Here is a 144,179-nt window from a genome sequence, read left to right as displayed (position 1 = left end):
CACAAACCCACATCTGTCCACTCCTTGATCTGGACTTCCTGGCTCTAGAAAAAAGGACAATAAATCTGTTGCTTCTAAGTCATCCACTTTGTGATACTTCGTTGCAGCCACCAAATGGACTGAGACACATCACATTTTGAGTTATGTGTTTATTCTAGTTAAGGTTACCTAGTCACCAAATGCTTCCCTCCTTCTCTACTGTTCCTCCTTAGTCACAGATGACCATAGTTCTACTCACAACTACTATGGGATCTGCTTCTAAAAACCCACCTATAAGTCAGATCATGTGTTATCTGTCCTTTCGTGCCTAGCTTATTTCACTTAACAGTGATCTCCGGCTCTATTTGTGTTGTCATAAATGATAATGTTTCATTACTGAATCAATTTCTCTCTCTTCTCTCTCTCTCTCTCTCTCTCTCTCTCTCTCTCTCTCTCTCTCTCTCTCTCTGTCTCTCTGTGTGCGTGTGTGTGTGTGTGTGTGTGTATGTGTGTGTATTTTCAAAAGCATATATATGTTTATATGTATGTATTTTGTGTGTGTGTGTGTTCTTTTTCCATTCATCAGTTAATAGATACTTACTTACATTGTTTCAATTTCTCCCTCTTGTGAACAGTGAGGCAATGACCACTGTACAAATGACATATTTGTTTCCTCTCTTTGAATGTATACTCAGAAGTGTCATCACTACAGATCATTTGGCAGCTGTTTTTTTTTTTTTTTTAAATTTCTCAGGACCTCTATCCTGTTTACTTCTTTCCATTGCCATCAACCATGGGAAGAGGTCCTTTCCACCACATCCTTGCCAGCACTTGTCACCATTAGTCTTTTTGACAATCCTCATTCTTTCTACAGAGAGATGACACCCTCACTGGTCTCACTATGCTGTGAGGCATGCCTTACTTTTCCCTGGTGGTTAGTGGTGCTGAGCATTTAAAAATAATATTTGCCCATTTGGGTTTTCTTTTGAAAGTGTAATCTTTTGTATTGACCATCTTTTAATCCCGATTTTTATTGTTGCTATTGAGTGTTCAGATTTCCTCATGTTCCTGAACAATTTTCCTGGATACAACTCTTTAAGTTGCATTTTCATGATCTTAAATGTCCCTTCACTTTCCAGTGTGATATCATCAGATACATTTTTACTTCTGTTCCTGTGCTTCAGGTCTTGTTAAAAACATCTTGCCCCCTCAGGTGTCCCAAAGCATTCACTGTAGGTTCTCTTCTAGGGTTTTCAGATTTTGGGGTACTGGATGTAAATTTTCATTCCTTTGAAGTTGACTTTTGTGACTGATGAAGAGTGAGGGTATGGCTTTATTCTTTTACATGTGGATCACCAGTTTTCCCAGCACCACTTACATACGAGACTTTCCTTTCTATACTACTAGTTCCTGCATTTTTATAAAATAATCAGCTGGCTTGGGGCTTGAGAGATGGTGCAGACCTAACAGAGAGTTTCCAGGGGACCTGAGTTTAGTTCTCAGCATGCAGATGTAACTCCAGCTCCATGAGATGTGATACCTTTGGCTTGTAAATGCACTTGTACTCATACACATATACACACAGACACACAGACACACACACACACACACACACACACACACACACACACACACTAGACATAGTCAAGTAAAGTCTTTAAGAATTAGTTGGCTGCAGAGTCATGAGTTTACTTCTAGAATCGGATTATTCTTCCACTTAACTGGTCCATGTGTCTGTAGTCATGCCAGAACCATACTGTTTTGCATATCTGACTTTTAATATATTTTGAAGCCAGCTAATATAATGCCTCATGCTTTGTTCATTTGTTCAAAATGAATTTGGCTACTCAGGGGTTTTTTTTAATACTTATATATTGATTTTGTGTATCACAACCGCTGAATTTGTTTCCTAGTGTCAGAAGGGTTTGGTAGAGTCTCTGGAGTTTTCTGTATACAGATCACATCTTCTGTAGACACTGACTTTATTTTTTTTTCTTTTCCAGTTCAGATGCACTTTCTTTCTCTTCCCTAATTTCTCTGGCTAGGTTTTCCATTACAGCACTGAGAAAAAGTGCTAAAAGCAGTCATGCCTGGATGATTCCAGACCTTAAAGGTGACACTTCCAGCTTTTCCCACTCAAAGCTGTCTTGCTCGGTGTGGCTCACTACTTATAGCCTTTATTGTATTTAGGTGTATCCAGTCTTCATGCTGTGTGGTTGTGCCAGCTAATTTTATATCAGCATGAAACAATCTGTTGTCATCTGAGGGAAAGGAGCATGGATTGAGAAAATACCTCCATAATATCTGGCTATTAGGTGAGCCTATAAGAGCATTTTCTTAATCAGTGATTGATGTGAGAGGACCAAACCCATTGAGGGAGGGCCACCCTTGGGGGGTGGTGGTCGTAGGTTCTATAAGAAAGCATGCTGAGCAAGCCATGGTGAGCAAGCCAATAAGCAGCACCCCTCTACAGAATTTGATGTTTTGAGCTGCTGGACTTTGGTCTTTCTTTGGCTCAGTTCTTCCTTGCTAACTTGCTAAAGCCTCCTTTGTACTACTGTGTATAGGAAGTATGTAACTTTGGTTTAAATTCTTTATTTTACGGGGATTGAGAGTTAAACAATTACCCTGAGTCTTAGGAAAGAGCCTTTGTACTTTGGACTGCTGAACAGTGAAGGGACTATGATGATCATGGGCACTCTTCACATTAGGTGAGTATATTTTACACTCTGTGAAAGGGATGATAGGGCCTGGGTAGAACATTATGGTGTAGATGTGAAATGTCCTTACAGGCAGCCTTGTGTGTTTGAGTAGTTGGTCTCAAGCATATGGCACTGTCTTAGAAAGTTGTGTCACCTTCAGGGGTTGGGGCCTAGCTGGATGAAGATGATCATTAAGTTGCAGGCCTTGATGCACTTCATACCCAAGTTCTCTTCTCCATGGTTGGTGGTATGGAAAGCTACAGGCATGCCATAGCTGATAACATGCCTGTAGCTTTCCATTCCCTCCCCCATGTCATGGTTAATCTTACTTGTCAACATGATATGTCTGGCAAGAGAGAACTTCAGTTGAAGACTTTCTTCCATCTGATTGGTCTGTGGGCATTTCTTTGATTGGCAGTTGATGTAGGAGGGCCAAATACACCATGGCAGTGCCATGTCTAGGCAGGTAAGAGCTGTTCTGGAACCAGCATTCCTCCATGGTTTCTATGTCAAGCTTCTGCCTTGAGTTCCTGCTCTGGCTTCTCTCAATGGTGGATGGTAACCTGTAAGCTGAAATAAACTCTTCCCTCTCAAAGTTCCTTTTGGTGTTGTGTTTATCACAGCAACGGAAAGCTCACTAGAACAGCCCCTCATAGGACCCTGTATTAAGCTCTTGTCTACAGCAGTGAGAACAGGGATGAATGCACCCACACATTTCTCACCTGTAATCTGTCATTCTCACATCGTGTTTGTCAGAACCCAAATCTGTGACCTCACCACCACCACACATGCACTGGGAGGACCCAAACTCAAAGAGAAGGTCCAGGAAGTGCATGTTACACGGCTATATGCATTTTCCTTCTTCAGAAACTGCAAATATATAGACCAGGTGATGAATACATCCACAGGGACAACAATCAGAATGCATAGGTAGACGTTCAAGAAAGTATGAGTGTTTCTACCAACTGTACCAATATCCCAGGTTTTTCCCTTAATGTTTCAGCTATAGAAAACAGGCATTGCTTTATTTTTTTTACATGTTCTTTCATAGATTTTATACTTCTATAAGGAACCTTAAAGTTCACCCATATACAAACACAAATATTCACACACAAATACAATATATGTATTCACACATACACACACACTCAAGCATACATTAGACACACGTACACCCATATATACACACATATGTAAATATATCCATACACATATGTACCTGCAGATACATGTAGCATCACATGCATGCACACATATATGGGCGCACACACACACATACCACACATATACACAAACACTAATACATATGTATGCATGTACGTATGTACAAACACACATGTTTTTATGTGTACAGGTGTACACAATATATTCATACACACATTATATCAGGCAAAAATACACACACATTCACTGGTTCATATAAACACACACATACATGCATATATATACACATACACATACATAGCACACACACACGAAGATTAATACACATAATAAATGATCACATTATATTGTCCTTCTGGTTCCTGCTTTTTTCCTCTCAATTATGTCTATGGAACCTACATTTTAAACAAATTTCTCAAATGGTTCTTTTGCAAAGAAAATCTTAATAACTGTTTTCTTGGAGCTTCTGTATCAGAATCAGAAAGTATATTCTTGGCTCTTTGGTCTTAGTAGTTCTTAGTAGTTCTAAGTCAACTTTGATGCCTTCCTCTTCAGAGACCTCGAACCTTCTGAATGAATGAGATTTGACCTGATGAGAAGTATCCATAATAATCTTGGACTTCCATTTGGGGCATGCCACGTGTCTCCCTTGAATGCAATAAACCACTGCCCATACCCAATATTTAGTGGTACGTGGTTGGTGCTTGGGAACCAGCCAGCAGATGAATGAAGGTGCAGATAAGGAATCTAGTGTGTGGCTGGATACCGCAAAGACTGACAACATGTATGAGCCTCTTAGCCTATCATAATTACTGAGTGTTTGGGGGACATTGGTAGTGACAAGCAATTTTTTCAGCCTCTCTTCCTTGTCTCTCATTCCACTTGCCTGTGCCCCACAGTGTGGTAGGCCATGGAGACCAGTGCATTCATGCACACTGAAGGGGCTTCTTGCTACAAAGATGGACTCCTGATTATAAAGCAGACACAGTAGGTTAAAATAAATAAATAAATAAAATGCATGAAAAGACCGACTAAGCCAGTGTGCTACTACTAGACCCGAGCAGATGCCACCCTGGTTTATTCAGCGCTCCCAGATTCCCAGCCTCCCCTCTCTGGTTGAAGAATAAAAATATGAGGAATATCAGGGACAGGTCATCTTTTCCTGAGTTCCACAAAGCAAAGCAAATGAAGGCTATGGAAGTATACTCTGTGGCAATTTACCCTCCTAAAATGCAGATACTGAGCTTGAAGGACCCATAGCGAAGTTTGAGATTATCAGCAAAGGCAGGTCTTTTAAGGACACAGGTCCTTAAGCTAGAGTGCAAAGACAAAAGTGTGGTAAGAATGGAACTATATGGTTAGGGGACTGTTAGAGGGGCAGGGAGTATAAATAGTTCCCCAAAGGGGCCAGCTCCAAGTTTGCAAGTTAGCTGGGATGGATCCATGCTTGAGGCAGCCTCATGATGTCCTGAGGGAGGAGCCAAGAGTGGATTAGGCAGGTGCACATTCTTCCCTCATAATTTTCTGACTCATAGGCGTCACTTCATCCTCTCCATGGCCTCAGCCTTCCAGAAGCCACCAGACATAGAGTGCAGGCTGAGCCATCCTAATGAGATGAACAGGAAGTTAATATAATGTGAGCATGAGAGGGCTTCTACACCTGGGGAAGCATTTCAGAAATGAAATTCTTCAGACTAAGTGTTGAAATACTATCGTGTTTAAAAAATGGTCTTTTGACCAAAAGCAATCTCTAAAATGCACTGCAAAGTGTCCACTTTGAGGAGAAAGGTTTATGCTCTGCACAGTCCTGAGTTGCTAGAGTTTAATCCCTGGGCCCAGAATTGTGCTCTGACATTCAAGTCCATAGATTCATCAGTGAGGAGTAGACCTCTGAGATCAGATCACTCATTAACTGGTTGTTTTTATTTAAGTTGTTCTATTACCAATAAAGACTCAGAGTCAGATATTGGAGTGATAACCTGATATATCAAAAAAGTGAAGGAGGAGTGACCAGCTGAGCTTCCCTTTTTCTAAAGGAGACCCAGCAAGCACATCTCTCTCCACACATCCCAGACCAAAAAAATTGCGAATCTCTAAGTCCCTCCCTACTCCTTCCTGTTTGTCTTCTCTATCTGTCTCCCTGGGTCCTCCGTACTCTCAATGGTTAATTCTAATTAGTCACTGGCTTCGCTCCCTGATCCAAAGTTAATTTTTTTCAGCACAGTTTTGGAGTTTCACAGTGTGATCAAATATCCCACAACAATAACTCATTCCGGTAGGCAGAAGTCCCTGTTGTAAGCCAAGTCAGGGCCCCGGGCTTCTGTGAAAACACCAGGGCAAGAGCTATGGCATTTGTGGCTGGGTTTGATGAAGTCACCACAAAACTAAAGAATATCTAATATTCAAGGTTTAGTACAGCAAGTCAAAATATACCTCATTTAGTTTTTACAGTTCTTAGGGCAGGCATGGTGGTGAACTTAGGAGGCAGAGGCACCAGGAGCAGGAGTTTGGGGCTAGCCTCTGCTGCATATGAAGTCTGAAATAATCCTGGGATACATAGGACCATGTATAAATGATAGATTACGTAAGTATTCCCATTCCAGAACTCTGAGAACAGAGGTCATAAGAAGGCTCTCTGGCTGTTGGACAAATTGGCCGTCCCAGCTGAACTCTTCAACAGGTCAGTGCTGTGGGATGGTCTGTATGTCAAATCTTTTGCTCTGATTGGTCAATAAATAAAACACTGATTGGCCAGTGGCTAGGCAGGAAGTATAGGCGGGACTAACAGAGAGGAGAAAAGAAAGAACAGGAAGGCAGAAGGAGTCACTGCCAGCCACTGCCATGACAAGCAGCATCTGAAGATGCCGTTAAGCCACAAGCCACGTGGCAAGGTATAGATTTATGGGAATGGATTAACTTAAGCTATAAGAACAGTTAGCAAAGAAGCCTGCCACGGCCATACAGTTTGTAAGCAATATAAGTCTCTGTGTTTACTTGGTTGGGTCTGAGCGTCTGTGGGACTGGCAGGTGACAGAGATTTGTCCTGACTGTGGGCAAGGCAGGAAAACTCTAGTTACAGGTCAGAGCTGGACTCCAACATTATATTGGGGAGTGAGGGTGTCAAGATCATGATGGGGAAATCTTCAGACAACTGAACCAAGCTCAAAGGAACTCACAAACTTTAGACTGACAGCTGTGGAACCTGTGTGGGACCAGACTAGACCCTCTGCATACTGGATACAGTTGTGTAGCTGGGTCTGTTTGTGGGGGCCCTGGCAGTGATCAGGATCTATCCCTGGTTCATGAGCTCCCTTTCTGGACCCCATTACCTATGGTTGGACACATTTCTCACCCTTGATGCAGCGGGGAGGGCCTTGGTGTTGTCTCCCCATTGGAGAACTTACCCTGTTGGAGGAGGGGATGAGGAGTGGGCGGGGTGGGGGGGAGGAGAGGCGGGAGGGTTAGCAGGAGGAGGGATGAGAGGGGGATCTGTGGTTGGTATGTAAAATGAATAAACTAGTTTATAAAAGAAAAGAAAGGAAGAGAGACACAGGGTAGTTCTGGAGGGCCCTGGATCAATACTCAGTCACCTCAAGGTTTATTCAAAAGGGCTTTTTATACGATGCCAAGGGGAGAGACAAAAGACTTCCCTCTCTCAAGATCAAATCACAACGTAGAGCCAAGTGCAGTCCCTTCAAAACATCTGGTAACTACACCGTGGCCAAATCATCCTATTATGCAATACTGCTGGGCAAAGCAAGCTCAGATTCTCTGACCTTGAGTAATTTGGGCCCCCACACAAATGTCAGCAAAAGAAGCTGTAACCTTTGTATTGTGAAAATGCACACTCAGGTGACATGATACAAACCAATGCATCAATATATGAATGACAGGTAATGAATGTATCACAGATCACACACACAAACACACAGTGCTCCACTTACCTCCGTTTTCAAAATATTCTGTATAGCCTTAAGTAAGAGAGCAGTTTATTGGTTCAAAAGAACAAAGTTAACCTAGCCACAGTGTAACAGCCTTGAAGAAGCCGCCTTTGCTTGACTATTGTTCTCTGTTCCACCTCTTGGGCAGACAAGGAAACTGACATGAGGGAAAGCTGTGTACTTCCTGCCTGTGTGTCCGTCTGCTTGACTTGACGCATCTACTCCTCCATGAGGCTGAAGACACAAAGAGAAGTCATTCCCAAAACATGTATTCCCCTTAGATTCCATGAACAGCAAATCTTCAGACAGATCAACCAAAAGATGAGGACAGAGTCTGCACTGGAGAGGCTGCCCGCTGAAGCAGACTGTCTTCTGGGAGCCTGACTGGTCTCCTCCCCTCCATGGTGAGGGCAGTGGTGAGCTGATTGATACTGATCAGGCTGCCTTGTAGGACCGCAGCTGAGATAAACATGGGCAGGCCACACCTTGCAGAGGCTGCTTGGTTGTATATATTTACTGCCTCTGCCCAGTTCATCTCATGTTTAAGCCTAAATCCGTATCTGTAGCCTGGAGATGATCCTGGGGTGATTGGATGCCTTGCGTTGTTTCTCTTTCTGACACTCTGATTAAATGTTCTTTCTTAGTTTTTCACTCTTAAGTGCTGTGTTGGGAAAAGTGACTGCTCCTAGCTTGTTGGAGCCCTGGAGCTAGGCTTCCATCTTAAAACTCCAGTGACAACAGAGGAATGGAAGGACTCTGTCCAGCCAAGAATCCTCCAAAGCACTCAGACAGTCAGAAAATGAGTGTGCAGATCTTAAAGGACCTTTTCATCTTTATTTGTTGTCTTCTGAGATGCGAACTGACTCTTCGGGGATAATTTAAATCACTAAATAGAGTTTCTAATTCTAATCTCTGTGGACGTGTTTAATACAGACATTCTTATTACTAAGACTCAATTTTTCAGCTCAGGTGAAAATCACATAACATAATTATTCATTCTACAGCAAGCAATCCAGGGGTATTTGGTGAATTTACAATACAGTATGATTGTTGCTTCTTACTACGGACAAATAACTTTCATCACCCAAAGGAGACTCAATATTCTGTAAGCAGTCATCCTCATGTCCTATATTATTCAAGAACATTTTATATAGTTACAGTTGTATGATGCTTAAGATTTTGTGTCTCATTTCTTTCACTTAATCCTCGTAAGGGCCATTTAACATTGTAGTACATATTCTTTTTGCGGCTTTTCGAGCCAGTATAATATGCCCTTGTAAGGACACATTGCATTTTGTTATGCAGTCCCCCATCTCTTACTGGTCCTCTGGGTCATTGCCACCTTTTGACTCTTGTGAGCAATGTTGCTATCATTCATGTGCAGCATCCATATGAATATCTGTTTTTGATTCTTTGGAGGGTAAATTGAAAGGTGGAGGTGGCAAATCATATCATGATCTGATAATCATTTTAGGAATTCCCCAGCTTTCACACAACAGAAACATTTACATTCCCAGCAGCCATGTAAGTAAGTTTTATATCTCCCTACTTTTTAAGCCAATGTGTAGAATAGTCATGTTTTCTTGATTTCTTAAAAGGCATGCAGCTGCTCTAGTGGGCATGAAGAGCCACTGTGCCGCTTTTCATTTTTGGAATAACTAATGACATGGAACACCTTTTAATTCATGTATTGGTAGTTCATATACTGTCATTGGAGAAATATCTTTGCATATCATTGGCCATTATGCATTTTGGTTTTGTGTGGCTTCCAGGAACTCTGTGTTCTCTACCTATTAGACTCTTAGCTGAGGTGTAATGTGGAACATTTTAGTAGTGTCCTCTGATTCACAAAGCCTCTAATTTTAATGAACCCTCCCCCCCTCATTGATTATTGTTTGGTTGCTGTTCAATTGGTGGCTACTATAAGAATCGTTGCTAAATCCAAGGTCGTGACATTTTACACTGGGGTTTTCTTCTAACAGTTTTGTGGTTTCAGCTCCTAAGTCTGGGGCTGTGAGCCACTGTCAAGTACCTCTATCTGTTGTGTGTCATTGGGCTCCTCCAGCTTCACTCCTTGTGTGGCTATCCATGTGTTGACTATACTGCTCTTCCCTGCTGCGAGACTCCACTCTGCTTTTGACAACCAGCTGCAGAGACTTCCTCCCTGCACTCCAACCATAGCCCTTTTTTCCAGTGTAATCTTTAGGCCCATACCATGCTGTTTTAATGACTGTGGCTTTGAGTAAGTTTCTTGAAAAAGGAACTACAAGTCTTCCCATTTTATTTTCTCCAGGACTGTTTTGGATTTTCAGAATCCCTTGGTGACTTTAGTGTGATTCTGTTTTTCATTTCTGAAAAAAACAAAAGCCAATGGAATTTTTATGGGGATTGCATGGGGTCTGTAGATTCCTTTGAGCTGTTTTGGCATCTGCACAACCATGAGGCTCACAACCTAGATGAAGGGAAGCTGTGTCTAGTAGTTTACACCGTCTTCTGTTTTAATCTTTAGCCTTTACCCGAATTGTAATATAGTCCCATTCTGTTGTTCTGATATCACAACCAGAATGCTCTTCATGTTCTTCTGGGCTGTTCACTGTCCATGTGTGGTGTAGCACAAATCTTAAAAGGTCTTATTAACGAATACACCTGGAGCAAGGTATTGGGGTGAATGCTGGAAGATCAGAGAAGCAGAACAAGCCACAGCTTCCTCACCTTGCCTGTTCCTCAGCTGATCCTCTTTCCTCAGACTGGAAGCCTCTGAGTTCTCATCTAGAATGAATCTCAGCTGAACTGCTGCTCAAAAGCCTAAAAGCTTAACCAGCCTAGTTCCTGGTTTTCATGCCTTATACATCTTTCTGCTTTCTGCTATCACTTCCTGGGATTAAAGGCCCTTGTTACCATGCCTGGCTGTTTCCAATGTGGCCTTGAACTCACAGAGATCCAGAGGGATTTCTGCCTCTGGAATGCTAGGATTAAAGGCAGGTGTGCCACCATTTTCTGGCCTCTGTATCTAGTGGCTGTTCTGTTCTCTGACCCCAGATAAGTTTATTAGGGTGCACAATATTTGGGGGAACACAATATCACCATGGTGTGGAAACACAGCTGGCTTTTGTGCTCACATTGTATCTTTACACTTTTGGATGCTCTCAATACTTCTGCTTTTCAAGCAGATCACCTCAGAGTTTTCTGATTATAAGAATATGCCATCCTGAGAACAGAGATGGTTTTACTTTTGCCTTCCAAAGTGCATGCCTTTATTTTCACTTTCATGCCTAATTTCCCTCAGCAAATCTTCAGAATCATGGGTAGTAATGTTGAGATTAAGTGTCCCTCTCTTGTTCCCGACTCAAAGCTTCTAGCCCGTCATGGTTGCATGTGTGGTGGGATTTTCCTCAACATCCTTTATTAGATAGGAATGTTCTTCCATTCCCTTAAGTGTATTTTGTTTTCAACCTGAGCAGAGGATAGGTTTCATCAACTGCTTTTTTAAAGATGCCTTAGTCAGGACAATCGTTGAGTTCTTTTCTACCCTCTACCAATGTGGTATTTGAAGTCAGTTGGCTTTCTTATATTGAAACACATTGCATTCCTGGGGTAGATCTTACTTGGCCATGACATACAATTGTTTGACTATCCTGTCTAATTTAAATAATTGAATCAACCCAGTATATACTATACCTACTAGTTAAACTCTTAAAGACAGGGCAACAATCTGTAAAGCAGAGTTGCAGACTCTGTGTCTCCCATGGAGTAGGAAGGACCGAAGTCAGGAAGGCAAATGGAGAGGTTATATTTATTGGATTGAAGACATTAAAAAAAATACTATCTATAGTCTAAAATTGCTGAAAAAGACAGGGTTTTGCTGAAATTCCAGTAGGTGCTGGCCCTTCAAGACTTCTGCTGAGAACCTAGTTCATGGCTGTTGTGATTAGTTTGTGTTCCTGATATCTGCTCCGGACTGGCAAGCTACACAAAATCTTTGGGTGGACGGCAATCGGATTATGATCTCTGAAAGCTCCATAGGTCAGCAAAATAGAAAGGAGTCAGCCGAAGTTTGTGTAGTTGAGGGCTAAGCATCTCGTTTTCTCCTCTCCTCCTCTCTCTCCCTCTTTCTTCTATGCAATAACACAGAAAATATCACGAGGGGAAGGAGTGAGATTCTTTATAAGGGATTAAGTCACCAGCTCCAACAAGCCCCAAATGACCCAGGTAACAAACAATATTATAAACATCACTGTTTACCAAACAACAACCAAATGTGTTCAACATTATCCATAAATATGTTCAACATTTATGGCGGATACTAATTTTAGAAGATTACTTTCAACCTCTGTATTTGATGTTTTCTGCAAATGATATACATTCATTTTTCTGGGTCCAGGGCATGGAAGAATATACAACTTAAAATTACAGCTATGTATTACCTTAACTTGTAAAGGTTGATTACATGGGAAATCCACAGCAAGAAAGATTAGTCGTTACATTGTTCTCTTAAAGGCAGGTTGAACAAACAGGCTGACTGCACAGTAGGAGAGCAGCCTGTTTGTTCAACCTGCCTTTAAGAGAACAAAGTGACCTCAAGGCGTGTTATTACCTCCCGCTGTGAGGTCCAGCAGAAGTCCCAGTCTCCTGGCACGGTAGAGGAAGAAATATTTTTATCATGATATTGTACTGCCGCAAAATGTCACCACTTTCAATATAAATCTATAAAGCCCGTCTTCTGGAACACAATGGTCTATTTTTGTTTATGTGAGTTTTGGGGGGAACTATCAGAAACTATCATACAATCGAAGCCTTCACTGTACCTGTGACTGACACCTCTTTGCACTTTGCTGTTGTAGGGACCTTCTCCCCTGTCTGCAGAGTACCAAGTAAGCAGCTGCTTAGCCCTTAAATGAACACAAAGATATAAGAATGGTGTTCCGGCTGTGTTAAGGGACATCTCGCTGGATAAATAAAAGGTTGCTCATTTATTTATGATGCAAAAAATCCATTGCTTGTTCTGCTGAGAGAATCATCCATTATTGATTCAGAACTCTGTGCTCCCAGCAAAGCTTTTTGTGTGCATGAGGGCATGTCTGTTCTTATTACTTTAAAACATGTAATTTTCTTTTTGACTGTGGCAGATGCTCGGTCCTGAAATGTGCAGGGTTATAGTAACCTGCACATTTGATAAAATATTTGACTGTATTTATAGCATTTTCTTCTGAACCCTCTTTTGCCCTGTGGAGAAATGCCTGGGCACCATGACTGATGGATATCAGGACTTCTTTCATTCCCCTCCCCCAAATAGAATTATTACATTACTAGATCATTAATTACATTTTAGGAGCAAATATCTCTGGCATCTCTGATTCATCCTGCGTCTAATGAGGATGCGGCTGGATTGATGCCATTTCTCAAATGGACGTTACAACCTGTAAACTCTGACTTTTATTCTCACTAGCTCTGGCTTCATTATATTCTCACTGTGAGATCAGATATCGGTGTCCTGGTTTCTGTGGTCCATGTGGAAAACAGAGCAGTTGCGATGGCAATGTCGGTTGTGTGTGGCTTTCTAGTGCTTCTCCTGTGTCCAGCACAGGCAGAGCGAGCCCTTGTCACAGTGCTCAGACTGCTAATAAATGAAAGTGTGCATAGGAACCAGGAACTGCTTCCCACACAGCTGAGTGTTAAAGACTTCCTTGCTAGAGAGAACGCAGAGTTCTCTCTCATTTGAGGCTGACATCAGCAGTGAAGACTCACCCAGCACAGTTAGAGGGATTTGAACAGCCACTAGCAAAGAACAAGTGCTCTAATTCCCTACCGGGCATCTATGCTCAGGCTCCTCCATTGACTTTGGCAAGGCCAGCATGTATATGACTCAGTTTACCTCTGGGTGAACCTAGTGAAAGCAACTGTGAAGGCAGTGACCCCAAGACTATGCTCTTTCAGGCAGCTCCCTGCTGATGACTGAGCCAGTGGGAGCGATGAAATCCAGGCTGTTTCTGCCCCAGGTGAGGCTCTGGGAACAGCCACCCTCCCTCTGGAGAGACAGATTTTTCCAAGTTGCCCTGCACGCTAAGGTCCTTTCCAACACATCTTCCTTCACCCTGTTCTAAGGAGTCTTGCCTTCGTTCCATCTGTCCTTTATTAAAAGGTAAACAGCCACCGGGCAATGGTGGTGCACACCTTTAATGCCAGCACTTGGGAGGCAGAGGCAGGGATCTCTGTGAGTCTGAGGCCAGCCTGGTCTACAGAGCGAGCTCCAGGATAGGCACCAAAACTACACAGAGAAACCCTGTCTCAAAACAAAAACAAAAACAAAACAAAAAAGCTGAAAAAGGTAAACAGCCGTCCCCCTCAGCTGACTTCGCCCACTTCCCATCTAATGTTCCCTTGCAGGAGACCGTGGACTGTACATTCGACTTTTCTCCCATTCTTGCCACTACCCTCTAGATCCCTCCCATGTACCCTAGGTCTGCCCCCTGCCTCGCATCCACCAGAGCTATTTTCTCAAATATTTGCTATTTGCTATTTGCACAAACGGGAGTTCACCATACAAACTTGTTCTTATTCCTTATGTAAAAATTCCTGTCAAAGCATTTGTGTTGGGCCAGCAAGATGGCTTTGGTAGGTAAAGGCACTTGCTGTGCATGCCTGGAGACCTGAGTTTAACCCTCTGAACCCAATCAAAGGTGGACAGAGAGAACTGGGAACTGACTCCACAAAGTTGACCTCTGGCATCCAGAGAAGCACTGTGGCAAGCACACACACATGTGGGAACATACACACACACACACACATACACACAATTAAAGATGAAGACATTTGCTGAGCCAGGAACATCCCCTTACATTGGGCCTGGTAGCCCTGTGGCTGGGAGAGTTGGTTAAATTTATAATGGAAAAGCAATTTCCATGGAAGTCAGATGGTGCCTTAACTAATTGTAGATCTCACATAAGTAGTTCTGTGGCTCCAGGATTATCTCTCATGTTGACTAGTTTATAATAATTGAAGGTATTTTCCTGAAATCATTCCATACAATAACATCAATGAGTTTATGGTCTCTAGGTTTTTCTGAACTATATTTTAATTTGTTAATCAAATGTGGTGGTATTGTGTTCCCCAAAATATTGTGGACTCTAAAAAACTTATCTGGGGTCAGAGAACAGAACAGCCACTAGATACAGAGGCTAAAAAATGGTGGCACTCATGCTTTTAATTCTAGCATTCCAGAGGCAGAAATCCGTGTGGATCTCTGTGAGTTCAAGGCCATACTAGAAATAGCCAGGCATGGTGACTCATGCCTTTAATCCCAAGAAGTGATGGCAGAAAGCAGAAAGGTATATAAGGCATGAAAACCAGGAACTAGGTTGGTTAAGCTTTTAGGCTTTTAGGCTTTTGAGCAGCACAGTTCAGCTGAGATTCATTCGGGATGAGAACTCAGAGGCTTCCAGTCTGAGGAAACAGGATCAGCTGAGGAACTGGCAAGGTGAGGAAGCTGTGGCTTGTTCTGTCTCTCTGATCTTCCAGCATTCACCCCAATACCTGGTCCAGGTTTGATTTTATTAATAAGACCTTTTAAGATTGATGTTACAATCAAATATTTCATTTTAACCCAGACAAACACCAAGTAGATTTGGAGACACTCTAGGAGGGTCAGAAAAGGTGATATTCCTGGCATTAATCTGCTGTGTACACCCCCTACACATATCTCATCCTTACCTGTTCTAGAACAAAATTCACATATGGAGGACACACCCTGCACACAGCCAGGTGCTGGATTAGACTCTGAATCCTTCAGCTGGCCGTCATACACTTGGTGGAAGTCCTTACAAGGAAAAGCAGTCACACTAAGATAGGGTATGTATGGGTTTGAAGTAAAGGGCAAATGCTATGCTTTTCTGCTTATTCACTCCCGAGTTCTGAGAAAAAGGCGGTCTGGTACCAGCACCCTCATTTCTAATCCCTCCCCCAGGTGTGATGTCTTGAAATTCCTACCATCTGGGACAGTGGAAGTTGTCACTGCAGTGCAGGCTGGCTCCCAGTCAGCTTCAAGCAGCCGCGTATAGAGGAGACCCTTTGTGGACGGAGCTGCAGAATGTGTGTTTTGTGGATGTTCTCCTACATGAGAGAGCAGGGAAATAAAGAGCCTGTCTGTTTCCTATTGAAAGCCTTTGGCAGGATCCTGGTCTTTCAGGCCCTCTTTACTATCTCACAACAACTAATACAAGTCAGGATGCCTCCCCAGATGTTCCCAAGGCGTTATTGGAGTCATAGTCTCAGGACAGCTAGCAGATGTGGGGAAATCTTTTGCCGCCATCTGACCGAAAGCACCAGGTGAGCAGAATAACCCTCTGAAGGACTTTGAAACACAAGCTACAGATTTCCCCCTCTGTGAAAAAAAAAAACAAAAAAACAAAAAACTTTTCTTTTGCCTTTTTTATGCTTCCCTTGACCCACGCAGGAAGAACAGCTACTCATATCTCAGGACAGGAAAACATTTCAACAAGCCATGCTGAGAGGAAGAAAAATTGGGTCAGCTTTGCATCAAAATTGAATTTTCCTTTTTTTTCTTTCTTTTTTTAAATAATTCATCTGTATTTTATTTTCTATGCAATATTCCAAATAGAAAGCTTTGGGTTTTTTTTTGTTTTTTTTTTAATTTTTTTTATTTTATAATTAATTTAATTTTACATATCAGCCACAGATTCCCCTGTCCTCCCTCCTCCCACCAAAGGGACCTATATGACAAGAACTTTAAGTCCCTGAAGAAAGAAATTGAAGAAGATGTCAGAAAATGGAAAGATTTCCCATGCTCATGGATAGGTAGGATTAACATAGTAAAAATGGCAATCTTACCAAAAGCAATCTATAGATTCAGTGCAATCCCCATCAAAATTCCAACACAATTCTTCACAGACCTGGAAAGGACAATACTTAACTTCACATGGAAAAACAAAAAACCCAGGAGAACCAAAAGAATCCTGTATAATAAAATAACCTCTGGAGGCATCACAATCCCTGACTTCAAGCTCTACGATAGAGCTACAGTAATAAAAAACAGCTTGATACTGGCATAAAAACCGACATGTGGACCAATGGAACCAAATTGAAGATGTTGACATTAATCCTCATAACTATGAACATATAATTTTTGACAAAGAAGCCAAAATTGTATAATGGAAAAAAGAAAGCATCTTCAACAAATGGTGCTGGCATAACTGGATGTCAACATGTAGAAGGCTGCAAATAGATTCATGTCTGTCATCGTGCACAAAACGTAAGTCCAAGTGGATCAAAGATCTCAACATAAATCCAGTTACTCTGAACCTGACAGAAGAGAAGTAGGAAGTAGTCTTGAACGCCTTGGCACCTAATTTTTTCTTAGCAAGGATTTTCTATGCAGTCCTGCCTGGCCTGGCACTCACTGTGTAGCCCAGACTGACCTCAAACTTATGGCAACCCTCCTGCCTTGGCTTCCTGAGTGCTAGGATTACAAGATGTTCACAGCTCTGCCAACCTTACCTTTGAAAGTGGGTTTTGAAGTCCTGGTTAGAGCAAAGGTTTGAGGGAATAGAAACCTTGTATACTTTAGCCTTACAGCTTTCACAGCATAGGCTTAGTAAATATTTTCATAAACATGGGAATAAGAACAAGATGAACAGCTGGGTTATCCTACAACACACTAGGCTCCATAGTCTGGGAAGAAAAAAGGAATTGCAGAAAAAGAGAGAGAAGCCACTGATTCATATTGCCCATTCCCTATCCCCTGGTTCTCAGATGGGATGACATACTAGGCCCTGGTGAGTCACAGCAGTTGGATAGTGATGACCAGAAGATAAAAACCTGTTCATTGATAACCAGCACAGTGAGCAAGGTGGAGAATCAAGAATGACTGTCATTCAAGACCCAAGGGCACAGAATCCATGGGTTTAAGAGTTACACAGGAAAATGGCTGAGTCATTACTCCATACCCTCACCCACCCCCAATACAGGAGGACAGGGGTCATACTTGAAGAGGCCTTTTGGCTGGGACCAGAAAATTGACACTATGAGCAAAATGGTCAAGGAATTGAAGAAATAATAGAAACCAGAATAGTTCAATTAGTGCCCATACTTACCAACACACTCTAGGACCAGCCCCCTGCCCACAACGCATACGCTCAATCACACAAGCTCCCAAGTGTGCCTACAGACATGTATCAAGAAATCAAGGCACAAGGTCTAATGAGTTCAGAGAAATGTAAGATCCACACAATCAAGCACGTACTGAATTCTTTATGTCATAGGAGTGTATATGGACCTTATTTTCTATCATCCAGTAGCATGGGATCACAGCATGAGGAATTAAAATGAGTCACAGGAAATAGATTCCTATTCCTGCAGAAGTATGTAGATAGCTGAGTTTAGTATTGGTTCCTGGGGAATCTAAGAGGGGTGTGTGTGTGTGTGTGTGTGTGTGTGTGTGTGTGTGTGTGTGTGTGTGTGTCAGAGATGGGCGGGGCAATCCAGAAGTTCAGTTGGGAGCTTGACACTTAGTTCTTTTGTTCCTGACTCAGTGGCCATTTCGTCTAGCCTGGTATGGACTAGGTTTTGTCTCTTTTCCCGAGTGTCTAAAGGCACATTTCCAGTAGATCAGCTTCTGGGTCAGAAGGAAACCATATCATCAATGGTTCTCACTCAATCTGTGGGTCATGACCCCCTTGAGGTTCACATATCAGATATCCTGTATCTCAAATATTTACACCAGGGTTCATAGCAGTAGCAAAATTGCAGTTACGAAGGAACAGCAGGATAATTTTTTGGTTGGGGGTCACCACGCCATGAGGAACTATATTAAAGGGTTGAGGCATTAGGAGGGTTGAGAACCACTGTTTAGAGTCTAAATAAAGGCAGGAGCCGTAAGAAGAAAGGAGATTTTCCTTAGCCTCGGATTCTTCTCTTGGCCTTCTGCCCAGTGCCACCCTCATGCAGTTTGTGTTGGCTTTTTGGGAGGTGGTTGTGCCAAGAGAGCTACTGGCTACCCAAGTGACTAAGCTCATAACTCCAAGGCTGATGACAAGCCACCAGCTCTGTTCTGATGGAAGCCATGTGTCTGTGACCTGATGTCAGTGTCAGATGAGAAGGAGGAGAAAAGCGTTGGCCTCCAGCTCACGACAATCAGCTGCACAGGCTGCCAGCACTGCCCGTTTCTTAACGTCGTACAAATGTCCCCTTTGCGTAAACTCCCAATCACTCTTCTTCTAGATGAGGACTGAGAGTGACCATCTCAAACCTGAAGCCGTCCGTGTGTCATGCCACCCACCCAACATTATGCCTACAGGGGAATGGTTCCCTGCAAGGCATGAGCATAAATTTAGCCTTTGTCTATTATAGTGGAAAAGGGTAGTCATGAAACCTCCAAGTCACCCCCAGTGCCTGTGGCTGATTATAAACAAAGAGGAGGGCCTTAGCTGGACAGAGTCTGGGGCCAGGACCACCATCTCAGGCCCAAGCAGAGGAGGGGTATAAAGACCCCCATTGTTTACATTGAGTCTCTTTGATGCCTCTGCAGGAAGCCCCCTTCACAAACAAAGTCGCCTCTGCCAGCCCTTGGGGAGCTGGGGAATTGCTTTGCCCAGCCTCTGGTCTGTGTGTTTAGACTCATGCCACACCGAATTTCATCTGGGAGAAAAAGCTGTTTCAGATGACCATGAATAGCAGCTTTCATCAACTGTCACTTCTCATTACAGCCAGCACGACGTGGAAATGAACTAGAAGCTGCCGAGCCCTGGGACGGGACTAGGCCTATTTTCAATGTTTATTGACTTCCTTTGTCCTTTTAAGAAAGTGAATCGGGCCATTGACTTCTCCACCCCAACTCTTGTCCAGGCTCATCTGCTTCTTAGGTCAGAAGACAACATGGTGGTGGAGGCCAGCAATGAGTCCGAAGCAGGTGCTCATCCAGGTCACTTCTGGGGCTCTCCCTGAATGGTCTCTCCCTGAGAGCAAGCAGGAAGGAACCTCAGCTTTTTCATATGGAGTCAAAGAAACAGCTACATTTTCTCTATTAGAAGAAACAGAACAATGGTGGTCTGGGTAGATGTTCTGTAAGACGACATCAGGAGGCTGAATCAGGAAGATCATGGGATCAAGGATGTATCCAGTCCGTCTTAGATCAGCCTGGGTTGCACAGTGAAACCTTATCTAGAAAAAAGAAATGCAGAAAAGAAAAGAAGAAAAGAAAAAGTAGTGACTGATTCATTTCAGTGACATTTGGTGAAAAGAGCTGTTTTTAAAGCATAGAGAAATACCCCTCCCCCAACAAACGAAGCTGTGTGTATAGTGCTGGCCAATTTCCAAGGTGTCATTGATCTCACTCAGGCAGCTCAACTGTGCTCATCATATTTATCAATGAATATGACATGTGCAAAGCTGAAGAGGTATAAACCACTGGACTCCTCTCATTGGCAGAGAAACCCCACCACACCATGGACACGCAGGCTGCTGTTGCTGATAGACATCTGGGTGGTAGGTAGTCCCAGGAATGTCTCCCCCATGGTATTCTTGGAGCTAACAGGAAAGTAAAAGAGATAATTATACAAATGATGGGGGAGGGAGCAGGTGAAAGGGCAGGGCATGAAGGGCTGGGGCCTTAGCACAATTTGAATGCCAGCCTAAAGCCAAAACAAGTAAGAAGAGCCTTTTATTGGCCATAGTTGAGTCATGAAACTGAGAAAAATAGAGTTAGGGAGGGGCCGTCTGCCTGGCCCTGTTAGAAGTTACCAGATCCGAGGTACTTGCCAGGCAAGAGGAGATATTTCAATCTCTTTAAAGAAAACCAGCCCTAGTCAGTTATTTTCCATTTGGGTTGCTCTCCTAGTTTGGGTGCAGTTCTTGTGATAAAATGTTTTAACCAAAAGCAACTTTGGGGGGGGGGGAGTTCATTTGCCCTGTACGTTAGAGCGTCGTTGAGGGAAGCTAGCGCAGGAACACAAGCTAGAAACGTGGACGCAGGCATGGAAACAGAGGTCATGGAAGGACACTGCTTACTGCTGACTCAGCTACTCCTCTTGTATGTCTCGGGCCTGCCTGGCTTGAAATAGCACTGCCCACAATGGACTACATCAATGAGCAGTTGATAAAATGCCCTACAGACAAGTCCACAAGCCAGTCTGATGGAGACAAGCCTTCAGTTTGAGGTCCCCTCTTCCCAGGTGTGTCGATGGACAAGCTGAGGCTAACCATGAGGTTGCTGTGGCTAACCTAAGTTCCTGGAAAGAAAAGCTCGCCCTCTGGCTTGTTACCAGGCGGGGTTTGTGTGAGAACTGTTTACTGATTGGTGCTTGGTCGATGGCATTTGCATAAGGGATCAGAGGATGGAGCCAATGGCTTTTGAGATAACCTGGGACCAACACCTCCCATTAGGATAGTCATATAATACAGTAACAACAACGAGACCCAGGTGGGTCATTTTTAGGAAAATATCAATGCAAGATAAACACCAAAGAGTTGGGTCCTTCTGTCTGCTCTTTCTGTGGTGTGAGAGTGTGAGTGTGAGGAACATTTGAGACTGCAACAAGCGGGTCCCCGTGTTCCTACTCTGAAGTCCTTCAGCACAGAACTAACTCATCTTGCCTCTATTTCTACATCCTGTGCTCAAACAAATTGCCTTAGAGGAATATAAAACATGTTTATAAGTAAGGACAGAGTTTGAAGTGTTGAGAGGACTTGGATCAGTAACTCAGAGGTATGGGGGAACAGGGTGAAGCCTAATGACAGCACAGGAAGTGGGCCATGATCACCATGAGGAGGTGGGGAGCACTGGGGAACATTCCAGGTAGCACACAGAACATGACTGGAGGCATGGATGAGGAGCCGGAGTGGGCAGAGGAAATTACTAAAACAAGAATTCAAAGACAGAGAGACTTGAAGAGATAGATGGAGCAGCTGGGCCTCACTCTAAAGAGGGATAATGAATGTTTTGGACAAAGGGGAGATTGCCCAAGGCCTTCTGGAAGATTCCTGAAGTGATGGCATGTAGCCAGAAACACAAAAGCAGCAAGATCCTACTTCCTTTCGTAGTCATTCCAATAAACACTGCAATGTCATCAGCTCAGGGTGCCATTTGTATTAAATTATGACAACTGATATGGCATTGATGAAATGGACTCATGAGATCACCAGAGCCAGCCATGGAGACAGGTTACTTCTGGCTCAACATCCTGCTAGTGCGTGGAGGTGAGCCCTACTAAGTAACTGCATCCAATAGTATAAAAGAGGGAGCAGAGGTAACAGGGTTTGGTTGTCAAACTGCCCTGTTTTCCCCTGTAAGAGGCCAGCCTCTACAGGGTTGTTACTGTTTACATCATACACCTCCTTTCCTAATAATTAGGCTGCAGAGAAGTGGAATGGATTTAGTGTGGCCATTGCAAAAGAGAAATGCAAAGTCAGCCCGCACTGCCTAGCATGTGGTAGCTACTCAGAAGGGCTTTGCAAACAGGATTCACTCGACTTTGAAGCCCTCAATGTTGAAGTGCCCCATGACTATGTACCTGCCACATATCAGAAATGGTAGGGTAGCCACAGACGGCTCTGGAGCCAGCCTGGACAGGTTAAGGTCAGACCCCATCCCATCCACCTTGATAACCCTGTGCCAACATGTGGCTATGGTGCATCTTGGTTTCTTCTTTCATAAGCTGATGTTTCTAAAGAACTGGCCGCAAAAGATAGTTAGGGATCTGGGGAAATCAACAGGTAAACTTAGAATAGCATCTAACCTAGGGGAAAAAAAAAGCAGCCAGTGACTATTGGCTAAAAATGCCTATCAGTGTCTCCTTACTGAGCATTTACCTGTCTTTATCAAATGAAAGGTCAAAGGCCCTTAACATCCCAAATTAATCAGGACTTTTTAAGTCCCTGAGACCAACCTGCAGAAGTGTGTCCCCTGCTGCTTGCCATAGATACAGTCTTCATTCAATTTTCAGTTTGTCATCTGTCTATCAAAGTCATTCTGCAGAGGCTTGCCAGAACTTGTAAGCTCTTTTGAATTCCTCCAGGTCTCTCCATCTTGCCCTTTTCTTCCTCATCTCTGCCCAGGTCAACCCATCTCCTCCAGGATGTGTGAAGACGGGATGGGATGCATTTAAGGATGCACTGGTTAACGGGAGCATACGGGCATCTTCCCTCCTGGGTCAGAGTGCTTCCACTCTCTCAGCCCACTTGCTGCTGTGGAAATGGAACACCAGGTTAGTTATGTCACCTCTACATTCTGATCAGGTGACACCCCAGAGCATCCATGAGCCCAGACGACAGCATGAGCTGTGCAAGCCTGCAGCTGCAGCCATGCAGCAGAACACTCCTGGTTCCGCAGGGAGAGCCTATCCAGGCTTGCTCTGTATTTTCAGTGATGACAGAATAGGAGGGGTCCAAGGCAACGGGGATGTGAGCAATGGACTGGGGAATGCTTGGGGAGTCTGAGTCTCAAGGAAGCTGGGACAGCCAAGGCCAAAAATTGCTTTGAATTCCCAGATTACATTCAATTGAAATGTAGAAAATTAGCGAGGACTCGGTGCATTGCATTTGGCATTTCATTGACAGTCCTGATCCTTTGTTTATGCCCCTGGCTACTCACATTGAATTCTCAGATTTGAGCTCAGGGAATGAGAAAGGATCAAATTGCTTTTGCCGGCTTTAAAATTCTAAGTTGTTAGAAAACTTAAAACAAACGAATGCATCTCTTAGTTTTTGTGAAAAAAAAAATGTTATGGATATAATTAGTATTAAATCAGCATTTAAACAAGACAATATTCATGACAGTAACTGGGACAGCTGATTTATCTGGTTATTCCTCCCCATAATTTTCAAATATCTTCTACTTGGAGCATAGGGAGAAAGGGGAAGGAACCAGTGATTTGCCAAATTCTTTAACTCCATTCCATTTCCCCCCTTCCAGGCCTGTGGAGAGCTACAATGCATGCCTGGAGGCATGAAGGAGGGAGACCGTCTGCTGAGACCAGTGTAGAAGGCGAAATGTCAGCACACTTCATAAATCCAGGAGCCTACCTGAAACTGCTTGTTGGCAAATCCGTTCTCTGATCCCGAAGTCAAGGTTGAATACCACCCTTCTACTGGGACTTTCCAACAGAAAGCACAGCCCACTCTGTGACAGGAAGGTCCCTGAGTGAGTCACCTGCCCAGTTCCTCTTCTCTATTGGAGACAGATGTGTGCTCATCTAATCCTTCCTTGCTAGAATATAAGCCAGAGATGCACACAGACCAAAGGATTGTGTCAGTGACCACCATCAGCTCCAAATCAGATATGTGTTAGAGAGCCATGACCCATCCATGCACTGCGGCTATAGCTCAGCCCATAGAAACAGCATTTATTGCCAAATTACCAAATTCTTGAGGAAAAAAAAATCTAGTCTTCTCAATTGCTCTTGGGCATAATGGGGCAGAAAGAGGGGGTTTCTAAGCCTCCTCAGGAATGGCTGGATCAAATATTCCATCCCTGGTCAGCAATGGTGTTAACTGGTAAGAGGTACCTGATTTATCAGTACAGATGGCTGTGATAAAGGGAACTGGGGGATGCAGACTTCCCTGGCGGTGGGGAGCTGTGTACCCACTGGGGCAGCCCAGGGATATGGAGCAGATGTATTTCCTGTCCTGCTTATTTCACTCAAGTTCTGTAACCAAAGAGGTCCCCGGTGACACATTCCTCCAACACTTTCTAAACCACATTTCCCAAGAAGGTCTTTCTGAGGTGAAGTAAATGTTAACATGAAACACAGGGAGGGGCCGGGTCAGGCTGTGCTGGTAAGGATTGTAACAATTCACACAGTGCAGCAGACCCTGCAGACAGGCCCGCTGCCTCCACAGGGGAAGTGTGGGGCTAAATGAGTCTGCCAGTTCCTGCTTGCAGCGTGTCCGGAGCAGAGGCAGAGGGAAGCCCAGCCTCCACGAGAAAGGCCACGGCAGTGGTCCGAGATAGCTCTCAAGCCTCTCCAGCAGGCTGCTTCAGCATCCTAAGTGGTTAATTATTAACTATCACTAAGATGCGCCATAACTGTTGCACACCAGGCCTGATTGTAAGAGCCTTGCATAGGCCTTTCCCTGATCTTTTCAGTTATCTGAACATGATGCTCCTACTCTTTCCTCTTTCCAGATGAGAATGAAATCAGTCAGATGTGATGTCATCTCCGTTGGAGCCTTTGGAGAATCCGGGTGGCATCTGAGTATCCATCTGTACATGACAGGTCCCAGAAACTGAAATGCAGTAAAGTTAAACTCCCCTGGGGAGAGGCACAGCTCTTGCTTGGGATCTAGAAATCGAGTCCCTCTTCCTTTTCCCTTCCCTCAGCCTGTTTTATCATTTTCAGTTCCTGACCTCTGGGTGGGAGTCATGGGGAGATGACACAGGTCCCAGGGCTAGACCAGCTTCAGGAGCCTCTAGACCACAAGGTTGAGGGGATCCTTGGGGCAGTGTGTGTGTGTGTGTGTGTGTGTGTGTGTGTGTGTGTGTGTGTGTGTGTGTGTGTGTTGAGGGGGCAGAGGGGATGGACAGAGACCTGATGTGTCAGCTCACTGAGAATGCTTCAGTGTCTTCTGTGGGATGAAACATAAAAGCAGTTGAGCTTGGCTCCCTGCACCCTGCAGGGGCACAATTGCTTTGTGCTGGCACTAGCCAAGTTTACACAGTTCACCCCCACCTAGAATTTGTGCTGAAGCTCAGCCCGACTAAATCAGGTACCTATTGCCAGCTAACAACAACGCTGACCAGGGACCGAATGCTTTATCCTGCCACTCCCAAGGAGACTAGGAACCTCCTTCCCTTTCTGCCCCACTACGCCCAAGAACAATTGAGAAGACTAGATTTTTTTTTTCAACAAGCACTTGGCAATTTGGCAATAAATGCTATTTTGACTGGCTGAGCTATAGCCACAATGCATGGAGGGGTCATGTCTTCAGCACTCAGTCCACTATGGGTGGTTCGTGGATTGCTTCCTTGTAAGGTCATTTGGTCGCTGAGATGTGTTGATGCTTTTCTCCATGGGGCTGGTTTGGTTACAAGAACAGGCACCTGCTTTCGGCTTCCTCTCTTGTCAGGAAATCCTTTCTATGCAGCCCACTCACAGCTCCTGCTGTGGAATTTATGGCCATGCTGTGATATGGCCAGAGGTCCTTACTACAGGTCAGATAGATGAGGCTGCTCTTGAACTTTTGCCTCTAAAAAGGTAAGCTAAGAAAACACAACAACAATTAAAAGTACCCAGTCTTGGACATTTTGTGATAAAAACAGAAATCAAATTCAGTGTTTTAATAGTGACCTGAGTCATACACTAATTTTGCTGGTTTATGAAATGTAAGAAACCTATCTAGAGTTATATGATGTCATATCCTATTCTCACAGCACCAGCAATAATTCTGTTCATTTGTCCTATGAAGCTGTGATCTGATATGACTGCACAGAAGTCATGGATGCAGACCCAAGGAAGTGTTTCAACAGACTTGGAACACTGCGTGGGTTGTTTCTTTTGAAGGTCGGAGCAACACTGACCTAGCTCTGTGATGTTCTGCTCCAATTTTGAGAATGCTTTTCCCTCATCAGTGAGCCAAGAGGTGGGTGAGAGTGAGAAGTGGGTGTGGATCGCGCTAAAAGAAAGACAATGCCAGACTTTAGGAACTTCTCATCAGCTTATCCCAGGCTTTAGGGAAATGGTGCCATGGGGAGGAGATCTGGAAATAAGAAGGTAGTAGAATATTTTAGGGTGTGTTACTTTTGTTTATGATGCATTTGTTTAACTCTGTGAAGCTATGTTATTGTGCCCGTCTAAAATACCTGATGTTCTAATTGTTAGACCCCAAAATCTAGGGTCTCAAGTGGGCACCCCAAGAACCCAGACTCTGGTCCAGTTGATGCAATAGCAAGAGGTGTTTATAAATGCGGCTGTACAGTCAGGCAAACTCTGCTCCAGAGAGCAAGAGTTGCATCGAACTGTAGTCACATGGGTACTTTTAAAGGAAAAACCCACAAAAGCCATAAGATTACAATTCCCATACAATTTCATTTCACAAGATCATGGTCTGATCACAGAGTGGGTACAGTCACATCCACATGTACATTCTTCCCAAAACCTCAAGGGGGGTATCAGGGCGGGAGTGGAGTTTACATAAAGGTCACAGTGGTCCTTCCTGGAACATTTGCAACTATCCTAGTCACAGTTGAGCACATCTCTTAACAGAAATCTTTTTACATTGTTATATTGTTACAGGGGTGGTTGAATAATGATTGAGTCAGCTTGCCCTTGGAACTAGATTTTTAGTTTCTCATTTCCTGGGGCTTGGGGCTATAAGCCTGAAGGGTTAGGGTCTTTCACTAATAAAGAGCTGAATGGTCTACAGCAAGGGAGGAGAAAGGATAGGCAGGGCTGGCAGACAAAGAGGATAAACAGAGGGAGAAATCTGGAAAGGGAGGAGATGAAGTAGCCAGAAAAGGAGGAGGACTCCAGGAGCCAGCTTCCCAGCTACACAGTAGCCACAGAGTAAGAGTAAGGTTTACAGAAGTAAGAGAAAACGAAAATCCCAGAGGCAAAAGGTAGATGGGACAATATAAGATAAGGAAAGTTGGCTAGAAACTAAGCCAAGCTAAAGCCAGGCATTCATAATTAAGAATAAGCCTCCATGTGTGATTTATTTGGGAGCTGGGTGGCAAACCCCCCAAAAAGGAGTGAAAAAAAAAAAACAAAAACCAACAACAAGGAAGACCATAGACGCACATGAACTGGAATCAGAGTGTGAGCTCACCAATGAGCCAGGCAGTGATGGACAAGTTCTGAGCGCTTCAGTGACCAACTTTGAACCAGAAAGGATATAGTGTAGAGAGAAGGGTAGATCAATAGCAGATCTCAGTACTGAGATAAGATCTAGATGGCACACCAAGGGAGCATGAGAAAAGGCAAAGTGAGGTATCTTATCTGTCAGGGTGTGTGTGTGTGTATGTGTGTGTGTGTGTGTGTGTGTGTGTGTGTGTGTGTGCATTTGTGTATGTGTGTGTGCGTGTGTGTGAGAGGGTTTGTGTGTGTGTGCATTTGTGTATGTGTGTGTGTGTGTGTGAGAGAGAGAGAGTTATTGTGTGTGTGCATTTGTGTATGTGTGTATATGTGTGTGTGTGAGAGAGAGAGAGAGTTTGTGTGTGTGTGTGTGTGTGTGTGTGTGTGTGTGTGTGTGTGTGTGTGTGTTGAATTGAATCCTGGCTGCTATCATTTGCAAGACACCATTGCATTAGGGCTGGGGTTGGTTGTAACCTGAGCAGGGTGGAGCAGAATGAAGACAAAGGATGAAAAATAGGGTAAGAACAGCCTCTTCTATGAAGGAGCCTCCAGGAGAAGGTACAGCCTGGCCAACTGCAACTTGGTAAGAACACTATCAGAAGACCTAGGGAAGTTGTCCCTGGACTACTGGCCTATAGAGACTGTGAGGTAATAAATCTATGGAAATACTGTCTGCAGTAGTGCATGAGACAAAGACAAACTTCAAATGACAGTAATAACTATCTCTGGCCAGTGAGTGTGTCTCAGTAAATACACCATGTCCTCCAGTACTGCTGTGGATTAAACTGTATTCCCTGCAAGAGAGGTCATAATCCCAATTCTACACATTGAAATGTAAGTTTATTGGGAAATGGGGGTGTTTGCAGATGAAATCAAGTTAAGATGATGTGCTGGCTAGTTTTATGTCAACTTTACAGAAGCTAGAATCATCTGAGAGGGGGGATCCACAGTTGAGAAAATACCTCCATAAGGTGGGGGCTGTAAGGACTTTTCTTTATTAGTGATTGATTCCTGGGTTGATAGTCTGAGTTCTTTAAGAAAGGAGGTTAAGCAAGCCAGAAAGAGCAAGCCAGTAAGCAGAACTCCTCCATGGCCTCTGCATCAGCTCCTGCCTCCAGGTTCCTACTCTGTTTGAGTTCCTTCAATGATGAACAGTGATATGGAAGTGTAAGCTGAATAACACACATTGCTTTCATCATGGTATTTCATCATAGCAGCAGTTACCCTGACTAAGACAGCTGAGGTTATTTTGGGTTAGGATGTGTCCTAAATTCAGTACTGGAATTGCTAAAGATGGTGAGACTTGGAGGCTGGAGGGTAAGAGACCCTCTGAAGGAAGATAGCCATGTGAAGACAGAGACAGGAAAAAGAGTTCCACAGCCATAAGCTAAGGATTCATGTGGTCCTTCCTGACTGAAGTTTCCAAACTTACTCACACTATCTCTTCAGCTCCCAAGCTATGAAAGAATAAATTTGTTGGCTAAACTAAACCTATCTGTAGTGTTTTGTTAGAACAACCCTAAGAAATATAAAGCTTATTGGCCCAAATAATCAAAACTCCAAAATCTATGTTCATTAATGTGATGATATTTCAGGACAGGTTTGGATATGTATTGTGTGGCACAAATAAGAGCAGTGGGGAAAAGAATTAAGCGTGTCTCTGTATATGCTTGCTAATCTACATCACATCACATAGGCAGAGTATACTGCTAGATCTTAAATAGAAGAAAGAGTACTGTTTTTGTCACAACACAGGAGCATGAGGCTGTCCCCTTTTTTCAGAACATTCCCTGCTACCACATAATAATAAATTAAATCATAAAATATAGCCAATTAATCCAAAGTAAAGAAAAATGGGAGTAGACAAAGAACAGATGAGTCAGCTAGAAACAAGGGTCAAAATGAAAAACTTAGCCTCAACTCTATCAATGATTGTAATAAATATAAATGGCCAAAATACCTCAAATCAGATGCAGAGATTGCCAAACCAATCCATATCTAGTTATATGATGCCCCCCAAAATTATTTTAACTGTAGGAGATAGGAAGACAAAAGAAAAGATTCCTCAAGTTAACATTAACCAAAATAAGGCTTGGATGCTTATAATTAATAGCAGGTGATAAATCTTGAATAAAGATTATTTTGTGATGATAAAGAGCTCAATTTGCCAAAGAAACACAGAAATCCTGGATGAACCCACTAGAATTTCAAAACACATAAAAATTGATTACTATGATATTATAAGATTAATATAATAATATTCTTATATTATTGTATTATAATAATGTATTATTTATTCCATATAATAGTAAATATGAAACTTCCTGAACTATGGGACATGCTCATATCTTGATTACAGTAATAATTTGGTGGATATTTGCATATCTAACAATGTATCAGACTATGCACTTAAAAATGGTTTGGTTGGTTCAGTTATAGGTTAATAGAGATATTAAAAGTGTATTATAACTCTGGGCTAGAGGATGATTCAGTTGGTAAAGCCCTGCTTTGCAAACATAAGAAGCTGAGTTCAGATTTCCAGCACCCACATACAAAGTCTCTAGTCCTGGGCTAGGAAAATGGAGATGGGGAATACCTGGACCTTGATGGCCAAATCAGTAAGCTCAGGTTCAATGAGAGACTGTATCTCAAAAAGGAAGATAGAAAGCAGCTAAAAAAGACACCTGGCATTGACCGGTAGCCTCTACAGGCATGAGGATGTTCTCTCTCTCTCTCTCTCTCTCTCTCTCTCTCTCTCTCTCTCTCTCTCTCTCTCTCTCTCTCTCTCTCTCTCTCTCACACACACACACACACACACACACACACACACACGACGCATTTTAGAAATCTAAAGGATTAAAATAAAACTGTTTAATTAATAAATTCCAGTTAACTTTTACTTGATCAAAAAATATTTCCTCTGTGATTCTTGAAGACTAGAAGACTGTTAGATGTAACTGTTGCTTAAAAGAAAGGGCCATATTAAGTGCAGAGTTTTGATGAGGCTTATTGTAAAGAGCACAAGGCTCATATCAGCATTGAAATCCTGCTCACATCATCAGTACTGTTGGGATCTTCAGGCACGGTGTTCTATAAGTAAGTATCAGACAGTTTATAGTCATTGTCCTTGTGTGGTGTGGAAGGCCTTTACTAGATAAAATAGAAAACACAAGCAAATTTTATTTTTAAACTAAAACAACTGCAGAATGGAAATGACCAACATAAAATTTATTTGAAGACATGTTTCATATCCTTAATTTTTTATCATAAGAATATACTTCATATAACAGAGAAAGAGAAAACAAGGTGTAGTGATACAACTTAATGAATTCATTTGAAATGGGAGTCTCTCACTTAAATGAGAACTGTTAATTTGGTGTCATCATCCATAATTTCCTTGGTTGTTTTCTTATGGTGAAGTCATATTTCAATGCTATTAAGTAGTTTCTAGCTTGAATCTTTAGAGTGAGAAAAGCTACAGAATTGAGACAGTTCTTAAGAAATACATCTTGAGTGAACTTCCCACCCATCAACTTGCATAAGTATTTGAGAACCAACATGGAACAGAAGAAATTCTGTCTCCACCGAGGAAGCAGTCAAGGAGTTCTTTCATGCAGGGGACATTTGGGAGACTCAACACATTCCTATACTCGCAGTGCATAAAAGCTACTTTTTTGATGACTCAGACATGGAAAGGCTTTTTTAGGTGCCTTGAAAGGATTTTATAAAATATTAATGATCATCAGACAGGACCAGAGACTTGGGGCTTCAGCTAGAGAACTTCCTTTCTGTAGCACACACCAAAATATTCCTACTTCAGCAAACAGAAAACAAATGGCGCCGAACGAACAGCCATCACCCCGTGTGGTCTTTCAGCTCCTTGGACTCTATCTCAGAGGAAAGTAAACTGAACCACACACTTGGATTGACTGAGCCAAACATTAGGGGAAGCTGTTAATTTACTTACTTTTATGAATCTTGATGTTTACCCAAAGCCTCGGGAATTTCAGATTTACATTTGGGAAGTCACAACTTATAACAATAAAAAGATTAGGAGACCAAAGCTGCAACCAATTAGACGGATGTGTAAAATGTCAGTAGTCCAGTCTATAAAGCTAGAGCCCATGTAAACTTTCCTTCCACAGCATATGTCTTATTTCATAGCGAATATCTTCACCTTGTGGCGATGCCGCTGAAGGCATTCATGTGAAGACACGGCCACTGTAAGTATGAAATATTCCATGGCTTCAGGCCATTCTGCTCAACAGCACCCCCAGCTTGATAGACTTAGTTGTTAGCGCTGTTCAGATGAAACCAGCATCCCCACTAGTGCATGAGTCACCCCTTCTCAGGCTTTCATTTACTTAATTGTTTATTTTCTCTTTCCTTGCAAACGTGTGTGGTGTTCATGAGCGTTTGCATGTGTGTTCATGTACGCACACGCCCTTGTGCACTGCGCTCTGGGTGTGCATGGAAACCCAAGATTGACTTTGAAAATCTTCCTCAATGACTTTCCACCCTGTTGTGGGGGTAGGGTCTTCCCGTTGATCCCAAAGCTCACAGAAAGGACTGGCCTAGCTAGCCAGTTTGCCCAGGAGTATTCCCTGCTTCCACTTCTCCAGCACTGGAATTACAGACAGGCCACCATCCCCTCCTAGCAGCATGTATGTGGGTTCTGGGTATCTCAACTGAGGTCCTCACATACTTGATAATTGTGTGACAAGTACTTTAACCACCAAGCCCTAGCCTCAGCCTTCATCAAGCTTTGCAGAAGCGTGTTGTGGCATAGACTATAAGCCTACCAGGACACCATACCTATGCCAGCAATCTAAGTCTAAAATTGACATCTATCATCACCAGGATACAAAGAGGACATGATTGATGAACTTGGCATTCATACCTGGCTGCAGTCAGTATGGAAATTATTTCGTGACTTATGCGCAATCACAAGGCGGTGTCAATCATGAATGCCCCTTAACTGGAGGCTGCAATGGGAGCTCCTCATGAGTTGGAAGTGGGGTATCTGTACATACAGGTCACTCCACCAGAAAACCTTGGCTTGTGTTGTTTGTTGGACCACTTACAATGGGGAAGCTTAGGTGAGTTTATGATTTGATTCTGGAAAAGAAAGAGACATAAAACCAGATTCCACCAACATGGGTGTGTTATATGTGTGATATTTATGCTCTACCTTCCCCTACAATCTGTATGTTGAAATCCTGCCACCGATGTGATATAGTCAGAGGTGGGCCTTTTTGATGTGTTTAGATAATGGCTAAGAGATTAATACCATCATAAATCAGACCTCTCAGTGTCCACTTTCACCACCACCACCACCGCCCACCTTCAATGTGGAAAAAACAAGACAATACCTGGCTTTGAACACAAACTTGTCCTCACTATGTAACCAATCTGTCAGTGTCCTGATCTGTCACTTTCAGTCTCAGAGCTATGAGGAATAATGTTTTCTTCTTTATAAGCCACATGGCCTCTATCAGTTTGTTATAGTATCACATAGATGAGGGCAATTTGTGAGCAAGCTTTAGCATTTGGGAACTGCCAGCATGTGCTTGAGCAGTCTGCTAAGTTCAAGGTGAGATAATCTCGAGGCAATGCTGTTATCTCAGATTGCATCTTCTCTGCAAAGAGGTCTGGCAGCACCTGAGAAAAATGAGATGGACATGTACAGAGCTGAAGCATGGACATGAGCACTTTGAGTATATTAATCCTTGTAGAAGTCCTGTGTTGCCGGGCGGTGGTGGCGCACGCCTTTAATCCCAGCACTCGGGAGGCAGAGCCAGGCGGATCTCTGTGAGTTCAAGGCCAGCCTGGGCTACCAAGTGAGCTCCAGGAAAGGCGCAAAGCTACACAGAGAAACCCTGTCTCGAAAAACCAAAAAAAAAAAAAAAAAAAAAAAAAAAAAAAAAAAAAAAGAAGTCCTGTGTTGTGAGCACAGTCATCTAGAAACCTATTTTAAATATGGAGTTGGAAGGGTCTGAAAAGGATGCCAAGTGATTTGTGGGCTCCATTGATGGATCTAACTCCCTTAATCAGCAGGGGTTCAGCACTCTGTGGATCAGTTTCATCTGGCATTGCCAGTTAATGAAATGTATCATCACCATTCCTAGAGAAGCTATAGAAATCTATCCACGGTATAGATGGAGGCTGTTGGTGTCTGTGCTGGATAGTTTTACATCAACTTGACACAAGCTAAAGTTATCTGAGAGGAGGGGACCTCAATTAAGATAATGCTTCCATAAAATCAAGCTGTAGGCAAGCCTGTAGCGCATTTTCTTAATTCGTGATTGATCGGGGAGGGCCCAGTTCATCCCTGGGCTGATGGTCCTGGGTTCTATAAGAAAGCATGCTGAACAAGCCATGGAGAGCAAGCCACTAAGCAGCACCCACTCCATAGCTTCTTCACCAGCTCCTGACTCCAGGTTCCGGCCCTGTTTGAGTTCCTGTCCTGACTTCCTTTGATAATGACCTGTGATGTGGAAATACTAGCCCCTTTCCAATTTGCTTTGGTCGTGGTGTTTCATCTTAGCAATAGTAATCCTAACTAAGTCAGTGACCCACCACAGTGGCCCATCTTTTATTTGCCCTGAAGACCCCCATAGACCTATCTTAATCACGGTCCAGTGACCAGCAAGGTGCAAATGATAAGAATGAGGGAGAGGAGCTGGGGAGTTCGTCTGATGATCAGGGAGGGTGGGATGATGAAGGAAGTCAAGGGGGAGGGAGAGTGTCTTGCTGGAGTGGAGAATGTGTCTTCTTTGAGGGGGACAAATGGGAGTGGGTGAACATCTCATGGAGCCTGAAGCTTGGACAGTCATCTGCATATTTTTGAGGGTGTGAGAGGGTGCAGAAGGTGAAATAGAGAGCCAGATCCTCAAGTTGTCCTTCAACTCCTGCATGGGCTCTGTGTCATGCATGAATAAGGGTGCATGGACATGCGCACACAAAGGTAAATGCTCTAGCGGGACTGTGCTGCCTCGGTAATGAATCCTGAGTCCTCCTAGACACAGCCAAGGTAGATGACCTGAGACTAGACCAAGGCAGGAGACCTGGGGATGGACCATTAATGACAGCAGAAGATTTCATTTTGCTTTGAGGATGGTATATAATTTAGGACTTGTGCGTGCCTATTTCTGGAATTTTCTACTTAACATGTTCAGAATATGGTCAGTGGGTACTTGAAACATCAGAGAGCAATTCTGAGAACAAAGGGGTGGGGGGGAATGTCCTGTGAAGAGTTCTCTTAAACTCCTATGTGCTGTATCTTCAAATCAAAAGAAAAATGTATTTGTCCTAAAATGAGTCACAGGCATTGAAGCAATTTGTTTATAACTAAGCTCTCTTTGTCTGTAGCTGAACTAGAGTGGAGATCCCTAAATCTTGAAGCCCTAAAGAGAGGGCTTCAGGAATAATCTAAGTGTTTGGGAAGGTTTAGCTACCAGGCTACCATCCAGTCTCATTTCCTGCCTTCGTAGACAGCAGGAGGGAAGTCTGGTGGTAGATCCAGAGAATGCCCTAAAAGAGACAGGTCTGAACATCCATTCTGATCCTATAGTAAAGGGGGAGATACAAAGACTGAGGCCCAGAAACACAGGTGGCATCGGGAACAAAGTAGGAGCTTGCTCAGAGAAACGCAAACTGAGCCAACTAGGCAGCAACAGTGTGATCTGAGGTTTGGGTTACCTGTTAAGCACAACCTGGAAATATTGACTAGAAAATCCCACCAGTAAGCAATTCATAAAATTTGAAGGGCAGGGTGCTTTGAGAGGAACCATGAATTCTCCATCCTGTCCAGTGCTAGGCTCTATCAGCTACCTGCCCACTCAGGTGACAGTGGCCCTGGTCTAGCACATCACTGCCGTCGGGGCAGAATGTATGTCCCTTGTGCTACTCGAGGATAGCCCCAAAGCAGTAGAGATGCTAGCAGCTTGGATGTACCAAAGAGAAGCTTCAAAGTGCTTCCTTTCATTGAAAAACTACAGTGAGATATTTTGAGACACAAAGAGGAGAGGGAAAGGGGAGGGAGAGGGAAATATTGAGATTACATTCATGTAACTTAACTGTAATACATTGATTACTATAACTCCTCCATTATATTAAAGAACATATTACTGTGTCTAATTCATGAATTGAACTTAATCACGGGTCTGATTGTATGTATAGGAAAATGCAGCGTGTAAGGCATGATGCTACCCAGTTGCAGGTATTCACTTGGGCTCTGGGAACACATCTCTCCTGCACAAAGGACCGCTGCATCAGAGTTTGTACAACCTATGGAAGGTGGTGGAGTTTCTCTGGATAGAGCTGCCCATTTAAGGCTTCCTGGGAAGGTTGGTCTCTGACCACTAGGTGCTCCTCAATTAGTTCCTGTAGCGTCTTGCTTACCTCACAGCAGTGAGCACCTAGGGAGGCTTTTGCCACAGTGATAATTGAATTTTATGAAGTGAAGCAATGAAACCCAGCTGCATATGCTTTTATTTACATGACCATCCCAAGTAAGCTTGGGCTCACTGTTGTGTGTCCTCGGTTAAGGAGAGAATTGTGACTGAATAGCAAACAAGGACTTATTTGCATGGGTGACTTCAGACATACAAATGGGATAGGTCATAGAGGAATTGGGCTTCAGAACTCATAGGGTTAGGGTTGAAACACAAAAGTCTAGATTGTGCATTACAGCTTTGGAGCATGTAGGAGGGTTCCTTGAAGAAAATAAGGACCTTACATCAAGAGGAGACAAATATGTTCTCATGGGAGGCTTGGGTACAAGGGTAGGACTATAGTGTGATGTTTATATGAGAAAGAACAAGCAGGTCAGTTTCCAGACCACAAAAGATGACAAATCAGAACCCACCCAGGTGAAGCCACCCAAGCTTTACCAAAAGAGAGTCAGGAGCATTTCAAGGAATTGAACATTCAGGAGAAGGCAAGGGCAACAGTGGAGGAGAGGAGAGTAGCCGGTTCCTGCTGTGGAAGCAAAGAGCGACAGAGACACTAAGGACCAAGAGTAAAGAAGGCATGGAAGGCCCAGGGAAGGAGAAGTAGGCTCAGGTGCCACTAGAAAGGACCCAAGAGAGTTAAAAAAAAAAAAAAAGGCAAGGAGAAGGCTGGGGAACAAAGTAGCTCTTTCTCTTTATAATCTAGTAGAACATCAGTTTGCCAAAAGCAAACCCAGAAAATAAACATCAGTGACAATGCACCAGTGAACTTTTCCCATGTTGCTGACAGGAACCCCCAAACAGTATCATATCATGGGCAGCTACTTGGAAGTTCTTTAAAAAGTTAGAGTCACCACATGATCCAGCAAATTCCACTCATAGTGTGTGCCCAGAAAAACTGAAGCCAGACTGTCCAGTAGGAAACTGTGTACCATGTTCACAGAAGCCTTACTCATAATAGTCAAAGAGTAGAAGCAGGACTACTGTGTGCTGGTCGATGAATGAACAAATAAGATGTAGTATATATGTTTCTCTTTGTGTGTTTGTGTTATGAAATATCATTTTTCCGTAAAGAGCAAAGGAATCCTGAGACGAGTCACAATGTGAATAAAGCTTAAAATGGTTGTACTAGGGAAATAAACCAGTTATAAAACATTACCTATCACAACACTCTACTTGCACAAGTGTTTGTTTCGAGTTGCCATTCATAGAGACTCAGAGTAGGATATGGTCACCAGGGAAAGACAGTGGGAAGTTAATGTATAATGAGTAAGGTTCTAAGACCACCTAGTCAATACAGATAGCACACTGAATTATATACTTAGGGGTTAAGACAGTGAGTCGTGTGTGTGTGTGTGTGTGTGTGTGTGTGTGTGTGTGTGTGTGTGTGTGTTCATTAAATTTTTTTGATGGAGATGAAAGGGAATTGGGAAAATGCCCCCAGAATCAGAATGAATCCCCACAATCCCAGGCTGATCTGGTTTCCTGCTCTCCCCACCGCCTATCAGCAAGCCCTAGATTCAGAAGGCACAGGAGTGGCTGCTCACAGGCAGGAAGCACCGTTCCCCGCTCCTGAATGGCTGCAGGTTCTTTATAGAAAGGCCTGCGAAGGTGGCTGCTTCTGTCCTCCTTCTTCTACAAAAGTAGGAAGGGCACAAGAGGCAGGAGATTGGGAGCTTGAGAAGTTACAGAAAACAGCACATCAAAGCAGCCTGTCTGGACCAGTTCAAAGACAGGAGAGCGTCGAGAGTTAACACGGGAAGGAGGGAGTTTCCTTATTGCTATATTTTACTATCCAAGGTGGGAGGCAGCCTGTAAATTAAAGGGACTGAATGAATGGATCAGGAGAACCTCCGTTGAAAGCTAGTATTAAGATCTTCCTTGCTGAGTCTTTCTTGCAAAACTATTCCAGAAGCAGGGAAAGAAAAATACAAGATAAGGCCCCAGAGCTCAGGGCTGGGGGACTGTCAGGACATCCGGGAACAAGGGAAGAGACACACAGTGGCACAATTCAAAGGCAGGAGCATTTCCTCCTACACTGACAAATGTGACTGCTTTGGAGAAGAAAGAAGGATTTGGTGACCATATGGCATAGATAATTTGGTGACTTTGGGGGGTGAAGGAGTAGATTTGTTGCTTCTCCTAAGATGGGTTCTTATTTTGTAGCCGAGGCTGGCTTTGAATTTGTGGTTGTTTCTGCTCTGGTCTCACAAGTTTGGTGATTACAGCTGTACATGGCAATGCCTGGCACTGGTATCCATGAATAACTGCAATCTCTGGCCATAGTCTCCAGTGTCTATGAGGAACAAAGTGAGAGACTGAATGGTGATGATTTTTTTAAAATTGACTCCAAGTAGCACTGATGACAGCCCCATTCAGAAATGGCCCCAGAAGCTAGAGCGATGGCTCAGCCACCAAGAGCACTGACGGCTCTTATACAGGACCCTGGCTTGATTCTCAGCACCCACATGCCCTCTTCTGGCATCCTTGGTACACACATGATGCACATTTTTGCATATAGGCAAAACACCCACACATATAAGATTAAAAATTATTGAAAAACAAAGGAACATGCAATGTCTCCAGGCATGTCTTAGGGATGGAAAAGACCCTGACAGTAGTGTTGGTCATCATTGATGCTTAGATTCATAAATAAGAAATGGAGACTCCACATACTGAGTTGACTTCACCATCGATGGCTAACTAAATATACTAAAAAGATTGTTCACAAGGCACAGGGTTTCATCATTAGGGTAGAAGGGCTGGATGATTCTAAAGCACATCATTAAAAAGAAGTAGGAACAGGCACGGCATGCATACTCAAAATCCTAGGTCTTGCAAGGCTGAGCCAGGTGGATTGCTGCAAGTTTAAGGGCATTCTAGGCTACAGCATGAAACTCTACTTGAGTGACATTTCTTTACCCAAAGAGGTGGAATCAAAAACATGATTCTCAGATAAGCAATGCCACATAAGTTAAGGGATATAGTAACATTGTTCACAATCATTCTCATCCCTAGACTCGAACAGCATATGGGAAGCAATATCTCTGGTGGAGATGATGGACTGACGGGGACACACAGACCCAGAGCAGCTTCAGCTTCCTAGAAAACATCACAAGAGCAGCAACACAGACAAAGGACTGAGCAGTAAAACTGACAAAGCAGGTTAGGTGGGAGAAAATGGGCCCAGAGCAGAGCGGTTAAGAGGGATGTCATAGACACAGTGGGAAGGACCAGGGGGAGAGCTGTTTGGTAAGACACTGAGAGGTAAACACTGAAGACATGGTGAGGGAAACCAACAGTGGGTACCGTGACTGCATGGTGGAGATTTGCAACCTCGGTGGGAAAAACCCAGATAAGGCCGGACATCCACAACACCCAGATGAGGCTGATGGAAGAGACACACTTCCAATTCTCTGTGCACTCACTGCATGTAGCTAGGGCTAATCAACCATCATCCTCTTGATATTGAGCTTTTAATTAACCACCTCATCAAGTGACAGGGGACAAGGACTCTGAAAGGGATCAGGATGTATGTGTAGATGCAGAGGGGCCAGCTCTGCTCTTGACAGACCCTATACAGTTAAGGCCAAGGCTGCTTGGTATTCTTGGATTTCACATTAACAGAAGGAAGTTTCAAACCAACCCAGTTGAAGGTTGGCAGGAAGGGGATTTCTTCCTTGAGAGAACTTACCTGTGAAAGAAGATTCACATTCTTAGAGAGGTAAGGAAGCCCCGAATGTACAAGATAAAGGCTGAGCAGTTTGAATGAAAAGTGAGGTATGATATTGGAGCAAAACCATTTCCTGAAGGGGGAAATGATAACGAGAGTCTTGTTGAAAAGAGACATACAAATACATACACAAACTTTGACAGAACAGTTTCAGCACAGGAGTTATTAAAAGACTGAAGTGTATAAGAGAAGTGGAATGAAATCAAGATAGTTTCTGTAAAAGATTTTGTACAGATTTTGTGGGCAGGAGTGTACTGTGGGATGTCATTCTGTATGCTGTGAACATGTGTTGCTCTGATTAGTTGATAAATAAAATGCTGATTGGCCAGTAGCCAGACAGGAAGTATAAGTGGGCAAGCAGAGAGGAGAATTTTGGGAAGAGGAGGGCTGAGTCATGAGTTGCCTGCCAGACACAGAGGATGCATGATGACAAGGCAGAACTGAGAAAAGGTACCAAGCCACGTGGCTAAACATAGATTAAGAATTATGGGTTAATTTAAGTGTAAGAGCTAGTCAGTAATAAGCCTGAGCAAATGGCCAAGCAGTTATGCAGTTATAATTAATACAAGTTTCTGAGTGATTATTTTATAAGTGGGCCACAGGATTGCAGGGGCTTGGCGGGACCCAGAGAAAATTTCAGGCTACATTTGGCGTACTAATGCAGGGCTCTTGAATTTCCATAAAGCCTAAAATAGTTTTAAAAGGGCTTCTAAACACAATAATGGAGCCAAAAACAGCTATCTACTTCATGTCTCATGCAGGTCAAGATATAGAGATGCCAAGGTACAGAGACACCGTGGCACGCAGACGTGAGCTACAGTATGTGGGCTTGATTGCAGCATGGCAGACTCCTGCCACTGTACACAGAGGCATCAGCAAGCTGTGCAGCACAGTGCATGACAGATACAGCTTTTACTAGTACAACTACACTCCACCATGTTATCACTTCACTCTGAATGTTGCAAGGTCTCCTAATTTCCCCGGATGCATATTTTGACAGGTCTTAAATAGTAGGCCTGCCATCCCAGGCCTCCATTATCTAAGGAACAGGTCCATAATTTCCCTATTCATGTTCTCCTCCCACAGGACTGAGACTTTACACACATGTGTCTGCATGTTGATGACAATGTTTCAAGGGCCAGGGATAATGCAGTAAAGCTGATGTTTCCAAAGGGGGCTGGAGGTTCAGAATGGCGAAGTCCTTGTTTTCTTTGATGCTGCAGAATTTGAGTGAATTTTTATAGAGTGGTTTGCATGGAACTGAGTATCAGTGACACTTGCTCTAGGTTTAGAGCCATGGCTGCTTTCCCCTCATTCTATAAGAAGAAAACACAAGGGTTTCTGTGCTTTGGAGCAACAGGAATTTCCTCATCTTTGCTACTCTTTAGCAGCCTGAGGACATTGGTAACTGTATCACATCCATCTGATTTGAGTCATTCAGGAGAAATGGAGGTATTTACTTCTCTCTAGTCACACTGTTTTGTCATATGACAAGAAATACTATCATGGCATTTTGGTTACAAATTGAAACTACAATATTTGACCTTGAGAGTGCCTATTTTGTTGGGTCATTATTTTCCCACCTGAAGTTTACTGATCCTGCTTCATGGAAATATCTTTATCCATCCATTAGGAGCTGCTCCCGAAACTGTAACTAGAAAAGCCTGATATTTTTCTCTTTAGTACTTCTCTTGGCAAAGGACATCAAACATGGATGTCCTCACTACAAGTTCCAATGGAATAGTGGCTGAGAGGATATTAGCCAAGTGTCAATACAAGTGTGCCTTTTATTCGTAGATACACACTGGCCTTAGGACTGATTGATTTCATTTTAAGCCAGGAACTTCAGCATGATTGACATCTTGATCGACACTATTGTTTTGTCTTGGAGGTTCATCTGGGTAGCACAGAATATTTGGTAGCAGTCAAGGCATTGGCTTTTAAGAGATCAGGAGCTCTTATCTCTGGGGACACCAAAAAGGCGTCTCGACATTTCCGTAGGATGGAAAGTTATCTTTTATTAAGGACCACACTCTTAAATCTTAACTTCCTCCACCTGTAAGGCAATGTGAATGAGATTGGAAAGCTGCTGTTTATATGAGATGGTAGGTTACCGTATTTTGCAAAAAATTTTTCAAGTATGCATGCGTGTGTGTGTGTGTGTGTGTGTGTGTGTGTGTGTGTGTGTTGTACGTGCACACGTGTGAGCGTGTGCATGCATGTGCACTTGTAGTGCTTCTAGAGGCTAGAAGAAGTCATTGGATCACCAGGACTGGATTCATGGGCAGTTGTAATTTTCCAATGTGAGTGCTAAGAACTGAGCTCTGTTCCTCTGGAAGAGCAGTAATGGCTTTCAGCTGCTGACGGGGTAGTCTGCTCTGTGACTATAAAGCATGACTATTTTACAGACCCAGACCCATTTGTGGGTGACAAGTTTGGTATGGCTCAGCTGGCAGAACAGAGGAGGATGCTAGGAGAAAGCCCTCCCATTTGCAGCTGTAAAATGGGGGGAGGGGGTTGGGCCTTTACCGGCATGTCTGTGTTTTTAAGCCCTCCAGTGGAATGCAAGCTGGAGATTCGAGCCACACAGTCACTGAAGTTTATTTTATGGTTGAAGATGCTACAAACATAAGAAAATTAGAGTGTGATTAATCCTTGTAGAATAATAAACATCTATTTTCTAGAAGCCTATTGATGCCCAGATACTAAAATAAAATCAATGGATCTCAGGTGCTGAGTGATACTCTCAGATGCTGTACCCATGGTCCAGAAGCTAAGGGGTCATCCTGAAGCTGCTGTCCCTGATAATGTCCCAGCCCAAAGAAAAGCACGGGGTGGTGAGCATGGCTTCACAGAAGACAGCTTAAGGAAGGAGGGCCCTCCTGTTCCACCTGAGATCAAAGCCTATTGTTTGGTGTAGCTAAATGGACAGCATAAATGAGAGCCAATTCCATTCACAGCAGGAGTGCGCTCTCCACTGAAGGCAGAAGCATTCTGCCCCATGTCTTCAGTGAAACCGAGAGAACCCCAGTCTTGTTCATCATCCATTAGCCCAAGATTCAAAACTTCAGACACCTTTAGGGACACTCACAAGTTTGAAAGTTTGCCCGGAAGACTCTTTTTCATTGATTCCTAACTTAAATTATCCGAACAAAAACAGCTACAAGCCAGAGATCCTTTGCACTCGGATTTTGTTCTTTTATTATCCCTTCCCTGGGAAAAGAGGAAGGTTACTGAGTGCAGCTGTTAGATACAATTCTGGTTTTGTGCAAGCCGCTTTTGCATAATGGCAGGCAGGGAGAGGAATACAAAAGATTCAGAAGCACAAACGTAACAAATTCAAAGATGAGCAGAGCTTAACATGAGTCTCTCGTGGCTGCTGGTGAGGACGCACGTCCACTGAAAACAGACTGTGCCGCTGAAGGCTGAGGGCACGGAAGTGAAGGAGACCAAGCGGAAAAAGTGACCTGAGTTTGGGGCTTACATCCCATAAACGGGACGTTAACAAATGAACCTGAAGATGACAAAACATGTAGAAAGTTAAAAGAACGTTCTCACTTCCTTTCAACCCCATATTCGTTTTCTGAAGAGACATGGACACCCCTGATGGGGCACCTATGACAAACTTAACAGTCACCCAGCATATTGAAAAACAACTTAGCTTCTCTTGATTGACAGCAGAGAAAAGCAGACTTTTACTTTAGTAGACTAGAGTATCCGGCCCTTTAAATTTTAGTAGATAAAATATTGATGGAACAGCAAGCATTTTCTTCTTGGTCTTAAACCTGTGGTAGAATGTTGCTGACGGAGTAATTATGAATGCTTTATATGTTCAGTGCATATGTGCTCCTCGCTAAAGCAATTTAATTCCCATTAATGCTAATCTCGTTAATACCCACTCAGAGAGCAAGGAGTCCTCTCAATACACTATTGATTCATTTGAGCCATTTAGACAGGGGATGGGCAAGAAGGGGTGGGGTTGCGTCCGCAACTGTGTTTCTTAGAATGTTTTCCAATCATGAATGAGCATTAGGTTATAACTCATGTGAGCAGGAAATGCGGAGGCGGGTAAAGTGACTGAGTGGCAGGTCTGTGAAAACTGGGGGGAGCCAGAAAGACTTCTTAACCATGGTCGGAGATGAGGTACTACAAAGGAAGGGAGATTTTCTTTCAAAAACAAGGAGAGTGGCACTCTGCTACACTCCTCGTTGTTTCTGCCCATCTTCCCTCAATAGGAGAATTCGGTGATTTCTCTGGAACTCAGATGACCACCCATGGGTCAGATTTCCTTGGCTCAGCATGCTTTGATCAGCCAAGAGGCAAGAGGGGCTCCCCAGAGAGCTTGTGTCCCCATCTCAGTGACTTCCATGAATACGGCTATGTAATGAGGCTGTGTGTTCCATAGGGCAGCCTGGAACTCAGATGGCAGTAACAAACACGCTCTGCCCTTTTGGGGTCACCCCAGAGCTTCTAAAGCCCCAGGTGTCTAAGCCCCACCCCCTACCCCAGTCATAAAATAGAGAAAAAGTGGCAGACAGGATCCACCATCCCGCTGGCTTTAAGATACGTCTTTCAACCTCCCTGAGACTGTTTCCCTTACCTCTAAAATAGAAAATGATGGTCTCTATAAATGCACCACAAACTTGCAGCAGTAGTGTAAGGATCAAAGCGACAATTGAAAACTGCCCTGTGCATACACAGAGTATCATTAACTGAGAAATGACTTATGAGAAAAAGTGGTACAAGAGAAAGAGAGCGAAATGGAAAGCCAGGTCTCAATTCCGTCAGGTTTCTGTACCTAACAGAAGGGAGGTTTGCCCTGGGGATTTTCTTAAAAGGTTTAGCGGGGACCGGTGCTTATCCTTTGCGAATGAGTGTTCAGAACATAAACAAACTGAAGATGGGAGGGGCTTAGATACATGAAATCTCCTTTTCTGCCATGCGCAAGTTTGATGCTGGTTATCCATGGGGACAGGAGAAAAAAAAAACTACTGCAACACATACTTAATACACAAATATTAAAATGTCTTTCCTCTACCGACTGGTAAAAAAATATATTATATTTTGATATTTTTTTTCTTTTTAAATTATATCTGCTATCCATCCCAGCCGAAGTCGCGGCCGGTCATCTGGTAGAACTTGCGGTTGAAGGGCCGGTAAAAGTCACGCAGCTGCCGCAGCACCTCGCGGGCGATGGCGGGGTGCGCGCGACCCTTGGTCTTTCCCAGGCAGTGGGGCTTGCCGCTGCCCTCCGCCTTCTTGAGGCACGGGAAGCCCTTGGTCTGGTTGAAGTAGAAGTGCTTGTCGGTGATGATGCGCTTGAGGCCCAGGAAATCCTGCACGCGGCGCAGCTCCCCCGCGGGGTCGCTCACCAGCCGCTCCCCGCTCACGAAGAGCATCTGGCCCAGCGGGAAGTGGCGCAGCCAGGGCTCCAGGTGCTTGGCATACAGGCCGATCTGGATGGCGCTCCAGGACGTGTCGATGAGGCCCGCGCTGCGGTTGCGGAACGTCAGGCTCTCGAAGCTGGGGATGTCCGGCCGCTTGGACAGCGTCTGCGTGTAGTCCGAGATGGCCCTGGTCACCGGGTCGCGCACCACCACGATGAGCTTGGTGTCCTTGGACATGGCGGAGATGCGCGCGGGTGCCTCCCGGGTCACGAAGTAGCTGGGCGTCTTCTCCATGGTGATCTGTCCCTCCAGGGTTTTGGGCATCAGGTCCCTGTGGAAAGCAGAAATTGTTGAATCTGGGGAGAGTAAAGAAGCCAAGTCCCCTTTTGGACCCCAAGAACTGAAGAAGCACCCAGTCAGGGTTCTGACTTCCCTGGCTGGTTGCAGTTCCAGCTCCCTAACTTCCAGAAAGCCTGTTGGCAGTTGCATTCCTTGAGTATGGACCTCAGAACAATCATATTGCCCGTCATACAGTTTTTGTGGCAATTAATATACCTCAAGAGCTCTGAAATGCTCCCAACACAGAATAAAGGCTCTGTTAGCTACTGTCATCCATCTACACTACTCAACATCAGTGCTTTCTGTAGGTGAATTACAAAGTCATAATCACTATTATAATAGTGCTATCAAATGGCATTAAAACACCCCATGCCACCCGGTCCACGCCTGTCCCAAGTGTTGGAGAGTAGTTTTGTCCTTTATACAAAAGCCAATAATTTTTCTCAAAAAGGATCTCCTCATTAACAAAGGAATCCTTTTTTTAAGGATGTATTTTATTTTTTTTAATTACATGTCTCTGTGTGGGTTTGTATGAGTGCTGGTACTTCTTGTGACTGGAAGTGGTAGTTGGAGCTCCTGGAACTGGAGTTAAAGATGACTGTGAGCCTCCTGAGGATGGAAGCAATGGGAGCTGAACTCTGGTCCTCTAAAAGAGCAGCAAGTACTCTGAACCACTTAGCCACCTCTCCAGGCCCTCTAATATCAAAATGTACAATTGTCCCCCCTTCTCAGTGATTTGACTTCACCCTAGTTTTGGTTACTTGTCTCCAACAACAGCCCCCAAAATAATGCGCAGAAATTTCAGGAACAAACAATCCATCACTTTTTAAATCGCATGCCATCCCAAACAGCACAGTGGAATCTCCCAGAGTCCCCTTCTGTCTCTCCAGGACCCGAATCAGCATATCCGTGTCGTGTAGACTGCCTGCCCATTAGTCACGGAATCAAACTGGCTGGTACATTATCAAAGGTCCTGTGCAATGGAGGCCCCCCAAAAGAAAAGAACAGTGACAAGGACACCAGAGTAGGCACCTGAGAGCACATTAATGCTGTAGCTTCATGCACAGGTACAGGGCATGTGGGGGAAACAAAGGCAGCATGGTGGGTCTGGTATTAGCCTGGATTTCAGCCCCCCACTGGTGCTCTTTGTAGGGCAGGGTAGGCCTCCTGAGTGCAGAGAAAATGACTTTATATAACACAAAATGCTTGTCTTCACAACTCCTCAGGGTTCCATCTTGTTTGTAATGGTTTGAAAAGTCCTGGTTGTTGTGTTCTAAATATCTTAGTTTCTTTTCTATTCCTTTGGCATTTGATGGGAATCACTTCCATCCAGGGCTGATAATGTATGTGTAGGGGGCAGGAAGGATCGTGTGATCTCTGGGTGTTTTCTCTTTCCTGGATGGGCACTGGCTTGCTCTAATACTCTATCTTGTCTGCTGTAGATTTGGGACAATTAAATTTTTCTAGAAACCATCTAATGAGTACTCGCAGCTCTATCTCCATTCTCGGCCATAGTTTGTGTATTCTGCCTTTCTTTATTACTCTTGGCTAGGACCCCACCCCTTTCTAATTCACTCATTTGCATTTTAGCTTTTTTAAAAATTGCTCCCTTTGTTTTTTAAGCTGTGATTTGTTGCTGCTTTTGATGGGTTTAACTACATGCTTTCCCCCCCAAATCTGTCTTTTCAGTTCATAAAGGCACTTTATTTTTCAAGTGGGGACTTGATCAACTTTCTTAAGCACCAGCATTCTAGTCATTGCCTGTCAATACCTATCAGTGAAACCGAAGAGTTCTGAGTTCCCATTTGAAGCAAGTACCATCCATGGCGACTATATTTTGGTTTTAATTCTAACGATTGTTTTGCTCTCAAAATTCTATTTTGCATTTGTACTAAAAGGATCTGCTTTGTGCAATTCTGTAGTATCTATTTTGCGTTTGTACTAAAAGGATCTGCTTTGTGCCGGGTGCTTCTCTTTGCTGTTATCTTACCACCTTCCCCACCCACCACACTGTTTGCTATGTATACAGGACTTGGAAAATGTCAAACGTAAAAGGTGAAAACACGTCCCGTGAATCTCATGTACCTCGCATCTCCTTCAAGAACTCCTCACGATGGCCAAGTTCATTTGTGAGCTTCCTCCACCTCTACCCTGCCCCATCTACTCACTAACCATGCCAACTGAATTGTCTTAAGGCCAATTGGCAGACGTCCTCTCAATTACTTTGCAAGTATTCGTGCTCCCCTGTGGGTTATTTCTGGCACACATTGCTCAACCTTTGTGGTGTCTAGTGCTAACCATGCCTCAGCTTATATGATGGAGACTTCCTCCTTATATTTGTTACTTTGGCAATTTTAATCAAGTGATTCTCTTCTTCTGTGAGGGAGAGTGCTAGTTGTATGTTGGACGTAGGGTACTCAACTCTTATTTTTAATTTTAAAAGAATTTTGCAATTAGTTTTATAAAATGATACACCATATGAACCATCTCTTAACTATACCTCAAGGGCTGGATGTAAGTGAGCACAGCCTGAAGTACATGCCACAAAACTGAGATGCTCCCCATTGCCCTTCCTCATCTGTGCATGCCAGATTCCTTGTGGAATCAGCTAGACTAAGCTGCTTCCGGGACTTAGGATGCCCTTGTAGATGACAAGCCGGGAAATCTGTCCTGAGATGGTGGAATTTCCCAGTGAAAGACATTTGATGAAACCTATGGAAAAGTGTTGGTCTCTAAGCAAACACCAAATACTCTGGAAGGGAAAGGGATGTGGGGTGACTTGAGGACTCAGAAGCAGATCCCTGCCCCCTTGTCTAGTCTTTGAGTTATAACTACTTTACTTCACATTTTACCCCGAATCTTTTTTTTTCATTTTTATTTATTTATTTATTTTTCTATTATCATCTTGATATAGTATAAATTATTATCTTAATAGTGAAATGTTTCATTGAGGCTTGCCCAGTAATTGAGTAAAACCAAAACTTATTATAAGCCACAGTCATCCTAGAGACACCCTGCTATATAGCCTCCTTGGTTGCTTACCCTACACTGACTGGGAACAGGTAAGCCCCCATCTCTGGACCAGCAGATCAGGTCTCTAGCCCCGAGGCCCTACCCATCGGAGTCCCAGAGACCAAACAGCTACGTTTCCCTGCTCCCCCAACAAAAAACAAAACAACAACAACAACAAAAACAACCAACCAAACAAACAAAAACTAGAACTCGAATCTTAAAGAGAGAACAAACTACTCACAGGAGTTCCTGGCTGGCTTGTTTCTAGGAGCAGAGACCCCTGGGAACCTTTCTCAGAGACTGAAGCTGCAGACTGCTTGGCCAAAGCAAATGCTATTAAACCTCAGAAAATGATGCGTGTTTTCAAAAGCCTATCCCAAATAGGTGCTTGAAAAGAGACAGCCCAAACAGGACTTCCCAAGACAGTTAGCCTCATCAGCTCTTGTCGCTCATAGGATGGGAAAACCCAACTGGTCAGAGTGGGAGTAGAGAATTCCTACATCATGGACAGCAGTTCAAAGTGATCAAGCTTTCTGGAGACTGACTGCACTGTGCATATGTAGTCAACACTCCTGGACCTGAGGGCACAGAGACAGTAAACTTCATGCTAAGCAGAGTTCACAATAAGCTTTTTTAAGCACTCAAGAAGGAACACAGGCTTTGAAGGATGGATCTAGCTAGATTACATCTTTCAGCTTAAAGATAACTAAACGCAGGGGCTAAGTACTCAAAGGGGCTGTGGTTTTGTTTCCATCTTGCTAGAACAAAGGGAAATAAAATAATTTTTGACAGTTTGTCAAGCCGATCTGAAATCAGAAAATGGGTTTTGTGGCTTATCCAGTCTAAGGGGAGACAAGCTGTGACTTAACTTGCCTAAGCTCAGCTTGTTCATCTCAACAGAAAAGCCAAGCCTAATGCCTCAGGAATCTGGCCTACAGAGGACTGCCAGTGTGGCTGTTGCAGAGATCATACCAAGTATTACTCTGAAAGGGGTGATGACCAGTGCCATGATTCCCTCAGTCCGGATAATAGGACTCCAGATAAAACCAAAAATGCCTTCTCTGCCATGGCCCTGGGGTATCCAGCATTGGCACAGACATTGGAGGTCATGAGCTGGTCACCATCTGTAGAGAGACAGAAGTGGACTGGTTGTGTTGTAGAGGTGAGTACATTCTGTAAGCGGATTTAGTTATCTCCACAAGGAGCCATCATACCAGAAAGAACTGTTGTTCATTAGAGCTTGGATCTGCTTCAGAGATCACTCCACCCTCACTTAGGAGCTGGTCTGCTACTGGGTAATCTCTATGGGACTAGGATTGTGCCTGTAGCTGTCTACAGAGTAGGAAACATTGGAACCAAGCAGGCACCATGGCAGGCAGGCTAAGTCGATTGTTCTTTTCTACCAAAGCCAGGGGTCAAGACAGTAGTTGATGGCAGGAGTACTAGAATGACCTGGAAAGCTTTCCTTCTCCACACTGAGCAGGGGACACAGCCACTTTTGTGGTTGGGCCTCATAGATAGTCTGAGCAGGATGCTCCCTTGGTTAGGTGACCAATGCTTCACCGTGGTCTGCATACAGACACCTCAGTTACCATGAGAACCATTTAAAAAGAGTCATCCACGCCACTCAGCAACTACATTCAGTATGCATCTAATATACACAAGGTGGTACAAAAGGGACCCATGTGTTCAGTCATTCTTACCAATTTGGGCCCTTTCTCCTGTGTAACACGAATCTTAAAAGATCTTATTAATAAAAACAAATCCGGAGCCAGGTATTGGGGTGAATGCTGAAAGATCAGAGAGACAGAACCAGCCACAGCCACCTCACCTTGCCAACTTCTCAGCTGATCTTGTTTCCTCAAACTGGAAGCCTCTGTGTCCTCACCTGAATGGATCTCAGCTGAACTGCTGCTAAAAGCCTAAAAGCTTAACCAGGCTAGCTCCTGGTTTTCACGCCTTATATATCTTTCTGCTTTCTGCCATCACTTCCTGGTATTAAAGGCGTGAGTCACCATGCCTAGCTATTTCCAGTGTGGCTTTGAATTTACAGAGATCCAGATGGATCTCTGCCTTTGGAATGTTAGGATTAAAGATGTGAGTGCCACCATTTTCTGGCCTCTGTATCTAGTGGTTGTTCTATTCTCTGACCCCAGATAAGTTTATTAGAGTGCACAACATTTTGGGGAACACAATAATACCACACTCCTGGATTCCCAAGGCCCTCACACTGTCTTCTCAACCCCTACCTTCCCTGTATAATAGCTACCAGCCATCTCTGGAAGTAGCTTTAAATGAATAAATAAATGGATGGATGGATGGATGGATGGATGAATGGATGGAAAAATATTCCATTCTAATTTGTTTTTAATAATTTCATTTAATCAATCAACCTCTTAATTACATAAACATCAATTCCATATTGCTTATAGATATATGCAGGACAGAAATTTATAAGAGCAGTTTCATGATTCAGATGGAGGGAAAATGTTTAGAATGAATTGAAGAAATAAATGTAATAAAATGGTAAGTTGAAATAAATAAAAAGCAAAAATGTTTATTCATCAAATGATACCATCAAATGGGTAAAGAGGCAGACCTCAGAATGAAAAAAAAAATGTTTACACAATGTGGATCTGTCAAAGCTATATCTGTAAAATATAAAGAAGTCAATAAGTTAAAGAAAAATAAACAGATTGAAAGAAAAATGAGCAAAAACCTTGAGTAACCATTTTATACAAAACACAATATCCAAATGTTCAATTAATTTCTCAGAAGTCATTGGATTAGGGAAGTGGAAATTAAAATCCCGTATCCATACTGTAACATGACTTATCCACTCAGACATCTGGAATAGAAGTGATGAGGTTTCCAAGTGTGTATGAGGATGAGCAATAACTGGCATCTTGCTGGTGGAGAGCAAGCTGACACAGTGATTCTAGAGCTGGTTGGCACCATTTACCAAAGCTGAGCATGTGTCCCCAGCAATTTCATGCCTGGTGATTTTGCACAGCTGTTTATCCATGGTCACATAACAATGATGGTCCCAAATTCAAGGGTCCCAAATGCTCATCAAAACCCAGAAGTAAATATATATATCCAACACAGGGCCTCAGAACACAAGGCAGTCAGGATCGATGACTTCACTTCCGCCAGACACACCTGCTTGTTGATGAGTTTCACAAACAACGCTAATAAACACAGCCAGTCCATACAGCCAGTCCTGCAATGCATCTGTTGTATGACTGTTGTGGTGGTTTGAATGGTACGTCATCGGAGTCTCTGGAATTTGAATACTTAGTCCTCAGCTGGTGTTCCTACTTGGGGGGCAGAGGTTGGAGGTGTGGCTTGGTGGAGGAAGTATGTCATGAGGGTGGGTTTTGAGAGTTTAAAGACCTGCTCCATTTCAAGTTTGGTCTCTCTGTTTCCTGACGGTTTGAGATGTGAGCTCTCAGCTGTTCCTGCCACCATGCATGGTGCTTGTGGCCATGCTTCCTCTCTGTGATGGTGGTGATGGACTCCTACCTATCCCTATGGATCTGTCAACTCAGAATTATGCCCCCCCTTTTCTATAAATTGCCTTGGCCATGGCGTTTTATCACAGCAACAGAAAAGGAGCTAATGTGACTTTCTCCATGAAAACTTGATGATCGGAGCTGGGAAGAAAGCTCAGGTGGTAAAGTGCTTGCTATATAAGCATGACAAGCTGGGCTCAGATCCCCAGAACATATATAAAAAGTCAGACACAGCACTGTGTGTCTGTAATCCTGGCACTGGGGCGGCAGGCACAAACGGATCCTTGGGGCTTGATGGCTAGCCTGGTTGGCCAAATCGGTGAACTTCAAGTTCAGTGAGAGACTCTGTCTCAAATAATAATAATAATAATAATAATAATAATAATAATAATAATAATGAGGTGGAGAAGCAATTGGAGACAACAGAAGATACCTGACAGCAGCCTCTGGTGTCCACATGCATGAATGTGCCTCCCCCATGACTGCTTACATGCACACACATACACACACACACACACACACACACACACACACACACACACACACCTATAAAACACAAAACAAAACAAACAAGAAATTCCTGAACTGACTAGTTGTCGAAACAGTTGTTGCCCATAGGGGAATCCATGTGGGGAAGGAAAAAGAAAAGCTTTCAAAGTGATGGAGCACACCTGTCTGGACACTCCTCACACAGTATATCTACTTTGTGGAAATCGGCAGTGGAGCTGTATCTTCCGATTTGTGTGTCTTTATGTATTTAAGTTAAAGTTGGATAAATATTTTACTATGCTCATAAAAAATAAATGGCCAATTTCCCATAAGGCTCCAAGAAAAACACATATTTCGTAAAACCCAAACAAAACAAAAATCACATTTGCCAAAACAGGCACATCTCCAATTTGTGGAAATGTAGATGACAGAGGGAAAGGAGTGGACTCAGCCTCCTAGGCCACGCAGGACCACTTTCCTCTCCCCAGATAAACCAGAAGAACAGGAACTGCATAACATCTGTCCTACACATGGATGCCTATTCCCACAGCTGGGGCAAAGTGGTGGGCATCGCCATAGAGAAGACGCTCAAGAATCTGGCCTGAAGGGAGAAATTATCTGAATACAACTTTACAAGTGATGCTTGCAAGATGTTTTGGAAATAACATTCTCATTTTATTGTTGCAGCTCTGTAAGAGAAATTTAATGGGCCTAGGATCTCCTCATATACATATGAATTAATAATAATATAATAAAAATATACACTAATACAATAATTAATATCACCTAATACAGCAGTTCTCAACCTGTGCACTACAATCCCTTTGGGGGTCACATATCAGATATCCTGCATATCAAATGTTTAGATTACAATTCATAACAGTCATAAAATTATAGTTATGAAGTAGCAACAAAAATAATTTTTTTTGGCTGGGCGTCGCCACAACATGAGGCGCCACAAAAAGAGCCAGAGCATTAGGAATTTTGAGAAGTGCTAACCCAGACAGTCATTGGTGCTCTCCTCTGTGCTTTTGACTTTATTATAATGCATCCGACTGCGGTGATATTGTGTTCCCCAAAATATTGTATACACTAATAAACTTATCTGGGGTCAGAGAACAGAACAGCCACTAGATATAGAGGCCAGAAAATGGTGGCACACACACCTTTAATCCTCTCACTTGGGAAGCAGAGATCCATCTGGATCTCTGTGAGTTTAAAGCCACACTGGAAACAGCCAGACATGGTGACTCACGCCTTTAATCCCAGGAAGTGAGCCTTTAATCCCAGGAAGTGAGCCTTTAATCCCAGGAAGTGATGGCAGAAAGCAGAAAGGTATATAAGGCATGAGGAGGACCAGGAACTAGATAGAGCTGGTTAATCATTCAGGCTTTCAAGAAGCAGTTCAGCTGAGATTCATTTGGATGAGGACTCAGAGGCTTCCAGTCTGAGAAAACAGGATCATCTGAGGAATTCGCAAGGTGAGGTGGATGTGGCTTGTTCTGCTTCTCTGATCTTCCAGCATTCACCCCAATACCTGGTTCCGGGTTTGTTTTTATTAATAAGACCATTTAAGATTCCTGCTACATCCGATAAGAAGCCATCAATTAAAGTGGCTGAGAAAAGGAATCCACAAACATGGAACCTAAAACAAGAACTTGGACAACTGCTGGAGAAAATGAGAACCCAAGAGAGAGTGACTCAGACCATGGAAGATGCAGAAAGGCCTGGACTCTGGACTGAAGTGAGATGAGGTGAAGGACTTGGCTGCCTACAGGAATTGGGGAGTCATGTGTCTGGAGGCTGGCAGAGGAGTATATAATCAGACATGGAAATGACTGGAAGCATGTGCAAGTTAGAAAAGAACGTAGGTGACTGAGCGCTTTAAAAAGCTCTCCCAATGTAATCCACGTGTGTGGAACTTGGTGTTGATGGTGGGAATGACAGAGGAGAGAGAGAATAAGAGTCGTGTAGAGCAGGAAGATGAGGATGCCGTGGGTGATTTACATAGGGGTGGCAGAGGTATTCCCAAAGAGGATGACAAAGGTGTAAGGGAAGAAAATGAATACTCTACAAACTATTAAGTTGTTTGGGGTGGGAGTATTCCTGTCCCCACCACAAAATAGAAACAACATGTGTAGTTTTCTGTTTAGTGGAATCAGAATTACTTGCAAAAAGTGGTTATTTCTTCCCAATAACCCAGAAGGAGACACAGCATTGGTGTCATTCTGAAATATGGCTGTTTCACAGCCCTGTGAAGTCTGGTAGAAAGTCTCCAGCTTCCTAGAAAACTCAGAACTGAGAGAAATAATACAGATATCAGGCACTTTCTGCTATTAATAAGCTGTGTGACCTTAGGCAAGTCACTGTGGTACTTTGGGCCTCCATTTCCTCATCCGCAAAACACGATTGATTCTGTGTATGGTTTGGGACGCCAATGTGTCTAATTCTCTGAAGAGTGGCAACAGAAAGACCAGGCTATCTGGAGCTGAGCGTCTGATTGCATTTGATAAAAGCAAGTTCGTGACAAAGGAGACCAGCATCTACCCCTTACTTCCTTGAAATAGGATGACATGGTTACAAGATGAAGTTCAGAGACCAGGCTTTCTTAAAAGTATTAGATCCAGGGGAGTCAGGAGTTCAAGCCCTGGCCTTGGGAAGAATGTGGTAAGAGAGTAGACAATAGACACTTGGGAAGCATTTACCACAGACCGAGGCGCACAAATAATTCCTCTGGTCTCACCAACTACCAGAGAAGCTACTGAGAATTGAATTTTAGTTTCAGAAGACAGAAAGGTAACATGGTTTGCCCCAGCGACAGTTGTGGTTAAATAGGAACAGAATAAAATTCTAGGTCTTTCTCATGTTAGAGTGCATGTTCTTTCAACCCTTCCAAACACCCGGGCAGTATCAGTGTGACTCCTCCTCTCAGCATCACTGGCCATCTTGGACATTGTGACTAAACGTTTAACTGTTAAATGTATTCCTTGCCCCATTCATCTTGGCATGTAGATTGCCTGTCCCTGAATCTTGAAGCAGGAAGCAGCCTGTTACCCTGTTTTCCAAAAGCTCTCTTCTACAAGGGAAGCATGGCTGCAAGGGAAATCCTGGGTTGCAGCACAAGGACGATTTACCTTGAGGAATCGATAAATCTTGCCAATTTGCATGTGCATACTCTCTGTCTGTCTCTGCAAGCCTCCAGCTACAGCGTGCCGTGCGCCAGGAAGGACTTTCTCTCTGGATGGCCAATGTCGGCAGGTAGTCCCTGGAGAACCCTAACCGTGTGTGTCTGAGAAGGAAGGAAACCACACTGAGTCGGGAGCTGTCAGCTTGCTGTCCCTGGGGCCAAGGCTCACTCATGCTAATATTTCTTTTCCTGCCGTTGTGATGTGAGACCCCACTCAAAACGTGACTTGGGAAGCTGGAAAAGAAACTCCCTTCTGCTGATGTTTGAGTTGGCTTCTGAGGGAGAAGGAGACTGATGTTACAAACCAGCTCCCACACTGAGCAAACTTGTATGGGCCATTCTCATAACTGTACCATCAGTGAGAGAAGTAAATGTTAGATTGAGCGGCTGGAACGCTTTCTGGTGCTGTGGACAGTCAATACCTTCCAAGATTCTAAATGGTCAAAGAGCAGGAAGGAATGGAAGCCATTCTGACCGTTCCAGGGTCCAGGACTCAACACGTACCAAGGTTTATTTCAACAATGAAACCCCAGAGGAGTACAGAAAGTCAAGGATTCTTGATTGCTCATTGAGAAACTTAGGAAAGGCAGAAAATACATCTGTGGTCATTGAATACTAAAGAGCCACCTTGAACGGGGAGGACAAGAGGTATCTTTGATCCCAAGTGTAGAGTGGCCATGCCTGTGGATGCTGACAGTCTCCCAGTCAGCCCCCTTCATCACATCATTCACTGATGAGCTAAAGCAGTGGTTCTCAATCTGTGGGTCACGACCCTCACAGGAGTCACGTATCAGATACTTACACTGTGATTCACAACAGTAGCAAAATTGCAGTTATGAAGTAGCATAGCAACAGAGTAATTTGATGGTTGGGGGTCACCACAACATGAGGGTGCAGCATTAGGAAGGTTGTAAACAAATGGTCTAAAGCTACAGCCGTGTCCCACAGGTTTTGCTGTCCCCTCTGAACTTAAGTCTCCTTCACCTGGGAACTGATATAGTCATAAGCTTAAGGTGACATTTCCACATCTGACTGTGTTGTCTCCAAGTCTGCTCCAAGGTGGGATCACATGCTCCCTTGTTTGTCCAGAAGACAATCAGAACCCGAGAAACCACTCTGGGGTTAGGGCTATCCTAGGCCCCTCCACAGAGGGCTGAGGCTCTCTCTGGGACTAAGAGGTCCCTTACACTGCTCTATGCTGTCTGCAGGCCCTGCTCCTTGCCGTTGGCACCCACCCCTAGCACAGATCCACATGGGCAAGCGCCAGCAGGGGTGATAGGGCTTGGGAAGGAAGAGTCTCACAGGCACGAACACAGAAAGGTAAGTAACCTAATACAGTTGGGCTACCACAGAGGGAGAGAGTGGGGAACGTAGCCTTAGACTTTATTTAGCGTAAGTGACCATTGGTAGCAAAAGTTTAAACGAAGAAATAAACACCTTTATACTCAACTAAGCTTTATTTCATCTGATGTAGTATCTGAAAGTGCAGAAGTGCAAAGATTTGGGAAAATTCACACCCGCCCCTGTCTTTGGAAAGAAACGTGCATGTTCCTTTTAGCCAAATGACTGAACAAGCAAAGTGAAATGGTCTTGAATGAGTCTGTGTATTTCTTGAATGAAGTCTGTGTGTTTCAAAAAAAAAAAGTTAGGAACATCTAAAATCAGAACAGAATAAAAGTCTTACAAAACCACATTTAATGTAGTTAGAAAGGCCACATGTAGCAGAAATAAAACAGCACCACATTACATGGTCTCCAGAACCAAAGCTGGGAATTCACAAGCCCTGAGGGCTGTGCATATTTACGAACAACTAACAGACAGACAGACTGACCAACAGACGGACAGACAGGGAAACAAACAAGGAGATTATAGATAGACCTCAGAGACTATAGATAGACTATAAAAATAAGGGTGTGGTGGATAAATTGTTCAAAGATGGGAACATTCCTCACTGCTGTTCCCTGAGAAGCTCCCTGGCATTGTAGACCTGGGGTGGGGGAGAAGTCCCCTGAGCCCTCCAGTGCCTTCCTGTCAACACCCAGTTCTTCAGTTTCCATGACACAGGGCTGGCTGAGATCCTGTGTCTCTCAACCCCCAGTCCACTACTCTATCTTACTTCATTTGGCCTTAATTCTAAAATGTACTGTGCCCAGAGTACACATGGCCACCCTGATGTTGGTTCCTGAAGAGTAAAATTTGTGGTTATGTGCCACCAGCATATGCCAACATAAGATAACTATAAATAAAGCACAGCCCAACCACAGAGGAGACATTCCCTGAATGGCTTGGAACCAGGGAGACTCTGTTAAACGTGGGCGCTCAGTAAAGGTAAAAGCTGCTTTCTTATGCTTACCTGGTGCTTTAATCGCATCTTAAGTCAACTATTTAGAAGACAGAAGTAGAATTTTTAATGAAAGCATGGAGACCATGGGCCAAGGGCAGGTGAGCCCTTGGGTCCTCAGCCGCGGCCTCATCAAGTCCCCATCTGAGCTCACCCTGGCTCCTGACAGGAGTTTCATGAGGGATGGGTTTGAGAACCTCTATGGGAGCTGTGTTACTGTGGGCAGGGGCGTCAGCGAGGCGCTGTCTCAGCAGCCTGGAATTATCCGGCCTGTGCATGTATACAGCTGGAGATAAGGCAGACTGTGCTCCCTGACTTGGCAAGCAACACGCAAAGCTTGTAGGGAAAAAACAAAACAAAACAAAACCTGTGAGGACAGGGGCCGTGTAAATCTGAGACTGCAGGGAGTCTTTGCTCCATTTTGGCAGTGGTGGGCTTTGGTTCCGTCACGCCTCCCCTTCCTCTCCCAGCATTTTGTTTTCCTTCTTCCTGTTTCTTGGTCCTAAACACAGAGTAGGAACAAAATCAAAGGCCTTTTAAGTTTGAGACAGAAGAAGAGCTTGAAGCTTCAGTGCCAGCAGTGGTTGGAGGCCCGGATGCTCTGGATGTCCTTTTTCAAATTTATCTTCAGCATCCTGGGCGAGTCTCGAGATTTCCCAGCAATAGAAAGCCATACTAATGTAATACCGAAACCATACCAAAAATAATGCCAGACATTCATCATAAGCCTCACTCTACAACATGACAGGGCAAAGTTGTAGCATAATAACATCCTGAAATGAAGCTGCCATCAAACTTCAGGAAAGCAAGGAGTGAGTGTCCATCAGCGCGGCAGGCCTCTTGCCACTGGGAAGGGGTAAGGTCATTTATAGAAAGGGACACAGACAGAGGGCTCTGGTGTTCACCCCTACAGTGCAGAAAGGCCCATGAATTGCACGTTCACACGTACACACTTACTATAGCAGCCATCTCGCCAGTAAGCAGTCTAGTGCAACCCATAGACCTGAGCACACTCTCATTGCAAACCTCATCCAGGCTCCAGGAAAATGCTTCTCCAAATCTCTTTCTCTAATGTTTTGAAACAAAATCCCTGGATGCTAAGAGCACACAAGGGATGCACTGGTGCCAACACTGGAGATGAACATGCTTCACTAATTTGGGGAAGGATTTGAGTAAGAGAAGAAGTCAGCTAAGAGAAAGGACTAACTCAGTACTAAGCAAAGGCTTCCTGTTCGCTAACACCAAAGAGCTTTCTCCTGGTAATGCTCTCTGTGCGTGCGTGCACTCATGACATGGACTCTAGGAGCAAGTAGGAGGTGTCCCAAGCAGGTTCTGAGAACTCATTAACCCAAACAGGGCTTGAAAAAAACTAAATTACACATTTTTTAAATGCATGTGTCAATGTTAAAGAAGTTGCATTTTCAAAGTTTTACTGAGATTAATGCAATCATCTGGCACATGCCCAACTGAGCAATTAATAACTTGATTTCTTAAGTTTCACATTTGATCTTAATTTACAATTTTTATCAGAGTATATTACAATTTCCACATCTCAAAATTCTTTATATCTGTGATCACCAAACTCAATCCTATACTCCAAACTTATGTTATTTTCTTTAACTTTCTGGTTCTACCTGTATGCAACACTAATAAGAAGCATCCCACAGTGTCAGGAGCTGAGTGGAGAGAGTGGTAAGTGATTGCTTAACCGATACGGGTTTCCTTCTGAGGAATTCCTTCATGGAATCAGGGGATGCTGATAATTAGCTTTTTTTTTTTAATCCACAAATTTTTGTGGAAACATCCATACCTATTTGCTTGCACACTGTCTATTCAGCTTTTGAACTGTAAGTACACAAAAAGGGAGAGGAACAGAAGACATATGGCATGCGGGTCTAAACTATTTACTATCTGGATCCTTTCAGAAAACATTTCTCAGTCTGTGATTGAGACCATTACTGTCAATAGAATAAAATTAATATGAGGAATATTGATTGCAACATAATTAGTATTTATTGAAAGTTTAGGGCTGAAAAATAAATCTTACTGTGTGAGTGCCATAGGTCATGATTTGTGTATATCTTTATTTTATGGCTCATCCAAACACTGCTGGCCCATCTACAGAAAATCCCAAATGAGAAATAATAATTAAATTGAGTCATCTTTGGTGTTTTGCCAACTTTCAGACATACAAAAACAATAGATTTAAGCTTATTTTTCTGTTTTATTGTTACCAAGGAATATTTGTCAAAGCGAGACATTTCATCTAACAGTGTATTAGCTTGATTTATAACTTTTAAAATGTTTAGACACATGGTATGTGAGCCTTCAGCGGTACCCTTGTCCAGGGACTTGGAAATGTGAAGGGTGGGCCCAGAGAACGTGCAGAGGACCCGGGGAAGTCATTAGGAAGAAAAACGAGGCAGCCAGACAGGACCCTTGGTGCCAAATAAACCCGAGTGCTGTCAGGAACAGACCCTGCAGACGAAGCAGCTCACATGTGCTAGGTGTCTCCACCACAGCGGAGATGTGGCAGATGCCTCGCATCTGTGCACTGGACCTGGACCCTTCCTTATGCACAGAAACAAAGCCTCATAGGTGCTGTGCTGAGGTCGTGGGAACACAACTGCTCCCCAAGTGGCCTTTTAAACATTTCTCAACGTTATTGATTTTTATTTAATTTTTGATGATTTTATACATGCAAACAATGTATTATGAACATACAGATTTCCCTCTCATATAATGTACCCACTTCTGAAGACTCCTGCTACCTCCCAATTAGACTACCTCCTACTTCCATGGCTTAATATTTTTCTTTTAAAAATTTTACATGTAAGATTGTTTTGTTGCATGTGTGTGTGTATCTATGTGCATGCCTACTGCCTGCAAAGGCCAGAGAGGGTGTCAGATACCCCTGGGATGGTAGTTGTAAATGGTTGTGGGCTACCATGTGGGTGCTAGGAACCAAACCTCCATCCTGTTTACGAGAAACTAGTGATCTCAAAAGCTATCTCTCCAACCCTTGATGCCTGCCGCCTCCCCTTGTGTGTGTGTGTGTGTGTGTGTGTGTGTGTGTGTGTGTGTGTGTGTGTATGTGCACTTGCACAGGTAGCCACAGCTGTGCTGTGGGATGTTCTGTATGGCAAATGTGTTGCTCTGATTGGTCAATAAATAAAACACTGATTGGCCAGTGGCTAGGCAGGAAGTATAGGAGGGACTAACAGAGAGGAGAAAAGAAAGAACAGGAAGGCAGAAGGAGTCACTGTCAGCTGCTACCATGACAAGCAGCATGTGAAGTTGCAGGTAAGCCATGAGCCACGTGGTAAGGTATAGATTTATGGAAATGGATTAATTTAAGCTATAAGAACAGTTAGCAAGAAGCCTGCCACAGCCATACAGTTTGTAAGCAATATAAGTCTCTGTGTTTACTTGGTTGGGTCTGAGTGGCTGTGGGACTGGCAAGTGACAAAGATTTGTCCTGACTGTGGGCAAGGCAGGAAAACTCTAGCTACACAGCTGGTGTGTGTTCTTGATTACATGGGCCATGCCACTTCTAAAAGTGTTTCACAACAGTCCTCCACATCTCTTACAATCTTTCTGTCCCTCTTTCCATGACTGAACAAAGATTTGAAATCTTTTTTTTTTAATTTTTAAATTAAGCAGGCAACTAGTTTACCCAGCCCCTCTGTGCCACTGGAGTCATATACCAAATTTCTCTCTAATCCTTTTCAGTCTGTCAGATTTCTTCTATTTTATGTTTACTCTGTTCCCTGCAGAGTGTTGTTATTATTTCCATAGTCTCACATCTCACACGAATTTTCCTACTTATTTTACTCTTGCACATACTCTATTGAGTGTGGTCTCCTCCACACGAACTACAGAGAATTGGAAAAACATTTATATAAAATACATTTCCTCTCTTCCTGGACACTGACACTAGGATTTCATAAAACGCAGTGATGGGTTTAGAAAGCAATGCCATTCTCTCCACCCTAAGTCCACCAATCTGGAGAAATGCAGCAGCTTTCACCTATACAAATTTTCTTTTATGTCCCCAAGCAAAGTTTTGTTTTATATTAAACTCATGCAGAAGAGAATCAACTTTGTTGGGAGGGTTCAACTCTGTGTGCGTGCTATGGTATAGGTTTGCATAACTACCCGTGATCAGAACATAAAACTGTCTCGTCATTCCACTCTCATGAATTGCTTTATAGCCCTACTCTCCCCTCACCCTGCAACCATCTATCTAGATCTGGTCTCCATCACTGTTGCTTGTCCTTTTAAGAGTGATACACAACTGGGATCACGCAGCCTATGGCTCTCTGTGATTGGCTCATTTCCCACTGCACTGCTGCCATGTGGTGGAGATCCAGTTCAAGCTGCCATACACACGAATAGCTCAGTCCTTTTTATAGCTGAGTAGTTTTCTGTTGTAATAGATACAGGGTAGTATGTTTGTCTATTGACCTGTCAGAGGACATTTGATTTGGTTCCAGTTTTCAGCAATCACAAACATAACAGCCACAAACTTTTGTTTCCCGGGTTATCGTGACTACAAACTTTCTTTCTCTAAGTAGCAAGGAGGAAGAAAGCTGGTTCACCGAACAGTTCTGTTTGGCTTCATCAAATTGCTGGGGTCCTGTGAAGTGTGTTGCTTTCTTGCTTTCCCCGGTGCACTGTGTGAGTCTTCCATTTGCCCCTCATTTCAGCACTCATCTTTATCAGAGGCATTTCAGTCTTGTGGATGGCTGGGAGCTGTGGTCCAGGGTTCATGCCGCCCAGCATCATCAGAGTGCTTTATGAAATGAATACCTCTAGACCAGGAAAAATACCAAAACTCCAATTCAAAATACAGTTTTTTTACTGAAAAAGTCTTTCTTTCCAATCACCATAAAGTCAGAAACTCTTAAGTAGGACTATTGTAAGTTGGGGAATGTATGATGTAATTTGCTGTACATGTCTAACAGGTACATACTGAATGACTAAGAAGGTCAATATGTGTTGAATTATTACTGTTTGAACAATGGCAGATTTGTTCTCAACCAAGATTTTGACTTAGCAAACATTCATGGAGTGTCTACTTGGGCCAAATATCCTATTAGAAAGTAGAGCTGCTTGGATTACAATGTTCTTGCCTTCAAAGAGCTTGCCACCTAGAGAGGGTAGGCATTGGGATCAACACATTTCAGTAGCAGAACCACCATACTGAGCAGGTTTTTGCATTCAAAGAATGTTGATCCTGACTAAGGGCTTTAGAGAAAGCTGACCAAACCAAGCTGTAGGAGCAGAGAGTGAGCAGCTGATGCTAAAGGCACCACAAGTGGCCTTCACACAGCTACTTTATATGCAAATTCATTTTATCAGGGTGGCTCATTGGGGTCAACTGAGAAACGGAGGATTTTGAAGGAAGTGTTTGAAAACATGGAGGTGGAAGAGAACAAAGCATTCCCTGCTGGGGGATGAATAATTTAAAGAAATACAAGTTCAAATACACTCATCTTCCTCTTGTATCAGACCATCCAAAATAGCATCAGTACTACCACATTCCCTAACACAGGAAACTAATACTAATCCTTACTAAGACTACAGTTAAGAAATTGGCTTTAAAAAAATCAACACATTATAGTAAATATATATAAAAGAGCATTTCCAGTGATAAAAAGGATGGAACTTCATCTATTTGCAATAACTTAGACAGACCTACAGATAATACCAGGTTACTTCTTGGGCGTTTAATTTGTGTAACTCTTTGTACATTCTGGATATTAGCTCCCTGTCTAAAGTATAGCTGGCAGAGATTTCCCTTCATTCTGTGACCCATCTGTTTTCTCTGCTGAGACTTCCTTTGCTGTGCAGAATTAAAAAAAAAAAAAGCTATATATTTTGATGTAGTCCAGTTGGAGTCTTGTTTAGCAAGTTCTTGTAAATAGTTACATGTTAGTGTGTGTCCCCTTAGTTTGTCTCTAGAAGTTTCAATGTTTCAGCATTTAAGTTAAGGTCTTCAATCCACTTTGACTTCATTTTTGTGCAGGGTGAGAGATGGGGATCGGATTTCATCTTTCTGTGGTGGGTACCTAGGTTTGCCTACACTATTTGTTGACTCCACGTCTTTTGTTCAGTGCGTGTTTTTGACACCTTTACCAGAAATTAGGTGGCCATAGCTGTGTAGGTTTACCCCACTTCTATGTCTTCTATTCTTTTCTATTGGTCTGTAAGCCTGCTGCTGTTCTTATTGTCTGTTGGTTGGTTTTTTGTTTGTTTGTTTGTTTGTTTGTTTGTACCGGATTGTCTTTGTCACTATAGTCCTGTAGTATAATTTGAGGTCAGATATTGTAAAATCTCCGAGTATTGTTCTTTCTTCTTAGGATTGCTTAGGCTATTCATGGCCTGTTGTTTTCTATTTTAATTCTTGGAATCTTTTTTTCTAGTTCTGTGAGGAATACTATGCTGGGAAAGAGCCCCTCAACTGAGGAATTGCCTCCATAAGATTGGCCTATAAGCATATCTGTGGGCATTTTCTTAATTAATGATTGATGTGGGAGGGCTTAGCCCACTGTGGACAGTGCCACCTCTGGGCAGGTAGTCCTGGGTTGTATAAAAAGCAGACTGAGTAAGCTAGTAAACAGTTTTCTCTGTATGGTCTCTGCTTCAGGCCTTGCCTTGAGCTCCTGTGTTGGCCTCCCCTGATGATGAACTATAACTTATAAGCTAAATAAACTTTCTCTTCCCAAGTTGCCTTTTGGTCATAGTGTTTACCATAACAATAGAAAATCAAACTAAGACAAATGTATTTGGAACTTTCCTAGGGATTGTCTTGAATCTGTAGATTACTTCTGGTAGCATAGACATTTCTACAATAAACAAAACTGCCTGTCAACACATAGGCTAATGAAATGAAGAACTACCAATGACCAACAAATATTTTAAAAGTGTTCAACACCTCTAGTCATCAGCAAATTGCAAATTAAAATCAGAGATACCACCTTACACCAGTTACAAAAGCTATCATCAAAGAATATGACAACAAATGTTGGAGAGGATGTGGAAATAGCTGAACACCTGCTAGTTGGGGTGCAAATAAATACAACAATTATGGAAATCCCTTTGGAGGTTCTTCAAAATATTAAAAATAGACCCAGCTATACCACTCCTGGGTGTACACTCCAAGAGTAAGGCTCTGAATTCTACTACAGAGATAGTTGCAGTACCATGTTTATTGCTATACTATTCACAATAGTAAGGAAATAGAATTAGCTTAGTTGCACACACACAAAAAAAAAAAAAGAAGAAGAAGAATGTAGTACTTTCCAGCTCTATCCCATTTCCCTGCAAATTCCTGTACTCTGCCATCACTGTTAGGGCATGTCTAGACTAGCTTCTTAGAGGATGAAAGATGAAGTGAAGTTGAGTCAACTCTGCTACATCAACCAAAGCCTCTTTAGATCATCCTTTAGCAGTTGATGCCCCAGACATGTAAACGAGTGCAGCCAAACTCCTTCAAGTCATCTGGTTGACCCATCAGTGGCCACATGAGCCAGACTAGTTAAGATTCCAAGGTAACATGCATCAGCTAAATGCTGCAGATCTGCTTAATGAGTAGCTGCTGCATGCCTGAGGTTTTTGATGATACTAGGAAGCATTGTTTTAGCCATGGGTAATGATATACTGAGTTTTTATTAATATGAGCTTAACAAAATATGGGCAGAGGCATCCTGCACTACTAACAATGGGTGCCTCTAGAGACTGCAACTGCTGGCCAACACTCTACCTCCAAAGAATGTAAGCACTGAGAAATAGAATTGCTTCTACCTCTGGATTGATCCATTCTTTTCCCTTAACTCTTTTCCAAATGCCAAAAATATGTAAGATAAGATAAGAAAGTAAGTCCTAATCCATCTGGCTACCCTGGGTTTAAAAGAGTCTGAAGGAGCATAGTACTGATATTGTTTGTCAAAAGCTTTAGAGTAGCCAGGTTTTACTCTTGTCTCAACACTGATAGGCTAACTATTCATCAATGAGCCACTGCATCATTGTTTTATTCCAGTTCTCCTTGGTGGAGATACAAGTGGCTCCAGCTGGGAGCAGAGTCAGTTAGTTCCTGACTATGCCTATTGCAAATGGGTAAAGGCTTGGTAAGAAACTGTTACAATACCCAGCTTGTCCAAACAAAAGTTACCAGGGTTTCAGATAGTGAAGACGATGGTGGTGGTGGTGCTAGCAGTGGGGTGCTGAAGATGAAGACAGTGAGTTTAGCCACAGTAACAGCAGGTTGTCATAAGGTCTGTAAACGCCTTGATGCTGGCCTTTCAGATGACTCAGACAGATGAGCCATGCTACACACCACCAGGTACCAATATGTAGAGCCATGGTACACACCACCAGGTACCATTCACTCACGCCAACTGTCCGAGAGAAGATATGGCTATTATTCAACTCTTGCCAAGAACAGAAGTATAATGAAAATTATTGGTTGACCTGATTTGGTTGGTTGCCCTACATTTAATTTGAACAAATACTTTTAACCATCTGGAAGCCATTTAAAATGAAGTTGCACATATAAAGTGTCTCAGGGCCATATCCTGGTGTACAACACAGGGAGCTTTAGGGGCAGTAGGATGGGGACACAGCAGGAAAACAGGTAAGATCAGATGAGCTTCACTATGGACAGCTCCAGCATTCCCAGTCCTCTTAAATATGTGGTGTGTTTGGGGGAAAACAAATCTAGTGATTCTACTAGCCCTACCACACATTGACATATTAGAAGACCAGAGCTGAGTAATGTAAAGTAGCTGGCCTGCTATGCTGGGTAGTTTTCTGTCAACTTGACACACATTAAGTCTTCAGAGAACCTCAATTAAGAAAATGTCTCCAGATTGATAGCATACCTGTAAGGCATTTTCCTAATTAGTAATTGGTGGGGGAGGGTCCAACCCATGGTGGGCGGTGCCATCCCTGGGCTGGTAGCCTGGAGTTCTCTAAGAAAGCAGGCTGAGCAAGCCATGGGGAGCAGGCCAGTGAGTAGCATCCCTCCATGGCCTCTGCATCAGCTCCTGCCCCCAAGTTCCTGCCCTGTTTTGAGTTTCTGTCCTGACTTCCTTTAGTGATGAACAACAATGTGGAAGTGTAAGCCAAATAAACCCTTTCCTCCTCAACTTACTTTTTGTCATGGGGTTTCATCACAGCAATAGAAACTCTACTTAAGAAGCCTGCCATTAAGCCAATCAAACAGGATCACAAACCTATGACCCTACCCACTAGGTTACTACAGACTGAAATCTTCCCTAACCTGTACAAGTCTGGAGAACCAACCTACAGTGACTATTGCCAACATCATGTTTGATGACACATATATACATGTGTCCACCTGGCTTAAAAAAAAAAAACTCTCTTGCTCATAAAACCAGCCCATCATTGCTACATGCCATTGTGATGATCTCAAACCTTGCATCTCAAAGCAGATTCGCCCATTGCAAGATCTTTATCACTTAGGAGAGTTGTCTGTGACCCACTCTTGGCCTTTCTTTCCACATGGCATGCCCCCAACCCAACTCCTGCCTCTCCATTTTACTTAGAACCTGCCTCTTGGCTGGCCTGACCTACAGATGGCCTTAGAAGTCCTTCCATTGTGTAGTCTGCTTTCCCGTTCTTTCTAAGAGCCCATTTCTTTTGAGGCATACAAAAGCAGCCTGCACTTCTCTGGCCCAGTGAGCAGGATGTTCTGTGCTTTCTGATGCCCTAGCCTTTCCCAATATAGACTTCATCTTGGGAAAAGAAGTAATTAGCCTGATGGGAACTAAACAGCCGTTTCAGCAGTTTCCTCACTGCTGGGTTTTGAAGCAACAGAGGTCCAGGCAGGTCAGAAAGAAGTTGAGTGTGCTGGAGTCTCAATGCCCCACTAAGCTCAAATACCAGCCACTGGCACCCGAAGCTCATTAGTTCTGACCAACACTGCTAATCACCCGAGTGATGAATCAGCTTTCATGAGCGCCCAGGGAAGCAGTCACTAATGTTTTAACCTCAAAGTACCCTGGATGGCCTGGAAGACCCAAGTCTCAAGCACTGTTATAACTTTGAAAAACCGTGCATCAAGTTCTGTGATGTGGAAAACCAAGTTCACTTGGTAAAGTCCTTATAAAGACTAATACTGCTCTTGGAAGAACCTTGGCATGCCATTATAGGCAAGGTTCCGTGCTTCTTGGTAATCAGGAGAAGTGTTTTATGATTTGTGCATGTCACCATTCTGATCCATTTCTGTACTTCAACACAGCTGGCATTATGGCATGGATGACTTCTTGTTGTAGGGCTGACCTGTGCATTGTGGGGCTTGAGCGGATATTTGTATCTACCCTATGGATGTTAGTGGCAACCTCCCTTCCCTAGTCCTCCTCCAAAGTGTGACAAGATCCAGAAATGTCTCCAGATATGGCCAAAGGTCCTCAGGAGTCAAAATAGCCTCTTAGTTGAGAATAGCTGCTTTAAAACATTGCAACCAACCATTTCACAAAAGAATAGACATGCTGGACATGGTGATACATACTTTTTTTTTTTTTTTTTTTTTTTGGTTTTTTGAGACAGGGTTTCTCTGTGTAGCTTTGCGCCTTTCCTGGGACTCACTTGGTAGCCCAGGCTGGCCTCGAACTCACAGAGATCCGCCTGCCTCTGCCTCCCAAGTGCTGGGATTAAAGGCGTGCGCCACCACCGCCCGGCGGTGATACATACTTTTAATCCCTGTACTCATAAGGCAGAGGCAGGGTGGATCTCTGTGAGTAAAACCCTATCTCAAAAAGAAAAAAAGTTGAGACTGTAATAAAATAGGACAAGATATAAAATAGACACCACCAGGCAAGACAAGAGAAAACATTGTTCATAACCATTTGTTTATACTTATTGGTTCTTTTGCAAATAAGTAATATTGATAAGAGCATCTAGTCTCTAAAAGGCTGATGGTTTGTGTATATTACTACTAAGGTGCTGACTTTGTTACCCACTTAGAAATTGCTATTTTGAGTTAGTTTTAATTTGATGTAGTTTTCCTTCAAAATGCTGGGCAAGTGGATTATTGATTTACTTTACTTCATTGAGGCAAGTATGACTTTTAACATCTACCTTAGATATTATAAGATTGTCAAAACAGAACACCATGGGTCATCCAGGAAATCAATGAGTCTTTACCACATACTGAAGGAAAGAATAAAACAAAACTCCATATCGGGTCTTGGTGCCTATTTCAAGACACACTATATTGAACAATGTCTATTTAAGTTTTACTTTAATGGAGAGATGACACAAGGTTAGTTGATGGATACCAGGTGCCCTTGGTTAGTTTTTACTCTCAATTTAACACGATCTAGAGTCACTCAGAAAAGAGGTACCTCTGTAGAATTGTCTTGGTCAGATCAGCCTGTGTCTGTATCTGTGAGAGATTTTTTTGATTAGCTATTAATGCAGAAAGGCCCAGCCCATTGTGGGTAGCACCAACCCTAGGCAGGTGGGTCTCGACTATGTGAGAAAGCTAGCTAAGGGAGTCAGAGAAGGATCTGGTCAGCGGTGCTCCTCCATGGTTTCAGGTTCAGTTCTTACTTGAGCTTCTGCCCTGACTGCCCTCAGTGATGGACTGTGTGGGACCTGGAAGTAAAACTATATAAACACTTTCCTTCCCCTAAGTTGCTTTCTGTTATGATGTTTAGCACAGCCACAGAAAAGGAAGTGGAACTCTGATCACATGAGGAATGGCATCTCTTGTCAGCTGAGAACATGTGACATAAACACATTGAAAATTTGAGCAAATATGTAATGGTAAGATAAAGTATGTTAGTTAGCATCCCAGCAATGGGATAAAATATCTGGGGCAATGCACATATGAGAAGAAAGCCTTATGGTTTCAGAAGTTTAGAGCCATGGTCAGGTGACCCACTGATTTGGAGCTTGTCCATCAAATGGGCAGTGCCTGGAAGAAAACCAATAACTTCATCATATCTGAGAAGTGAAAAAGGTCAGAAATAAAACAGAAATGACCACAGTAAGAACCAGGGGCAGACTCTGGCCAGAAAGGCTCTCACCAAGAAAACAGATGACAATAAATGCTGGCGAGGATGTGGGGAGAGGGAAGCCCTTACTCATGGCTAGCAGTACTGTGGGCTGACAGTTATGGAAATTAGTGTGACAATTCCTCAAAAAATTAAAAATAGAATTCCCATACTACCCAGCTATACCACTCCCCAGCATAAGGACTCTCGCAAAGATACCTGTTCATGCATCCATATTCACTGCCACTCTGTTCACAGCAGCCAGGAAATGGAACCAGTCTAGATGTCCATCAACAGAAGGATGGGTAATAATGGAATTGTATTCAGCTGTAAAAGTATGAAATGTACAGGGAAAATGGATGCATTTGTAAAGTATTGCATTAGATGAAGATGACTGAGAAAGACGAGAATAACATATTCTCTCTCATGTACATAGATCAGCATCATGTCTAACCATATGCACATCAGTGGGAGTGAGGGCAGGTCGAAGTCACAGGACAGGAAGGAGACAATGGAACGGAAAGAGAAGTGCTGGGAAGGGGGGCTATGGGACACACGCACACACACACACACACACACACACACACACACACACACACATGAATCAGAAAGGAGGGTGGGAGGAGAGTGGGGAGTGGTCCGGGGAATAGGGGGATGGAAAAGGAAAATCAACAAAAATAAACTTTGCTTGAGAAACGTCTCAATGAAACCTAGTGTTGTGTGTGCTTATTTTAAAAGCTTTTAGATTACAAAAAGAAAGGATCAGAAGTAGGAAGAACAGCCAAAGAGGAGCAGTCATACCAACTAGGACATTCACAAAAGGCAGAAGGAACTAGAGCCCGAGTCCAGCACCCAAGGATCAAGAGCCTTTCAAAAGACCAAATGAAGCCAAACCCATATTCTTCTTACATTATTTCCTTTCTATAAATAAAGTGACCGAGCCATCTGTCCCTGTGGTTCTGTGGACCGTGGTGAAATAGTAGGAAGACATAAAATAATTTGGTTCATGTAGTTTATTCCTCAAGAAGGAAACAGGATCAGTTAACTAAGAGAGAACAAAGGCTGGACAAGGGCTGCACGCTGGGGCTCCCACATAACCGCTGGGCTTAAGGACAGAGAAAACGAAGAACGAGAAGGGGACACACAGACAAGAAACCCAACCGACACAGGGAATCATTGTAAGAGCGGTCCACAAAGGATGACGTCAGATCTCTAAGTCTGCAAAGACAGAAGTAAAGACCCTGAGCCATCGGAAGACATGGTCACCGGCAAGCCAAGACCAAATTCCCAGATCTGCGCCCATCCCCTTCACTGGAGTATTCCTCTTCACTGGAGTATTTTAACTGTCTTCACCATGATCGTTTGAGATACTCTGTGTATGCACATATGCGTGGAAGCCAGAGGTCCAGATTGGGTCTCTTCCTCGAGCACTTTCTACCTTGCCTTTGGAGACCATCTCTCACTGGACCTGAAGCTCCTAGATCTGTCTAGACTGCCTGACAGCAAGCACAGGAACGCCTCTTTCTCCCCATCACGCTGTGCTGGTATTACGGGAGTGCACCACCATCCCTGGCTTTTACATGACTGAGGTCTGGACACGGGGTCCTCATGTTTGCCCCCCGAAAGCACTCTACCCACTGATCTGTCTTTCCGACACTAGGGATGATGCTTAAAAACCCCCAAGTCACCGACATGTCTTCCTTGAGACCATTCTCCGAGGCCAGTGTTTTCTCATGTATTATTTGTGGGAAGACACATACTGCCAACTTCCTGTTTCTTCTTTGAGGCAGCCTGTTTGCCCTCTAGACCACTGTGGGGGTGGGTTCTGGTTTCTGCTTATTTGTTTCCTCTAGGTCTTTTGATTAAATGTTTCCTTTTAGAACCAGGAGACTTGCAGGTCATTTTCATTATTTCTTCCCTATGTTCAGTCTTTCAAATTGCCGCTTGAACTCTAGAGAAAACAAATTGGATATTTTCTCACTCATTTTATGCTTTAATTGTACATCAGAGGAGGACGGAAGAGGGGGACCTTCTCACTCTGTCTCCTCCCACTGAGCCTGTCCTTTTAATGACACAGCCTCATGTCTGATCAGGTGTCTCCCCGCTGACCCCGAAGATCATCAGAGGTGAATTTGTATTTGCCAGTATTTAGGGCTAAACAGTCTTATTTTCCCCTTGAGTTCTTGTGGAAATCTGTCCAGGGATGAAGAAAAGAGAAATGCTACTTTCTTCTCAGTGATTTCCTTTGTCAAGTTGAAAGTCAAATAAATATCCCTTGTGGAGGAAGCGGGGAGTGGGTGCAGGAAATGGCATGCCATGAAGGATGTTAGAGCTGAGAAGGCTGTGCTGAGCTTGCCTGGCCCCATTGTGACCTCCAGGAAGGGCCTGGGGTTGTGGACCTTGACCTTGCCATCTGCAGGCCTGAATGCTGCTGACTTGCCCTGGCCCTTCTGTCTGCACAGGGTCGTCTCAGATCTGTCCTGGTCACTGCACTGCTGTCCCTTGGGTCCTGGTATGTGAGTTCCTGATGGCTCCTCACCTTCCTTCCTAGGATAGGCTTCGCATTCTTGGCTCCCGGTTTGATTGTGATGTCTCAGGACAGCCTTCCCTAAATGCTGACTTAGGGGGTCTTTGGCATGTGGACAGTGACAGGCCTTGCTTCATCAGTACATTTTTCTTTGTTGCTAACCACTGGATCAGCCTTTACCCTGGGATCTTAGAGAAGACCAGACACACAGACTGTAAAGTTCAAAGTACTACAATGAGCTGGGAGGAATCATCAATTCTCATATTTTCCATATTTGGGGTTGAATCCTGCTATAGACTGGAAGTGTTTATGCCCGGTATTCACACACTGGCAGCTTGGTCCCCGGTGTGGTGGCTTCTGTAAGAGGTGGGGCCTAATGAGTGGTTAAGGTGGCTTGAATCTTGGGACTGCATCCACGTTGGTCCAATAGAGTCTTATAGGAGTGAGAGTTCTTTCTAGAAGAGTTGCTGTAAAGCCAGGTCACCCATGTGGTTGGCTCCTTCCACACACGGCAGTTTCTCTGCCATGTTGTGAAACAACCTGTATAGGCCTTACCGCAAAGCCGGGCTTGCTGATTGCATCTGGAGCCTCCAGAACCACCCAAATAAAACTCTCTGTTTACAAACCTAGCCTCTGGTATTCTGTGATAGCAGAAAAAGAAAAAAAAAAAAAAAAAAACAGGCTAAGAGAGCCCTCAACTAATTTTTCTTTTTTTCAGCTTGAAATAAAAACAAAACAAAAAACAAAACGGATTTTCTCTAGCAGTGGGTACAGATAAATTCAGGGAAGTGGGTGGGAGGGACTCACATATCTTTGTCCTGTGGTCTTCCTTCAGGAAGTCACACATTGTATTTGGCACCATCCCAGGGACAGAGGACCCTAGGCCAGAGACCCCTTGACCCACTGCAGGTACCAGCACCATAGACACCCCGCATATCCCTTCTTGTACCCCATGAACAGAGGTTGTTTGTCTGTGTGTCAGGAACAGCATGTCAAGGACAGAAAGCAGATGGTCTGGGTCTGTCCTTATCTTCCATTCCTTGCCTTCATGCTTGTAAATGGACTTTCCCCCTGTCCCAGTGGGCTTTAAAGATTCAAAACAGAGGCCTGCTAGATCCCCCAAATGAGGCTTTAAAGAAAGGCGAGGGAGAGCATGAAACATGATGAAGAGGGAGAATGCTCCGGGGACCCAGAGTTGATTCTGCCTAATTATACTTTTTAAATTGCCTTAATTGTTCTGTTTAATTATTGATGTGGAAAGTGTTTCCTTGTAGAGGGGGAGTTGAGTAATCAAGAGCCCTGAGGACCGGCAGCCAGACATCACCTGCTCTGGGCTTGGTAATTAAAGCATTATCAGTCGCCACTCAAGTGGGCCAGGCCCCTGTGGGGCAGCTCCCTCCCCTCACGAGCAAGAAGATGGCTCCAGCACAGGACACACACAGGGACTTCGGAAATGCCCCGAAGTTTGTTCGCCGAGAGCTGAGAGGGAGACAAACTTTTTGATTTCCTTCCATTCTGCTCACCCATTTTCTTCCTTTTACCAAAACACCTTCAGAGAACACCACCTACTTGCTGCAGATGAGCTGGGTCGTGGGTTCCAGTTCCCTTTCAGTATCTATAAATGTGTGAAGATTTCAGGTGACAAAAGCCAAATTGTTCCTGTCAATAAATACTGCTTTTAGGATCTAATAGAACCTCAATGACCTAGCACAGGTTTTAATGGTTTTTCTCACTTTCTTACCCAGTACCTATGTGCCTTTGTCTCCCTGGAAGAGGCAGCACCTCTGTGGTAATTAGAAAAGTGGACACTGATACATGCTACTGGTAACAGAGTAGAGATGGAGACGGTTGGGTCGGCTGCTGGACTCTGATTTGAACTTCAGTTCAGTGTGGATCAGATCCTACAAAGCAAGGTGCTTGCGTGCCAGCGCAATGCCTCTGTTTCCACATCTGCAAAACAAGGACAGCAGTGCAGCCAAATGCCTTCTTCATCTAACATTCTAAACCTGTGGACCACAAAATCAGCAAGGAAGACCTAGTGACACACCCATTCTGCTCATTCTTTGAGAAAGCACTTGCTGTATTCCTGGGTGAGATGTAGTCAGTTGACAGGCCCCTGCCATTGGAGCCCTTGGGGTCATCTCAGCAAATGCTTGACTCCAGGTGTGTGTTGATCAAGGTAGAGGCATCCAAGATGAGCCCAGTGCTAATCTATGATGAGGCATCTTTACTGCAGAGCATTGCACATGGGGCTGGCAGGAACTGTCTGGGTGGCAACGGGTCAGACCTGTCCATCTTACCTTCCTCCTTTACAGATGCCTCTCTCTGAGCCACATTATGTACTTGCTCTATCACGAGTTTTAGAGAAAACCAAATAGTAAAAGAATGAGTTGAGGGGTGGGGATGAATCCAACCGCTGGGAAAACAGGAATCAAGATCATGAATGAAGTGATGTGGAGTTTAGCTTTGGAGGATGAATGAGAGTTTGAGAGCAGAAAACCCGAAACAGGCATTGCAAGCGCAAAGACATGCACAAAAGAGTGGTAATGGGAAGAAACAGGCTGGGGGCCATGGTAGAGGGTCGACACAGGGCTTCATCATGGAGGTGGCCTGGGAGGAAAGCTGCAAAGTACAGGATCCAGTATAAACAGCCACAGCCATCGTAGATGCCCCACCTATACACTCCTATTGGCTTGCACACTCCAATAAAGAAAAATGGTAATCCTGAGAGAATAACGAGTTACCCAGAGCAATAAAGTATATAGAATTCCATAACACAGTACTCCTGACAGCCCCTCTAAGAGATATTTTACTTCTATGTAGGTGGTTTCCTTGAGCAAGTAGCACCTGCTATTTGTTAGGCAGAGAATGAATTGCTTGTCCCATGGTACGGCAAAATCAATCATATCATAACGTCAATCTATCATATAAAATTCACTCTCTAGGCTTGCGTTTTCAGGAGAGAAATTGGCAGCCTTCTCATTCAGGATAGAAAAAAAAAAAAGCTTGCTCATGGGGCCCTAAAATAATTTCCTTAAGACCAAATTCTAACAATAAGGACCACCCATCCTAAAGAAGACCTCATTTTATAGACAGGAATTTACATGAATTAGACAAACAACAATAGCCAAAGTCCATCTTCGGCCAGACTTCAAGCCTATGGACACTGCGCTGCGACTTTTCTCGATAAATGCTCTTGAGCCACTGCAGTGTGGGAAATGCTGGAGGTCACACAGCCTGCTTGGCTCTACACGATGATCTCTAGAAACACAGTCGTTGAGAGACCACTGCAAAATTCCATTGACATTTGCTGAGTCCAGTTCCCATTTGTACTTGATCACAAAAACCTCCTGCTTTCTTCCCACTCCCATGGACACCATGCAAAAAAAAACACTCCAGGGAATATATTTCGTGAGCCAACTTTTAGCAGGTCAGAAGCATTTCACACCGAACTTTGAGGGTAGGAAAGGAAGGAGTTGCCTTCTAGCTTTATCTCTTGCTCTTGAACATGATGTGCCTGTCCTGGAACACAGGGTTAAAGATAGGGTTTGGTCCCCATCCAGCACATAAACAGTCTTAGCAAACTGATTATGGGATAGAGATTCCCATTAACAGTGGGAGCTGAGAATACTCAGTCCGCTGATTGGGAGGGAAAAGCTCCCAGATGGAAACACACATTTGACTATATAAATAGGAAGTTCAAGGTTTACAGTTTTCCAGATTGCCGAACATTCATGCACCAAAGAGTGGAGTTGAGAGAATCTGATATAGAATATTCTTACTATGTGTGGTCATAATAGAATATTCTATTCTTTTTTTTTTCTTGGTTTTTTTTTTTCAAGACATTGTTTTTCTGTGTAGCCTTGGCTGCCCTGGAACTTGCTCTGTAGACCAGGCTAGCCTCAAACTCATAAAAAAATCTGCCTGCCTCTGCCGTGGTGGGATTAAAGGTATGTACCACCACTACCTGGCTACAACATTCTATCCTTAACTACCTTTGACCTTAATGCCATATTCTTTTTTGAGGTTTTCAGGAAGAAACTAAAGTTGTTCATAAGAAGAGTTACTCAAACTCATCCAACATAGTTAGAGGAAAATGCAATCCAGCAACATCTGCTTTTCAGTGAACCTGAACTAAATTGTAGTGGTTCCTTGGAACTGTTTGAGAGTCACTCAGGAGGTAAGAGGCTTTCTAAGCAGGTGGGTGCTAGAGAGCCATCCTCATCTTGTCTGCATTGATTGTCTACTGTATCAAGTCGACAGTAGATACACTTTTGAGAAGGAGTTGTAGTAGTACAGACATTTGAATCCACTCCTCTCATCTACCTATTTATCAGTCAGTCATCTCTACATGTGCACCGAGGGCAGAAAATGAGCCATCAGGACAGAGGGTAGGACCAAGAGCTTGTTTTTAAAAAAAAAAGACACACCTACCTTCTCTCACTCTGGATAGATGCAACATGAAATCCCACAAAGACCCTCATGCTCGGACTTACACAGTCCCAGCTGAAATCTACTTCTGACGTTTAGCTTTAAATAAAGTGGAGAAGAAACTCCAGGGCTCATTGTCTCTAGCCACAGCCTTCAGTAAAGGATGTCTATAGATATCAAGTCCAAAGTCGATGACTTCAAGAAGTCATGGGTTGAGGACAAAATTCTCCAAAACAATGTAGCTTGTATATACCATAGCCTCTAACTGTGGCAAACGTCAAACAAGAAGGTCATTGTTATCTCTACTTTCTAGACAACAAAACAGACGAGTCAATCTGTCCAGAGTTGCCTCAACAGTCAGGAAAAGTGGTAGAACTCGAATTCAGGACAGATTTCTGAGAAGGGCAATGGGTCACAGTAGTTTTTATAATGCTGTTCAGACAACCTGCTGGGATGTGGGGTAAAGCAGGCTGATCTCAGTGCTTCTTAAGGTAGCTTCTATTGTAGAAATCAGAGAGACCTGCCATCCCACAAAATTTAAATTAAATTATGTTCCTAAATCATGGGCTTTCTCTGCCTAATCTTCCCTCCCCCAGCCAGAGTTGGTAAAATATGCCGTCAGAACCAGTGTGAGCCACTCAGTTATTCCATTTGTTTGCATGGCTTTCACTTTGGGCGGAACAACCAGCACAAGGCAGGCATTTTCCCTGGACCCGTCAGTGGTTTCATAGCGTCAACTCAACTCCTCGCTAACCCCAGCTCTGAGACCTCATTTGGGTGGGCAAGTGAGAGGCCTGCTTGTTCCGCTCCTTCTGGGAATGAACCCAATCGATTTCACATTCTGAGAAGCAGAGTCAAGACCCTTCTCAGTTTCCAGCTGGCCAGCTGAGATGACCATCCTCAGGGTCATTCCCAAATCATCCAGAATCCAAGAGGATTTATCTTGTGCAAGTGCCTGGCTTCTTGATTAATTCCATCCAATGATTGGAGAATAAAACACAAAGTGAGCTCAGTGTCAGTCATGGATTGAGTTCGTTCCAGGAGCTGCTGGTTCTTTAGACAAACTCATGGGTAAAGAGCTCACTCTTCAACATCCAGGACTTAGGGTGAGATGGAACACCTTTTCTTGCAGAGCAATCTCTGGGTGACCAGCCATCCTGGCATATCACCTCCCCTCTCATCGGAGCAGGGGTTGTAAATGGCTGTTGTATTTGTGGGAGGTGTGAGGGGCACTGATTCTAGCTCCATCCCAGTATCTGAGAAGACAAAACTGAGTCGGGTTTATCCCCTTTAAAAGTGTTGCAGTCAAGGAAGAGCTCCTTGCGTGTTAGAAACTTGAACAGAGAAAAAAAATGTCCACTCCTCTTCCCCACCCCCACCCCGTTCCCAGCATCTTTGTTTGAACGAGTCTCAAAAAACATGTAAATCTTGGGCCAGACTAAGCAAATCACCTTAAAAAGGAAGGTTAGAGAACTGTTTATTATTTGAAATGTCTCTCCCCAGACCTTGTTTTTGATGAATTGCCTTCAGCTTCATTACTTCATGATATATCTCCCTTGACATTTAATTATACTTACTCCAAACACATTAAGCGAATCAGTCTGAACAGCTTCTTATTAATATGCAAATTTCTCCTTTGAAAACCCATGAATCTGTGAAAAATCTCTTTAGGCTTCCATTAAACCCACTCAGGAAGTTGTATACCTCACACAGACACTTGCCCCATTCACTGACTCAATGATTCAGCATTTACTAATTGTCCAAGTTAACTATTCTGGCCACATCAAGGGGAGGAGGTAGGGATGCGAGGGAGGACAGGGAACCAAATGGGATTCAGAAGCAGAACACTTAAAAGATGAATGATCAGAAGACCAGCCTTGAATTAGAGGCTGGTAATTAGAGTCGAAAAATCAAGCTGCTTTGGAGGCTCTGTCAGCCAGATGAGCTGAAGCAGCCTGCTCGCAGGGAGAGAGCCCCGATGCCTCTGGTCACTGACTTCTCTGGCAGTTGGTGTGCAAGCTTCAGAGGGGGCTGTAAAGGAGGATGAGGGGTTCCCTGCACGCGGAGAGATTGCCCAAGCCCTCCAGAGTGCTGGCTGGCCCCACACATGCTTATTTCTGCTTGCATTTTACAAATGGTCTGATTGTTATCTGCAGCACGTGGGGATGCAGATAGAGGCATTCTAGTTAGCACCGGCGCAGGGAGATAACCAGGGAGAGCCCTTGGAGTTCAGATTGGTGAATAGCATCCTGAGGCTGACAAGGGTCAGAAGCACATTAGAAAGAAGAAAGGGGAGCGCCAGCCACTGGGAAATGGAGCCCAGCACTTCAGGGGCAAGCTGAGTGCTTGGCAACAGGGAGATCAAGGCAATGGGGTGAGAAAACCGATTTTCCAAGAGACTCCAAGAGCTGAAAGAAAGGGGAACACAGTGGATACCAAGATAGAAAAGGGGTCTGGGCTTAGGAGTGTGTGAGAAAAGCAGTTCTTCAATCTCTTTGACAGGACACCGAAGATGGGGTTGGGAGGCAACCATTCCCCACAGGGCAGCAGAGGGAAGTTTGAGCCAGAGACTTCTGGGCAGAAGGAGGGAGAGGCATTTGAGGACCACGTGTAGCAGGCAGAACCTGCTGAGATTTTAGGAAGTCTGTGGGGTAGTTCCAGTACACACGAAACCAGTAATCAGTACAGCACTTCGTAGATGCTTTTATATGTATATAAGCACATACACGGTAATATAAACATATATATGTCACTGTGTCACTGAAAATAATACAATATATTCCTCTTATTTTAGTGAGTCAAAGCAGACATGTATTCTTTATATACAGCACATATAAAACCTTTATGCTTCATATTATAGCATATATATGTTTATATATAGCATGCTATTTTGTATTTCATTGTATCTGTATAAACACATGCTTGGGTGTGCATGTGCACATGCACACACACACACACACACACACACCAAGGATTCAAGAGAATCCATCCAGTGCATGCAATAGCCTTTTTTGTAGTTCTGAGACTCAAATCCAGGGCCTCACACATGCTAGGCAAATCTTCCACTGAGCTTGCTCCTGGCCCCAAAATGCAGCCCAAGCTGACCTCAAATTCACAATCCTCCTGCTTTATCTCTTTCATTTCCACCATAGCCTGTTGACTTCTTGATTAATTATTAAATAATCACACCTTCTCTAGACCCCAGTCTCATCATTTCACCTTTAGGGGTTGATAGCATGTGCTCAGGAGGGCTGAAACTGAGTATGAGAGGTGGAATCAAGGAAGGCACTCAGTAAACAACAAGGAATTCCACGCATGCGTAGTAACACCTGAGAAAACTTTCTTGTTCACATGCTAAGTGTATAAATGCCCTCAAAAGTCTCATGGAAACAAAGCTCCTAAGTAATGCTCATGTCTATGACTTGCTCTAATCCAGATATTGCAGAAGGTGATTTTACTTGATCTCATTCCTGTCCTCACAGCTCCCCGGAGGAACAGAGGAACAAGAGAGCATTGTACTGAGTTCTGTCTGAAAGAAAAGGTCTGAGACACAGATCCTGCTTTAGAAGAATCGCCAGACCTTTAAAGGGAAGACAAGATCAGCAACAAACATAAAGAGTTGTTATAGTGTTGTTATTTTTATATTAACCTTGTGTGTGTGTGTGTGTGTGTGTGTGTGTGTGTGTGTGTGTGTGTGTCATGTAAGGAGAGGCAACATCCTTTGCAAAGAGTTCAGATCACAATAACAAAAAGTAAGATAAATCTGAATGGGCCAGGATAGAAGATGTTACTTCCATGGCTGTCACTATGGCAACCACTTCCTTGAGCTCTGGGCAGGGTCTGCAGGTTGATCAAATGGAGTAGCAATAGCTCAAAGGGAAAAACAAATGAAAACAAAAGTGGCGTTTACTACAGTTCAGGATGGCAATCTCCAGGTCTTTCAAGCTCCACCCCCGTGTTCCAGGGACCTTGAGGCAAGCACAGTCATTTGTTTGGTGATAAAGTGACTGGTTCAAGGTTCCCCCTTACTGCTGTAGACAGAAGAGCATGAGAGGAGGGTGGTGATGGAGAATTCAGGGATCGAGTTCCAATGCTGACCGTTCCATTCAGCAGCTATGCTGACCTGAATCTTACTTTCTACAGGTGGATTTAATGACTACCTCCAGTGTTGTTGGGAGGATCAGAGAAGACACAGTAAGAAGGTGCTTGGGGTAACTACAATAGCAGTTACTGCTGTTAAACACACTTAGCAGAATTTGCCTCTTCGGTGCCTTTGACCTGCAGAGCCTTAGAACACACAGTCAGTACTTCTTGATCCAGGAGGCTCATCTGTAAAGCCACTACAAAACTTGAGTTATTTAATACTGATCCATTGCTCCCAGAACAAATACATGGAGTTTCTGGTCTTAATATTAAGACTATTCAATTCACAACCTTTTCGATTCATAGACGTTGATCAGTAGCCCCTAGCGTTGTGACAGAGGCCTACAGGATGCTGAGGCAGCACATGCATTTTCTCCCTAAGACACTAGACACTGGAGAGCACTCCAGCTGTGTGCGTGGAGCCATTTTTAACGTTGAGATCACTGAGAAAGAGTGTGAAAATATGAAAAGCAAGCCCCTGCACAGAGATCCTAGAACAATCTGCCACGTGCAATCTGAAGCAGGAGGCTAAAGTCGCTTGGTTCACCACAGCTGTAATGTTTAGGGACTCAAACGTTTAGCAGATGTGTGCATGTACAGGTTCCTAGAACATGGTTCAAGCTTTGCTTCTGGAGTTGGGGATATATTTTAGTGAGTGGTGCCAATCTGTAAATCAGAGATTAGATTGTTCTTAATGAGTATGGATAGATGGAAAGGGTAAGATTTAAAACCCATAAAAGATGGCTAGCTAAACTGTGGTATATCTGTACTCCTAGGTGTGTGTGTGTGTGTGTGTGTGTGTGTGTGTGTGTGTGTGTGTGTGTGTGTGCGCGTGTGTGCGCGCGCGCAAAGCCTGCCCAGTCCAGTGAAGAATGGAAAGTTGATGTCAAATTGCTTCAACTGTGCTGGTCTAAAGCATCTAGACTTTTCCTGAGCAGGAAAAAAGAACACCCACAGAATTATTCCAGATTCTCTCATGGGTACCCGATCAGCAATGTTTTCTGGTGACTTCAGGATCTTGGGGAAATGGCTCAGAAGCTCCTCTACAAATGAAGGCTATTTCTCAGCATTCCCTTGGGTTCAGGGATACTGCCATTGTTTACGTAGGAGACCTTACTCTTTATCTTATCCCCAGTCATTCTCCCAGCTGTTTAACTTGAAAGATACTTAGGTTTCAAAGTTTCTTTTAAAATAAGTGTGAGCCACCACACCCACCCACAACTAGCTTTTAATTCACTAATTGGACTTGATTTTCTTGCACAAATAGGATGGAATATGTTCTTTTTGTTAAAATAAATCTCCCTTTGTTCTTTTTGTTAAAAAGAAATCTTCCTTTGCATAAAACAGAAGCCACTACCTCCGCCTCCCTACTTCCTGCATACCAGAGAAGATACGGTAGCCTTCTCATATCTCTGTACAATTGCATGAGGTTACACACATAAGGGGAGACGTTCTTTGGAATTAAGACTCAAATTCCCTAAAGTAAACTCCAACTTTACCAATAACATAGCTATCTGGACCCACTCATACCCTTAGGGTGAGGTGACTCCCAGAGAGCTAGCTTTAACACAGGGGAGACATCTTGTCCTATATTCATGAAATCAGGACAGTCTAAAAGGATCTTCACAGTCACGGTCACATGAAGCCACACAGACAAGGGCCATTGCTGAGAATGGTTCTGCCCTGGCTGGTACGATCTAGCATTACAGTCTTGAGTCTCCCATTTACTGTGAGTGTCCCTCTTTGTGCATGTCTGTACATGTCTCTGTATGTTCCATCTAGGCACATATGTGTGTTCCTATGAAGACCAGTGAACAACCTGAGGTATCACTCCTCTGGCATAATTCACCATTTTTTTTTTCCAATTTGAGACAGAGCCACTCCCTGGCTTGGAACTCCCCGCGTAGGCTAGGCTGGCCGGCCGGCTTTCTGCAGGAACTTGCCTGTTTCCCATGGCCCACTAGTGGGATGGCAAGTGCAGATCAGCATGCTGGCTTTCTTAGGTGAATTCTAGGGATCAAACCCTCGATTATGTATTATGAATTATGATAAGTTTATTAAGGTACACAATATTTTGGGGAACACAATACCACCACATTTCCTCTCTTTTTGTCTAAAATTAAAGAAAGCTTATAACTAATACAAGAAAAACTATCCAATAAGTATATACAATATATACAGCCAAAAATTACATTAATGATGTCTAGTCCATTAACATTTGACAAATTCAGATAAAAACTCCATTATATATATTAACAATGTCCAGTCCAGTGACATCTGATAAACTCAGACCAAAAAATTTTCATTACTTATCTTATTTAAAAGAAGTAGTTCCTTTTTAAAAGTAGATTCCATAATCTCCCTTTTTATCTTATCATAGCCATATTCTCTCTTTTTTCTTTTCATAATACATAAGAGCTCTTCACTCTTGCGAGACAAGGAGTTTACCAACTGAGCCATCCGCCCAGCCCTCTTATATAATCACATGAATCTCTTCAGCCAGCTTTTCCAATCATCTAACCAGGACTCCTATATTTCCCCTTGTACTGACCTTACAATGAGCTTCCTAACCATATGAGGGTGACTACACAGAATTCTGGCCCAGAGCTTTTCAGCCTGTCACTCATCAATCTGGCTGTAAAACTTCAAGGGACAGGAGCTTCCCTGGAACTATGACAGCTCACATACACAGACTTCTGTGTGGCATCATCATCCTGCCTCCGCACCTAGCTGTCTGCCCAAGTGGGCCATGAGCCAATCTCTCTCTCATTACCAGAACCTAGCACACAGGAGTCACAGCTGCAGATCCACTCTTCACAGGCTCAGTTTACCTTTCTTGACAGAATGAGCTAGCAAACACGGCAGTGATGGATGTCGCCCTTTCCTGAGTGACACAGGGTTCTTCACTCACCCTGGCTGCATCATGTCACATTTTTATGCATGTGCATCTTTATACAGCAGCTAGAGACAGAGAAGCATCCTATATCATCAAAGGCCAACAGTCTGACTTGGAGTCTGGCAGGCCCTGCAATCCATCCTTCCACAGTTCCTTCATCTCCCCCCCGCCCCGTCCCCCCCCCCCTGGGCAGTTTCCGCCTGCCCCCATTACATAGCACAAAGGTGAATAAATCAACACGAATCTCTTATTATCTTATTTTCTCTCTGTTCCCTCCTACCTTGCCCTCCCAATCCTGAACGGGCTGAGAGAAATTAATGCCTGTGTCTCCAGCAAATGGATTGCACCTATAATTCAGTTTTAAAACAAGCCGACTAGCAGGGGCTAAACCTTGGGTAGAAGGTTCATTCTTCACATGTGTAATTGAATCCTTCCATTCAATTTTCCTCTCGGTATTAAAGACAACTGATGCCTCGCTGAGAACTCTTATAAAATATCTACCAGACGCTTGTCAGTGGAGGCAGGGCAGGATGTGAGATGGCAGTGGCCACGTGACCTATGGCAGTGGTGCATAGGTCAAAGGTCACTGTGAAGTTCTGAAAGTCGTAAGAATGTTATACTTCCCCAGTGCCCATTTAATGCCATCAACATTTGTGTGATCTGGGCTTAGGTATCATTATCAGGGAATTTAACTGACTTTTTTAAACTCATGCAACAAGCATTCTAGCAGACTGCTTTGCCCTGCCAAGGTTTTAAAGATGCTTTCTATGAACAAAAAGGCTAAAGTCTTTCTGTTCCATTCCACATGTGGAATGACACACTGTGTTTCAATCCAATAGAAGTGGGTTTAATCCAGCCACTGCCCAGGGATGATGATCACAGTGGTCCTGGGTGGATAAGACACTTCAGGTGTTTACACATAATTATTTATTTTTTCAGGATAAATCCATTTTGTATTTGACTTACATCATTCTATTACTAACTGACTTTCAGCCACATCTCAGAAAGTCCCTGATGTTTTATTTGGGGGTTTGATTTCTTTTCCCACTAACTGTCTATGTAACATCTGGGTGTGCCGAGACAGAAGTACCTCTGTGCAGGAAGGAAAATGGCCTGGGGGGAGTGCACAGAACAAATCTATCATGTTTTTCTTGTTGAATGTCAGTTATATCTCGCTCTACAAGAAAGCACCACAGAAAATAGAGCTTAAAAGAATCCAGAAGCAATCATTTGCTCCTGACTCTGGGAGAATGTGGCTGAACAGTTGAAGCTCAGTCAATCATTCACTTTAACTTGGCTGAGGGCTAGCATGGCTGCCATGGTTTGACTTCACTCCTGGGTCCTAGGCTGAAGAGCTGAGGACAGGTGAGGCCTCTCTCTATGGCAGGACTGTGGCCTCCTTATTTGCCAAGTGAGTCAGAAAGGAAGCTGCCTGGACCCTGCACAGCATTGTTTCTACCAAATGGCAATGCAATCATAAGAGTAGTTCAATCTAACTCAAGATGAAATAATTAGATTCCAGGTCCTGATGGGAAAGCTGGAATGCATCCATCGGGTAGGGAGGAACTGTTGGTAGATCTTGGAGACAGTTAACTGAACTAGCCCTTGGGGTTCTTCTACACTTATATTCTAGAAAGAATAGGGCTTAAAGGTCACTTGGGTACTAAAGACCCCTGGCAGTTAGCATCCCCTCCAAAACTTTTACTTCACAGCTTGGGGCATTGCAAAGAACACCTTGTTCTTTTAATGACACCTAATAATTGTCCTTCCATCCTTATTTCAAGTTCATTGGGGTCTGAAGTCCACTAGTTGATCTGTGACCAAAACGGTAAACTTGTATAGGAATTTGATCACATGCAATTTCTTTACAAAGTCAATCACTCAGAGTAGAGAATTCCTCCTTTATTCCTTCATTGATACAGAAGGTATCTTAGCTTCTAGTATCACAGGAGAATAAACATATCAGTGAGAGTTTCACTTATAGACAATGGGCAATTTCTCATTGAGCTTCTAGAAGTCTGAAGAACTCTTGGGAGAATTCTAATGTTGTACAAGCTTAACTGTTCATTTGATTTTAAAGTCAGTACCAACTATGCAGAATTAGATGACCTAGATTACTTAGATTATCTAAAGGGTTACAAATTTGGCGTTGTAGGCCTATAAGGAGATTATGGCCACTGTTCCCCAGTTTGAACTTAGTAAACGAATCTAACTACTCTTCATTCAACATGTCTGAGACTTAAAATATAGCCTTTGTGCCAAGAAAAGTTAGTTCACCAGGATCTACCCTAGGTATAAATTAAATATCTTTACATATGAAAAAGTAAGGTATTACTTTTTATTTTTAAATGACTTTACTGTCATAACTTAACACAATGTCCTTGGTTGATAATCTTGAATGTTCTAGTGCTTTGTGTCCCTAAGTGCTTACTACTAAGCAGGAGAACCTCCCTTTTCTGAGTTCCCATTGGGGATTCAAGGTTGAATGGGGAAGGAGAATTCAATAGAGTCTAGTTGACAGAGGGGGTTGAGTAGCATGACTAAAAGCAGTTATGCTTGCAAAATGTTCACCATCAAATAACCCAGTTCCCCAAAACTTGCATTTTTCAGAATCATCCTATGGTTTGGCACACCTCTAAAAAGAAAAAAATATGCTCAATTGATAAAAATATATTTATTTCTTCAGCAACTCTCTGAAGGCAGTCTGAGTTTCAGAATTCCCTGTAGTGAGGGAAGCCTACCTCCTTCCATCTCTGTCTTTATTCTGGAAGACCATGTATCATTTTTCAAACTTGAGAGATGTGACTTCCTACTTAAGGGTCAATTTCATTCCTGCATTTCTATGGCCCACTGAGATAGTTTCACAGTAGAAGGTCACACTCCCACAGACAAAGTCTTCAGTCTATCCTCTCGGACAGTCTCAGCACTCATCCCCCAAGGGCTGCTCAGAAGAGATAAATCGGAAGAAAGGGGTCCCAGGCCCGACATTCTTATTTAAACAGAGAAATCCACTTTTATCGGATGTGTTCATTTTCCCTTAAGTATGAAATTCCACTTGAACTAAGAGTTCTCAGGTCATCAAGTGTTTGAACGCAACCAAGGAAGGGAACACGTGTGGGTTTGTAAATCCTGCTAAATCCATTTATACGTTGTGATACGATTCTCCCTACTGCTGCTATGAAAGACTTTTTTAAACTGAAAGCTATGATGTAAGCTCTGGACTGACCTGTGTATCCCCAAAGGCCTCCTTGAAGGTTCTACCCTGTGGTTTGAATGAGTTTTGAGTGGATGCCAAAGATTTCCAATCTTCTCAGTTCAAGGGGCTAAGAAGCCAGGCCAAGGGGGAAATCCCAGCTGTAAAATTTGAAAAAGTCTCAGATGTTAATTCTGTCCAATGTGCCAGCATGCTTGCCTGGCAGGGGACGCCAAGTAATCTTGCTTTAGACTTCTTAATCCATGTCCTACTAATGGATTTTATCAATAGCTCCAAAGGTTACAAATTAAAGACCCCATTTCCACCTCTTTTCATTAAATTATTCTAACCTCATCCTGGGTAATTCATCACTGTCTCACCAGCTCTTGGTAGAACATGTTGGGCCTGGAAGGACCAGTTTACATACTCATCATCATCTCCACCTTACATACACATCCTAAGAACATAGGCCTTGAGTCCAGCTTCTCAGATGAGAGTGGGGTTTCTCCTGGTGTTTCATCCTGTGCTGCAACAGTCAGTTCCCAGAGTCCTGTGACCCATGAGAACTCCCTTTTTAATAGCATTCTACCCCTTTCTTTTTTCTTGACAGTTTTCCATGTCATTTGAGGTTGTACCTTTGGACGTCTTGGCCAGAGGATCATCTGTTGGTTGTGTACATAGCATTCTCTCTGTGCACACAAATCCTGACTGGCTACTCAGAGAAAGGAAATGGAGGTCAGAAAGTTCACCTGGCCGTAAACTCTCTGCACCTGTGAATGGTGTTGACTTCTCTGGTTTCTGTGCATTTAATAAACTCTGCTGATGAAATGAAGGCCTTGACTTCACTGGTACTTGCCATGAGTCCAGGTTTGTCCCTAAGAAAATGGAAGCATTGAAATCCTAACTCCTAATGTGACTATATTTGATATAGGACTTTAATAGAGAGTTAGCAGAACAATGAAAAGATAAGAATGAGGTCCAGTCCAATAGAATCTCTGTCTGTATACAGGAATGGTCACCAGTAGCATACTTACATAAGGTAAAAGAATAAAAAGCCATGCGCAGATACCAAATGGAAGATTCAGGAGAGATTGACCCTGCCAATACCTTGATCTAGACTTCCTGCCCTGAGAATTATATCAGAATAAATTTCTATTGTGTGGACCAAGAATGAGGCTCAACAGTAAAGGTATTTGTTATACAAGGCCAATGACATGAGTTCCTTTGATTCCCATAACCTGTGGTAAGAGAAAATAGAGTCCCAAGAACTGTCCTATGACCTCCACATGCACACTGTGGCAACACACACAAACACATACACACACACACACACACACACACACACACACACACACACACACACACAACCACCATCACCATCACTACCACCACCATCATCAACAACAACAAAAATGCTAATAATAATAACAATAATACTAGCCACCAAGCCTACAGTACTTTGTTGTTGAAAGACATAGTTTGCCTTCTTCTTGAAACACTCACAAGATGACTGATGGCTGGTGCTCCGTGGCAGATAGGAACTGGCTACCAGGGCAGCACTCTGGTAGCATTAGAATTTTCATCCTCCTCTAGGCACTTGGCACACTAGGGAGGCAAGATGGGACAAAGATCCAGTGGCTCACTAATGGGTGGTAATGGACTCAGTCACACTTACCTATAAAGAAGCATCCATGAACCTCCAAAGGAATCACTTCAGAGAGCTCCTAGAGAGCTGAGCACACAGGATGCCCAGGGGTGCTGCTAGAGACAGTATCTTCCCACGTGCCTTGAGCTGTGCATCTTGACCCACTTCTTGTCTTACATCTTTAGTAACAACCTTTCCAGCCATGAGTAAATATAAGCAAAGATTTGCTGATGTTCCATGAGAAAATAATTGAATTCCGGGGAGAAACTGCTCTAGCTTTTTGACAGGAGTGTAGGTGACAGCCTCCCACTTAAGTCTAACATCTGAAGTAGGCAGCCGTCTAGTGGGACTAAGCCTGTGACCTGTGGGGTCTTTCACTATCTCTAGGCCCATAGTGTGGAAACCAAAGTTCACGGTCAGCTGATATCTGTTGGAGAATCCACTGCCAGGAGTACTGTGCTCAGTGCTGCATGAAAATGGAGAGAGAAAAGTTTGTTTTCCCTTCTGCCATAGCCAGAGTAGACAAATGAAGGGTCACGTGGCTTGGACCCCTGAGATCAGCCTGGACAAACACTTTCCTAGGACACACCATCCTTATCTGAAGATGAGGCTTCAATGTAGACAATCTCAAAGAAATCTAGGAATGCTTGGAAATTTTAAGAACAAAAGCTTGGGGGCTGGAGAGATGACTCAGTCGTTAAGAATGTGTAATTCTCTTGAAGAGGATCTGCATTTGGTTCCTAGCACCTACATCAGGCAGCTTATAACTGCTTATAAGTCCAGCTCTGGGGAATCTGATGCACTCTTCTGGACTAGGTGGACATTTGCACTCACATGTAGAAATCCACAGACATACACATATACACATAATTAAAATGAAGTAAATCATCACCATTAACTCCACCAGTATCACCACCCTCATCGTCAACATCTCTGTCATCACCTTCATAATTATCACCAACACCATCATCATGACCATTTGTGGAATCAGATAAAAATAATTTAAGGAGGGAACACACACACATGCATATTTAAAATAGGATGCATTCCATCTATACAATGAAAATACACAAATAATATTTTCTTCACTCAGGTTTGCTTAAGAAAACATAAATGTAAATGTGTGCCCACTAAAAAGGCAACAAAACAGAACCATTTACAAATCCCAGTGCTAGAAGTCTATGTGACATCAAAAGGACGACAACATAAAGCTGAGATGACGGTGGACGGAGGGTTCCCCATTCTAAAACAGGTAAGACACGTCAGGACAAGTTATGGGAAGAGAGAAACACCAACTAGTCACCAGTGGTAAAACTCTGAGATGTTCCTTCTAAATTAAAGCAAAACTGCCTTTTCTGTGTGTCACCAGTTGAAGGTCCTCTATTTGGAACAATGACTGAAGCCCCCTATTCTTTCAATCATTACCCTGAACTGTCTGGACCAGCCCAACCTTTCTATGTAGTCAGTTGACTCATGTTGCTATGGGGAAGTGATGTCTGGAGGTTGTGACTCAGGTGAGCAATAAGGACCAGATGGTGATAACACAGATGAAGCAACTCCCACACCCTGGTCCTTGGAACAAGCATAATTATTATAAATGGGAAGATGATGGCATGAGCAGGGACCCAGGGTTTCCAGGGGGACCTGAAAAGCAGCATCCTTGACACAGGGATGCAGCCGAGCCTCAGATAACACAAAGGTACCCAGATTGGTTATTGTTTACGAACACGGCACTCACTCAATGGGTCATTGTCCTAATCTGATTAATGAAATGATGATGCTAACAGGGGTGTTCAGCTTGCTCCATCCTGTGGCTGACCCACGTTGTGCCAAGTACCCCCAGAACATCAATTCTCAGTGCCCTTGTCAGATAATTGTTTATGAAAAGACAAATGCATGTGGCAATCTTGGCTGAAGGGGGCTGATGTATGTGTTGCTAAGGACTGAAATAATCAGCCTGGCAATAAATGGCCTGTGTGTTTGTCAAATGACAAGCCGGGATGCATTAGCATTCCTCAGGCACTTCCTCTCTAGGCTGGTGTCTGATGACTACCAAAGATCACCCATGAGTAAGTGCCAAGCTTTACCCAGACATAATTACTTGGCGAATGCAGACATACCCCAAACAAAATTGATATCTTAATGATACCAGTTAGTGTCAAGGAATAAAAAGCCTGGAGAGAAAGACCTGGAGAGTGAATGAGGCCATCTACACTGTTCTACAAGGAAGACCTTCCCAACAATGTGCAGCAGCACTTGCTTAGGATCATGGAAAAGCTTGGGTTTCTGGCCTTTTGTCTTCTGTTGGGTTCCGCATTCCACCTGGAAGCCACGTCCCCCCATGATCTCCTTATACCTGACAGATAAACATCTTTTTGCATAGAAGAGGGTTTGGGGTTTTTTGTTGTTATATTTTCTCACACTCTACAAGCTTGTTATAGCCATGTGACCTCTGAAGGAAGGCAGTTAAGATTAGGTCTGGATGCTGGTAGGCCCTAGAAACTGAGATGGAATTGTTTCTCCCCAAGAAGTCACAATAGAAACCTCTGTTACTTGTGCCCACATACCCAGAGCATCCTGCATCCAGAGCATCCTAAACAGTGCTCAAAAACTCACATGTGATCTTCATCTCCAACTACTTGCTAGCTATAGGCATTGCTTGAATATGGGAAATGTATGCACATTGCTTCATTTCCAGCAAACATCCTGCTCCAGCATCATAATATTCTAGGCAGCCCTTCTGCTCATTAATAAGACACATGCATGTTTGACCTGTCCTTCATAGATCAGCTCCCAGGGGGAAAAAAGCGCTGCCTCGACAACTCCTTTACTTACCAGCTCAACTCCAGCTCACTCGTCTAGTTTCATCTTCCAGTAGCTTTAAGCCCTGACCGCCCAATGGAACTCACCCCCCCTCCTTTGAGTCTCTTTTCAACCTCCTTCCTTTACTGAAGCCCAGTGATTCATAACCTTAATCTCCTCACCTAGAAAGGGAAGAGGGGTGACATCACTTTCAAAGCGTGTCCTCTACAACACCAACCTTTCCTCCTACAGCTCTATAGATTAGGTGTTCAATAAATATTTGTTGAATGAATGAAATATGTGGAGCATGAAAGATGGATTCTGAAGACAGATAAGTTTGGGGAGAGTCGAGATTAAGTGTGTTTAGTCTTTAGTCTAAGATCCCTCAGATCTCTTAATGCACTAATAAGCTGGGTGAAGCTCCAAGATTATATGGAATGTGACATTGAGCAGACTTACAGAATTCATGTTTTTCAGGTTGCCTAGGAACCTCTCACAGAATTACATTAGACTTAATGATTACCAAATTTCTTTCTGGTTATTCAGTTCTATGCCAAGTCTCTCTCATAGAGACCTGCCCCTCACCCTCATCCATCTTAGGGGAAAAGGGGAGTCTTCAACTTTATCTCCTCCCAAGCATTCAACAGTATGTCTTACCTTTAAAACTCCAGTCACACACACACACACACACACACACACACACACACACACACACACACACACACACACACACACTTGGTCTCTGTTTTTTGCCTTCCATACCCTTAGAATCCCTGGAGAGAAAAAAATTATTGCCTTTTGTAGGATAATGAAATGACCAGTGGCTGGGGACCATTTCAGAATGTGGACTCCTGCCAGAAAGTCCAAGCCAGGCTTTGAGGACTGAAACTTGTGGTTCCATCCATCAACTTCTGAAGAGGGCAAATCAAGCTAGAGATCAAGTTAAACACCAAGGGCCAATGATTTACTGAATCTCACTTATATACAAGTGTCCATAGAAACCTCAAGCCAGAGTCAGGAAAATTCTGGGCTGGTGAGCGTGGTAAGATACAGGGAATGGGATGTAGCCCAAGGAGGTACAGATGCTCCCATCTCCATCTCCTGTGCCTCATCCTAAACATCTTTCATCTTGTCCAGTCTCAGTAAATCAAGTGTTTGCCAGACTCTGCAAGTTGTTATTGCCTATTAATCTGAGAAGAGGTTCACAGAATCCCTAATTTATATTCTAGGAGAATAGGAGGCTGTGGCTTATGGGGGAAGTGTCTGAAATGGGGACATTCTTATGAGATCGAACTCTCAACCTGATACTAATCTAGAGCAAAACTTAAAGCTTTGTTGGGGGAAATAACAAACACATTTGTGTCAGATGTGATGTTAGTAGGTATAAATGCCCAAGTTTCCAAACTTAAAAGACAAAGTCCAAATCCACACTGCCCTAACTCAATGCATTAAAATGATCACACCATTAGCACTAATGGCTTTGTGGCAACATACTTTTTCTATATTTTAGTATCATATAGTTGTTTGAGTTTAGATTACTGCAGAAAGATACCAAAGAGACTGTGACTTAAACAACACTGTGATTCTCATAGTTGTGGGGCCTAGAAATCCCAGGGTCAAAATGTGCCCAAATGGTTTGTCATTTCTTGATTTTCAAATGTCCATGAGCTTGCGTGACAGAGGTAGAGAGGCCTTTGGTCTCCTTCTGGGTCAATGCAAACACTAATCTCATCACAAGAGCTCCAGCCTGATGTCCTCACCTAATCTTCATGTCTTTCCAAAGGCTCCAACTCTGCTCATGATCACCATGGAGACTGAGGTGCCAACAAAGGAATTGTGGAAAGACAGAGATTTACCCCATAATGTACATCCAGTATTTCTTCCTTTCTTCTCTCTCCCTCTCTTCCTCCTTCCTCATCCTCCTGCTCTTCTTCTTCCTTCTCCTCTTCCTACTCTGCTTTCCTCCCCTCTTATTTCTCTGAAATGGGTGTCCATGCAGCCTAGGCTGGCCCTGAATTTGCTATGAAGCTAAGGATGACCTTGGATTCCTGATCTTCCTGTCTCCGACAACTGGAGTGGCAGTTGTGAAAGCCCATGCTCGGCTCCACTAAATTTCTTTAAAATTTGGATAATGTTCATATTAACAAAACACTTGCAATTTGATGCCAAGTCTATCATAGTCCTAGATTTTATTGACAGTCTGCAACTGAGTTATTTAGTTGAATTCTTCATGCTACTCCCAAGACTATCCGTTCATTTCTTATTGATGATCATAAAACTTCTTGTCCCCTGGATCCAGCCTCCCCCTAAATGCCCACAGGATGCTGATGGATGGTCTTGAAAAAGAAAACTCCTGGTGACAAGGTTAAATTCAAGTAAACATGTTGTCTGTTCTCAGAGCTCTAATTTGCTGGCATATATTTTGAATCTGCTAGAAAGGTAGGGCATGTAGAGCATTTACAATTTTATTTTAGTTCATAACTGGCTCTAAACTTTGAGATCACTTGAGCTAAACTGAGTAATATTGAAGTGTTATCTTTAGGAGTGTTGATGAAATGGTCTGTAGCCTCCATACCTCCACCCACCATGAACCCTACACACACTCCTGTTTTCTTCTGGAGAAAACAGCAAATGTAGTCTTCCAACCTCCTTTTCAGTGTAGGTGGAGCACAGCAAGAAGAATAAGAATAAAGATGTGTGTCACCTCCCAGCCTGGGCTTTATAAATGGCCCCTCCGTTCTTCCCCTCTGCCTGCTGGCACACAGAAGGGCCCAGAACAAACTTGTCATACTCAGTAATATTCACAGCCCAGGACCCAAAGCACCACTTGGTTCTTTGAGTATGGAGCTGGAACAGTTTCTCCAGCCAGCAGTGAGTAGTGTGTGTAGTAAGTTCACACACAGGAAGCCATGCTGACACCTGGACAGATGTTGACTGGCGATAGCCAAGGAGACCACCCTGACAGACTGTCGGAGAAGCTGCTTGAAGAAAAGGACTTACCTCAGCTGCACAATACAGTTCCTATGCTCAGTGACACGGCTTCTCCAATCAGTGGCCCCTAAAGAAACTAAAAGATGCCTTGGGTGGTGTGAGCATGCATTATCTCTTAGTCAGAAAACAAAAACTAAGGTAGTCTCTAGCCTTGCGTCCTTTGTGAAGAATTGTACAATCTTAAATACACATCCTAAGATACTTCTGGGTTTTTATTTTTGTTTTTCATTTTATTTTATGTGTATGGATGTTTTGACTGCATGCATATGTGTGCAACATATGCCTATGGTAACTACAGGTGCCAGAAGAGAGTGCCAGATCCCCTGGAGCTGAGTTACACATGGTTGTGAGCAGACATATGGGTGCTGAGGATGGCTGAGTCATCTCTCCAATCCCCACCTCTCCAGAATTTCATTAAAGTGACTCCTCAGAAATTGCCTGTGCACATCACTCCTTGCTTGAAAAGCTATTCTTCTGAGGTGTCCCTAGGCCCCAGAACTGACTTCTTCCTTTCTGCTCCTACAATTTCTTCTGCATACATGGAACAATGCTAGTTATCTGTTATTCATATAACTTTTTCTCAACTCTTGACTTTTTTCTTTTGCTATCCCCTCCCCATGTTTATTTACTTCTACTTATGTATCTATTTTTCATATGCTGTGAAAGCATGCATCTCCATGGATCTTGACTCTTAACCCCTTCTCTACACTCCTTCTCCTCTTGGGTATTTCCTTTCAAAACTGGAATTGGGCTCTTGACACAAATATGCATGTTTTCACTAAACTTTCCTAAAGGGTTATCCAGAAGGAACACTGTTCCTTTGACTCTCCTAAAGGCGCAAGCTTCAGGTACAAGCAATGGGTGACCTAGGTATATTCCTAGCAACACCTAAGGAGGAATCTGCAAAGCAAGCCAGGTCCATGCTAAGTGAACAGAACCACTCCTATCATCCTCAGGGTGCACAGAACGCCAATGTTATATCACAGAGTCAAAGGGAAGAAGAATCTCCAGGCTCTTTCATCAACACATCCCCATAGCCATTTTTCCCTAAAGCTGAGTGACCAGGCTGTGCTACTGAAAGCGAAGAGACCCTGCAATTCTACCAGGCTTGCTGCAAAGATCAAGGTCAGAGTCTAGTTGTTTGAGCTGTTTGGAGCCTTCCACACACTCCAGAGAGACAGCAGGGAACTTCGCAGCACTTAGGAGGTAATTACTAGTTACTGCTCTACTGGTCTCAATTTTAGTAGCAAATGAGCAATGTATAATATATCAAGCTTATTAAAAATAAAAACCAAAAGTGCCCACAAGGGGAATAAAAAAAGTCACAGAGTTTACCAAGATACAGTCATCATCAGAGCTGAGATCTGACGGTCCCAAGCCCTGCACAGTGTCAGTGCGTGCTGGTATCTCTGCGATGCTGTTGGGAGATCAAAGGCTCTGAGCTCTGAGCCTCCCCCCCCACACACACACACAATGATGCTTGGCAGATTACCCTGTACCTCCCCAGGGAAGCTGCCCAGTCCATGACCTGCCAGGACAACAAGATGCTCAAACTTTCTCCTTGAAAGAGACATAAGGCTAAGGTTTGATTTTTTTTTTCCAAACAGGAAAGTTTTCCAAACTTGCTTCGCAAGGATAAGAGCCATCCCTGAGCTTCTAACAGAGACCATCTCCGTCACCTCTCCCACCCGCCTCTAACGTCCCCTCCACCTGCAACCCCGTATGCCTTGTTATCTCAAACTAGAGATGGCCTCACACATCATCCCCTACTGGAGTCCATCCTGTATCCCAAGGTGCCTAGGCCTATCCCAGACACACAAGTGTGGCACTGCTGAAAATCATTCAGAGGCACCCAGCTGACTGGCAAAGAATTCGCCAGCATTCACACCTGAAATACCCAGTTGTCCCCCAGTCAGCCTCACAGCCTTCCATCCTTGTCTCTGGACTGTTCTGGGGCATCACATCCCAGTTCATGGTCTGCATTCCTGCTGATACAAAGCACATGTGTCTCCCTGTACCCAAACTGAACCCCATATCTCTCAGCTAGGTAACTGTCTGCCCGGGTACAGCCTCCATCTCATTCCAGAAAGCCTTTCCAAAATGTTTGCTGTGCTAACATACAACAGGGTTCATACAGTGGAAACAAGACATGGGTGGAACGGAACCTTAGCCACCCTTGTTTAAAGGGGGTATGTGAGTTCCAGGAACGGCGCAAAGCTACACAGAGAAACCCTGTCTAGAAAAAACAAAAATAAATAAATAAAATAAAATAAAGGGGGTATGTCAACATTACCCATTTCACTCACACAGATTCTGTTTGGCAACTGGGAGAAATGGCAGCATGGAGAAGCGTGGACTAACTAACCAGAAGAACTTCAATCTCCCCGGGTTCAGTGGGGTTAATAAATAGGAGAACTTCGAGAACTCAGAAAACTCAAGGTGCAGCAATGCAGGCAGTCACCAGAGACCCCTCTGAGCAGAAAAATATCTCCTTGAAAGAGCAGGTCACAGCAGAGCGAGCAAAGCAGGAAGGCAAACCCCCAAAGCGAGCTCATCCAAAAGGAGACAAACGCCAACAGAAGAAAGCTCCAGACGGGCGCTGTCAGACAGGAGCCTCAGACAGGAGCACGCAGGAAGCCATCTACCGGAAGCTGTGAACAGAGGTGCTGGGATGCCACCCAGGCTCCCTCTCCTGTGGGTGGATGTGCCCAGAGCCTCCTGGCAGCTCGGAATCACTTAATTAGAATGAGTTTTTCATTAGCAGGACCTCCTGTTGTGTGAGGCAAATCATGCACTCCTTTTTCCGAAGAAATTAAAAGGCAGAATGTAATGTTGAGCAGAGGTCGATAGATAACACACCCCACAACAGCTGGAGGGAGAGAGGCCACAAGAGTGAGGGGAGGGAAGAGACCCTAAATTAGAAGGGAAAATGCAGCAGACAGGTCCCGAGGAGAGGCTCCAGCGATGCTGCCCAGGCTTTCACAGAACCAACCATGCTCCTTCCGGAAGCAGAGAGATGAACCGGGGCTACACAAGGATGGGCTTGGAGGTAGCCGTTGGGGAGGAAGGTAAAAATGAAATGGGTAAGGGAGCCTCGGGAAGAGAAACTGAAACAGAAAAGTTAAAAACAACAACGGCAAAACCCAACAAACCACGAAATCTTAAATACCACCGAGGAAGCTTTGAAGGCAGAAGGCAGAGAGGCAGAAAGAGTAGAGGATGCTACGGGCAGCCCCATGAGGTGAGCAGCTGTTGGGAGATCTCAGGGTCACAGACAGAAAACACTCACCAAGCATTGAATTAACTGAGAAGGGACAAACACGTGACTGGCAGACATTCTGGTATCTTAAAAAGAGGGAGAGACTCCTACAAATTGTCCAACCTCCTACCAAAAAAAAAACAAATTAATAAATAAAAACTCACAAATGATTAAGGCCTTCACACCGTATCTGAAATGCAGGTGTAAGGGGAAATGCCTGGCTCATATATTTGTGTTTTATAGTTATTTTATTTGGAAAAAAAAGATTTTTAAAAGCAATTGGTCATACAAAGAATCTTAATTAAATGATTAAAAAAAATGTGCCTTACTGTTTAATTAGTTCAAAGCAGAGTCAGGTCAGTGGTAACAGCAAAGAATTTCCCTGTGACTAGACTAACAGACTAGTTTATTCCTCTAAAAACTATGTCTGCAGCTGTCTGAGCCAATAAATCCCGCTTCTCGTGGTGAGAAGTTGTCTATGAAGCTAGTATCCTTCACATATTGTCTATTATTTTAAGAAGCAGAGAATGCAGAGATCAGAGAATTAAAAAATTTGACCATTCAAAGCCTAAATAAATATAAATAATTAACATAAAATTGTTTAGAAAACGTCAAAATAGCTCTTGAGGAAAAAAAACACATATTATTGAAAAGTAATAATAAAATGTCCAGTGGTGTAATATGGTAGCTTCAGGTTTGAACTTGGTGTAGTGGTTTGAGTGAAAACGGCCCCCATAGGCTCATAGAGAGTGGCACTATTAGGAGGTGTGGCCTTGTTGGAGGAGGTACGTCACTGGGGTGGGCTTTGAGGTTTCAGATGCTCAAGCAAGGCCCAGTCTCTCTCACTCTCTTCCTGATGCCTGATGATCCAGAGTAGAACTCTTGGCTCCTTCTCCAGCACGATATCTACCTGCATGCCACCATGCTTCCCACCATGATGATAATACTCTAAACCTCTGAACTATAAGCCAGCCCCAATGAAATGTTTTCCTTTATAAGAGTTGCCATGGTCATGGTGTCTCTTCACAGCACGAGAAACCCTAACTAAGACACTTGGTTAATAACACTGTTGTATGTCCAGATTCAACTGTAGGTCTGAGGAGCTGTTTACCACGGTAGGTATTACAAAGCCTCTTGACGTCATTCTACTCCTTCTGTACAAGGACCCATAATGGCACTTATCTCATGGGGTAATGATAACAACTATGTAAATTAATGAATAAAAATCAGCCCAGAGCCTGGTACACATGTGTATCTAATTAATATTAAATATGGGTGTTAATTTTGCTGCAAAAAGTAATGAGATTGCATGAACTAAGTGTCATACATATCAAAGCTGGACAACTGGTTTATTTTACAGAGGGTGAATAGATACTTTCTCTCCATACCATAAACATGAAAGGATTATATTTTTAACTTTAAAAAATTAAAGATAAAATTAGAAGAATTAAGATTACCAAAAAATATTATTCAGAGTTAATGGAAATCATGGTCCATGTAGAAAAGAAAATGGTAATAGTAAAAAATAACAACAACAAATAATAATAACAACAGAGTCAGGAAGTGTTGCCTGGGTAACCGTGCTCCTTGATGACAGGGAATAGATGAAGGAAGGTGGCAGAAGCCCAGTAGGTCACTTGTACATTTTAAGTGATCCACAATACTGTCCTGAAGACACAGCATGCAGTGGGGGGTGGCTGTTATAGGTGAATGATAACAAAGGTGTCAGGCGATCAAACACTAACAGAGCAGAACTCCAGACTAACACCAGCCCATAGCTGACCACAGGAACTTAGGGCAAATGAGCAGCAACCCCTCTTAGTCCTGCTGGGACTGTGGCTCCCCTGGTAGAGCATCTACCTAAGGTGCAGAAGGATTCCATCCCTGCACTGGATGCTAGGAATGCTTCAACTCCTACGTCCTTGTTTGGACAAAGTCACTCGGGGTAAATCTGACACAAGGCACTTTATATTATAGGATGATATTTCCCCTAAGTCACTGGGAAAGTCACACATGTAAGTGTCCAAACATCACTCTTTATATGTATATAATATATATACAGATGTGTGTATATATATTTGTAACTATAAGTGACATTCAAAAAATTTAGAGTTTATGTAAAATTTATAATCTATGGTTTTATAAGTTATGAACACATAACTATTTTTATTGTATATTTTAAAATTTTGGTTCTTCAGCCACATTATTGTCTTTAAAGAATTCTTTACTTTGTCAAATTCAAGCAATGAGTTTTGGGTGATTAGGTTCAATGCTGCTGACAACAGTGAGCACGAAAGACATACTAATTAAAGTGACTGAAGAGGTTGAAAGGTAACATGAAAATAGAAATGTTTATGAGGCTATTTTTCTGGTTTAAGCCTCACAATTACTAATAGTGGTTTTATTTTTTAAACAATTCATTTAATTTAGGGCTTTTTATTTATGTTATTTTTTTAGAGGATTTTTTTTCATTTTTCATTTAGCATATGTATGTCTGTCTGTAAGCACATATGAGTGCATCAGGCCTTAAAAGTCCATAAGAGGGCATTGGCTCCCCTGGAGGAGTTATAGGCAGTTGTGAGCTACTGGGAAGAGAACCTGGGTCCTCTGGAAGAGCAGAAAGGGCTGGTAGCTGCTGAGCTGTTTCTCTGGCTCCTGTTGCTTGGTTTGCACAAGTTACCCACCAGCATTTTTGTTGATAATTCTTTGCATGCATGTATTTTTCTTTTGGAAATTTCCAAATTGTAGAAAAATCACATTAGAAGCCCACCCTTCACCAGTCACGTGACCAGCGTATGAGCATGAACACGCCCTCTTGCTGACCCGTAAGAGAACATGTTGAGAGCTCACCCCTGAACGTTTCCACATGTGTTCCTAAGAACAACATTCCCTTAAGTGTCATGATGCCATCCCACTCTTGGGGAGGTCAACGTGGACACCAAATGTGTCTGTCAGAACATGTATCCAGACTTCAGGTTGCATTGCAGGACTCTCCTCCATCCAACTAGCTAACTGGTTATGCCCTGATGAAGTGAGTGCATTTCCTTCAAGATGAAGCAATGTTAGGAAACATGGATAAGAGCCATCCATAATTATTACATATTAGAATGTTATTTTACATGAAGTACACATAAAACGGGTGCCCAACACAAAATCTGGCTTTAAAGTAAAAAGTGCTTAGCCCTTCGGGGAAACCTTCTAAAACACTTTCTTTTAAAAGGAAACCAAATGTGGGAAAATTAAAGTGAAAAATCCTCAAGTTTACACACATGAAAGTTGGTGAAATTCAAACTTCAGATGGTGCACAGCTGTAATCACAGCAGAATCAGGAGGCAGGGACAGGGGCTCATCTTAAGTTTGAGGTCACCTAGAGCTACATAAGGAGTTGCTACCTTGAAGAAAAAAAAAGAACAAATAACAAAAGAAAAAAATCTAAACTTCAGTTCCAGTAGAGTAAAGTGCATACAAAACTTTAAAGTACCTGGTTCCTGGGGAGTGCTAGCATGAAAATCACACTGAGTGACCAGAGAGGAAATGGTCCACCTCCCATTCTGCTCACCACACATTGCAGGTAGGAGGCCCCATTCCTCCTAATACCACAGAATCACCCCAGAGCCTTTAAATCTGCATTAGGGCCCACCTAAGACCAATAAGATACAAGTCTCTGGGGATGAAACTGAGTCCACAATGTTTATAAGCTTCCAGGTGATTCTAATCAACAACCAGCCCTGGGGGGGAGCCACTGTCCTAGGACGAGGGCTGTGCATGTTGAGGGTGGCTGTGTACTTCTGCCCACCACTCTCAGCTCTCTCATCTTGGGAAGGAATGCTAGACTGGATTTTCCCCACCCTTTGCTACTGATTTCCTTTAAAATCCTTCCCTCTGAGATATAGCAAGGCCTGGACCATTCCTAAATGCTTTGGTTACCTGGCATCAGTATCCCACAAGGCTGGAAACACAGGGGAATTCCAGTGGGAGATTAAAAAAACAAAAAACAAAACAAAACAAAAAAAGCCCACCCTAAATGCAGGCAGCTCACTGCCACACTGCCATCAAAAAGTGAAGATTGCGAATTTAGGCAATGCCAGCATCCCAGACATGAGGTTTGGAAAGGATGTGTGCACAGTAGTATGAGGGTACGGTTTGTCTGGACTGGGTATCACTAAAGGCAGACATTCCTGGTAGGCCAAAGAGCTTAGCCCCTAGCTAGGGACAGAATGAGGCTGCAGATGTCTTTTCCAGACAGCAAAGCCCCAGGCAAGGATCGATATTCAGATCCTTTCCAATCCCTAAACTGCAGAAATAGCAGATAGGATTCCACCCTTATTTTCTCCCATCCCATCACGATTACCACCCTGTGTGTGGAGGAATGTTTGTTTGGGCAGTAACTTCAGCTCTGTCTCTAGTCAAAAGCAGCTTGGGCAGTCCGGGAGATTTTATTAAGCTCTCACCTCATGCCAGGAGATGAGTCAGACACAGCCGTAGCCAGGACAAGCCATGAGGAGCAGGGACAAACGTGTCTCCTGCAGACAGACACCCCAGTCCGTTCTGCAAACATTTCGCATCCTGTCACCAACATGACTGCCGGGGCACACACAGGAGGGACAGAGCACAGAGGGGATGTAACCCTATCCAGTTCCTGACACTGCGGCCCCCTCCCTCCTGGCTCTGATCACCATTACATCCTGGGATTGAATGACCCTATAAAAATGTCCAGCGTGAAAGACAGATTCAAAAACTGAGGAAACATTATCCTGATGGCCAGCCTTTAACATCCTCCACGCTCTGTCTTTGGCCCTTCCCCCCACCCTCAGGCCCTACCACCCCCAGCCCATCCCCATGTCTGGCCAGGCAGAGAATTTATGGGCTGTAAGTTCTGTTTTTCTACATTGATGGAAATCACTGGCAGGCATTTCCACCAGGCCAAACCCCATCCAAAGAGTCAAATATCTAGGCATCCAGCTGAGCTCCAGAGGTCTGCTTTTATGAAGCTGATCCATGTGCCCTGTGACCATAAACCTTCCTATATTTACCTATGACAGCATAGTATTTGAGTTTATAAAAGGTAATTTTTCCCCTAACTTCCTATGCCTGGAAGGCCCCAGCTTCTTTTTACAAAAGTCTCCATGTATCAGGTGCACGCAACACTTAAACAACCAAAGCCTCTCACTCTTGGGGTAAAGGAATCAAAAGAGACCTAAAGGGACCCTATCCAGGATTGCACAGATTCCCAGAGGTGCCATGCAAAGTGGAAAAATACATCTACCTAGTATCCTGTATAGTACAGATGGCAGAAGAGAGAAGGTACCTGAAACCCCCATACAGATTCTTCATGGATTCACAGACAGCCCCTGAGAGAGGAGGAAGTGCCAGTTTAATCAACATCACCAAAACCCCTGGAAAGGATGCAAACACGTCTTTCAGGCTGCCCATGGTACTGAAGGATGCTGAGGTTTGAGTGCAAGGGAAGTGGGGGGATTAGAACCTGCAGAGGGAGGAGAGGTCTTTGCTCTTTCAGGAAGGGTCCCCATGTGGGTTGGGACCGAGTTTATCTCACTGAAAGACTCACACACAGAGATCCTCCTTAGCTGAGATTAGGGGAAGCAGAGTCAGGTTTCTGTAGACAAACTAGGAGTAGCAATAAGGGCAAACTGAGAAGATACTGGCAGCATCCAGAAACTGCACTGCTGCAAATTGCTGACCAGGGCATGCATTGGAAAGACAGCATCCAATTGCTTTTCTCTCCCCAGCAGTTCAGTGGGTTGGAGATCCGGCAGGTTCTTTCGTTCTGACACTCACTGATTCTAGGAACCACTAAAGGGATGGAATCCAGAGGAGAGAAAAACCCAGCAAAGCACTAAGGCGTGCCCTAGGGTCACAGAGCCCCAGTACTGGACTAAAGGCTACTCCTCCCTTCCTGTGTATGGAAGTGTGGCCTAAACAGCACCGCTGCCCTTTCTTATTCCTCCTGTGCTCGCTCGCTCGCTTGCTCTCTGTGTCTGTGTCTGTGTCTTTGTCTGTCTGTCTCTCTGTCTGTCTCTCTGTCTCTGTCTCTCTGTCTCTGTCTCTCTCTCTTTCAAGGGTTCTCACTGTGTTACTGCATTGGCATCCAGAGATTCTCCTGGCTCAGCCTCCTGCACTTCACATTTTTAAGATATTATCAACCAGCAGTAAGAGTGTGTCTTAAATATCACAGAACCGTACCTGTGTGTATTGGTGCCAAGTACATAGTTTTTTATTATTAATTATGGTTCAATGCCTGGACCAGCCTACTATTACACAATAAACCACTTGGATTCATGCCCTGCACCAAAAATCTGAAGTGCCTAAAGAAAAGCCTACATTAGTTTTAGCAATCTTTCTTCCCCACATTTCATCAGTCCTCAGGAATGCCTCATTCTGTAAGCCAATGGCATCTTTAGATATGTAGCTTCCCTTTACCTTTTCTTAGTAATGTACACTTTCACTAGCAGTGTGGAACCAAGCACCTTAAACGGTGGGTCCCAGTCTCATATGGGATCTCATATGAGTGAATATGGTGGGTCACAAAGCATTCACAACAGGTTTGTGAACAAGCAAGGATCAAGCATGAACTCACAAACAGTGGAATTCACAAACTGCGTCACACGACTTCACTGCAGCTTTCTCAGCACTGACTATCATAAAACAGAAGCATCGATCAGATATGAAAAACACTGAAGATGCTGCACATCCTGCAGGATCAAGCATTCAGACAAGATGCACATCTTCATGTAAAGCAAGCACACACACCCACCTCATTAGTGGACAACTTTGCTTCCATCTTTAATAAATGGTAAAATTACGTCTATCAAAGAACTGTTTAAAACACAGTTCTTTGTGGTTTATTATCAGTAAATATTTCATCCATGTGCCGCTTTAATAGGTGCAGGGTTGTGTGGATGACTAACGTTTTACTTGGTATTTGTCTGGTGGTCTCTGCCGTTTTACAGCCTCCTGGCTCCTTGATCATTGCCTTGGCTCTTCTGCATACACTCTTCCTTACATAGCATGGCATGGGGTAGCTGCTCAGCACAGGTCTGTTTATCAAATGATCTTCACAGTCCATCTCCTGGAGTCTTATCCAATATACCTCAGACCTAGGTGATCTATTCTCTGTCTCCAAATCTGCCTGCTCTAGCTCCCACTTCTCTGTGTCTTAAGTAAATTTCTCCAACCTTTCTAGTATAAATAGCCTTTAGCTGCTCAGCTCTTGTAGCAAATGGATCATTTCCTTTTCATTCTTACTAGATTATCTGTGATTTTAATCTTCAAGTTGTCCTCTACATTGTGTTTTTAAATGTTAGTGTCCCATATTTTAAAGAAGTTATGTGTATAGGCATGAGTGCGTACAGGTATGTGTAAGTGATTACAGGTGCTCACAGGAACCAGAAGAGGCTGATAGGCCCCCTGAAGCTGTAGACATGGGCAATTATGAGATGCCCAATGTAGGTGCTGGGAAGCAAAAACAGGTCTTTTGTATGTGACCTTAACCACTGAACCATCTCTCCAGCCCCAATGTCCTGTAAATTTTATTCACATTTGATTTGGTTCTTTCCCAAATCTGATTTATGCTGTCTTCTTATTTTTGCATTAGGAGCTTTGCATGTTATTTGTCCAGTGTGAAGCAGGCATGAGTGTGTCTTTCTCCTGAGTTTCTGTGGGTTTCTGAGGTCTGCCCAGACCGGCTGGATCCATTGGCTTCCCTCATTATGGGTTTCTTTCCTCATGTAATTGAAGTTCCTCACTATGGGGTAATCTTCATCCTAGATTGCGTTGGGCAGCACAGGAAGTCTCCTGAGAATTGAGTTGTGAAAATCACCCAGAACAGTTTGTGTTTTTCTTATACCACAGACACTAAGGGCATCAGTGATCCTGAGATAAATTCTTAGATTTGTGTCTTAAATTGTGGCTTCCACACTTCACAGGTATCATAAACCCAAGCTGCATGGAAACACACGGTTCAGAACTTCAGTTTCCAACTCCTTAGACTCCATTTGTTTTGTTTAATCTAAAAGCTTAGAGAAAAAGTCGGCTTCCTCAAAACTTTTTCTCAACCTAGGAAATGTGGTGTTTCCTAATCGATGAAGTTAGGCATGGAGCTTGTCAAGGCAGCTGGCTTTTATAGAGGTCACAGTTTTCTCTCTCTCAGGTCAAACACAAACTCCTGTCAATCCGAGAACCCCCAGGCCCATCCCTGAAGCCCTTCTGTGATTTACCCTCCCTCGGCTCCTACAGCATCATCACCACACCTACTCTCCCGGAAGAATTCCCCTCCTGAACTTTGGCTGCAGGAATTGATTTGTGTTGGAGCAGCTGTAGTGTTTTACCCAGCATTTTCACGTTTGTCATTAGTGGGAGAAAGGAAAGGAGAGCATCTCTCCTCAGTTTAGTCCATCTCATGCTGGAAGCACCATCAAGGCAAATGAAGTACCACTAAAGCAAATGGCCAAGACTAGGGCAATGCCACATCTCATGGAGAAAGGTGGTGTTCAGCATCCACATGCCTCTCTGAGACATGGCAGACACACGTGGCACATGGCATGTACACAGTATGCCAGATGGTGCCTCAAACCTGGGTAAATCAGCTGACTCTCGCCTCCTGATGCTCTGAGGCCATGCTCTGTCAGCCCTCCTTTTTTTGATCTCTCCACGCAACCAATACTGATCTTAAGAGGTTGGTGCTTCACAGTCATTAATAGCTGAGACTTTGATGTAGGAAAGTAAGCCTGAGAGGCAAGCGCTGATGTGAATTTAGTGCATGCACAAGGGAGTGGATAATAATAGAATAAGACAGAGCCAAGCAGCACAGCTGAAGAACCTCAAGGCTGTGTCCTCTTCGGAGCTGTCACCTCCCCGTAGCCACGTTCTCTAATCATCTCCACCTCAAATGGGTCTCTGGCCATTCCTGCCTCCGCCCACCTTCCTGCTCCCAGGAGCTGTGTCCTACATGTGTAGGCTGGAAGCTTTGTTCTGAGAGACACTCTTAATCCCTCCTGGAGATCAGCACCACCCAGAAGAGGGAAGTTAGCAGGTCAGTGAACAGTCATTTCAACCTCCTGAGATCCTCTGTGGCTCTAAGGTGACAGCATTCTCAAACCGCTGACATTCAGATGTTCTCACTACCCTTGAGAAACTCCAGCCACAGCCAGGGATGCCAAGTCATGGAACAAGCATGGGATCGAGGTGGAGTGCAGCCAGCTGTGCTCAGATTACTTTAAAGTCTCCCCACTGTGGTATTTCAGTGTCTTTCCCGAGTGGCTGGCTGTGTCCTGCTCAGGCCAAGAACTCTGAAACTCAGTTCTCATTTTTTTTTTTTGTACTAAAATGAATAGAACATCAGACCATGGCTTCTGACACATCGTTGATAATAAAGATAATGTTGCCTTATAAATGACTTGGGAAACAAGACCTCCTGACCTTTCTTTGAACATAATTGAAATGATGACATCATGTGTTTTCTCGCACACTTACAGAGCTTTGGGTTTCTGAACACCTTGTTTTACAAAAAACACAACAATTCTAATTAAAGCAAAGGAAAAGTTTAGTCATATTAAAAGTCTTTGCAGAAGAAACTGAGGCACAGACATGGGACAGTGAGTCCTGAGTATTGCAGAGGCAGGAGATGCATGCAGCACACACATGCCTCCCAGCCACACCAGCCTAGGGAATCCACACATGTTATCAAGGTCCATATAAGCTCACATCAGTGGCAACTAGAGCCATAGAAAGAATCAAAGGCTGGGAGGGAAGGTAGCCATGAGAATCAGAGGCTGTGAGGCCATCGGAGTGTCACCTGTTGAGAAGCAACAAGGCCCATTCTCTGGTGAGAGGCAGCTCTGAGGGGAACCCTAGAAGAAAACTATCCACCAACTACTCCAAGATGACAGTAGGGGACTGAATATAGTCCCTGCTGGGTCTGTTGGACCAACGTCACTTATCTGAGGCTACAATTTCTTTTCTCTCTTTAGTTCCTACCTGTCTAGCTTGAAGTTTGTGCATCCTTTAGCTGGTGAGTCTTTCAGCAAAGGCTCTATTCTTTACCTGGTGAGAAGAACTTACTCAGAGCTCATCCAAGGCCCTGTGCTACCCGTTTGCTACTCCTGCCCTGCATCCATGGCTCACTCAACTCCACCTACCCTTCTTGCAGACCTGTGGTGTCTGAGGGGAATGGCAGTGCCCATATTGGGAGGCAAAGAAAGAATATGCACCAGATGAGAAACAGAGCTGGACAGGGATTGGCACAGTGGCTGGGTAAATACTACCAACAGAATCCAGGCAAGAGGTAGGTGGGTCTTCATACAAAAGTCTTTAAGCTTTGCTCTGTATTGCAGATTTTCATAATAAAATTATGTTTGTTTTGTTTTAGAAAAATTCAACAGGGAGAGAAGGGAGAAGAGGTGTTATAGGAAATATTTTTTCTGAATGACAAAATGCCTCTAGATATTTTTCTCTTACTATGTATCTTAGCCTCTAGGTATCACTTAGGGACATTTCTTTCAATATACCTAAGTATTTTTCAGAAAGTTTTGAGGCAAGTCCCTTTTTGAGAGGTCAAAACCAAGTCCTATGAAGGAAGCTGATTTGTTCCAAGCCACCAATTGTCCTGTAGCATTCCTTAATTCCACACCAGTCTGACTTCTGTTCACAGAAGTGGGCTCTCTGGAGGAAGGGTTCTGGATGTGTCCAGTTTGCTAGGGTCAATTGATCTGCCCCATCTTCAGACCCAAGTTCTTACTGTATAGGATTAAAGAGATGGAAAGTCAACAACTGACTTCTAGGATTCTTCCATGCAAGTGTGCTGTGCCAAAACCACATAAAATAAAATAAATGAGCAAAACACAGATTCAAGGAGTAGGAATCCTGTTAGGGATACCGGAAGTGTGAAAAGAGTAAGTTAACAGTTGCCTATGCTGGAGAGAACAGACCATCTTTGTGTATCATGTGATTGTGTGATTCACAACCTAACCCCAAAGGGCAGAAAGGGATTTTTCTCTTATACATAGCCTTGGAGTGCAAGGATGTGAAAAAATATTACACCCGACTCCGCTACAGTTTAACTATCAAATATTAACCATCCATGAGATTGTTCGCCCTGCCATCCCAGCTGCCAACCCCATTCTGTCTTTAGTATTCTTGGTTCTCTGCAGCCCACAGCCCCTATCTCATGTCATCATTCATTTAAAATATCTTTCCATGGCCCCATGATACCCCTGAGGTCTTTTCCAAGGCCTCTTGTTCCCCTCTTAGAACTTGCTCCAACCATGGCTTCTCTTCTGTCCAAGCAGACCACCCCAACCATGGCTTCTCTTCTGTCCAAGCAGACCACCCCAACCATGGATTCTCTTCTGTCCAAGCAGACCGTTGCAACATGACTTCTCTTCTCTATAAGCAGACCGCCCCAACCATGGCTTCTCTTCTCTATAAGCAGAGGACTCTGAGGAGACTACAGTTGTAGTCTATGCCTGTGTCTGGAAGGCTCCAAGCAGAACTCACCATCTCCCATCTCCCATCCCCTCTGCCTATCTAGAACCACTACTCATTTTCCCTCACTTTCACCACACCACACTAAAGTCTTTCCATTCTCCCCAATTCTGCAGATGCCAGAATAGGATAACTCTTCCTCTTCAATCTCACCCAGGCCTTCATTGTCTTTACCTAAAAGGGTTGCAGTCCTCTGGTTCGAGGAGTGTCTACCTCTCATACTTCTAGCCTACATGGACCCCGTAACTATGGATTTAATGTTTTAACTCCTCTAAAATTCCTGAGTGAAAACCCTAGTCTCAAGTGTGATGGGATTGGCACTGGGTTTCTGAAAGTATTGGATGTAGACGAGGTCATGGAACACAGTGGAATCAACACCCTCGAAAGAATATGAGTGTTTGTTTCCTTTTCTCTGTCTGCTCTACTATGGGGAAATTCATCAAGAACATAGCAATGTACAAACAGGGAAAGTTTCTCTTTTAGGTGTAGTATCTAGTGGTGTTCTGACCTGGGGCTCCCCGGCATTGTCAATAGAAAGCAATTTGTCATTTAAGTAATTCAAGTTATAGTGATTTTGCTCTACCAACTCAAATAGATGGACAGACTTCTTGGTGGAGTTTGATCCCCACTGTTCATCAGAAGCACATCCAGAATCCCCTCCACTGGCTTAGCCTACCCCTACTTAGCGACATCAGCTTCCCTAAACATTTAAATGCCCGTGCCATGACCCTGCTCAAAAATGTTGCCATTTCCATAGAAAAATCACATACATTTTTAAAACTGACGTCCATAATGAGGTTCTATTTTTTTTTCTTTCTGGTTTTAACTTGAAACACTCTTCATAGACAAAATATCCACTCCAGTCACATCAATTCTCTCTGCACTTCCTCCTCTGTGTGCAGTTATCTTAAGTGGAGTTTCTTTGCAATGTCTCACCGTTGATGTAATTCTTACACATTTTTAAAAGTACTGTCTCATTCAGGAGGCTTTCTCCCCAATACTGTCTCATTACAGAGGTTTCCCCCCCAAATACTGTCTCGTTAGAAGGCTTTCCCCCAAATACTGTCTCATTCTGAAGGTTCGCCTCTCATTCTGATATTCACTATGCAGATCTATACATTTCACTTAGCATCACACATGCTACCACTTTCTGATTCCTCTGTAAACTGCACTCCACACTAAGGCAGGATAAAACTTGCCTTTAAAAGCTTTTTTTTTTAAGTTGCATAAGGTTGTTTGAGGTAAAAGATAATGAAGTTCTAAGCCTCTATTTTGATTTCACATTTTTCCAAATTGGTAGGGCTTTGTCTGTGAGATGTGCCAGCCAGGTAAGAGCAGGGTCATTTTCTGAGGAAGAAGAAAGGGTGACTAGGCTCCCGAGTCTGCATCTCTTTCATTTCTCATCCAAACGAAGATCTTCTTTCCATCTCTTCCAATTGTGACCCAAAACAACCTTTCAAATGGAACCTGGGGCATTCCATCTTAATTTGTACCCCTCCCTCAGGTGATCAAGAGATATCTTAAGATTTAGTTCATTGCTCCAAAAGCAAATAGCATTATCATAAACTTTGCATTTTGTTTTATTTTATTTTGTTTTGTTTTGCCAGTAAATTGAGTGGTATAATTAGTCACAATTTTCATGTTTGGTGCTGATGGCAAAGCAGGTATTTGTTTGGTAAGATGACCTACCTACCTTGCTGTTGATGGATGGAGCTAAAGTTTCCATCAATACCGATTCTAACTGTCCTGAACTACATTCCCAGTCCTCCAAGGTGCTGTCCTGTCCCAGTCCCCAGCTGTACCCATGTGGTTCCTACCTAGCTACCTCACTGAAGGGCTACCTTCCTGGATGCTTCTATCCTACACAGACTTTAGGTCTAGAGAAAAAGCAGAAAACAGAAACGTTAAGGACCCTGGTCTGAGTTTGCCTCTGCCATTGTAGTAAAACACTGACCAACACCAAGGTGGAGAGAAAAGAATTTGTTTGGCTTCCAGGCTACAGCCCATTACAGGGAAAAGCCAAGACAGGAACTCAAGGCAGGAACCTGGAGGCAGGAACTGAAACAGAGGCCCTAAAGGAGAGCTGCTTACTGGTTTCCTCCTCATGGTTTTCTCAGCCTGCCTTTTTGCACAACTCAGGACCACCTTCCCAGGGTTGGCACCTGCCACAGTGGGCTGTCTCTTCCCGTGTAAAACATTAATCAAGGAAATGCTCCACAGACTTGCCTAAAGGCCAATGTGATGGGGACATTTTCTCCATTGAGACAACCTTGGCTTGTTTCAAGTGGACAAATTTAACCAGTACAGTCCTTGTGGGAAGAGGAAGTATGAGTGGCAGAGTTTACTCAGCTCTATAATGATACCACCCACTTTCTATGTCATATTCACTCATCACAGAATGCACAGAATGGGACAACTTCTGGCTTAGAGGGAATGGATAGGAAGGACTGGGTTAGACATTCTTACGAAAAACTTCCAGGACTGTCACCTCGTGTGATCTCACTAATTTATGATAAAGCCGGGCCTAGATCTTACTGTAAAGTTCTTTACTCTCACAATGGATTTGACTGCCGTTTGCATGGTGCTCAGGCAAGTTCCTGTCATGGCTCAGCCTAAGGAGGCCAGGCACTGAAAATAGATTTTGGCATATAAGAAAGCATGCTTATATGTATGTGTAAACAATATATATATATATATATATATATTCAGATGATCTGAGGGGCCATTCATAAGTTGAAAATATAAACCTAATGTGTTTTAATGTAGCTCACCCACTAGGCATTCCCAGCTTGGCCTAATGTACCCTCAAAACAAGATGCCCATGGCAGCCTCGGCTGAGTTACTCATTTTGTAGTAAGAGTGCCGAGTACCTAACAGACACCCTGACGAGCACACTGTCCACCGGACAAGCTATGAAAACACGAAACAAGCCCCCAAACCACTCCAGAGTCTTGGCTGCTACCCCACATGACAGCAGGAAATGGCAGGCTGTGGCTGGTTACTGCCAACCAGCATGGGCGACAAGCAGTTGTCCTGTGTGCCCCCAGTCCGGAAACAAACGCAAAGGCACAGTTCAAAATGTTCTTTCTCCCGAGTGGGTATTGATTGTTGGATTACTGTACAGTCAGACCAGAGGGCTGGGATTGTCTATACACAAAGGCATTCAGAGAAACCTTACTTCAGACACACGTGTGGGTACATGGACAAAGGTGTTGTGGAAAAGCTGTCAGTCAATCTAGAACCCTATCAATTGTGCATTCTCTCACAAGACCAGTGAGAAACTGACTCAAGTTTCCCAAAGGACAGCTTTGCAGAATTCGTCAAGAGGCTTAAAAAATGCTCACACCATTTACTCTGCTGTTGTTTCTTCTGAGATGTCTTCCTACCAAAGTAACTGTGACTGAGCAGTGGTGATTTGGTCCCGGAGAGTCCAGCACAGTTATGTATGTGGAAGTAAAATACGGGAATGTCGTTAAACATTGAACAACAGAGTGGCTGGCTCGGGTGACTTACAGTAACCCAGAGAGCAGAATCTCTGAAACTTTTAGTTTCATTTTTGTAAGTCTTTAAAGTTGCGGGTGGTGGTGGCACACGCCTTTAATCCCAGCACTTGGGGGGGGGGGGCAGAGACAGGTGGATCTCTGTGAGTTCGAGGCCAGCCTGGTCTCCAAAGCGAGTTCCGGGAAAGGCGTAAAGCTACACAGAGAAACCCTGTCTCAAAAAACAAAACAACAACAAAAAAGTCTTTAAAGTCCATTTACAAGCCCAGCCTTCTGCAGTGGACTCTGATTTATTTCTTCAGCCCTTTCTGATGGCTGGGCCTCTTGCCCTCTGTCCCCGTCTGTTTTTATCACAGGTCTTAGCTGATGAGTGGAAGTGTAAAATGTTATTCACACTCCTAGTGTGACTCTCTTTATAAAAAAATATTATTTCATGTGTGCAGTGGTTTTGTCTGTGTGCATGTCTATGCACCACAAGCATGCAATGCTGGAGAAAGCCAGAATTCCCTGGAAGTGGAGTTACAGACAGTGGTTAGGTTCGGTGTGGGGACTGGGAATCGAACCTGGACCCTCTGGAAGAGTAGCCAGTGCTCTTAACTGCTGAGCCATCTCTCCAGCCCTGGATGGGCCCTCTTACCTGAGTAAGAGAAAAGACAAAGGCCATGCAATAGGAAGCAGGGTGGCAGTTGCTTGAATTTGAATGTTTTCCTGAGTCAAAAATAGATGTTGATTGTCTGCTCTCAGTGGTACCCATGCAACTTTTAACAACTCACCCTCTAAACACCAAGAAAGACATCACGCTGTTAGATAAGCCGGACACTTTTGAGCCAGTCACACAGTTGCACATTCGCAACTATCCAGATATCAGCACTGAATCTTTTTTGTAAAGAAATCAAACATTCCACTAACAAGAAATTTTGCATCTTTCCTGCTCGGTCACATTTCCACTTGCAAGAGCCGGCTCAGCGTGTGAATTCACATAGCCTGTTGGAAATCTATTTAGCCCTATGTTTTGAATGTGCTTAGCCTTTGACCCACGATTCTCTTCCTGGAAAATTCATTCTCAACAACTCCTGTTGGACATGAGAGACAGCATGACAAACGAGGATCCCATCAAGAGTACTGTTTATAAGAACCTCAAGCTTGAAAATGCCCTGGAGGCAAAGCCAGTAAATCATAATATACTCTTAAGGGGACTTCAATGTCACTGAAACTTTTATAAAATACTTAACATTATAGTTAGAGAATATGTGTCTATGCTCCCAAATGATAACAGCAGCATGAGAAATACCCTGGTGCACACAAGTGATACATAGGTAATGACTGACAAGGTATGTATCAAACTGGTTGCAAGGACTGTGCTTTTGAATTTTGTTTGTTTCCAGGTTTTCTGTAATGGATGAGCAAAGGCAATCAGCTCTGCATTCATGTGGGAATGTCAATCCATGCCACATAAACTTGGACCAATGAAAAAGAAAACCAGCAACAATGGTCGCAATGTTTTACAAATGGTAAACAGTCAATCCTTCTGTGACACTACAACCAACACAGCACTTCACTGCTGGAAAGTCTCTAAGAAAGTGATTCTCAACCTTCCTCATGCTTCGATGCCTTAATAGAGTTCCTCGCGTTGTGGTGACCCCATCACCATAAAATTATTTTTGTTGCTACTTCATAACTGTAATTTTCTGTTTTTATGAATCATAATGCAAATATCTGTGCTTTCCGATGGTCTTAGGTGACCCCTGTGAAAGGGTCGGTCAAGCCCCAAAGGGGTCACAACCCATGGGTTGAGAACCACTGCTCTATGGTCTTCTCCAGGAAGCAGACCCTGGCAGGTTTGCAGCTTGTGAAGCGCTGGCATAGGAGTGCTCTAAAGTGGGCTCAGCCATGCAGCAGGTGTGGGCAGCTGCTGTCCCTGTCTGGCTATGCTCAGTGGAGTAGTTTTCTACATTCTTCTAGTGTTTGGGGTTTGTGTGTGTGTGTGTGTGTGTGTGTGTGTGTGTGTGTGAATTTATGCATAAGAAAATATAAAATTCACATTATGCTCCAATGGATTAAAAAATATATTAATCTCACAGGGGAAAAAAGTCAAATGTAATGAATGACACCGTGTTCCTAATAAATAAACAAACTTGAGTATGAGCTAACAAAATAACACTCCTGAAGTTGTCCACATGAACTATACTGCATCAAACAAAACCACCCACCCCAGGGACAGCAATGCTGGAGCAATGATGGAGTTTACTCCCCAGACAAGTCATGCTATGCCAGTGTGTGAGGGTGTATCTTAGGATATTATCTGGATGAATCGCAATCAAGAAAGAGTGCTTAATATTCTTCAGAGCACCTGGCTTCAGTTCCCAGCACCCACTCGGCAGCTCACAACTCCAGTACCAGGAGATCCAATGCCGTCTTCTGGCATCTGTGGGCCCTGCACACATATGGTGCACAGACATACATGCAGGCAAAACATTCACACAAATAAAGTAAATAACAACAGTTTAAAATATGTTGTCTGATGACTGCAATCAAAATCGCTTCAGAAATGTTTTTAAAAATGTTAATTAGATAACTGGGCTAAATGACCCTGATGTCAGTTCTAATCTCAGTAATGGAATTTAGTGATAGTCTGCTTTTTTTCTTAATAAGGCTTTTTTTTTTTTTTTTTTTTTTTTTTGGTAAGGTTTGAATTAATAAGCTCAATTCCCGGAGGGCTGAGCTTTAGTGAAACTCCATCATTTTCCAATAGAAATTGAGTATTATAAAACATACATTCAATCACATATCTCGGGTGGATGTGTTTCTAATTTATATTAAAAGTTTAACGCATTTTACATTTTGCCATAGTTATATCTCGAAAATCTGCAAGAGCATGAAGCATCCCTCCTTTTTACCATCCTTTCTGTTGCACCGTTTAAATTACTTGCTTCTGGTTAGGGAGACACCTATTTTCTTGGACTGCTGTCTTGGCATTTCCCTGCCAATAAAATACAGCCCACAGACTCATCCATTTTCTCAGAGTGTTACCTGAGAACAGCGTGATGCCTTCCCCTCATTTGAAAACTTCTTTGACTTAAACAAACAAATATAAAAGGGCTTCCCTGGGAAAGAGTTTGTCCAACTAACCACTTCCTTTTTTCCCTGATGGATATTAGGGAAGAGAAACTACCCTGGAGAAGCATGGGACATCATCACTCATATATGAGTTCAACAGTTCAGACTCCTGGAGGCCTTAGGGAGGAGAAAATGTGGCTTCCCGTGTGCTGAGAAAATGGCTTTACCTGAACTTCCAGACGGAGCCAGTCTGTCCCCTGGAATTCTGATGGTAGTTCTATATGAAAGTCAGATGTCTACATCACTACCCTGGAGTTGCTTAAATATCCAGCTGTTAATTTATGTTTTTGAATTTCCTACTTTGAAGGGTGATGATTTGTCCAAAGTTTTGAAGCCTGGCTTGTGCATCCCATTAGTAAGGCATAGCCGGGGTGGAGTAGGCTAAGTCAACAAGCTTGCAAAAGCGCTTCCATGGGCTCCTGTTTCTCTGCTGTTTCAAAAATTTTAAATTGCATTGCGTGTGTGTATGTGTGTGTGTGTGTGTGTGTGTGTGTGTGTGTGTGTGTGTGTGTGGTGTATATGCATGCATACTCTCACATGTAGGGATGCACACGTGTGTTATGGTGTACATGCATGTGTGTGCATGTTGGCCTGAGGTTAACATCAGGAGTCTTCCTTGGTTGCTCTCTACCTTATTCATTGAGGCAGAGTTTCCCGGTAGTTCAATGCCAAGTTCACAATACAGCTAGCTGGTCTGCTTAGCCAGATTGCTATGGGGATCCTCTGTCTCCACCTCCCACGGCTGCAGTTGGAGGTGGGCCACCATGCTCCTTTGATATTTATGTAGGCCCTAGGGATCCAAGCTCCACTTGCTGCTGCCACAGCAAGCTCCTCGGGGGCCAAGCTGTGTCTCTAGCCCAAAACGCTGCTTTTTAAACCTTGCTTTCCTTCCTGCTGGCCACTCTGTCCCGCCAGAGCAAATGCTATGCTGGCCCTGAACGTACCTCACCTGGGATGCCCGCTCCCCTCTGCTGTCTGCCTTTTCCTGTTCTGCGGAGTTTCTGCTTGCACAGTGAAACCATTACAGTGCCCTCACTCCTCTGCAGAGGGTCGCACAAAGGCTGATTTTACTTCTGTCAGGGTGTCAGAGGAGTAAAGACTTGGGAGCCCCTTTGGGCTTGAGCCAAGAGGATTCTGCTTCCTCCTCCTCCGGCTTTCTGGATCTTCCAACCTTGCCCCTTAGCCCCTCTCCCTCATTCCCTCTGAAAATCCCCCTTCATGATTCACTTGCTACAGAGCCCTGGTGGATCCGTGAGTAGACCAGAAGGACAGTCATGGTAAATAAATGATTTGCAATAGTCTAAAGTTAAACTTAAATAGACACCACAGGGATAGTTGCTGAACTACCTACAACTCTGCTTGTTCTAATTTAGGCTCATCTAGAAATTTCCAGTTTCCTTCTCGGTCAAAGTCTATGAGTTGGAAAAATAAAATCACTATCAATTAAATGAGCAATCAAACATTGTAACTGTGTATTTTAGGGCCACAAGCAGAAAATCTGTGACTCAGATGACCAGGAATGAGTTGACTTGATTTTCTCATGTTGGAGCATTTTTAATTTTATTTCGTTTTTAGTGTTTTCTCATCTACACCAAATGTCCAGAGAAGAAAGATCCAGAATCACATCTGAAAGTGTGCGAATGTTGACTGTGATTCGATGTTTGCAGTGAAGAATTGAGAACCCACAAGAATACATGTAAGTATCCCAGTGTTGGGTGGGGGCAGGGTAAGGTTAAATTTCTTCATTGGTTCATGGGACTTTCAGGCAGGTGTTCAAAGTTGGTTTTGGTTCTCACACGTGTGGAATTTAGAAGATGCTGATGAGCTGCCACTTTCAGAATCAGCCACCACCCAATACCCAAAATGTTCAAGAAAACAGAACAAGCATATTGAATGTCATGCATGTTCTACAATTAACACTGCAAGCCATTTGCATCCATGCCATAACTGATGGTTCAGCAGCTCAGAGCACTTACTGCAGGTCCACAGAACCCAAGTGAGGTTCCCAGAACTTACGCCAGATGGCTCATTACCGGTAGCTCTAGCTCTAGGAGATCCAACACCTTCTTCTGGCCTCCACAGGCACGTGAGAACATACACACACACACACACACACACACACACACACACACACACACACACGCACACACGCACGCACGCACGCACGCACGCGCTTGAAGCCCCATCTTCCTCTCAAGAAGATTTGTTTCTGTGAATGACTAGGCAGAATGGTCACAAAGCAATTGTGAAGACCCACTGGTCCATTCAAGTCCAGGACAGAGGGGGGCGATATGGAAGGTCAGATGCACACATGATAGAGTCCTGGAATCTTGCCTCCTCTGAGGAATTCTCACTCACTCATCAACCATTTGCTGTCTTCTGGTGTCTGCATACCACAGAACCCAGAGGGTCTCAAAATCACTAAAGACTTCCTCACTGGCAAGGCAAATGTTCTCAGCCTTCTAAAAGAAAAATCTTCCACAACATTGAACTTGGGACCATCCTTCACAGCATACCAACATTTTATGAAATTTTTAAATACAGCCGTTTCGAAAGAAATTTACAATAAACACCCACATACCCATGAACTCAATTCTAAATATACATTCTGATATTTTACTGACACATATTTCACTATTTTTCTATTCAATCTCTAAAGAAACCCATCTATCAATTCAATTTTTTAAATGTCACTCAAAATTGAATCATAGACACCTGTACAGTTCCTCCTAAATGTGTTTGCGTGCTCAACATGAACTGCAGAACCTATTCCTGTCAGATCAAACCATGAGCTCATTCCATCCCCTGCTTAGTTCTGCCCCACACTCAGTGGACTCATGATTGGCATGCCATACCCTGCTAAGGCACCAGTTTCTCAACCTGTGGGTCGCAACCCCACAGGCCGACTGACCCTTTCACAGGGGTCACATATCAGATATTTATGTTACAATTCATAACAGTAGCAACGTGAGGAACTGTATTAAAGGGTCGCAGCATTAGGAAGGTTGAGAACCGGTATCTCAAGGCCATGGTGCCTGAGTGGCTCTGACACACTCATGCACCCTGGCAGGCGACAGCACTTCCTTTTCCAGTGTCTTTAGAGAGGGGTTCTTCCTCCTTCTGCCCTCATTGAAGCCACTGCTGTTACTACTAAATACAATAAACTCACGATAAAATACTCAACTGTTCTGCAGGGTCTGTCCATTCCTTCATCACCGGTAGCATCCCTCGAAGATTTATAATCCCTGCAGACAAAGGATGGAGCAAATCCCTCCCCACCAGCGTTACCCACTGGATTACTTTAGCCTATCCTCACTCAGTCCTTCACCATCTCCCGATCCCTCAATAGCCATCTAAGTGACTATGAATCCACATGCCACCAAGAAGGACTGGGTTTCCAAAGTCAAACCAGAGGCAGTGTGCAATGCCAGACCTCCGCCAGCCAGTCCATTCCTTTTCACAGGATCCTACCTGAGAGCTGTATGGAACCACGATGGCAGTCAGTTTCCTGGGATTATGAACCTTTGAAAGGGCAGCCAGGAAGAACTGAGCTGTGCATCAGTGTGAAACGCATGCAAGCTAGCTTATTAGTCAGTTTTATTGTGATTATATACTGCACTATATTGTACACATACTGTTTTTAATTATAATATTGTTAAAATTCTCTTTCCTCTTTATCCATGCCATTTAAATGGTGTACTGGATAGAATGCTTGACTTGCAGAGATAGTTTCCATGACATTGCTTTAAAAAATGATTTTAATGATGTAGCAATTGTGCCTATTTATAAAATATAATGTGATAATCCAATATATACAATTTGTGCTAACCAAACAGTATAATTAGTATTTCTATCTCCCTAAGGGTTCTCATTTCTTTGTGTTAGGGATGTTTGGATGACATGCCTACTTTCCTGTTAGATAGAGCAGGTCTAAAATAAAGCCCAAACTCTTTAAATGTATCACCTGCTGATCCTAGAAAAATCTTTGCCCAGCCTTCATTTCCAACTTGAGACCTTTTCACGCACACAGACAGAATGGCAAACTCATCCACACTGGGAGATTGTTGCTCAGATCATAGGTCTGGTGGTAATGAGCCAGACTTCCTTCACTGTGTTCCCGCTTACTGGTGCACAAATACACAAAAGGCAGAAGGAAGAAGTGGGTGTGACCAGAGAAGAGCTGGAAACCAAACACGCTCAAGTTCAAAGCCTAGGAAACATCAAAATGGACGATCGAGCTTTAAAAATAAAGAAACAAGTGGCAGCTACTTTGGTGTTTGCGTGTCCCTTCCAAGACAGAATGTTTGTAGCCGGGCCAATAATTGCATTTCTACCAAATGGCCTCATCTGGAGCCATTCTTCACAGCTCCAGTTCCCCTGGGCTACTGCCATGCTGTCGCAAGGCAGGATGCTGGAGCAACTGCCGCCACAGCAGGGGTGCTGTGGCTTCAGATTGGGATGGGGACAGGGCTTAATGGCCTGCCCTGTGCGTCGGTCACATGTCCCCCAAATGTCCCTGGTCGGTGCTCTGCAGCGAGTAGCAAGAGGTAAGGGCAAAAGGAAGAGCCATGGTCATGTAAAGACATCACCTTAACCCCGAAGTCTGCAAGCCACAGCTACGGGCAGTGTCAGGTTGTCAGTGACAGCTAAGGAGCTAATGACAGGGAGAGGCATCCAGGGACCACACTGCACGGTCCATGTGGCCAGAAGTGTGAGTTGTCGGGCTCTTACCCGCAAACAAAACAAAGCAAACTTCTGGGTCTTGACCTGGTTGTAGGGACAGGGGGATCTTTTTTTTTTTTTTTTTATTGTAAAATGGTGTACCAACCCCCAGGCCCTGGACACTCTTGCCTGTCTCCCTTCAGCTACACTTCCCATTATGGTAGCTGGTGTTTTCCAATTTTATTTTAAGTCACCATGGACTGTAACAGTCAGATTTTACACCCAAAGATTTTGCATGAACCGCCTTAGGTAGCAAATGACAAAAATGAAATGTGTCCAAGTGATACAGCTCTCCCTGGCATGTGGGACCCACTCTAACTTGCTCAGTTATATTCCATTATAGCTGTAGACCTCCATGTTTGTTTTTTTTTTTTTAAGTTTGGTTTTATCATACACTCCTGAGAGTCACGTGCCCCATCACCCACCATATTTCCTTTATCTAACTTCGGTCCTCAGTACCGATTAGTCTGTGAGGCAGCATCAACCTCCTCAGATGGGGTGGCTACACACATGCTGATCAGTTTCAGTTTGCCCATGGATTTCCAAGAGGTACATTCTCTCCCAGGGTACTCAGGCATGAGTATTCCTATGTTCTTCTGACCTGTCAAAAGACATGGGAATCATGAGCCTGCCTCTTTTCCTGCCAAGGTCATCAGGAGCACAGAAATAATTCCTTCAACTCTAACTTTCTCACTGCCACCCATTGCCATGGGGCAAACACACCTGAAAATCCCAAGAATTTTCATCGCAAGCCTTAGGTCCCTATGACCTCCCCCCATACAAATATAAACCAGATCCAATTTGTTTTCTTTCCATCATTAAACCCTCCCAGGGCATTCTAAGGGAACCTCTGGCTTCAGGAAAAGCCTTTTAAACAGATACTGTTGCAATCCCAAGACCTCCTACACCAAGAAGAAAGAGCAAGGCCCCATTAGGAAGAAAAACAAACCAACGTTATTTCTTAAAGAGAGAAAAAAGAAGCTAACCCACATTTGATGATGAAAGAAACTGAGAGAATAATGACAGTCCAGCAGGAAAGTTTTCGAAAAGAAAGAAAAAATAAGCATGAGTTTTTGTTTACTTAAAATCATTGTTTGTGACATGAAATCCCAGTATTTTGGGACCATTTCTCTCCCTCTCCCAGAACTTTTCAAAACCCGAAGTCAGGGCAAACATGGCTTCAGTTAAGCAAGTTCTGCTGTGAGCTCTCTCAATCTCTCTCTCTCTCTCTCTCTCTCTCTCTCTCTCTCTCTCTCTCTGTGTGTGTGTGTGTGTGTGTGTGTGTGTGTGTGTGTGTGTGTGAGAGAGAGAGAGAGAGAGAGAGAGAGAGAGAGAGAGAGAGAGAGAGAACTAGGCTTAATCTGGATCTCTTTATTAAATACTTGAACTTACTGAACTTACTGAGAATCTGGAAGAATTTATGACAATAACAAACACAACATTTTTTAGTTTATCATTAAACTCATCCTGGCCACTTTGGTATTTCCTAGTGAGAAAAGAAATCTAACCCAAGTAAGAATGCTGAATATGACAAAGGAATTTTATTTCCATAATTTGATTGATTGCTTCCTATTCTGAACACTCAAGAGGGTAAAAAACAAAATAAAACAAAACAAAACAAAGCCTTCCCTGGTTGGACTCAGGTTTCTCCTGCTGATCTTTTACAAGCAGGCAACACCATAAAACACAAATGAATTACAAGGTTCCAAGGGCCAGGCAGGCTAGAGGGGCCCAAAACCAACATGAGTCAAAATGCTGAGGAAAGCATCTAAAACCAGGTAGATGAAGAATGACCAGATTCAATCCAAGTGAAGGCATTAACTAACCAGTACTGGGACAACAGAAGATTCTGCTTCAACTGGTCCCAGCCCAGGAGAGCTTCTGTCACGTTGCACAGACTTAGAGGGGGCACGGTTGTCAATGGTTAGGGCATATGTGGCTGTGGCCTGGGCACTGTGGACAGGCTCTATGTTCATGATGACCAGAAGGCAATAATGATGGAAGAGTACTGGGTTAACAGTGGGCTGTGTTCTGACTTGGGGTACTAAACGTATCTTAAGAATAAAAAAAATAGTCCAAAGGTGCGCAGAGACTCAGTACCATAGAAGGAGAAGGCCTGGTGGGGCTCCTTACACTGCAAAGGAGACCTCGGGGGCCATCTGGTGACTCCAGACACTGGGCACAGCTACCACCTGACCTGGGTCCTACCATAGGAGTGCAAGAACCCTTCCCATCACATTCCTGCCTTGTTTTAGCTTCTGTGTGTAGCGGCTCAGAAGCTCCACGCTCAGCTCACTCAAGGGGTTGTTTAGTGAATATTGTTATTGTTTTAATGGATGTGGAAAGAGCCAATTGGATGTCTCACTATTATGAATATACTCAACAGGATTAGTTGACCAGTTAACTAATGGTCCCTGATCAGAATCAAATAGTTCTGCCCAGTTTTATAACTAATAGGTCCCTGAATCAAATCGAACCAAAACTACATGGGCTGCTTTCAGTAGCCAGCATCTCTGGGACCCTGATGACTGAATAGTTAGGCAGGAGATACATATGGACATTTCTGTCAGGGAGCATCCTGGGGTGCCTAGGAGGCAGAGCGTGCTGGAGGGCTAGATGTGGGTCAGCCTTGAGTCACATCACTCTATCATGTTGGGTGAGTTACTTTCATTTTCCAAACCTACAGGGTTTTTTTGTATGTAGAATGCAGGAAATATCAAGACATAACTAAAATATTGATCCTACTAAGGTCAATTGGAATACCATCCATCTCATTCAGCACACAGTGAGGGCACAACACAATTGATTTCGCCCACTTTACACATGGAGTAATGGGCTTTGTCAAATACACCTTACAAGGCTCACATATTTTGTTTGCTGTTTTGAAAAAAAAAATAGTTTTAAAGGGCACATTTTCCCCTACACAAGTGGAAAAGAATGCCAAAAGTAAAGAATGGTATTAAATCACAAAAATTAATTTTATTTGCACAAGCATCTATATCCATCCCTGGCACAAGAGGTGACTAAAACAGATCCACTAAAGACAGAACAATCAACCATTGAACTGAAGCGCTGCGGCTTCCTAGGGGCTCTGGGAGCTGGTGTGGCTTTGCTTTCCTTAAAAAAAAAAGGGGGAGAGGGGGGAATGTGGAATTTTTAGTATTTATAAATAGTTTTAGGTTTACTTATTTAATACATATATATGATACACAAAATAAATAAGTTATTTTTACACTTGTTATAAATATCAAAGGGGAAATGTTTGGAGGGAGATTTTCATCACTCTGATAAATGAGAAGCCCAGATTGGCAACTGTGTGGTTAAAAACAGCACAAAACTGATGGCATGCCACCTAGACAGGGACTTCAAGTCTGATGATGCTGGCAGAGAAGAGAGGCTGGAGAAGCCACTCAGCTATAGGACGCCCTATCCTTGGCTCTCCCGCCCTCTGCTACGGGACCTTCTCTCCACCTCGTCCAATCTGGAATGTAGCAATGGCTTCAGGTGTTCTGGGAGCATCTATACCATAGCCGAGACATCGAGCCCAGTCAGTGTGTGATCTAGGTAAGCTGGCCTGGACAGCCCAAGCCATGTTGTCCCCACAGCCCACATCCGTACCCCAGAACTTGCTCCCCCAGCTCTGAGACCTACTCTTCCTCCGTGTGTAGTTAAAAATGGAAAATATAATAGGGGATCTGGGGAGATGGCTCAGCAGGTAAGAGCGCTTGTTGGTTCACATGCAGAGAAATTGTGCTTGGTTCCCAGCACCCACATGGCAATTCACAACCATGTGTCACTCCAGTTCCAGAGGATCCAACACCCTCTTCTAATGTCTACAGGCACCAGGCATGCTCGGGGTGCACAGATGTACGTGCGGGCAAAACACCCATATGCCATACACATAATACACATGCCAAACACCATACACATAAATAAATAAACCTTTTTTAAAAAAACTATTCTTTAAAAAGCCTTGTGTCTCATTTGTCTGACTCCTAGTTTGGCTCTTTCTGTTGCTCAAGGCCTGTCACTTGAGTAAAGGCTCCTCTGTCCCTAGAGGGAGTTTCGGGGTGGGGACTTTTCACCCCTGCTCCTTTTGCACCTGCCATCTAGAAGAGAAAGAAGGGAAGGATAGTGTCTCTGTGGGCGAGCCAGGAGGGAACATTCCTCTGAAAGGAGGGGAGGCTCATCCTGCCTGGAAGCAACAGGTGCTGTGAGGATGGGAAGCAACCAGCCCACTCGGGCCTTCCAAAGGAAAGGAGCATGGGACACACAGAATGTGTATAGAGTACAAGCTGCCTCGGCTGTCCCATGCGTTCTTCTTGATTTCTTTGTTGTCTTCATGTGGGGTTTTAGGATAATTGTAGGTATTTAAATTACACAAAATAGCACAAAGAAATTCTCAGTACATAAACTTTACTACCGCCGGGTGTGGGGGAGGTTATCATTATACAGGTACAGGTCAAGTATAACACAATGATTGAAAACTAAGACACTCATCTCGGTCAACTAGACTGGGTGTGGTAGCACACGCCTATAATCCCAGCATGTGGGAAACTGAGGCAGCCAGCCTGGGCTACATGCAGAGATGGCATCTCCAAACAAGAAACAAAGCATGCAAACCTCAGAAAATAACCCCTCCTTCTTTTCACCCTGGAATTCTTCCAAGAACCCCAGAGAGTGCCTGACATAGCACAGCACTAAATGCAAACCATTTATATGTGCTCACACACAAATGTAATGGCCTTTACCGCTCCACTAAGCACTTATGTGTTATGGCCACAGCTTCTGCAGTTTGGGGCATGCCAACAAAACTTGTCTGGCTTTCTCTTTCCTTCAAAATTCTGCAGACAGAAGATTCCTTTCTGCCATAGGTCTCCGCAAGTCCGCATTCAATAGAAATTCTTTCTTGACTGAGGTTTGGACTTTTCACTTTAAGGGAAACACTTTGTGCCCCTTCTTCATCTTGTCCAAGTGGCCAGCATACCTTCTCCTGTGCTTCTTTCATTATTAAGTAAAACAAGGATTAGTTGCATCATCGGAGCATAGGGATACTTGGTGAGAGGAACTGAGAAGGGAGACGGCTGCTAAGTGGGTAACAGGTAGGTATTATATGCTGTGGGATAATGCTTTTGTACACTGGCTTAATAAAATGTTCATTGGCCAGTAGCCAGGCAGGAAGTATAGGCGGGATAAGTAGACAAGGAGAATCCTGGGAAGAGGAAGGCTGAGTGAGGAGACGCCAGGCCACCGTCCAGGGAGCAGCATGTAATGGCACACAGGTAAAGCCACAGAACACATGGCGACATATAGATGAACAGAAATGGGCTGAGTTTAAGTGTAAGAGATAGTCAGTGGTAGGCCTGAGCTAATGGCTGAGCAGTTTTTTAATTAATATAAGCCTCTGTGTGTTTACTTGGGTCTGAGTGGCTGTGGGCCTGGCGGGACACAGGAAAACTTCCAGCAACAAATGGCCCCAAAATATTCAGCTACAGTTATATACAATGTGAATACACTGGACAGAGGGGTGACTCACACGCTTTGTGGAGAAGCAAGAGATTTCATCCTGCTCTTTGGGGAGAGGCACAAAATTTAAGATGTATGACTTCTTTGTTTCCAGGATTCTGCATTAGCATTTTCAGACTGTGATTGACCACTGGTAAGTGAAGCCTCAAGTACATAGAAGCTACTACCTAATGCTGCTCACTCAACTACCCATATCATTCACACGTGCCTAGTGTATTCCCAAAACACTTATTCTTCTGTTCTAGGCTGAACCAGTGTGCTGTAGAGTGCTGCTCAATTTGGGTTTTCTTGGGGTGTCATGTTTACAGGGGTTCTGGATGCAGGGGAAAATACCCCACAGATGAAAGTTATGTTCCGTGAGTAGTATCAGGTAAATGGACAAGAACTTAGCCAAAGGGCGTGTTGACCTCAGCCGCTGAGATACTTGGTTAAAGTCTCTTCTGCCGGTTTTCCAGTAATAACGTTCCTATGCCTCGCCTCCCTCTTCCACTGTTTGAACCTGACTCCACCTGCCCTTAGGCACAGGAACGCATCTCTGACTCCTGTGCTGTCCCACGAGTTGTCCTGCATTGGATGAGCACAAGGCAGGTACTCCAAGGGTTAAGCTGGCTTCTGTATGACTCTTTTTCTGTTAAGAACCACAGGACCCTCCTCCAGAGCAGGCACCACACAGGGGAAGGAATAAGCCTTCTGGAATAAAGTCATCTGGAAGCATTTTCATCTGAAGCCAGCTTTCAGAAACAGAGGCAAAAACGCACTAACAAAAGTAATCTGGGGCATATGGCATTCCTTCCTCATACACATTTCTAATATAAATCCTCTAATCATTTGTATCTTGCTTTTCAGGTTTATTGTCAAGTCAAGTCTCCTTTATTTCTCTCCAAAGAATAAACTGCCTGCCTAAAATAAGGGAACTGTCCCTACCTATAAGAGGCAAAATGTAGCAGCTGTCCTAGGTGGATGGTACCTGTTATATAAGTGTTACATAGTTCGTTATTCTCTCGCCCCCTCCCCCTCCCTCTCTCCCCTCTCCCCTTCTCTTCCTCCCCCCTCCCCACCTCAATTTTCTCTTCTACAAGACTACAAACACAACCTGATCACAACCTTACCTTAGAGCTCTGGCAGGGAGATTTACCGACTGCTCATTTGATCACTAGGTGGCGCTACACATCACATTCAAACTAGGCTGCTCTCAGGCGAGAAGGAATTTTGTTTATACCCTTTCAAAGAATCTCTCTTGCATTCCTAATGGCAAGTACTTAACTGCATTATTAATAAACACTCCCCCTTTCCTGCCACCCATCTGCCATCATCTGACAACTCCCGAGACCGGCTAAAACTGTGTTCTGCAGTACAGAACTCAAGTGACCCTAGGGCGATCTTGTGTGTTAGGCACCCGAGAAATGCCAACTATTCAAGGGTTGTATCATTGGAAGCAAGAATTAGGAGAGAACTGAGCACCGGCTTAGTTTGTAAAGTTTGGCTTCACATATGTTTTCTTAGTAGTTGTGTGCATGTAGCCCACAGAGATTTTTAAACTGTATCAAATGAACACACAACCTGAGCGTTGAACATCTGATTAAGGAGAAGAGCAGAGGGCAAGCGTTGCTTCCGCCCAGGCTCGCTCCTTTGTGTATGCATGAAAGGCACATATCTGGTAAGAAACTTTACTTCCACGATTTTAACGCACTGCTTAAGGATAACAAAATCCCCAGACATTCATGGTTTAATACTATTGGGAAACACAGACCAAGAAGCTACACTCGATTGTTGAGTTTTGTCTCCGGGTTTTTTGATGTAGTGCCTCATTAGGGAGCCGGGCTAGTTTCAAACATGTGGTCTTCCCCCGTTCAGCCTCCAAAGCGCTGGGGTTACAAGGTGGGGTACTGTGCCTGGCAAATCCAGTTCTCTTTATTGGCCATACCTCTATGAGGTGGGGGTGGAAGGTGTTTCCCCCTCAGGAAAAGAGCTACTCACACAGGGTTCCTGCCTGGACCCAGCAATAGAACTGATGGGGACCACAACTTACAGTTGTTCAAATGTGTCCCATAGAGAGATGACCAGTTCTTATAGTTGTTTATATCAAGGAGGTTTGTTTGCTTTGTGACCAACATTCTTCATGATGGGAACATCTGGTCTATGTAAGGTTAGCCCCTGTTGTCATTAATTGCACAGGCTTACTTTATTCCCATGACCCCTCTAAAATACAGACTTGGCACTTATTCTTCCCTGGCCAATCAACCGGTTTATTTATATGAGACAAATATTTAGGCCAGAGTGTTTTCTTTTAAGGGAAGGTGGGGCAGGAGCTCACAATGCTGTGGGGGATTTCCACCCAGAGACTGTCTTTGCATTCTCATACAAAGTCTGTCAGCACATTGCACCCCTCAGATTATAAAAGGGTGCATACACAAAGAAGTGCAGACTCAAGGTATTTCATCTCCAGGATAATCAGTGCCTCCTCTATACCTGGCGCATCTAAGTCATTCCCTAACCATTTATTGAAGTTCTTCATACAAATTCTATACCTTCCCCATCTTTACATATCAACTTCTACACACATATACATGTATACCACACACATACACACACACACACACACACGCACGCACGCACGCACGCACATGCATGCACATGCACACTGTTGGTTAAATTACCATTGACATCTCCAGGGGTAGAACCCAGAATTCAGACAATGACAGCAGGTGGGTCGTATCCAGTCACTCAGAGCTCCTGGGAACTATATCCATGGAAGAAATAGCTTCGTTTTTCTCCATAGGCATGGTTCCCCTGGGCTCAGAGTCCTCCTCGGCCCTTGTTCTTTGCTTACTCAAGGACATAGTTTCTGGACTTCAGGCCATATGACCTTGCATGGGTGGCCAGGATCTGCACCTCCTTTGGCTTAAATTTCAAACTCTTTGTGCAGAAGGGGATGGTTGTGCAGAGGGTGGGAATGGTTCCTGGAGGTACTCTGCAGCTGCTCCCAGCTGCCACAAAATGCAGAATTCTTCCAGAAGCCAGAAGTTCCTCTGCTCAAGTTGACTCTCTAGTGGCCTTGAAAAATAAGGCCATGATCATGAAAGGTTAAAATTTTCACATTTTGATGAAGTCAGGAGAACACTAATTCCAAAACTCCAAGCTGAGGAATTTTATCTTTACTGTATGCTATAATGTGATATTCTTCTCTGATGAAATGGTCCAGACTTGCTAATGAAGGGAGTTAACATGTGGAACATGCTAGCACCAAAGACAGCATAATGAAAGCTATCTATCATGGGCCAAATAAAGATATAGAGTGTTACAGGGGCCATGTACAAGCATATGTGTTTATGTGGATATGTGGATGGTAGAGGAGAGACAGATGCATGGCAGACCCTCTGTATTCACAGGTTGTACATCCAGAGACTCAGCCAACTGCGTATGAAAACATGCAGAAAAAAATTACATCTGTGTTGAACATGTCCTAACTTTGTTCTGTTATTATTCCCTAGACAATACTGTAGCAGCTCTTTACATAAAATTTACATTGTATCACGCATTATAAATAATGCACACATGATTTAAAGTGCAGAGGAGGATGCTTTAAGTTATGTGCAAATACTGTACCATTTCATAAGAGGGACTTGAGCATCTGAGAAGTTTGATGCTTACAGGGGGATGGGACCAATGCCCCACAGATACTAAAGGAGGAGTGTATACATGCATGAATATGGACATGTGTAGTTTATTTAGATGGTTTACAAATAGATGTCCTTTGTCTCTGTAGGAAAAGTGGATTACCTCTCCAGGGGTAATAAACAAGCAGGAAGAGGGCCCTTCTCATGCAGTTAAAGCTCACCTGCCCTTGAACTACAACAGAGGCCACTGGTCTGGACTTCCAGTAAACCTCTCCACATTTTGAAGAGAGGGTGAAACTATTTCCACTTTCCTTTGTGACCACACCACTCAGGCAATGGAAATGGATACTATTCACTTCCAATGACTGCTGTCACGTGACACAAAAGCTACAGGTATTTGTTGTCTTGATAGCATGTCCTGCTAAACGAAGTCGTGAAGAATGATTTTCAAAGCCCACAGGGTGGAGTTTTATAGCCAGAAACCTCCACCGGAGTGTCCTGAGTGATTAGGAACAAGTCTCCACACACACCAACATTGGCAGGAAACTTGTTGAGACATCAAATACTCTAAATCAGTGAGAAGAACATCCTGTTTAGATGCTGAATAACACATTCATGTTCATTTTACTATAGAGTTTTTCAAAGAAGGATTTATACTCTACTCTGGAAACATAGCTCATATTGTATTTTCTTCTCGGTGGTGGAAATATATAGAAGTGGCCCAGCAACAGGAGTTTCTAACTCTCAAACTCCTTCTCCAAAAGATTTTTTCAACTTCCTAAAAGCAAGCGTTTTCTCCCTTTATGGGGACAGTAGGGGGCAGTGCTACAGCAAACTGTTGTTGGGACAAACAGTTAAAAGAAAGAAGAAAGAGGGGGTGGAGGAAGGAAAAGAGGGTGGGGGTGGAGGGAGGGAAGAAAGAAGCAGAGGCTAGACATTTTTTTTTAATTTCCCTCATGTCCACAAGCATCTAAAAATACTACCCATATTTTTCTCTTCCCTAACTTTCTTCAAATTTTCAATAGAAAGTTTGTTTTTTGTTTCTCTCTCTCTCTCTCTCTCTCTCTCTCTCTCTCTCTCTCTCTCTCTCTCTCTCTCTCTCTCTCTCTCTCTGTGTGTGTGTGTGTGTGTGTGTGTGTGTGTGTGTGGTCTTAAATGTGTGGTAGAAATTCACTATTGCAAATTTGGGGCAATGTAGGAAGGTCTGCTCAGATCCTTGTTCTGAATATTAGGTAAATATAAGTAGCCCAAATACACAGTAGCTTCAAGGCATTCTGTGTGGGGTTTTCTCACAGAGAGAGTTAAGTCTTCAGTCTTTCTCACAAACATCAAACCCCAGTTTCAGAGTCAAGATGAAAAAGAAGTGTGGGGGAAATTTCATTAAATAATCCCATAATCCAGGCTCCACAGGTGGTTTTTTTTTTTTTAAGGAGTTTTTCATATAATTCAGTGAGCTTAAATTTATGCATTCAATAAAAAAAAAAAACACTCACTATGAATGTTAAAACAAAGACATTGTTCCAACACTTGGAAAATTAAATTCACCAAACCATGAAGTCTACTGTGCAGTTATTTTTGTAACCACCATAAATTGCTTTATAGAACTCCTCTGCCGGGGTAAACAACCCAAGGAGATTTCCTTCATAGCATGCAACCAGTTTCCAAAGGGCAGGGCGGCCTCCAAGTTTATGACTTTTTATTTTTATTTTTATCCCTGCCTTTAAAAAAAAAAAAAAAAGTAGTTGTGTTTCTAGTTACCCCGAAACCTTCCTGCTTTTACATGATTTCAGAAAGTTTCACAGAAAATCAGATCCAGGTCTATAGGTATACTGTGCCCTCAAATAGACGTTGTTGGAATAAGAAGAAACAATCCTACCTTGTGGAAATAAGGTTTATAGAGCAAAACGAAAATAAAGGAGGTTAGCACTAAATATTTCACCATATTTAATAGTTCCTCAGAGCCCACGGCTGGCCTAGATGTTTCAGACTGATGGTTTGAAATGTGTCCCTCCCAGCTCTGTACGAGGCCGAATTCAATTCGGTCGGCTATAGATAAGAGTTTTAGGGTGTTTAATCACTTCTTTCTTGTGTCCTTGAGGAATAGCACAGAACCGCCTTTGTGTTGAGAAGAAGGACCTGTTGTCCAGATTCAACAGGTCAGTTTATAAGCGCTTCCCAGAGGGAACACCGTAAATGACGGAAACACGGGGAGGGGGAGGTTTTTAAGTGGCTGATGATTTTAAATGATATATATTCTGTATCGGGGAAGGCTGATTGTTTTTCTTTCCAATGAATGGAAAGTTACTGTTTTTAGAAGTGTTTAATGTTTGAATCAGATTTTTTTTTAAGAGCAAACTATAAATTCAGCTCCTGAAATCAATCTGAACATGTTCTTGACCCTACACATGAATACACTCGTCACATCATGTCCGTCTCTATTTTATGAATGGTTCCTTCGGTGTATCTCAATTGTGTCATAACTTTTCTAATATTGTTTCAGTTATAATGAGAATGAATATTTTATGAACAGGCTGAACTTTATAAAATGGGAAAATTCTAACCATATGATTTTTCCTTGAACTTGGAAGGGGGGTGGGAATCAGTATTTTTTTTTTTTTTACCACAAACCAAATCCAGGCCAGCTAGAATTTATTAGAGTTTGGCTAACTCTTATATTATAGGTAATCTGAATTCGACACTGGCAAATAAGCTTACCTTGTAAGTGAGATTTACTTCCATGCTTTTTTCCACGATTCTTTCCTTTCTTAAAAAAACAAAAACAAAACAACAAAAAAAAAACCTCTTTTCCCTTTTAAAATTAGCTATCTTATTTGTAAAGATAATTGTTCGGAGCTCTTTAGAAAAGTTTCTGTGAGGCCAATGGTATTACCAAGGAAATGTCCTTTAAAATACAGCGACTGGCTGCTGGCACTTGCTGGGACATAGATTATCCAAACTACATGGACTCCCCGGCACTTGACACTTTTACTAAGTCTCTATATGACTTACCACCTTGGACAACTATCTGGCAAAGGGTCAAGGCAAATAAATACCAGAGCAAATACCGTGTTAACCACAGGGAATTACCCCAAAGATAAAGGAATAGAAACAAGTTTCCTTTGGTGAGATAACCTCGTAATGACGAACAGGTTTTTAATTTTAAAGGAAACTCTTTTCCTTTTCCTTTATTTAAATACAAGTGTGACTTCAGGCTGTTTGGGGGGAAAGGGAGTCCTGAGCATTAAAATCAAGACAACCTCCTTTCCTCTTTCAATCTGCCCCTCCCCAAAAGAGGAGAAGGGAGGAATGAAAGCCCTAGCTGGGGACAGCTACTGTTTCTCCTTTGCCACCCCTCCCAAGTCTCGCCCTCTGCGCGGCCTGCCCTCAGAAACACCCGTGGAGGTCCCCGCGCTCACCGGTACCAGGCGAGGCCCTTGTGGTAGCTGCGGTCGAAGAAGTGGGGCTCGGCGCCCACGGCGCGCACGTCGGGGTGCACGCGCAGGAACTCCAGCAGCGCCCTCGTGCCGCCCTTCTTCACGCCGATGATGATGGCCTGCGGCAGCTGCTTGCTGCCCTCGTCCAAGAGAAGGGCCAGGGTCCCCGACTGGGCCTCCACCACGCTGCTTCCCGCCCCGGAGCCTCCTGGAGCCGCGGCCAGCCCGGGGCTCTGCTCGTCCTGGTCGCCGCTGTCGCCTGGCCCGGGCCGCCCGCGCCTCCGCCGCTGCCGCAGCTGCAGGAGGCGCTTCCTTTGCGCCCCCGCGGGCCACGCCGCCAGCTCCCTCGGTCCTGCAGGGACGCCGCGCCCCGGGACCCCCGCGACGGGGCCTGACCCGGGCTGGCAGCGCTCAGCCAAGCAGTAGAAGACGTAGAGGGAAGTGAGTAGCGAGCAGAGCATCAGCAAGAACTTCCTGAAGATGCTGCGCGACAGTGGCTCAGCCGGGCTGGGCTGGGCGCCGGCGGGGCCCGAGGGGGCCATCCTAGCCGGAGGCGACTGGCGAAGAGCGGGCCATGCTAGGCCGGGACTGCGCAGGGAGCCCTGCCATCCCGCGCCCTGCCCTGCGGCCACATCGCCCGAGCGCCTCTGCGTGCGGGAGAGCTGTCCCGCGGGGAGGCTGCCAGAGCTGGAGCAGGGACCAGAAGCCGAGAGCCCTTCTCGGGATCCCGGGCTCCGGACGAAGGGACAGGAAGGGGTTCGGGGCCGTGCTTAAGAAACCATCGTCTCGGGTCTGAAGTGCGCCCCGAGTCGGTCCTGAGCCTAGCTGGGCAGAGCTTGGCGCCCCGGGCCCCCAAGAGTCGCCGGACAAGGCAGTCTCTGCGGCGGTGGTGGCGAAGGCGCTGGGCTCAGCAGGGTTCTGAGCGGCCACTCGGTGCGGATCTGGGCTCAGCGACCGTGCATCCTTGGCTCGGTCCCTGTGGAGGGGACGCGGGGCTCCCGGACCGCAGAGCTGTGTGCGCTCCGGACAAAGCGAGTGACCCTTTTCCCAGCAGCTGGCTGCTCTGCTGTCCTGGCCCTCCAGGAGCGCGCTCCGAGTCCTGGCTCAAATCGTCTCAGCACAGAGCAAGGTCCCCCTTAGTCCCTCTGTCTGAGTGGAACTCGAGCCTTCTGGCCTCTTGGGGCGCTCCGGAAGTCTACCCACTCCTCTGGGGCCCCAGCTGGGAGCCACCTGGAGTGGACCCTCTGCTTGGGACCTGTCATCGGTCGCTGCCACTGTGCTCCTAGACGCTCCCCGCAGCCTCCTTGGCCGCTACCGCCACACGTGGGACGCGAAGGACAGCAAACTTGGTGGTGACGTCAACGGCCCAGGCCAGACCAACCCAGGGATCCGCGCCGGGGTGCCGAGCAGAGGCGCAGGGGCCGGGCTAGAGGGGCCAGAGGGGTGGGACCGAAATAAGAAAAAAAAAAAAAAAAAGCGGTGGCGAGGCACAGCCCAACACACTGGAGAGGGTGGTGGCGACAGAGATGACGCCCCTTCCCCACAGTCCCCCCACCCACCCCCAGGTCTCTGGGCCGCTGTCAGACTGACAGCTAGGGCCTGTGCTTGATTGCCCACCCTGTCAGCCCCTCACCGGATTAGGGGTTCCTAAGCCTTTCCAGCTCAGCTTAGACCTTCTGGGCCTTGACTCTTCCCAGATCCCAGTTTCCTGCTTTCTCTTGCCCCAGCATAGGCAGCGTCCCTACCCTTCTCCAACCCACCCTTCCCATTCCCTCCTTTTCATCCCAGAGACTTCTGAAGTTTTGTTTTCAGGAGTTCCTGGCGGCCAAGGCAGGCCACACCCCGATTTGTCTGGGCAAAGAGAATTTTTGAGCGTAGATTTGACTTCTACTTCTCTATCCACGGAGAGGGCTCTTGACAAGTCTTCTGTTGCTTTTTCCCTTGGACTTACTTAAAAAGGATTAAGAATCACGTCATGCAGGACCTAGAAAGGAACCCCCTAGGAAGTAGATCAATAAATAAATCAAAAGTAGAAATTAAGATTTTAGAAAATGTAGGTCCGATTCCAAACCCATATACCCAAGTTGTTGGTAAAGTTGAATACTTTGCATGTATGTAAGGATGTATTTGAACTGTTCTGGGGTTAAGAGTCCTTTCATAGACAGTGGTTTCCTCTTCCTGTTATTTCCTCTGACCCTAGATGTCCTTCCTGTGGCCCCAGAGCAGGTCACAAAGGGGCAAAATCTGCCCTTTGCTGGCTCCTGGGGAGGTGGCCAGTAGAATCTGCAGATGCTGGAAGTTTGATTGTTTTCTTTGAGGCCACTTCGTGGGGGGTTTGTTTTTCAATTTTATTCATTTAGTTTTGTTTTATGTGTATGGCTGTTTAGCCTGCATGTATGTCTATGTACCACCTGGGTGCCTGGTGCCAGCTGGGTTGGTGGTGGATCTCTTTGAACTGGAGTTACTTAACAGTTGTGAACCTAGATATGGGTGCTGGGAATCTCACCCAGGTCCTCTAGAAGAACAGCCAGGGCTCTTAACTGCTGAGCCATCTCTTCAGCCCCCAAATATTTCGGTTTTGTTCTAATTTTATTGCTTCCTTATTTCTGGCTGTCTCCTTAAAAAGGCTGGCAATGTGGGTTGTGCCCTGGTCACTTTATCCCAATCCCTGTGTGTGGTAGACATTTTCCTGCCCCACCCCCATCCCCCAACTGGCATGCTAACAGGGGCTTAGCAGACACCTCACTTTGGAATCCTGGCTGCCCAGTCTTGACAATCAGATGTTCTCTCCTCCTCCTGACTGTACCCTATTTGACCAAGGAAGTAGAAGTTAGGGGATTGTCTTTCAGCCTCCCCAGGATCCTACCGATTGTATGTTTGCCTGGATAGAAGTGGATCATGTCTGGCCTGCTGGCTAAGAACTCACTGATGGGTATAGTCTTGTGTTCATAAACTACCAATCACAGTTGATTCTACAACCAATGACGAGCTGGTTAGATTCTAGGGCCGGGAAACGCTGGCCTTTGCCCAGGATGAGCAGCATACCCTGCCAAGTTTCCATCTCCTATTATGTCTGAAAATTGGATATTGGCAAACCACTTTGAAGTTTAATACTGACTTAAGGTTTAATATATTTTGAAACTTTCCTCCGTGTGTTTCAGTCTGGTTTGGAGAAGGAAGACAACAAAAACAGAGGCCATTTAAAATTGTTCTAAAAGCAAATAGTCACACAGTCACCAGAACATCTGTTTTCTCATCTAGAAAACAAGCGCTGGGCTCCAAGTTCATCTGTAGCTCACCATGAGGTGATTTTATACCTGTGTATCCCTCTAAGTATTACTGATGTGGCCCCAAACCCCCAGACTTCCCAGCATCCAGGATCGTAAGATGAATAAACATCTATTGGCCCAGTTTGTAGGACTGTTTGAACAACAGGAAATGAACTAGCAACCCTTCTTTCTTCTTCTTTTTATTTTAATCCAAGTCTTTGGAGGTAGTCTGTATTTTCCTCTTCTTACCCACCTTAATTGGAGCCACATTTCAGATACTCGGTACCCACACATAGCTTGTCACTACTGAAGTGGCAGCTTAGATGACAATGTTGTTTCAGAGGAGGAAGGCCCCTATGCTGTGGGGTGTTCTGTATGGCAAATATGTTAATAAATAAAACACTGATTGGCCAGTAGCCAGACAGGAAGTATAGGCGGGACTAACAGAGAGGAGAATTAAGGGAACAAGGAGGGAAGGAGGAGACTGCCTGAAGCCGCTGCCAGGACAAGGACGATGTAAGGTACCAGTAAGCCAAGAGCCACGTGGCAAAGTATAGATTAATAGAAATGGGCTGAATATAAGAGTAAGAGCTAGACAATGATAGGCCTGAGCTAGTGGCCAAGTAGTTTAAATAATATAAGCGTCTGTATGTTTATTTTATAAGTGGGCTAAGGGACTACCGGGGCTTGGTGGGGCCCGGAGAGAAAACTCTCCAGCTACACCCCTATCCCTATAGGGTCTCAACAGGAGTCAGACACCCACAATCAAATACAGATAATTCATGGACGCTTTAGCAACACAAGATTTGCTTACAGAGAAGCGGCAGTGACAGTGCCCAAGTCTATCACAGGACTCCTGGGGTAGTTGCCTCCGAGCAACTAACTTTACATCTGCAAAAGTCAGACAGATCATAGTAGAGAGGGGATCATAGCTAGAAGGAACAGTTGCATAGCAAAGCTCTACACCTTGGTGTTTGGACAAAGCTGGCCCAAGTTGACCTCCTAGGGAAGGAATCAGAAAAAGAAGTATGTGGTGTGGGGTAGTGTGTGTGTGTGTGTGTTAGTGTGTGTGTGTGTGTGTGTGTGTGTGTGTGTGTGTGTGTGTGAATAAACAGACAACAGATAACACAGATAGCATTGCTGCAGACCTTTTTTTTTTTAACCTCCCCTTCCCCAGAAAGCAAGCATCGGTAAGAAACAATTCTTACGGCTCTCCGCTGCCGCCCCTTGTTTGCCCCCATCCATATCCCCATCTGGGACAGCTGGAGTCAGCACACCCTGCTGGACCAACCAACATAGAAGTCAACAAGAGACAGTGCAAAGAGATTGTGTCCCACCTGTGGGGAAACATGGGTTTGATGAGCCCATACTCTTAACAAGACAAAATACTTACCCATGCTCATCAGAATGTAACATTGTACTACTCAACAAACTACCAGATTGTATGTTCCACATTCTGTCCTGGATGGTCCTTTTTCTTGTTCTCTCAGGGCATATGGTGTTCACTTCTAATCTATCCTGCAGAATCCAACTCAAAAGTCATCTTCAAGATTGCCTCTGGCTTAATGAAAGCCCCTGGTTCAGAATCTCAGAAGGGACCATAGCTACACAGAGGTCTGGCCACCTCTGTGTTCTAGCCACCTACTTACTATAAGTACCTGTAGACGATTTGTTTGTTTGTTTTTGTTGTTTGTTGTTTTTTAATTATTTACTTATCTTTATGTGCATTGATCTTTTGCCTGTGTATATGCCTGTGCAAGGGTGTCAGGTCCCCTGAAACTGTAGTTACAGACAGTTGTGAGCTGCCATGTGGGTGCTGGGTATTGAACCCAAATCCTCTGGAAGAGCAGTCAGTGCTCTTAACCTCTGAGCCATCTCTCCAGCCCCTAGACGAATTTCTAAACAAACTTATTAAATAAAAAACACGGAGCCAGATATAGGGGTGAAAACCTGAGAGATCTGGGAAATAGGGAAAGCCACAGCTAACCTTACCTCACCAACTCCGCAGCTTCCAAAGAGACCTACTCTTGTATACCCACAATTATATGTCTTTCTGTTCTGTTCTCTCATTTGCTCTCTCAGCCCAGCTACATCACTTCCTCTTCCTGCCCAGCTCTGTCACTTCCTATCTGTCTGTACAGACCTCCAGACCTCTATGATTAGTGCTTGGATTAAAAGCATGTATCCCTATGCCTGACTCTGTTCTCCATTGTAGCCTTGAACTCACAGAGATCCAGACAAATCCTTGCCTGCCAAGTGATAGGATTAAAGGTGTGTGCTACCATTACCTGACTTCTATGTTAATATAGTGGCTGGCTTTATCCTCTGATACTCAGGTAAACTTTATTGGGAGACATGGTATATTGGAGGACACAATACATTACCACAATTACCTCCAGGAAATCACAATCACTGCTCACTGGCACACCTAGAAGATTAACATATTACTTGATGCAAGGATGTGCCCTGGAGAGGTGTGCTGAATGAGCCAATGAATCAAGAGAAGAGCTGGAAGATGGGGTCAGGGGTGTTTCAATGAGAGAAAGAAAAGCTAAGGGATCAGAAGGGTAGTACTGTGTTGTGAAGAGTCCATGTATCAGTTGGAATAAACTACCTGATTGGCCTGGGGAAGGAAGGTATCAGTGGGAGACATGGCTGCTTTTGCCTTTGTAGTGAGCTTTTCCTTTTACCTCATCAAGACAGGGGAGTATGCCAATGGAGTGGTCATCCTTATTACAGACAGCAGATGTGACATCCAGTTATTTACTGGAAATGGAAGGATGGTGGAGAGGTCATAGATTTCAAAACAAGTCTCACAAGAATTCAGGTGGGGCCACTGTATTTTGAGTGACAGCACTAAGCATAATGACACCAAGGCAGTCAATAAATATCTACCGATGATGATCCATAACCAGAACCTTTCTTGTTTGCTGTTTTTTTTTTCTTTTTCGCTTTAAGAAAACATTTCTATGACCTATAAACTTCAGAAAGTTTCCCAGAAGCAGAAATTTCTCTATCAGCCTCCTGCCTTGTCCTGACGTCTCTTTTCTCTCCCTCTGGTTTACACCTCACTCCTAAGCATACAGTGATGAAGCTGCATTCCTCTTTTTCTGGGTTCTTTCACCAAAGAGTTCTGCCACTGTCATTTCTACCTTTAAAAACTTGCATTAGGACTTGATTTCCAGAAATCATCCTTTAGAGCAAACGGGAAGACTACAGTCAAGAAATTACTGAGGACCTTACAAAATTTCCCTCCTCACCTGTAGTATGAGAAGCCAGGGGAAACCCAACTTTAGGCATTGTTGGGCTGTGTGGGCTGTGAACAAATTTATGTTCATTTATTGACATGGATGCTCTGTTCTCTTGCTCTAACTGAATACCTGAGTCTGGGTAATTTGTAAGAGAAGTTTTGGTTGCCCAAAGTCCCAGAGACTGGGAGGTCCAAGGGAGGAACCCTTTCGTGAAAGTCTTATTCACTGGTGAAGAGTCTCTGTCAAATCCCTAGGCTAGGCTGGACAAGGAATCACTTGGTGAGGGGTTCATGAGAAACTGCCAAACTGTCTTTTATAATGTGCTCTGTCTTTGATAACCAACCCACTCCCTTGATAACCATCCATTCAGTCAATGTCCTTATAATGTAGTCACCTACCAAAGGCTCTACCTTGAAGTGTCATTAGCACATGACTTTAGGGGGGAGTGTTTTTCTAGCCCATGAACTCTGGAGTTGATAAAACTTCAAATCATAGTAGAAACCACTTAAGATTTGTGAATTGCAATGAGAGTTTCCTCTCAGATGGAGTAGCATGCTTTGATTAGCAGCGTCCTACTGATCTAGTTCGTGCAGTGAGATCAAGCCAGGTCACATGGGTTCTAGTACTTTCCCAGACCAGTTTTGCCTTGGCCCATGTGAGACACATGGGAAGGTCTTTCCCACTATTTGCATGGAGAAGCTACCACAAGGCTTCCGGTAAGCATCTGCCTTCCCTTCTTACAGCAGCACCCAGACTTTCTCCAGGGCAAACACTTCTTCCAAACCCCAAATAAAGCTGGCCTCACTCCTGGGCTGTAGGCATGATAGTTCTTTTTCCTGTCTAGGGTGGGTTGGTGTAAATGATACAAGTATATCGAGAAAGGGCATAAGAAAGACCCGCCATTTCCCGAGTCTTTCCATATTAGAAGGATACAGCCTGAGCTGCTGAGGCCCAGTTTTCCTTTATGATAAGCAGAGGTGAGCAAGAGACCAGAAAACTTGGTCTGAGGCACTGGTTTCATCTCTGCCTGGGAGCATGTAACTAACTACACATGCTGATGCACTCTGGAGTTGATGATGGTATTGTTTTCAACAGTCGCTGGGCTGTTAGAGCATCATGTCTCCCTTAATTGCACCAGATATCCCTGTGATGGTCTAATCAATGACCCCAGCTGGAGCTGCTTATGTTCACCAGCTGAGGCCAGTCAGGATATACCTACTCTCACCTGTCCGTCTGGACCTGCTCTCCTACCCCTAGGCTGCTGATCTAACTTGAATAGTGGCCAGGTCACCTAACTCTAGAGAGCCTAGGACAAACAAAAGGAGAAAATTCACCACTAAAATAACAGATTGTTGACTCTGTGAGGGGTTTAACAAACTAGGTTTTGCTTGATGGTTTGCTATAAACTAAATTCTGTGCTTTTGCGATTCAGCTGATTATTCTCATGCAGCAAATCCACCTGCTTTGGCTTGTATGTGCACATCTCCCCAGTGCAGGTTCTGAAACGTCTCTTATTCATGAATAGAAGCTATTTCACTCTGAACTGACTTTAGTCCCAACATTATTAGGAGACTAGGAGTCTGACCCAGCCCTTTTTGGAACCTAAAGCTACTTGGTCTCAAAACATCAGATATATGTATAGTTCAAAACAAAACAAAAAACGAGAACAAGGACACAAAAATTTCAGGTCCAAAATCTTCAGACCTCCAACTCAAGTGCCTGGTTTCTTGTTCTTAGACTCAGAGATAACAAAGAAAAACCATAAAAGCAATTACTCTGAGATATGGGTGCTGGGTAAATTGGAAAAGTTGAAAGTCAACTGCACATTATTAAGTGTTCCTTTGGTGCCGGCCATGAAGTCACGTAATGAAAATGTTAGCAAAGAGTAAAACAGAAGGATAAAAAATCTAAGCTAGCCTACAGAGAAGAATAAGCCAAGTTTTGTGATAGAGGAGACACAGCAGGTGAGGAACAAGAAGTCCAAAGCTCCGCATGCACCACAGCAGAACCAAGCCTTTCATAGTTAGCCTGGCGTATTTGCTAGTCTGTTTTAGCATCTGTATTTGCAGCTGGGCCTGCATGTCCCCTGACTTGGGGACATGCGAAGAGGACATGGAGGTGGAATAATTGGGCAGCAGACAATGGCCAAGGAAATGTCTGGGTAAAGTCACTCTCAGACTCTAGCCCATGGCTGAGGCTACAAGCCTCAGGGCACAGGAATCTAAAATGACATTTCACTATTTCCACCGCTGTCTAAATCATACACAGTTCTTCTTAATCTCATGCTGTAGGCCAAATTATTTTCAATCTCAAGATGAGATGATGACTAAAACCAGATTTGATATTAAGCTATGAGGTCTGGAAAGTGGACCCCAGTGAAGTGTGAGTCGCTGGGAATTCAGGGAGGGCTCTGTAGACATTTGCAATGGAGGTAAGCAGGTAGTTGCTCCAGACTGAAAATCATAGGAAATAAAAGGTTTACTTAGAGTGTAGTTGTCAGAAGTGTTCTTAGTTCTGTGGCTGAAAAGAAAGGAAGGAAAGTGTGAGAGACAACGGGGTGGTGGTCAGGGAGGGCTGGCCATCATGACTGGCACCGGAACTTGCTTCTAGCAAGAGTCTCTTTTTGGATAATCAGTTCTTCTCTTGTTGTTTGCGATATTAGATGAGGCCAGTGTGTCCCCAAATGTGACCATGATCCTGGGAATCCTTCCATAAGACAATCAATCAATCTTTGATAGAAATACATCTGGGAAATGGTATCCTTTCTGGAATATTTGTGATACACATTAGCATATCATCATCTCTGAGATGACTTTGCAGAAAGGGCCCCCACTAAGTGTTGTTTACTGCCTCTGTAGTCTAAGCCTTTTGGACCACAGGCCCCCCTTACCTGTACCTTACCCAGTAATATCCATTGTTGCAAGGAACATGCGTCAAGAAATCTGAACCAGTGCTTTGCAGGGCACCTGGGAGGATGGATGCTTTCTGAACATACTGGGGCCTCAGCTGCATGGAGTCAGGGCTTGGTTTAGCTGGAGACCAGGTGGAGGATATTTCACCACGTCTCTGGGATTTCCTTTGTTCTATCATTTCTCCCGGGGACCACATTCCTCAAGGGATGGGTTTTAACTAAGGTCTTGACAAATGGTAATTTTCATGAATTATTGATTTGGCCAAAAATAATTGGAAAGGTTGATAATTACATAGACAGCGCACACTCCTTGCTTTTGTTCCTACTCTATTCTTTCTTGTGCTGTGACACATGAAAGAAGTGGGTGCAGGATTTGAAAGGCACCTCACCAAGCAGGCATCAGACTGCAATAGCGTCAGAGAGATTTTTTTTTTTGAATACACATTTCCAGGTTTTCAAAATTGGCTGAAATAAAAATTATGCATCAAGAGAAACAGAACTCTCAGTTGGAAAACAGACATTTAAATCTGCCACATAGTGCTGAAAGGTGCTTCGATGATACGGTTATTCTATGTGGTCTCAGTTGACTTTCCGAAAACAAAGAACACAGGCCGTGGTTGCCTTTATTTTAGTATTAATATTGACACTTTTGTTTTAAAGACGTCATATGCTTTCATAGTAAAATTAGTTTTTAATTAATCTTTTTATTAAATTTTTAAAAAATGTAACTTTTATTTAAAAAAAAATAAACTCATCTTTTCCGTGGCTATGTAAAGGATATGGGACATAAACAGCAGATCTGGGCAGTAAGAGGGTCTGTGGGTGAGTGTCATGGTTTCCCACCTTTCAGGAGAGTTGGAAACAAGCTCTGTACTGTAGGCAAGGAAGGCGAGTGAGAGACAGAAGAGGGTAGTTCTGCAGAAGCTGAGCAGGAGGGGTTGTTCCCAAGTCACGAGTCCAGCAGGAGCTGGAGCAGAGACATGGATCCTTAGGTAAGCCACAGGAATGAAACAGCAATGGAGGGAGGCTGGGGCCTTGGCCTCCAGGAAGGTCCCGGAGGGGAAGCCTCAAAAAGGCACCCACCACAGAGCTGCAGGAGAGGAGAAGGGCTATGATGCTCTCCAGCAGGAGGCACCTCTGCAAAGCCTTCTTCAAAGGCCCAACGGCATGAAAGAGGGGCCCCAGACAAGACTGAGAGGTATAAGGTGTCTAGAGAAACCAGAGGGTCTACAGAGGATATTGCCAGGAAAGATGTGGACTGGTGACCAAGAACCAGGCCATGTCTAGTACCTCACCCTAGCTCTCAATGAATGGGACAGGGGCAGCCTCAGCCCCCTGGGAGTCTTCGTGCTCTCTAAAACCACTCAGGAGACTTGGAA

The 144,179-nt window shown here is 43.8% G+C and overlaps 1 protein-coding gene and 1 long non-coding RNA gene across 2 annotated transcripts; both read right to left on the bottom strand.

Moving 5' to 3' along the window:
• Positions 1 to 42,942: 42,942 nt before the first annotated feature.
• On the bottom strand, positions 42,943 to 134,770 carry Hs3st3a1 (heparan sulfate-glucosamine 3-sulfotransferase 3A1). The gene is made up of 2 exons (XM_006973525.4): positions 133,352 to 134,770; positions 42,943 to 45,486 (listed from the first exon to the last, which is right to left on the bottom strand). The coding sequence occupies exons 1-2, from the start codon at positions 133,909 to 133,911 to the stop codon at positions 44,865 to 44,867; spliced, it is 1,182 nt and encodes a 393-aa protein (XP_006973587.1). The 5' UTR covers positions 133,912 to 134,770; the 3' UTR covers positions 42,943 to 44,864.
• On the bottom strand, positions 75,662 to 76,361 carry LOC143266882 (uncharacterized). The gene is made up of 2 exons (XR_013041689.1): positions 76,040 to 76,361; positions 75,662 to 75,878 (listed from the first exon to the last, which is right to left on the bottom strand). It is a non-coding gene; the product is annotated as an uncharacterized LOC143266882 (long non-coding RNA).
• Positions 134,771 to 144,179: the final 9,409 nt, after the last annotated feature.

This window comes from Peromyscus maniculatus, chromosome 8 (assembly GCF_049852395.1).
Source record: "Peromyscus maniculatus bairdii isolate BWxNUB_F1_BW_parent chromosome 8, HU_Pman_BW_mat_3.1, whole genome shotgun sequence".
NCBI lineage: Eukaryota > Metazoa > Chordata > Mammalia > Rodentia > Cricetidae > Peromyscus > Peromyscus maniculatus.
The sequence above is the reverse complement of the archived record's forward strand: the minus strand, read 5'-3'. Positions and strand labels throughout refer to the sequence as shown.

What these genes read in the sequence shown, in the direction of transcription:
- Hs3st3a1 (XM_006973525.4), bottom strand. Translation starts at nt 133,911, where the DNA reads ATGGCCCCCTCGGGCCCCGCCGGCGCCCAGCCCAGCCCGGCTGAGCCA. An exon ending in AAGGGCCTCGCCTGGTACCG is followed by an intron (nt 45,487 to 133,351) that starts GTGAGCGCGGGG and finishes TGCTTTCCACAG; the next exon opens with GGACCTGATGCCCAAAACCC.